The sequence below is a fragment of the Thermobia domestica genome, chromosome 9, assembly GCF_964235325.1.
Source record: "Thermobia domestica chromosome 9, izTheDome1.hap1.1, whole genome shotgun sequence".
NCBI lineage: Eukaryota > Metazoa > Arthropoda > Insecta > Zygentoma > Lepismatidae > Thermobia > Thermobia domestica.
In genome coordinates this window covers 3,361,975-3,469,665 of record NC_137462.1, presented here as the reverse complement: position 1 = coordinate 3,469,665, position 107,691 = coordinate 3,361,975, and the positions used below count along the sequence as shown (strand labels likewise).

The 107,691-nt window shown below is 36.7% G+C and overlaps 2 protein-coding genes across 2 annotated transcripts; both read left to right on the top strand.

Moving 5' to 3' along the window:
* The first annotated feature begins 1,975 nt into the window (after positions 1 to 1,975).
* LOC145694298 (putative glutamate receptor) lies at positions 1,976 to 26,852 on the top strand. Its single transcript, XM_081770387.1, has 5 exons — positions 1,976 to 2,136; positions 5,372 to 5,608; positions 14,855 to 15,404; positions 21,139 to 21,828; positions 26,439 to 26,852. The coding sequence occupies exons 1-5, from the start codon at positions 1,976 to 1,978 to the stop codon at positions 26,850 to 26,852; spliced, it is 2,052 nt and encodes a 683-aa protein (XP_081626513.1).
* A 35,234-nt stretch (positions 26,853 to 62,086) lies between these two features.
* LOC145693886 (peroxisomal acyl-coenzyme A oxidase 3-like) lies at positions 62,087 to 102,610 on the top strand. Its single transcript, XM_081770055.1, has 12 exons — positions 62,087 to 62,228; positions 64,243 to 64,390; positions 67,170 to 67,344; positions 69,989 to 70,104; positions 73,511 to 73,677; positions 75,338 to 75,460; positions 81,240 to 81,360; positions 85,427 to 85,657; positions 90,517 to 90,671; positions 94,445 to 94,580; positions 100,002 to 100,156; positions 102,222 to 102,610. The coding sequence occupies exons 1-12, from the start codon at positions 62,118 to 62,120 to the stop codon at positions 102,321 to 102,323; spliced, it is 1,740 nt and encodes a 579-aa protein (XP_081626181.1). The 5' UTR covers positions 62,087 to 62,117; the 3' UTR covers positions 102,324 to 102,610.
* Positions 102,611 to 107,691: the final 5,081 nt, after the last annotated feature.

The following is a 107,691-nucleotide window of genomic DNA, read 5'->3' as shown; positions in this document are numbered from 1 at the left end:
AAAATGGTACCACATAATATTTGTCGTTGCGTAAGTGGGTATTGGTTATTTGTCTTCCCGTGGAGTTAAGACAGCTACAGGAATTGCGTTTTAATTGTAATTCCAAGGAATTAATATTACAATTGCGTGGTAGCATATGCTTGTAGTATTTACTGTCTTTCATTTTCTAAGTGTAATAAAATACATTAATGGCAAATGTGGAATTAAAAATGTAAGTTGTTTATTAATATCACGGTTTCAATATAACTTCTACAAAACAAGCCTCATTATTCATTAGTATGATTAATAATATCCTTTATATTTATTTGTTTTGCAAATATGTTATTAAATAATCTAATCACACATTTTTTCAGACATAATTTTAAGATGTTCATGAGCAAGTAATCAAGGATTAGTACCTAATGTGCGTTGCTCTTGTCAATTTACTTAATCAAATATGAAACACGATATACGGTATTTTAACTGAAAAAGATAGTATCCTATTAGTTATACAACCTTTCGTCAAACAAAGTGTTAGAAACAACCAGGAAAACTAACGTTGATAGCCTATACAAATATTCAGATCATATCTTGCCCCCCCCCCCACTTTTAACGTCCAAACGCCGCCACTGATTGTAAGATTATCTTCAGATTATCTAAACTGAAAATTGGCTTCCTGAAACGAAATTGCTAGCATTATCATTGATTGATGCGTACAAAAAGCATGATTCTACAAATCTTTAGCACTATCGAAAGTTATTCAAACTTGTTTTATTCTGGGAATGTCAGGTCATGCGTTTCCCACAAAGCTGATTAGAATTCGTTGCTACGTGAAATATTGATTACTTGCACATCTAACTCATCACATATTCACTTTCTCATTAAGCTTAGAAACACGAGAGCAGAAATCGTTTGTCTTTTTTTCTTTTTAAGTATGCCAACGGAGAAGAAAATACGTATTACATAAATAGTTTATAAATTTTCTAGGTATATAGGCTAGTATTTAACAAAGACATTACTGTCCTAAAATTGTGTACACTGGGAGGTGAGTACAATTGTTACCGGTACATTACATTACTTGTTAATCGTTACATAAACTGTTTACAAAATACTATAGAATAAACAATTGAATACTGAGATTTTCTAACTTGATGATATGGCTATTAGTCTTGGGACACATATTTGCGATTATATAGGGCGGAAATACAGTACAGCATTATTTATCCGGATAAATTGCTACTGAAGGTTTTGTGGATGATCAAATATGCGTTTATTTAACAAAGAAAAGCACGTGCAGCACTGGTTTATTTTCTTCTTACAATATACTATACTTTATACAAATAACATAGGTTTCAGTTATTCACACAAAGAGGCACTATTAATCTTATAGAACTTTATAGCCGCCACTGTTTCCGACCTCTGTCCGTCTTCGCCGATGTGCTTGAAGTGTGAGTTTTGTAGTCATATTCATCTTGGAGACTGTCCCTCGTGACAAAGCACCTAACACACTTGATTCTCCCGTCATGCTCTTGATTACATAACCGAGCGTCAACAATTTGTCCTCTTTGGAAATCACAGGAGTCGCCTATTTTACACTAACATCGTCTGCTCAGTTCACAGCACACTATTGTTCTATTGATCCTCACGTAGTACGGAATTCGCCCTAACACACCAGTACCAATAGCCCGACGTTGATGTCACCGCCTGACTCTTGCCAACTCGACATCAGACATCTTTCCATTAAATTGATAAGCAGCTGTGTATAAAATAACTTCTTTTTTCATACGTAATGGTTTGAAATGTGTTAATCTCTTACAATATTTAATTTTATGTTTTGAAGTTAATAATATTTCCAATATTTGTATGGTCGTTTGAAAATAAAAAAGTCATAAAATATATTTTTCGTTATATTATGATCTTTGATTATGATAAAAACATTTTCTCTCTCCTTAGATCTTTTATCTTTGAAAAGAATGAAGCATACACCGCTTGCATGATGCCCAGCCTGGAATTCAGTGTAATTGTTTTCTTTATCCTGGCCCTGACACCTCATGAAACGGACTCTGGTCTTCCTGAGGTGGCTGTCAATGAATCCATGAGACATCGCCTTCTAGAACAACTTCTCACACAAATTCTTCGGTTCATGGATAAGTTAAGGTCAGTGGAGAAGCACAAACGAGTACTTACTAATCTATGCATTGATTTTGCACTTTTGAGATCAATTTGCAAATAATGCAAATAATGAATGTACGACTATATTCTTATTTAATACTTTCCGGACGAGCGACAAGCTATGTCTGTGGTAGGTACAGTGTCTCATGACCAAATCCGCGGGTGTCTAGAGCCCCCCCCCTAAATTATTACTGGCCCCTAAAATGTTCACGATAGTCTTGCAAATGAACTATAATATGATTGGATTGGCCCTCCTAACTACTACCGGCCCCCTACATTTTTGGGCTGGCTACCGGCCTGCAGTGTCTACTCCAGATGTAGTTCTTAGGGGGCAGGCGAAGGTTCAGAGACATTTTTGGCGGGACCTATTTTTTTGTGTACAGAAAGGGAAAACTTCACATTAATTGACTTAAAATACATCATGTCTGGGGGGTGCTCGTTCCCCTGCCCCCTCTAACGTTGTCATTTGTCCAAAAGAACAAACGACGGATATAACTCCCCCTTTGCTTTAGAATTTCATTGCCATTAAACTACGAACCATATTCGCACTGTGTCTCTTGTGCACATTCATTGGTACCACTTCGTTCAATTTTGAACCGCTAAATTACATGACTACTTTGTTTTCCTCACAGGGGAGCTTACTTGAACACGTTCTGTATTCACGTTTACATTTTGAGCATGGAGTCTAATAAGAAATAAGAGGGTAGGGTTCCACTTTTTTAAAATATGAAAACAATTGAAGTTATCAGTTAAAATAAACATCTACATTACTAAAACTTTAATCTACAGAGCACAATAACTGTTTTTCCAGATAATCTAGACGTATGCATGAGTAACAAGCTCCATTTGTGGACGGACTTCGCGAATCCGTGCTTACAGTTGTGTGAGAGCGTTACGGTGTTGATCAGAATTGACGGTCGTGTCCAGTGATGTTATTCTAATTTTGTAACAACCGGTTTTATATATATACAGAGAGAGTAAATAGATAGATATAACTCTCTTAGGAAACAAAGCATACGAGGTAGACAAAAGCAAATTTATTACTGGATACCACAAGTGTCAAGTAGAGACCTACACAACATCCTAATACAAGGTGATGTGACGAAATTAGGTAGCACTGCGAATATCTTGGAAACGAATTATCCAAGATAAATGGTTGTCAAAATGTCTTGGAAAGATCTTAATCCAGAAAAGGATCGACAATTGTTGATAATGGTATGTATGTGTTTCAAATGTAAATAACCCTCACCACTACACTCATGTGATCCCAGTTCTCATTCTTGATATCTGAGCATTTGAGATTAAGAAATAAACCCTTATACCTTGTTCCGAGAGATCATATTTGTAAGCCTATAGCTGTAAAAATTTCTAAAAACAAAGATAGTTAAACTAATATTTAGTGCTCCTGGGTTTAACTTGGTAAAATTTACTGTTGCCTGGTTATAACAAACGGTTCTGCGAACTCGAAATATTTTAACAACCAGTTCTAGAGAAGCGGTGCGAATCGGCTGAATAGCACCACTGGTCGTGTCTTTAGGCTGGAGTTGCTTATGCATTATATCATGAACGTCCTAGAAGATTATCAGCATGATTTTGTCTGCGAATGCCATAACCTTTCTTGGTGTAGGCAATTCTTTGTGCCAATACTATACGAAAATGCTCTTATTTTGAGGTTCGAAATAGTGAACCCAAATTTCATCACCTGTGACAATGTTGTTCAAGAACATGTCATTTTCATGTTCGCAGCGCTGCAGTAACCGTTTACAATTGTTCATTCTGTTGTGTTTCATACCAGGAGTCAGCTTTTGCGACAGAAGCTGCGCACAAAGTTTCTGATATTCCACATTTGCAATTATTGCCTGCACTCACTTCCAAGATATGCCACACTTCATAGCAACCTCTGTCTGTGGGCCAGTTCTTTCGAATCAGCTTTTCAACACGAATGCAATGTGCAACCGCTCTACTGTGTGGCTTTCCACTTCGCTGTTTGTGAAAGAAGGCAAGGTTTACTTCCTTAAGTTTTCTGCACGAATTCTAACAACCCAGCTTGTTTCTAATGTCCGCGTAGTCCTCCCCATTTCCGAGGGTGATTGTCACTGGTGAACACACTTTCTGCTGTGAGAAATTCGATCAGCTGTATCGACAGTGATGTTACAAACAGCTATGTTTCTTGCTACAGCCCTTGAGCTCTAGTGGTGACCAGTTTGAAATCTCAAAACATATGAAGAGAACAGTGTTATTACTATAATGCAATGGTGCTCTCAATCAAATATTTGTTTAATCCTATAAAGCAAATGAGACGTTCTTTTGAGTATGACTTCGCACAACATCAAGACTTGAGAGAAGTAGAGGAATTCTGTTTGATAGGTTTTCTGTTTAGGTTCAAAGTTTTATGAAAGAAGATTTTAAAGATAACTCTAAACTTGGAACATAATACGAGAATAGCAGAAATGTAGAAATAACCGCACTGGTTGTAAGGTGCAACAAAGAGGAACAATATTCTGTTACTCATATTCTGGGGAATCGGTCAAACTCATCGGAATTCATCAAGAATTAAAAGAAATGAAATATGGTTATACATGCATTCATGGAGCCAATGTAGAGGTAGACTCAGAAGTATGGACACTGCGTCTGTTCTATGAAAGATTGCTTCTTTTGGATTCTATACGGTTTGATTCCACAGTTTCACATTCAAGGATGTTATAAATAGAGGATCTGCCCATATATATCGTCATCCTATTAAATCGATGAAGCCAAAAAACAACCGTGCATCGGCACGTCTGATTGGCTACTCTCGTTTCCATCATCGTCTGATTGGTTACTTTCGTTTTCACCATGATTGTTGGCTCAAAACATTGCGATCCTATTGGGCGGAGTGGGCAGAGTAGGGGTGGCGAAACTGTGACGTATGGCTTCAAGATTTTGTTGTAAGGACAGATCCTCTATTTTATAAGATCCTTGTTCACATTACTGTTCTGTTCTCATATAGTGTTCCAACTCAGTGCTGCCACCTGCCGCTCACCATCCTTGTTGAAACATTATGGACAACCACACTCTGTTTCTAAATGTCAGGACAGCTTTAAGGTTGTCATCAGCCTGTTCTTCCTAGTTGTTTAAGTAATCTATGATGCAAATAGTCAGGTGCACACACACATCACCTGACAGCAGGTACAAAGGGATTTGTAACCACGTATAATCTTTACTATTTTCTTTTGTTCAGTTGCCTCTGCATCATAACCGACTCGATTTATAGCAGCCTGCTTCATGCCAATTTCTTTGCCACCCTGGAGTACCGGCCGTTCTTCAAAGTGGCTGTAAAAGATAATGAAGACCTCATCAACCCTCACTACACGACGTTGGCAGCCATTGAACAAGTAAGGAAGGACGGATGCAACGGGTACATCATCCTCATTGCCAACGGGTTCCAGCTATCGAGACTTCTCAGGTTTGGTGACCGGTAAGGATACGTTTTCATTCTATGTGTGAGGAAAATGTGAAATTTATTTATTTATTTATTTAACCATCACCAGATACAGCTCAGAAGCCATTTTATACTGGATATATAACAACAACAATAACAGTGGAAAGAATTTGGGAAGATATCGGTCAGGGCCTGTTTAGCAGGTACCATCCCGGAATTTGCCTGGTAGGACTGAGGAAAATCCTGGAAAATCCCAGTCAGCATAGTCGGTAGCGGGAATCGAACCCTCGACCTCGCGAATGCGAAGCCAACGTTCTACCACTTGAGCTACTTCGCTCGGTAAATGTCGACTAATCTCTGCATTGTACACATAAGCGCCAACGAGAATGAAACATTAGGTGCTGGAGAGGGGAGTGACTCTAGGATTGCCCATAAGACGACCCAGAAGTAAGGAAATTGCTAGACGTAACGTTGGCTGGTGGAAACTGATTTTAATTAGCTGTGGATTTAGACATCTTCAGGACTTAGATTATTGCTATACTGAGCCTCCTTTCCCTGAACAAAATAACAAGGTATCCTTCACGCTTCTTATATATATTAGGGTGTTCCTTATATATTAGGGTGTCCCTTATATAAGGTAATTCGTGTTATGATATGCACATCTGCTAAATGTATTCTATGTGAACGTAAACACGCATTAGTGAAATAGCAGCTTCCTACGAGAACGTTAATTCGTGCCAACTTGACTAGGTCATGAAATGACGTTTCCACATTACAATTTGGAATGTCAATCGTGATAACGGAGAAACTAAAAGAGACAGAGAAACGAAACTTTGCACGAAGCAACTCGAGAAAGGAAGACACCTCTCCATGTATTGATGAACATCACCGAATGAACAGTGTTGACAGCCCAAGAGTAAGTTATGTTTTTGTAAATCGAATGACCTAAATTGGATATAATCATGGAAATCAACAATGAAAATAAAGACAAAAGAGATGATAAACGCAGATCAGTGTTGCAAACTTTTCGAGAAATAATGTGAAACATGTGTTAAATGCAAACGCCATTGTCGCAAGTAAGTTGCCATCTTTTACAAAACATACTTCTCAACTTTAACAAGATACCGAATATCTCAGACAATATGTGACTTATCGATCTCACATAACCACCAAGCACTGCTAGTCATGCTCTACCGCTTTGCATTAAACTATACTGCATTAGTAACCTTTTCGGAGTTATTGCATCTTTTCCAAACTCAACTTTCCTCTTCTGTTGATGGCAACACCAACACAGTTCAATGGCTTCTTCTAGACTTGGAGTCAGCATAAACAGTTCTTGTCAAAATTTAATTTAAGGTCTACAAACCGTTAGTACCTCACTCCCTGTGTGCGCCAACTGCGTTTGCATTTAACATGTTTCACGTTATTTCTCGAAAAGTTTGCAACGCTGATCTGCGTTTACCATCTCTTTTGTATTTATTTTCATTGTTGCTTCCAATGGTGATATCCAATTTAGGTCATTCGATTTACAAAAAACATAGCTTTCTTTTGGATTGGCAACACTGTTCTTCCGGTGATGTTCATCAACACACGGACAAGTGTCTTCCTTTCTCTATTTGGTTCGTGCAAAGTTTCGTTTCTCTGTCTCTTTTAATTTCTCCGTTATCACGGCTGGACATTCAAAATTATAATGTGGAAACGTCATTTCGTGACTTTGTCTTCAAGTCGGCACGGGTTACGTTCTCGTAGGGAGTTGCAATTTCAGTAATGCGTGTTTACGGTCACATAGAATACATTTCGCGGGTGTGCATGTCGTAACACGAAATTACCTTAAATAAGAGACACCCTAATATATATCATTTCCCCGTTCCTATGCGCTGTCAATAAACTACTAACAGCTTATTACAATACAGTTGCAACACTAAGGAAGAAGATTCATTTTTATTTTTTATCATTCGCACTGTCAGTTCAAATTCTTGGAGAAAGAAAATAATTCTTTGGGAACAGTAATGCTATTGAACTAACCTGCAACAGAGAATTAAGATAATAAAATATTATGTTTTCAAGATGAAAACATGCGTCTGGGTTATGATAAAAGAGGAAAATTGTTTTGTAGAAGTAGGAACATGCAAATGACTGACACATTTTTTTATATGTATGTGTGTGTGTGTGTGGTGAGGGCTCGAAGAGTCTGTCAGCATGTTCTAACGCTTAAATTGTACCCATAACGTCCATTGTACACTCCGCATCAAAAAATTGCGACAGCTAACGCCCTGCAATTAGGCCACCCAATATACACCTTCTTATCCCATAATCATATCAGGTAAAGAGACCCCCTCTCTCTCCTCCTTTCTTCTCTCCTATACTTAAATTAGCTAGAAACATGAGCGCAATTCTTATTTCAAACTACACATGTATTAGTTTCGATAAAATGAAATAATAAAACCGAGACGAAAAAGATTCATAGGTTGATGTAGGGAGAAACTGAAACACAATGAAAAATTGAAACCAATGGATGTCTATTACACAGAGATTCAAAACTGAGGCAGAGAGAGAAGAGGAATAAAAAGAAAAGGGAGAACAGATAAAAGTGTGGAATTCAAACGTAGTAAGAAAAGAACCTAATATTATAAAGTTCCATTTCCAGAGATCCAACAGTAATATAGAAATAACGTTTGTTTCTACATAATTTTTCAGAATTATTCGAATATATAGAGGATGCTTTAAACATTCATTATGTCACTTTCATAATGGATAGCATACTCAATTTCAAGTAGAACTGTAGATCTCGGAGACACAGCTGGGATGTCAAAAGTTTAACACACATGCTCTATTTACGCGTGGTTCGGTTGCAAAGTCGATAGTGTTCATTGGACGTACTGTTCCAAAATACATTCTAATATACCCAGTAGATAGCGTTGGTCATATCCTCCATTTCAGACTACTAATTCAATCTGAACAAAACAGAAAAAAACGCGAAACGAAAAGAAAAGAGAAAGAAAAAGATAAAATTTAAGACTTCTATTTTAATGCTAAATATCTATCAGAAATACCCTATATTAAAAGTTCAAACTGTATCGTAACGAAAAGTTACAAATGTTCGAAAGGAAAAGTTTATATTCCTCATAGATGTAGCATGTTTCAAATTTCAACGTGAAAAAAAAAAAAAACACACACACACATTGGATTACAGGATGGGAACAAATTTTGCGTCGAACTAGTATAAATAAAATTTTGTTTTCAAATTACCAAAGAGTTACCATTTTCTAGTCTTTTCCGAAGATTTATCTGTTCCGAACATCCAGCATTGATTTAATCTCTTCCGGATATAACGTAATTTGCACAGATAGAATGAACACGCTAAGAGCTCAAACGGATCATCGTGTCAGTCGGATGATGTTTGTTAGGTTATAGACCACTACTGGGTCGAGGATTCAAATCCGTAGTGACTCGGTAATTCGACTGAGACTCGGTAACCCAGAGGATAAAAAAGAGATTTTACTTATTCCCTTGCGTTTAAACAGTATTTCTGTCAGAGATGACCAGGAGTGGAGATGTTATCCCCAGAACACTTAAAACACGACGCCAAAGTTCCCACTTAATTAAATTCTCCAGACCAGGTATATCGGGCTGTTGTACCGTTTTAACTTTGGAACATGAAGTGCGTTTGTGTGAGAGAGGGAGAGAGGGGGGAAGTGAAATATGTAAAGACAGGATAGGAAAACATCAAGACACACACACAGAGGGAGGGACGAATATAAATATGAAACATACTTATCATTACAGTGTATGATATAGAACGCACACACTGTTTATTTGAATCATCGCCAGTGATGCCTTGTAATTTCTCCCTCAGAAGATAAATCTCTGCAGCCATTATTTTATGCGAACAAAATCAATCTACCTGATGGGGAATCGAACCTAGATTTTCCATTTAGAAGTCTGGCACGTTAGCACTACACCATCGATTACTTTAGCGAAAGTTTGTTTAACAAATGGTGTAGTGTTTCTATCTGAGAACGATAACTGTATACTGCAGATCAATGATGGCCTTGGAATGTCCCTTGCCCTTTCCCAACCAGCATTCGTAAATCCTCTCAATCATGATACAGGCATTCGCTTCCACATTCTTATATATTGCTTGTTCAGTATGATAAGTCGATTCTTCACAACCAGTTTGTAAAAAGTTTAACTTCGGCTTCAACAAGATTTGAACCCACGTTCAATAGCTGTATTATTTATAAGGCCATTACGTTACCCCTACACTAACATGCCGTCTGAAATAACAAGCCAAATATTACTTACTTTAGCCCTGATCTTTGGAACGAACCAAAGTGCATCACCAAATTGACTTATTCGACGGCCTAGAGAGAAATTTGTGCTCACTAATAGAGGAAAAACATACAATCCAGGAGAAATTACAGAAATAAAACATATTTTGCAGTAATTTCGTCGAGCAAGTTCAAAAGTACGTGAATAATAATAATAATAATAATAATAATAATAATAATAATAATAATAATAATAATAATAATAATAATAATAATAATAATAATAATAATAATAATAATGTTCACATTCACAGTATGGTAGTCTATTATTATTATTATTATTATTATTATTATTATTATTATTATTATTATTATTATTATTATTATTATTATTATTATTATTATTATTAACGTCAATTATGTGCTTCGTTGGGTTAAATTGAGAATAAATAGTAATATGTTCCGTTACTCACTCACTGTTTAGGATTACTAAAGCGCTCTTTGATATCGGTCATTTTTTATGTGTTTTATATATCCCCTCCCCACCCTATTTTGTGTGGCACGGCATCTGCAGTGTGATTGTTGATCTCAGCGAGCCGAAATACTATGAATTGGACAATGATATTGGTTATTTCGATCATTTTTATATGTATCTCCCAGGCCCGTATCCAGAGGGGTCTAGGGAGCGGTTCCCTGTAAATTTTTGTTGCCCCCTCTAAAATTTCCCGGTAGGCTTGCAAATGAACTATAATATGGCATGTTCTAATATTTTTGGTCGGGCACCTCCTAACTTCCACCGGGCCCACCCTAAATATTCGGGCTGGCTACGGGCCTGTATCCCCCTCCTCCAAATTGAGGAGCTGAATTTGGATTTAAACAGCATCAGATGTGTCAGTGTTAATCTCAGTGACTCCGAAAATTATAGATTTATACCGGTAACTTTTCGTTCTTTTTTAAATGTTGCTCCCCCTCCCCATCTCTTAAGTTACACTGTCAAAGTAATATGACAGAAACCATCTCAGGTTCGAACTTCATCTAGGTTAAAATTTGATCGAGATTTGTTTGGTGGTTAAAGAGTCATTAAGTTTTTATTTTTATATATCTCCCTCTCCCATTGCCCTTCCCAAGCTCTCCCGTGAAAATGAAATGATAGAAATCATCCCAGGCCCGAACCTCACCTATGTTAAAAAATTGATCGTGATTCATCTTTTGTTTCACGAGTTATCAAGCTTTATTTATTCTTTTTAACTCCTTCGTCCCCTTAAACCCTAAGTTATATCGTCAAATTAAATAGATAAATACCGTCTTAGGCCCTAACTTCATCTATGTTGAAAATATAATCGAGTTCCGTCGGGTGGTTCAAGAGTGATGAAGTCACAAAGACAGTGTCAATTTTATTTTCATTTTTTTTTTTTTTACATATATGTATATCTCCCTCTCTCCGGCCCCTACGTTGCACCGTCAAACTGAAATGATAAAAGTCGTGACAGATCCAAACCTTATCAATGTTGAAAGTTTGATAGAGATCGGTCTGGTGGTTCAAGAGTTATTACGTTTTATTCATTTTTATATACCAACCTTCCTCCCCTGCTCCTAACCCTAAGTTTTACCGATAAAATGAAATGATAAAAAAGTTTCCCAGGCCCGAACCTTATCAATGTTGAAAATTTGATCGAGATCAGTCGGGTGGTTCAAGAGATTAGAAGTCACAACCATAGTTACTTTCAATATTAAATATAGGTTATTATTATTATTATTATTATTATTATTATTATTATTATTATTATTATTATTATTATTATTATTATTATTATTATTATTATTATTATTATTATTACAGGGTTTTTCCTGAAAGTAATAGGATTGAGTCGATTTAAAAAAAATTATTGAGCCAATCCTTACAATTCTTTAAAAACTTTCAAAATAGGCTCCTTCTCGCCAGCGCGATTTCCAAGCATTGAAGGCGTCACGGAAGTCATTCTACGGAATAGCCTTGAGAGCCGCGGTGCAAGCTGCTTGGATCCCCTCTGTCATCTCAAAATGCTTGCCTTTCATCGGGCGTTTCAGGCGAGGAAACAAAAAGAAGTCCGGGGGGCCACATCTGGGCTGTAGGGCGGCTGCGGAAGCGTTGGGATGCCGGCCTTGGTCAGGTAGCTGTTCACAAGAAAGGCGGTGTGAGCCGGGGCGTTGTGGTGCAGCTTCCAGTCGGCTCCAATGTCTGGTCGGCTCCGATTGACCCTTCGTTTGAGTCTCTTGAGCACTTCCACATAAAACTTGACGTTGACGGTTTGTCCAGGAGGAACAAATTCATGGTGGACGATGCCTTTGATGTCAAAAAAGACAATGAGCACCGTTTTCACTTTGGATTTGCTCATTCTTCCCTTTTTTGGGCGAGGAGACGCCGGCGTGTGCCACTCGGAAGATTGCCTCCTTGTCTCGGGATCATACTCAAAGATCCATGATTCGTCACCTGTGATTACGATATTCAAAAATTGGGGGTCACTTTCACACATGTTCAAATTTTCTTGTCACAATTCCACTCGCCGCAATTTCTGGTCGTCAGTGAGCACTTTTGGGACAGTCTTCGCGCACACCTTGCGCATGTTCAAATGCTCCGTCACAATTTCATGAACCACAGTTTTTGGTAAATTTAACATCTGGGCAATTAAACGAATACTTAGTCGACGGTCTGAGTTCAAAACTTCGCGCACACGAGTCACATTGTCGGTGTTTGTTGAAGTCGAAGGTCTTCCAGCACGGTCTTCATCGGCGACCTCTTCCCGGCCCTCCGAAAAGGACTTGTGCCACCGAAACACACCACTTCTTGCTAAAGCATCATCTGGGTAAGCCTGCTTGATCATATCAAACGTCTCTGTCGCAGATTTACCGAGTTTAACACAGAATTTAATCGCGTACCTATGCTCTAACGAATGCTGCATTTTCGGCTTGCACCAGTCACAGAAACACGTCGCGCGAAAAAGCCTGTCCTGACTCTCCGTGTGCTCGGAGACAACTGACCAGACGCTAAACAGAGCCAACTAAATAGAGCATGTGTGTTAAACTTTTGACATCCCAGCTGTGTCTCTGAGATCTACAGTTCTACTTGAAATTGAGTATGCTATCCATTATGAAAGTGACATAATGAATGTTTAAAGCATCCTCTATATATTCGAATAATTCTGAAAAAATATGTAGAAACAAATGTTATTTCTATATTACTGTTGGATCTCTGGAAACGGAACTTTATAATATTAGGTTCTTTTCTTACTACGTTTGAATTCCACACTTTTATCTGTTCTCCCTTTTCTTTTTATTCCTCTTCTCTCTCTGCCTCAGTTTTGAATCTCTGTGTAATAGACATCCATTGGTTTCAATTTTTCATTGTGTTTCAGTTTCTCTCTACATCAACCTATGAATCTTTTTCGTCTCGGTTTTATTATTTCATTTTATCGAAACTAATACATGTGTAGTTTGAAATAAGAATTGCGCTCATGTTTCTAGCTAATTTAAGTATAGGAGAGAAGAAAGGAGGAGAGAGAGGGGGTCTCTTTACCTGACATGATTATGGGATAAGAATGTGTATATTGGGTGGCCTAACTACATGGCGTTAGCTGTCGCAATTTTTTTGATGCGGAGTGTACAAGGCAAATTTTTTGGTAGCTGTCGTATGAATGTACCTTTCTTGGCTTGCAGTGTTGTATTGCTAAATTTTTGGGAAATACGCTAGACTGTTTAAAATATATATATATAAAATATACCCACAATTACATTCCTGATTTAAGGGCTAGTATACGTTGAATTATAAAAATATTAGGTGAGTATACTCCGTACAGACCCAAACATCCTCCACTACATCTCTAGTTACTTATAACTCAATATTTTTCATAGACGCCAACAAAAGTTTTACCTTAAGTTTTTCCTATCAAAAGCGTCGGTGTATGACGGGTCTACTTTAATCAACTGAAAGTAAATCAACATCCAGAAGAGGTACCCATTTATTCATATACTCACATATATCTCGATACTTCGTTTTAGAAAAAGCCATGAACCCTGTTCTGCCCTGGAACGTAGCGATCAACTTTCAAATCCATAATGTAGCCCGGTCATTCCGAACTGAATGATCTGTGATGTCACGGTTGGCTGCTCCATTTTTACACGAAGCAGACAGAAAATGTGCCGACAAAAGCCAGCAAAAGAAGAACGTCGATGGCTTTGGAGATAGCTACTATTGGATTGATAACTATTCGTACACTGGCATCACTTGGTTTATTTCATTTCTCTACCTCGTCCTTTCTCCTTCCTTGCTGTATCTGTTATCAATGTCCCTTCTCCAATCGTCAAACCGTACCTCAACGTCATACATCGAACAGTTGCAAATGACTGATCTAACATCTTTGCAATACTAACAACTCCGGAAATTGTATTAACATCGTTGTTAGCAGTTAGTATCTGGTACCTTAAAAAGTAGAGAGCCTTTTGCGTAAGACAAGGCGCTAGTGTTTCCAAATATCAGGGTATGAGTCGCAGCGGGTCAAGCCTAACATCATCAGTTGAAGATAGTGGATTGTTAGCTACATCAAATAGGACTATCGTTATAATTCACGGTTTAATTCACAGACTAGAATATATATTCTAGTCTGTGGTTTCTTCAAATTTATAATATTACAATGTTTTTATTATCTTTTATTATATAATTATTATTATTTTTATATCAGTATAATTAAAATAATAAAGAAAACTGTTATATTATAAAATTGAATAAAACCGTGAATTAGAATAATATTTGGTTAAAATTTGAAATACTACAACTCTACAACAATTCCCCATAAAACTCTGACAATGAACGCACTTTGTGTATTTGAAAGAAAACATGGATGGAACAGCAGAAAGTTAGTTTAGTTAACCTTATATTACTTTGAAATTACACAAATAATAAAAGAAATAGAATTAATTGAGTAATATGATCCATAAAATCAACTTGGTTATCAGTTTTTTTTATTACCTTTTACAGATATCGGTTGTTGGACACTAGAGCGAACTTCGTATTGTTGTACGACCACAGACTCTTTCGCCCTCAGCTGAACTATTTGTGGAAGAAAATGGTAAACGTTGTATTCATCCGCAACAATAAAGCTCGCATACGACGAGGTCGTCTTGTATTCCCCTGGTTCGAGCTTCTGACCGTCCCTTTCCCATCTCCCATTGAGAAGGGTCTCACCACTCGACAACTGAATATTTGGAAACGAGGAAAATTCCAGAAAGATAAAAGACTTTTCCATGATAAGACTGCTGACCTCCGAGGGCAGGCGCTGAAGGTGGTGACGTTCGAGCACGTTCCGTCCGCTGTGAAGATAAAGAAGGAACCTGAAAATGGCGGAGGGCAAAACGCAATTGACGAGGACAAATCGAAGACGAACATGGAGTTTGATGGCCTGGAGATTGAGGTGCTGCAGACGTTGGCCAAAGCGATGAAATTTGTACCGCAGATTTATGAGCCAAGGCCAAACGAACGCTGGGGGAAGAAGCTGGTCAACGGCTCTTTCGATGGGATGATTGGAGAGGTTAGTGGATTCCAATTACTTTTACATCCTTTAAAAGGAAACAAAGTTTACTTTTAGAGACACATCGGAAAATGGACACTGATAATAAGGGAATCAATCCTCCGGATAGCAACTTACGAGTTATAGTAATTTAAAGCCCTAAGTTTCTGGCCCAAAAATTTCAATTCAAAATTTAGTCATTCAACTTATTCCTCTGACTTTGTACCATGCGATTTTAGACCATTTCTACAATAAAACGTTCCTTCAGAGAATGCATTTTGGAAAGACAAAATCATGGGGTATCCACGTCGAATCGGACTCACATGCAGTTCAGACATACATTGAAAACCTAATTATTTTTACGAAAGCTATCGTAGGACATATATTCTAAGCTAAAGGGAAGGAGTAAAATTAATTTCTTGAGTCTCAATTGATTTATACCCAAGTGCTACGCTAGGGAAATGACTGGAAAGCCACAGATACACGTATCCGACATTCCACGAAAACCAAATATTTGTTTACTAATGTTATGGATTTTTTTTTTTTTGATCGGTAAAGTAAATCCATTAATGAATTTTTAGTGACTTTAACTGTATCGAGGGGAAATCATCAAAACACCTCCAAAGAAATATACGGTTATGTTGCTACAAAATCAAATCGTATGTTTAATTGGGGATTCGCCCTTAAATTCTTCACAGACTTTAACCCCATGCAGTGAGGTGATTCGAAAACCATATCTAAAACGAAGTATATGCTGTTTTGCATCGAAATTGAGTCTTTGTTGTATTGAGTCTTTGTTGTAAAATTATCAAAGAACATTATTTTCTTAGCATCATATTTTTTCAACAAAGAAACTTCGAAGTTTTGGGAAGTTACATCTTTTATCGACTTATCCTCGCTCAGTTTGAACCGCAATCACTGGGGATGATTTTGGTATAATTTAAAGAAAGTATACACTACGTTTTGCCAGAAAATGATTTTCTTTATGTGAAAATTTGTAGGATTTTTTTACTCCTTTATTTTTGATAGATTCTTGCAAGATCAAACAGTATATTTTTTTCAAGGGTTGGAGGAAGGATCAACTTTCATCAAAATCGAATATGTTTTAGAAGAATTATGGTGAAATAGACAGATGAACGAACAGAGAAACAGATGTAGGTTGAGTCATTTGATAGACATTTGCTATTTTCGTTTCAATTATGTGTATAGTTAGTTTCGGATCAAAGCTTATTGCTGCATTTTATTAATGAAAAAACAATTAGAACACCCTTACTTTTGATCTAGAATCATACTTGTAGCCTTAATTTATTATCTCAGAGAAAATCAAGAAAACAACTAACAGAATGAAATCATATCTAAAACTCTAATACTACATAAAAGAATTCCTTCGACGAATAATAATAATAATAATAAAAAAACTGTACTTAATGAAGATTCGAATATGGATTAGTTGATTGGTAGGTAAGAACGGTAGTCACTAGGCCCTATACTCACGTACAGTAAAAGCTCCTTATTCGCGCTTTCACTATTCGCGGATTAAAATAATGCGACCAATTCCTATATTCGCGGATCTAATAAGTACGTACATACATAATAATAAAAAGGATTCCAATAGGTATCCAACCCAATATCCTTTGTAAACGTCGTCAAATGGACTAATAAAATGTAAAATAGACCTTATTACAACTTTGCTTAAAGTATGTTGTTAAATGATATCGCCGCTGTATTGGTTCGGACTTTGACATAAGCCGCCTTCGCCGCGATCGGTGTTTTTGAGAATGTAAACAAACAGAATGAAAGCAACCTTATTACTCAATGGATAAAGTATATTTTTAAATGCCGCCATATTATTAGACGTTCCGTCCTTTGGTAAGAGCCGCTTTGCGTGTTTTATTGTTTCGTCTTTCCATTCGTTACAAAAATTGTGATCGAGTAACACGTCTCTACCGCTGTCTTCCTAATTTATACAGTAATGTCAACTTAAAAAAAAATGAGAAACGAGTTTCGACACGAAAAAAATCTGTTACCGCTTAAAGTGAAAATAAAAATGCTTGATCGTTTACGCCTTGGAGAGTCGTTTGCATCCATATCACGCTCATTCAATGTCAACGAATCAACTGTACGATCGATAAAACAAATCCGAAGATAAATTAAGATCGTCTGTAGCTTCAACTTCACTGTTAGCGAAAATTGTTCGTGATCCAGCAATAGAAAAAATGGAAGTGGCGTTGTCATTATGGATCGAAGACCGCAACCAAAAAAGGGTAATCCTGAGTGGTCCAATGGTCCGGGGGAAGTCAAAGCGTCTTTACGCTCATTTTAAAGAATCTGATAGTAGTTGTAGTGGTGAATGTACAGATGGAGGATTTCAAGTATCGGAAGGTTGGTTCAATAAATTTAAGGTGAGACAATCATTGCATAACATTAAAATCGTTGGAGAAGCTGCATCTGCAGACACTGCTGCAGCAGAAAAATATCCAGAAGAATCTGCAAACTTAGTAGCTGATGGAGGATACAAACCTGAGCAAGTATTTAATGCAGACGAAACTGCACTGTTTTGGAAGAGAATGCCAAACAAAACATTCATTTCTAAAAGCGAAAAGTCTGCTCCTGGATTTAAGGTAGCAAAGGATAGAGTTACACTGCTGCTATGTTCTAATGCATCTGGAGATTGTGTCATTAAACCATTGATGCTTTACAGATCGTTAAATCCTCGTGCTTTAAAAAATCAAATCAAGGACGACCTGCCAGTGTTTTGGCGTGCTAATAAGAAAGCGTGGATTACAAGCGTTATATTTTGTGACTGGTTCCGGAATTGTTTTGTTTCTAAAGTTGAAACTTATTAAAAAAACAGAATTTAGACTGTAAAGCAGTTCTAGTTTTGGACAATGCATCAGGTCATCCTCGCGAACTTGAAACTATGCATCCAAATATACAAGTGACATTTTTACCTCCCAACACAACCGCTTTGCTTCAACCTATGGACCAAGGAATAATCCAGGCCTTCAAGCTGTATTACATTAGACGAACCTTCAAAATCGTATTGGATAATATGTAATGTAATCCTGATATGAATGTTATGGACTGCTGGAGGAAATTTGACATAGCAAAATGCATCGTAAACATAAAAGAATCATTGGAAGAACTGAAGCCACACACATTGAAGTCATGCTGGAAAAAACTGTGGCCTGCTCAGACTGCGGAAAATGACGAAGAATGTGTGCAAATTCAAACTTTGACTGCAAACATAGCCGAAATTGCGAATGGAATAGGACGAGATGGGTTCGAACAGATAGAATCAAGTGACATTCAGGAATTGCTTGGATCGCAAGATGAAGACTTGACTGAAACCAACTTGGAGGAAATGTTAAATTCACAGCCCATTGAAGAAGAGGCTTCAACAAGCACTGGAAACGTGACATTTAATTTGAAAAATCTTAGTGAAGGTTTAAGAATGGCAAATGAGCTGTGTTATTTCTTTATGAAAATTGATCCGTCTATGGAACGAAGTCTTATTTTTAAGAGGCAAATTGCTAATGCCACTGCTGAATATCAGTCTGAATTGAAGGAGCTTTTAAAAACTGTCAAGCAAGAAAAAAATTACAAAATTCTTCAAACCATTGCCTAAGCCTGAAGATAATAATTAATCAATATGGTCAAAAACTTCAAATACAGTAAATTAATTTTTTTATATACGTATTTGTTTTTCTATTTTGTCACCTAGGAACGTATCCCCTATAATCCCATATAAATTACCATTCCGTATTCACGGTTTCTGTATTCGCGGCATATTTATGGAACATATACCCCGCGAATAAAGAGCTTTTACTGTACTGCATTTCTGCTATAAACTTTAAAGAAGCCAGTGATTTTTATATTTCTGTTATGTGGAAGTTATCATATGACAGTTTTTCTGTTTTCCTTGCTTGTTACACTATTTGTGTCATGTGTTGTGTAAACCGCATTTGCAAAAGTAATATATTTTGTTATTTTAGCAGGATCCATAGATTTAAAAGTTTTAATAATATCAATTACATTATTAAGCGAACTGATTTTCTCATTTCCATTGCTTCAAGCGGAAAAAATACTATCCCTCAAAAGCATGCACTTTCTTGTGTGACAGATGAGACCAGCATATACCAAACATTACACAAGTAATTTAGATCTAATGAGAAGAAAATTATGAATATGTTCATATGTGCAGAATGCTTTTTCGTGTGTTAAAATAAAAATTCAAGATTCAAAATAATAACACATTCAGTAGACACTAAATTTATGCTACTGTTTGTCTTTCTTGTACTTTTCCGGTAGTCTAATCATCTATGCTACCAAGCTATCTTCGTTCGATATCGCTCTCTTTAGCTCCAACCCACGAAGACATTTCTTTCATGAAAGCATAGTAAAACCTTAAAGTTACTAGTATAATACAAATTCTTATTACATTAAATACGAATATTCCAAACAGACAAAACGATATGCGGTAATGATGTGTATTGACCAATTGCTAATATGTAGAGTGCACTGCAGCAGTAAATGATAGATTCATTGTAAAGCCGCTAGTAGGAAACGTATTTTTAAAGTATTAAAGGCTTTCTTGCTGCAGAAAGTGCTATATTACTAGCGGTAGTTTATAGCATGAAGTATATTATGTATGCTGACGAATTTCCAATGTATGTGATTAAGAGTGTGAAAAGTGTATCAGTGCCAATAGAACATTGACTTTGAAGACAATGGGAGCTGAGTTTTGAAAACAAAAGAAAGCTATATTTGTAGCTGTAATATGATGATCTGGATATTCTCAATCTGCGCATTTTTTTATTGGAATTAGTAGAGTAGCTAGACTCTTAATGTTCCTAGTTTAATAATAAAATAATCTTGGTGGTATATTTAAAATACTATATTGATAATGACAAAACATTACATATGCCTTTTGTGTATTTTAATCTAAGAGATCTTATTTACACGTTTTTGTTTATAGTAAGCAATTTATTTACGTTCCAAGGATGTTATAAAATAGAGGATCTGCCCATACAACAAAATCGTGAAGCCATACGTCACAACTTCGCCACACCTACTCTGCCCACTCTGCGCAACTAAGATAGCAATGTTTCGAGCCAACAATCATAGCTGAAACGAGAGTAGCCAATCAGACGTGCCGGCTCAGACGATGCTCGGTTGTTTTCTGGCTTCATTGAGCTCATATGATGAAGATACGTATTGGCAGATCCTCTATTTTATAACATCCTTGTTACGTTCTTACTTTCCTTTTATTGTCCTATTAAATTTATTTGTAGCTAAAGTAAAAAAAATAATAATAAAAAAATAAAAACAATATAATATCATTGCCTGAAACTTTCTATTCCACCATTTAAAGAATCCCCGGAATGTGATTTCACTCCGAAACAGGTCTTTTCTCTTTCTGTGACGTAAGCATCGCATTTTCCCATTGTTTGACGCTTTGTAACTCTCTAATTAAGAAATAATATTCTGAGATTGTTAGTATATGCTGTATTGAAGACTAGTTCTGCGCGGAGTCATTCTATTAACACTTGTGGTCAGAAAGGAAATGTTCATTAATAACAATAATAATATCATTGTAACTGTGGAATATGCAAGTGCACAAAGCGTACGAATTCAATATAACTATATGCAATAGAATACACTATTTACACAATGTGCTACAGGTTAGCTATTGTAGTGTAATGAAAAAGATTTCATAAAGTTTCTGCATAACTTCATCTTTTGTTCTTCACAGATCGTTGCTGGTCGCGCAGAAGTGGCTCTGGCAAACCTTTTCCATATCCCTTACTACATTGAGAAGATGGACTTGAGCATCCCTTACAACACAGAGTGCTTAACCTTCCTCACGCCTGAATCCGTCACCGACGTCTCATGGATGACTCTGATATTGCCGTTTGAGATGTTCATGTGGGTGGCCATCATCATCACTCTCTTCTTCAGTGGATTCATCTTCTTCATCCTGGCCCACTTCTATAGAAAGGTTGAGGATCAGGACCGTCAGGGGTTGCACTTATTTGGAGAGCTAGACAATGGCATTCTTTACACATTCGGAATGCTTCTTCTGGTATCACTGCCACGGATTCCCACCGGGTGGTCCATCCGTCTTCTCACAGGTTGGTGGTGGCTCTACTGCTTGCTGGTGGTGGTCGCCTACAGAGCCAGTATGACTGCGATTCTCGCCAATCCAGCACCAAAGATCACTATCGACACGTTGGAGCAGCTGGCCAAGAGTCGTATCTCCTGTGGAGGGTGGGGAGAAAACACCAAGGAGTTTTTCCAGACATCGCTTGATGTTCACGGACAGAAAATCGGAAACAAGTTCGAAGTCACCTACAACTTGGAGGAAGCTGTGAAAAGAGTGTCCGAAGGTTCTTTCGCCTTCTACGAGAACATCTACTTCTTGCAGCATTCCATTGCGAAAAAGGTAGGCTTCGTTTTAACCATGTCGGTCCCGGCGTCTCCCACAGGGGACATAAAATATCACGACATTTTTTATTTCTTTACAACTTTAAATTCAGACTGGCAACATTGAAAACTGCCAGGGGATGATAATAGATGAATAATAATCACTTGTACAGTTTTTAATGTTGCCAGTCTGAGTTTAAAATTGTAAAGTAAAAAAATGTCTTCATATTTTATGTACCTTGTGCAAGACGCCGGGACCGACATGGTTAACTAACTAACATTCGTACTATCCTATAAGAGTGATTGAACTATATATCTCTAACAGGTTTCACAACAACAGAATTGTACATCAGAAAGACCCTTTCTTGAGGAAAATATATATTTCTACAGGTCACTTATGCACTTTAAATTCCCCAAAATTTCCATGACACCACCTTATCTACGAAAAAACTTCTGCGTTCTCCTATCCCATTTATTTATTATAAACGTTTTCAGTCAAAATAAGTGACTTTGAATGAAGGTGTGAGGCTATGGGAATTCTGGGAATACATTAACGATTATCGACAGTTATAGTTTGAGTTTGTATGGAATTTCGGAGGAAACAAGGGAGTATTATGATGGCAGTAGAAAATAAGAATAGGAAGGTAGTCAGCGAGAGAAATGAGGTCATAGGAAGGTGGAAAGAATACGTTGAAGACTTATATGAGAGTAGGGAAAGACCGTGTAGCCTAAATGTTGAAGTGGAAAATGAAGTAGGCGAGGATGATAAAGGATTTAGTATTCTTCGGGATGAGTTTGAAAAGGCTATATCCGAGTTTAGGAATGGAAAGGCAACAGGAATAGATAACATATCAATCGAATTCATCAAAAATATAGGAGACAAGGACATTACGTAAAGGTGATGAAAATCGACTTGAAGCCTTCGAAATGTGGGTATGGAGAAGAATGGAAAGAATTATAGCACGGCCAACAAGAGATGGTCTGTGACGTTTCTTACCACATGCGGTGGGACATTGCAGCCCCTAATTTGATACCAGTGTTACCAACCACGATCACTCTGTCTTATACCATTAATTAAATTGCCACTACAGTTGCACCGAAAAAATCCTTGACACGCGAGTAGTGGCAATGTCACTGCGAGCTGTCAGAGACGTTCTCTTACTGGACGCACTATAGTTGGGTCGAGCGGAAAACGAATGAGAGAGTGTTAGAAATGGTGGGTGAGAAAACAACACTTTTAGATATTATTAGGAAGAGGAAGAGAAACTGGTTGGGACATTGCCTAAGAAGAGATTGTATCATGAGGGACGTCCTAGAGGGTATGGTGTCGGGAAAGAGAGGGAGGGGCGAAGGAGACTACAATTAATGGATGATATTAAAACAGAAAGATCATACGCGAAGACGAAAAGGTTAGCGGAGGACCGTGGAGCATGGAAGCTTCTCAGCTGCGGCAAGTGGCCTGCCAATAAAGACAGAATACCTATGATGATGATGATGATAGTTTGAGAGAATATAATCATTATATTAATAATTTAGTAAGTGCACATTGCAAAATGAAATGAGAGTTAAAAAAGTTTTTGTAAACTATATATTTTTAAGAAAGAACTTTATAAATCTCTTGATGCATTAATGGATTTTCCAGTTGACATAAACCTAATGAAGCTGTGCTATTTGAATTAAACAAATAACGGGCACTGCTGGTGAAAACAGCTAATAATGTTGGTAGGAATATCGAAGTACTCGCTACAGTACTCAACTAAAATATCATCGAGTGCTCGCCTTAAGGCTTTCAGGGCTTCATTCTACGTAGAGAGTTTAGTTTAGTTTATCCCTGACACTTGCTTATCGCTGAGAATGTCTTAGATAGTGTTTGGAGAGACTACAGTGGCGGCAGTATTCAGGGATAAGAAGCTCTTCTTTGTTCAAAGTTGGCTGTGTGCGTATTTGTAGGTAAACGGGAAACTGCAGCGTATGTTCGCACCTCCCTCCGGACTCAATGTTTATCAAGTGCCTTTGAGATATGCTAGAGCGGTTCCTCACCGCCATCTACAGAAAACGTAAGGTACTATATCCCAGACAGATATTCAGTACCTGTACGACCTGCTTCCCTACAGAGCTGCTTGCATGGCAGTTTGAGGTGGTTACATGTATAAATTAGGTGATAACACTGTGTTTCTCAACACCCTGTATAAAATCTTGGGGACATCATACAAGTGATGTTAGGATATTTACCACCTACCATTACTTTTTTGTGTAAGAACATTCGACTAGAGTCGTGGATTTCTTTTGGCTGTTCTTGTAATGCTCCACCATTTGGTGTACGTATTACAATCCTGCACCGTCATAAATATGTTAATGTTTTGTTCATTGGTCGTATAATTTTAAAAGTATTTGTTTTGTTATTAGTTATAGTAAGTGAGATTAATGTCAATCCATACTATGTGACATTATAACGAGAACTTGGAGTTTGGTCCGTATCAATTTTAATAAAATGAAGATAAAGAAGAAGAAAATTGTTTTGTGACTTCGATATAAGAAAAAGTATGGAATTACTATAAAGTTTAATTTTTAAAACAAATTATTTGACAACTCACCAAGTGGAACAATAATCTCAGTGATTTCTAAGTATTTTATTTAAAAGGGGAAGCTAAGTATAAATATTTATTGCAGAAATGTTTTCAAAAACCATGAATTTGTAAACGGTAAGCTTAGGGGCTCTGCCCCTTTTCTTCAAAACCCCAGGAACAATGCTAATTCATCAAAATTCATAGTAATATTGTAAATTTCATATTATAATCAAAATCAACAGTTAACAAAACAGATTCTGGAAATAATTCGATCATCTAATTTGGTAAATTTGCATCTTATTGGCCTGCCGAATCAAAAGTCAATTTATCATGCGTAGAATCATTGAGAGTACCAGCATAGAAATAACAAAGAATACATGCATGTTATTATGAACGTTTTACTAATAGCTTGATTCATCATTGCCACTAGGAATTCAGCATTGAAATACCAGCTTACGACATTTTGCACCTAAAAGGAAAATAATACTTTTTTAATACAGTGATATAGGTGATAAGTCATTGCATTTCTACGTAATTGAATAGTATAAGACAATTATTGATATAAAGAAGTTAATACTAATAATATAAAGAAATAAAGTATAATTAAAGTTAATACAATATGTAATAATAAATACAAATTTCGAAATTGGCGATGCGACTTATCTCCCTAAGTGTATTAAAAGTACAATTGATTCTTAATACAAAGACGATATCTGGTACACTAATGTGATACGTGCTGTGGTAAAGCAAACGTAGTGGCTTCTGAAGTTTGATAATATTGCATGTATAAATATTATTGAAATGGATACTTACCTTCTGTGATTCCTACGTTCTGTTAATACAGTTGGAAAAAGGGAACATGTTCATTATAATCTAGTATTTTTATTCCTGAAAGAAACGTCATTTCTTAATAAAATTTCGCATTTTCATTGATATTCCAGGTGTTACTACTGTTGATGTATTTGAACTGTAAATAGAACATTATATTTAAAGAGTCTCAATTATTAAAATTGAAATAGCATTATACTCTAGTTAATATATTCAATGTTGAAGTATCAGATGATATGATGATGTTCATTTCCTCGTATACACGTACAGTGCATTTATGTATTGGAATAATTTCCTCTATTACGTCACGGCAATACTCAATTAACTGACCGGGCGTTGCGATTATGTGGTTTCCATCATGCCAGCCTATTATTCAACGGACTTGGAATGCGTTATATGTTTTGAGGACATACCTCAATGGCGACCATGGGCCTACAGTTCCACGACGCCTGCCATGTCGTCCGTCGCGGGACTGTATCAAAAAAGAATTTGTTGCGCAATAAGAAAAAACCGTAAGCATGGGCTGTTACATTCTTAAAGTGTTTCCACCAGTGTATATATCGGTAACAAGACGAGTTATTCATTTTTTTCAAAAAGTGTTTTCTCGATAATTGTATTATTCTTGTTCTAAATCAGCTAACAGCACTAAAAGAAACACTATCATACATAAAAACCATATTTTCAATCGTATACAGTATTTGTGAGACCATTTTTTATACACAGTGCATTAATTTCACATAAATATAAATGAATATATTTCAATTACTCTTTTAATTACACTAACTATTATTGAAAAATCAATGCTTTGAAATGAATTATATTTTTAGACTTTGTCACATCGAGTCTAAAATAAGACTTCTAGGAAATCAAGACTTTCCAGTGATGAAAAGGGAAATATTCCTAATTTGTATGACAAAGTCTAAGCTAAAGCAATGGTATGAATACAATTCAAGAAATGCCCATTCCTGATAGGATTTCTGGAATCACTAATTCGAGAATTGATGGACTGAATTGAGAAATTTTCTATAACTGGAAAATTTTTATTTCTATGAAAGGAAATAGAGAGTAACATTCTAATGATTAAATGCTCTCACAAATGTGTGTCATGGTAATTTATGAGTCGATTGTGCAAATGTATGGATAAAATTCATTACTATTTTATGTAAAAAATCTTTATTCTTTAGAGTGATGAACCACAATGATGATAAGAACTTATTTATATTTCTTATTACAGAAAGAAGAAAACGGTGGCTCTGGCAGTGGTTTGCACATCATGCGCGACTGTGTAATCAATATGCCGATGTCAATTGGTCTGCAGAAGAATTCGCCACTGAAACCGCGCGTCGATTTGTTTCTTCGTCGCGTTGTAGAGGCTGGTCTTGTCAAGAAATGGCTGAACGACGTAATGCTACCAACTCTGACTGCTCAGGATTCCAAAAAGGAGAACATCAAAGCGCTGATGAACCTAAAGAAATTATACGGTGGTTTGGTGGCGCTGGCCATTGGATATTCCGCCAGCATCATGGCCTTTATTGGCGAACTATTTCACTGGCACTGCGTTGTCAAACGAAATCCTTTGTTTGATAAATACGCAGTCTATCTTTATTACGGCAGAAAAAGGAAATCTAAACCCTTTTTCCTCAAGTAGCTCAGCACAAAACAGTGTAGCTTATTACTGTGGATTGCTTAGAATGTACCATGTGGAAGCACAATTTAGTTGCAAAGCATATGGATCTTGTATGTTTCTGTAATCTTCATTTTCTATTTTTACTCGACGTACTACGTAAAGTAGAGACTATTGCGTACACAGTGCCCACATAGCACACTACGTCCCTGGGATGTCCCATTTTGATCCCAATCATCCCATTCGGTTCCCGGGATTATCGGGACAATGAGAAGACATCCCATGGACGTCCTGCATGGGACGTCCTGAAGGATTCCCATGTAGGATGCACACGGGACGTCCCAGATGGGACAGGAGGTCCGAGGGAAAACCAATAGACATCCCTTCGTGGTCCCGTCGAATATCCTGTATCCCGGGATATTAGCGGACATCTGGATCTCCCGCGGAAATCCTATGGATGTCACGGGAGCACATTCGGATATCCCGGGATGTCCCGTCGTCCGTTGCGGGCTCAGTCTCGGACATCCCGTGGAAGTACTTGTGCTATGTGTGTGGTACTGGAAGGCGCATATCTCGCCGAGGCACCAAAACTTTTTGGGTGACCCGGGGTCACTGACCTAGGGGTCTAGTCCAGGGTTAATGGCCTAGTGGTACAGTCATGTCCACAATGATTGTCACATGTCTATAAATATGTTGTAGGAATATAACTTAATAACGATTTCGTCCGGTATTTCTTATGATGTTAGTATGTGTATAATCGGCAAAGACATGTTCGTGGTAAATTTCAAGTCAAAAGAGCAGTAAATAGAAACAATATAACGAAAAAACAAACCTTTCTTGTCCATTTACCAACATTTTGTTTCACTCATTCTTATTTTCGTATTTATAATTCTATTCCTATGAAATTTACCATAAATATACATTTCCCAGTTATACACATAGTAACAGTATTAGTGCTCTCAAACGGGTCGGGTTACGGTCGGGTCGGGTCAGGTCAACTCGGGTCGGGTCAGTCGGGTCACGCTATTCAGGTCGGGTTGTCGGGCCGGGTCAGGCTACTCGGGTCGGGTTGTCGGGTCAGCTCGGGTCGGGTCAATCGGGTCAGCTCGGGTCGCGTTATCGGGTCGGGTCAGTCGGGTCAGCTCACTTTGGTCAACTGAGTTTAGGTTGAGCTTAAACTCGGCTGGAGTCGAAAGCTGCTGTTTTTCACTAGCTGCCTAATTAAAAATAGCAATTTTCAATTGATTTTATAGAAGCCATAAATCTATTTTGAACACTTGCAGCTAGTGTTGTAAAAAAACGGTTTTTTTCTGTGAAATTTTTTAAAATAAAAAACATTGTTCTTTTTCATGTTTTTTCAAATGTCTGTTTTTTTTTCTGGCAATTATTATTTATTGATTTATGTTGCAGATTATTAAAATAATCAACAGAACTTGAGTCGAAGCCCTCGTAACTTACAAATCATTTGTTTCTTTGTACCTACACCCTCCATTCCAAAAGAAACCGAACGTTTTAAAAAAAAACAAAAAAGCAATGTACATTTTGGAACAAATCATTTTTATTAATCAATGCAGGGCCGCCCACAGGGGGGATGTATGGCGCAAGCTGCGCCATTGAGAAAAATTTTGGGGGGGATTTTACTCTACTTTCGAACTAGCAATTTTAATGTCGGAATAGCATTAAAACACGATTTTGAGAAGCTAATTTTCAAAAATTTTCCGGGGTGAACCCCCGTAGCCCCTGCTTCGATACTCGATGAATGAAGTACAGCGCAAGTAGCCGTATGAAAGGAAAGGTTGGTTCGTTTTAAGAGAGAAGGGCCGCCCACAGGAGGGATGAATGGCGCAAGTTGTGCCATCGAGAAAAAAATTGGGGGGAATAAAAAAATTGGGGAAGAATTTTACTCTAATGTCGAATAAGTAATTTTGCTGTCGTCAGAATAACATTGGAACACGATGCGATTTTTTTTTTTTTTAATCTCAAGAATGAATCCCCCTACCCCCTGCTTAGAAACTCTATGAATGAAGTACCGCGCAAGTTGCTATATGAAAGGATGGGCTGGTCGGTTTATCGCTTTGTGGATATATCTGGATCAGTCTGGATCAGTGGGTGAAGAAAGGATTCATTAGGCCTCACAAGTGTTTGTTGAATATGCCTGGTTTTCCATACCTATTATACCAGATACTTCTGTCATTACCAGCAACGAGTTGCTCAGCAGAGAGGATTATGAGTAAAGTAAAGATTGTAAAAAATAGACTAAGAAGCAGCATGGAAAATGTATGGCTCTCCGACATGCTTGTCTTTTCTTCCGAAAAAGACATTTTAGAATGCATTCCCAACAGCGATATTATAGAAAAATTTGCTTTGTCGAGTGAGCAAAGAAAAAAAATATTACTCTATAAAGGACATCAAGGGTAGGTTAATGTCACCACCACGACCAGTAATAATTTAATCCAACAAAATCATTCCTGTTAAAAAAAAAAAAAAAAAGTATGAGCGACCTTAAAAAGAAGTGAAATCACAAATCACAAAAATGAGCGCCAAGTTCTGGTGAACAACAGTTAGTTACAAACACTCAAGGAATCACTTTCAAATTTAGATTTGAAACTTGCCTATGTTGTCTGTTGAAAATTATAAAGTAGTTTGACATAATTGTGAGCTAGTGGTAACCATACAGACAACAGCCAAGTTTCAAATCTAAATTTGAAGTGAGTCAGTGAGTGTTTGTAACTGTTGTCCACCAGAACTTGGCGCCTATTTTTGTGATTTCAATTCTTTTTAAGGCCATTCGTACTTGGCTCTTTTACAGGAATGTTTTTTGTTGGATATCACTTCTTTTTGTAGGCTAATTTCGATGATAACATTTTCTTTTGGTATCAAACTCAATAACTTGTAACTTGCGTCTTACTTTTCATGTACAAGGGAATTATATCAATATTTTGTAAAGAAAAAAATAATACTACTAATTGTAAAAAAAGAATATCTGTGTCATACACAGTGTGTGGAAGTTTTTATACCCTTCAATATCCTTACAAAACATATTTAGTATTGTACACTACCAAGACTACTAATAAAAGTAATGCCATTTTTATAATTACTACTGCCCCTACTACTACTACAAACATTCTATAATACTACTACAGGAAATAAAAACAACAACAAAAATAACAATTACTAGTACTATAAAAACTACTGCTACACTGGGCAATTGTTTTTAGAGGACTTGAGTTTTGAGGAGGGAAGAGATTATTAGTTTTGGGGGGGAGTGCGCCATCAGCTTTGGGGGGGATGGGCACCCCTGAATCAATGTATTCCCCTTCTGCATCGATACACATATTTGCACGCTCCAACAAGTTGTCAAACAACTTCTCCATGTCCTTTATTGGAATGGTCTTTAGGACGGCGGTCGTCGCCTTCTCAATGGCATCAATCGATGCGTGCCACTTTCCTTTCATCGCCAAATGCAGTTTCGGGAACAGATAGAAATCGCACGGAGCTAGATCTGGTGAATAGGGCGGATGATGCAACCGAATAATATGTTTTTTGACCAAAAATTCAGTTACAAGTCGCGAACGATGTGATGGTGCATTATCGTCCAAAAGAGTCCAACTGCCGATTTCGCGATATTCGGGCCGAATACGACGAATTCTTGCCAGCAAACGCTTCATGACGCCTAAGTAAAACTCTCCAGTGACTGTCTGGCCGGGCTGAACAAATTCTTTGTGGATAATTCCTTTTGAATCGTAAAAACAAATCAGCATCACCTTAACTTTTGACTTCACCAAGCGACTTTTTTTGGGTGTTCCTTCATCCGGCGCTCTCCATTCAGCACTTTGCCGCTTTGTTTCGGGCTCATATTCAAAACACCACGTCTCGTCACCAGTTACAATCGATTTCAAGAAGTTTCGATCCTGCCGAGCAATTTTAACGATATCTTTGCAATGCGCAATTCGATCAACTTTTTGGTCTTCGGTGAGTTTGTGTGGTACAAACCGCGAATTAACCTTCTTAAGGCCCAAAACTTCGGTCAAAATGCGGTATGCGGTTGTTTGAGGAATGCCTAATTCCATTTCAATAACTTTCACCGACGATTTTTTGTTATGTTTGATGAATTCACGCACTTTTCCGATGTTTTCTTCCGATAATCCGGTTCTGGGACGGCCTGATCTTTCGTCATCATCCAGCGTCTCTCTACCCGATTTGAATCGCCTGAACCACTCGTAAACTTGCGTACGGGATAGACACTCATCACCATATGCATTTTGTAGCATTTGGTGCGTTTCACTAAAAGTTTTACCCAGTTTAACACAAAACTCAATTGCAGCTCGTTGTTTGAAACTCATTTTCCGACTGGTGTACACAACACACTGACAGTTGAAACGCAATAACTTTGTTGCCGTGCATCCAAATGTCATGACATTTATACCAGTTGTCAATGAGGGACTACGCCATCTACCGGTAAAATATTACAACAGATGGCACTAGTGGTACTATTTGTTTTCAAAAGTTCGGTTTCTTTTGGAATGGAGGGTGTATACGAGCAAAATTGTGTGATTATTCCTTTCGGCCCCAGGTCATTTTTGGCGTTTTCCTACATTTCCAGTTAGTGACTAATTGCTCAAAACTATTCATTCGATTGATATGGTTAAGGCCTTGTTTTTTAGAAAATGGATGTGGCTTTTTTCTGGTGTTAGTTGTATTGCAGTGTTACCAACGAGTGGAAAATTATTGAAGGAAATGTAGGGGTAAAAATTTACAAAAAATTCCCTAACAGAATTTCAAAATTTTTTGTATCTAGCACCACTGCTGCTATATGAGTTCAAGTCACCTAAACAAATCTGTGGTGTGTTGACAATGTACAGTGAAATCCTGAACTCGCTGGCTTCCATTCAAAGAGAGAAAGAAAAAATTCTCTCATACACATGAAATTTTGACAGTTTTTACGCCTAAGAAGCAAAAATCAAATATGCCGGGGCTACAGCTTCTCTAATTATCCTATTGAAACTTTTTATGGTGCGTTCTGAATGGCAAAGAGGAAGCTTTGAGGTAGTGGTACGTTTGTTTCAATGTAGCCAGTAAGTGGGTAATAATAGAGGGGAAAAGGGAAATTTTCCGAATTTTTCACCTAATAGCGGGAATTAATTGTTTTGGCTGGAAACGCTGCCACCAGACAGACGAAAACTATCTGAAAATAAATCGTAGTACTCCAAGAATATATCCTATAAGTATCATGGCGATATATAACAAAGTAAGCATGAAATTTTAAAAAAAAAAGTATCATTCTACCTCAGAAATTCACAATTTTTTACCATTTCCAGAACATGGTTTATTATAAACCTCAACTGTACTTCCCCTAATTATTGTAGTGAAACTTTTTATGGTGCTCTGTGTAGGCTAAGGATGAGGCTGTTAGACCCTGGTACGTTTGTTTGAATGTAGCCAACAAGAAGGAAATAATAGCAATAAAAATGATTTTTTTTTCAAAAATTGCCCCTAAAATCTGGAATTAAAATTTTCTGTAGCTGGCAACACTACTATCAGACACACACACAAACTATCTTAAAATAAGCTTAGGTATCCCTCTAATATATCCTACAAGTATTGTGACGATATCTAATAAAGTAAGCATGTCCATAAAAAATATCTCATTCTACCTTTAAAAAAATCCGTTATCTTTCCAATTAGAGAACAAGGTCTACTGTAAACCTCAACTGTACTTCCCCTAATTATCCTATTGAAACTTTCTATAGTGCGTTGTGTAGAGCAAAGACGAGACGAGCAGATACTAGTACGTTTGTTCCGATATAGTCAACAAGGGGGAAATAATAGAGACAAAACATATCATTTTTCCAAAATTTCCCCCTAAAATCTGGAATTAAAATTTTCTGTAGCTGGCAACACTGCTACCAGACAGACGCAAACTATCTTAAATTAAACATTGGTACTCCACTAATATATCCTACAAGTATTATGGTGATATTTAAGGAATAAAGATTCTAATTACCAAAAATATATTACGGTAAACAGAAAAGTAAGGAAGAACCAGAACAATCAAGGGTTAGAACCTAAATACGAATTTTACGTGCGCCCCCTAATTACCCCATTGTAACGATCTGTACTTGCGTTTGTTAAGTAAGGACAGATGTTCCATTGGCGTAAGTTGACTTGCACTCGGACGGATAGGTACGGATTTATAAACAAAAATTTCTAATTTTTCCCCAAATATAGGAGAATTTTAATTTCCCTAATTGGCAACACTGCGCGCAGGCCCGTCCAATTGATGTCAACAGTTAGGTATCCATCCGAGATATCTACCTGGTAAGTCTTAAGGATATCTTTCTACAACGAAGGAAGCTACAGGGAAAAAAGAAGTAAAGGAAATTCGAAATTAGAAAATTCTCGAATTTTTGACTGTGGTGAAATTTGAGAAGGAAATTCAGCACCAGAAGAAAAAGAAATGAATATGATAAACTATAGTCCAACCATATTTTGCATGAATAATATCTCAATATCTTAATTAGTGTTAACACAGGAGCGGATTAAACAAGTAACACCCGTGTGTGCCACTTTGGCCACCTGGGCCACCGAGTATACATTTGATTACATTTTTTGACTAGTAACTCGTGTTGTTGTTGTAGTTATAGTCTTGATTAATAATAATATCGTTGTAAACAATAACTTTATAAGGAAAATTTTCTCTCCCTTTTACATCTTAGTTCCAACACTGTTGGTGAGAAATGCAGGGTGTTCCAAAATAAATTTTGGTGTTTTAAGTCTTCGTAGTATTTATTACATTTTACGTACAATTATAAGCAATGCATGAAGTAAAAGAACACCTCAAACAGTCTTTGCTACAAGTGTTCAATGTGAGATTCATTTGTCACACGGCACACATCTAGTCGATAGGCGAGAAAGGCCCATAATCTTTCCGCCATATGGCACAAAACACATTCAATTTAGGGGAGTCTCGTTTCAACTGTACCATCTCCTGAGGATTTGCTGACGGCCAGATGCAAACATTATGAGTGTTCACATTAGCTCTTAGGTGAAAGGTCGATTTATCACTGAAGACGACACGATCCAGAAAATATTCATTGTTATGCAGCAATATTTCACTTGCGAAATTGGCACGTAAACCATAGTCTGTAGGCTTTAGACCTGTAGCAACTGCAAACGATAAAGACGTAGTTGCAAGCGTCTCCCTAATATTCTTCACACAGACGGTTGCACTGTACAGATTCAGTCTTTATTAAAACACAAAAAGCTTTCTGCTCTCTAGTCTCCATTTTTGCTACTTGATCTTTCTAACGGCAGACAGAAGAAACAATGCATGCACATGCGTGCGTACAAAACTGTTTCAGTTGCCCTTTCATTTGATATAATATTTATAATTGTAAGTTAATTGTAATAGATACTACAAAGTTTCAAAACCCTAATATTAATTTTGAAACACCCTGCATTACTTCAAATAGAGTCATCCTATATTCATGTCTTTTATATACATATCATGAGGGCCGGTCCTAGTCAATTTGTCGCCTCGTGCAATGGCATAATTTGGCGCCTCCCCCTTTCTCCAGAAAGAACAAATCTTAAAAGTCATGATTTTAAGTATACTACTCCAGCATGAACAACAAAGGTGAGGGTAAGTGCAGTCGCACTCAGAAAGGCTTAAATACTTATTAAAAATGTGTTTTTCTTTAAATATTAATCTATTATGTTAGTGAAAGATAAAGCAAACACACCTGCAGAGGAAAGATGGTAATCCTTTTTATGGAATTCACTATCGAGCTGTAATCTCAATGTATCAGTTTGCAATTCCAGTGCAACTAGCTATTTTATCTTTATTTCTTGATTTTTCTTCTACATCTTCTAACATTAAAAAAAACTTGTTTCTATCTTCAATGATAAGGAACTTGTTTCTGACAAAAACAAGACTAAGTTTCATATCAAAACTGTGATAACTTACTAAATGGAACAGATATTCCTACTATTCGAGAATTGAATTCTTGCATTTGACAACAATCAAGCAATTTGTGCTCGGATTTATTTGACCATTTGCTTTAGCATTGTCCATGTGGCCTTAAACTAATGCAACCTAAACATAATTTATGAATGTAGTATTCAAATAGAAGGTCTGCTTAGTAAATGTAACTACCATCATCATGAAGTCTGTTTCCAACAAGAAATATTTAATTTAAATAATATATTTATGGCAGATTTTGCCAGACCATCCAAGCTTGCCGCTCCACGCAAATGCACGTGTTGCATATATGGTAGAGCCGGCTCTGCATATCATATATATCTAGTCGACAAATTATTTATATATGACATTTAGAAAAATATTATTAGGCAAATTAGTATTAGTTTTTACCTTTAGACAAATTATTGGAATTTTATACTGTTCGTGACATTATTTTCGTACTTATTAAAGGCCTGCTTTCACGAGAAAACAAAATTTCATTTCTACTTTTATTTCTTAGTTGATATTGATGAAAACTGCTGAAACCCGAATTGTTAATAGATATGGTATTCATGTAAATAGTAAAATATTTGTAGCGTATCAGTATCTAGCGTTTAATTTATGTTGCATTTTACGGTGATTACACCTACATAAAAATATTTCATACTTACATAGACGTAAGATGCATTACAAATGACTATTTAAAAAAAAACGAAATTTAGAAAAAAACGAGAGGCAATGTTTTTTTCTAAAAAAACGTACATTTCTGAAAAAATACGAACCGTTTTTTTTTATTTACAACACTATTTGGAGCTAGTGTTTTTATGGTAAATGCTTATTTTTGTACTTGTGTGTACTTTAATTTGTAAATGTGGAAGATTGATTTTACCAATCGACTGTAATATTAATATCTACGCCAATATGGAGTCTAGATTTAGAACAAAATTAGAAGTTGTTTAACACGTTGCTGCCAAGGGTGAATTTTGTTGTTCACCGGTAGAGTGCCAAGCGTACTTACTTACATTATTCTTGTTTTGTTCATATTTTTTAAACATAATATTAATATTGAAACATAATCTAAGGCATGGTAGTGAATCCGCGTGCATAAAAGTTGGGGGTCCGATCGGACCTACGTGTGTATATTTTGTTTATGGGCAAGGGGTAAATTACAGTTGAACTGGCAACTCTGTTAGAAAGTTATTTGTTTATTACTACATGTGCAGAAGTGAGAAGTGTGGATATATTCATCTTGATTTTAGTGCTAATAAGTAATATCTTTGTGCAATGAAAAACGAAGAAATATGCGCAGAACTCGATCTCATTAGTAATAGCAGTGTAGTGATCTAGACTTTTCTGAAAATTCAGCAAATGACAGGGACACTGACATCTTCTAAAAATAAATTAGAATAAATAATGAATCCATTGTTAAACTTTTTAACGTGTCACTGAAAAAGCAAAACATAGGTCCGATCGGGTCTACAAAAGCAACAAATTCTTGTTACTTGGTATTTAGCGCCCATAGCGGCGTTAATAATCAATATCAAAGACCAAAACCTACATGTGTAATAAAAACACTACAGTTCAATAACAGTAGAGACAGGATTTAACAATACAAGTACTCTAACATCAATTCGACGAATTAGAAATTGTGGGTCCGATCGGACCTACAAGAACATTTTCTTAGATCACTCCAGTAGGTCCGATCGGACCCACATGGCAGCTAACGTGCTAAGCAAGGCTAAAAGAAAGATTGGATATGGACGACCAAGCCCAAGCATGGCTGCGGTGGCTGCATGGTGTCCATGGTTCGATCCCAGCTTGTGCTAAGTAGGCTTTGTGGTGGAGAAACGCCGTGTAGTGGGTTTTCTCGGGGTTCTGTTTCCTCCCACTTTCTTCATTCCACCATTTCATTCATTTTTCATGGTCACCGTATCCCTTAGCCTCGGTGCAGAATCGAGGGACCTTAAACTGAATATTTCATTTTATTTTACCAAGCCCAAGGACATCGATACAAGAACAAGATAAAGATTGGATATGCAAGACGAATTGCATAGTAATCTTGCTCTGGGCCTTGTTTTGGTGATCACCAAGTAGCGATGAGCATATTTTCTTGCTTTCCGTATAGTATGAAAGACCATAATCAAAATCACACTTGGTCTTCATTTGTACCGATGAGGCGAGCATTCTTGGCTCTTGTATAGCATGAAAGACCACCAAAACTACGAAATGCAGGACCAAGACTTGACTGCAAGACAAAGAATAAGACGCAGTATTGATGACCAAGACCCAGGGTGCGAATTGTTTGAATTTCATTTGTTGGGCTGAAAGTGATGAAATAAAATTAGTACTTTGTAATTAAATATCACACTGTATTTTTAAATTTTAAATTACAAAATTCATATTATGTATCTTCTTACGTGCAACTATATATACTGTAAAATACGTTTTAATTACCAAGAAAGAAAAATCAAAGTGGCACGGGTCCCGGAATCATAAGAACCTATTTTGGAATGAAAGTTGAAGGCTTGGAAAAAATCTCAGGTGTTCTCCTGTTTCCTCAACCCTTATCATTGTAGTTAAACGATTTCCTTTTGTCTCCGCCAAGAGACTCTTGCTATTGCCTTCCGAGAAGACCCCCCGCCGTCCAAGCAGGTGAGAACACTGACCTTGAATAAAAATTTCGTCACATAGAACTAAAGCAAGAAAAAAAAATAAACTCCCACATCGGACATTGGTATCAGTTATAAAAAGAAATAACCAAACCCCAAAAGTGTCAAATATTCATTAAGATGCATATACAAATCCACCGCTTGATCTAGCTAGTGGTTAACGTGTAAGACTTCGGTACACGTAGTCCGGGTTTAATTCCCAATGGGAGTGCATTTTGGCGTCACCCTGTGTCATGACCATAGTGCTCTCAAATGGATCGGGTCGGGTCGGGTTGTCGGGTCAGGCTATTCGGGTCGGGTCAGTCGGGTCAGCTCGGGTCGGGTCAATCGGGTCAGCTCGGGCCGGGTTGTCGGGTCCGGTTATTCGGGTCGGGTCAATCGGGTAAGCTCGGGTCGGATTGTCGGGTCAGGTCAATGAGGTCGGATCACGGTTCGGGTCGGTTTAGTCAATTCGGGTCACGGGTCGGGTCGGGTCGGTCTTCAACCCGACCCGACCCGACCCGTTGAGAGCACTAAACAGTATTAAAAGTATCGTGCTAAACCATTATCAAATTCTATTCTTACAAGAAGACAGTTATATATATATGCGACAATAATTATGGACATGAGTGTACATAGGGCCTCCCTTCTTGATTTTACCAATTTTTTTAGAATTCCCAAATTTAAGTGGTGGTCCTATATACCCCTCCCCTAATTTAAGATAAGCGCATCAATAGACCCCCTATACTCATCCATATAACTCCATATAACTATATAATGTAATAAGCTACCATCAAAGAGGAAAAAACTTCAGAAATTTACAATTGTGTCAATTTTTTAATCCATTAAAAGAACTTGAAGGACCACCTAAAGTTTGAGAACTACATACCCCGATTACCACAACAAATTTTTAGTTTTTGCAGTTTCTAAAATTTAAGGGGATGGTCCTATGTACCCCTCACAAAATATACATATGGGCCAATGTACTCATTATCAAAACCAAGATTCAGTGGCGTAACTATGGTTTATGCTCTCCCCACGCAATGATAAACAACATAATAAACAACCATCTTCTTTGTATCTGTGAATAATGCGTTAAATGCATGCAACCACTAGGCCTAAATATTCATAAATGAAAACCACTTTGTTATACATTTAATTTATTCATTAAGCTTCAGAATGGAAGATGGACTTACCTCCTTGCAGTCAGTGTGACGTCAGTCTTCATGAAGAGTAGCAGGAATTAATTTGAATGATTTTCTTCCTTTGTTACCTGTCAGCAAAATCCTTTACCAACTCTCGTACATCCATTTTTTCAACTTCGTCTGCATTTGTAAACTGAAAGTGAAAATCGTGCTAAGTACCAAAAATGGAAAAGTTAGGTGTGGGCTATGTGCCTAATCCTACTCAGTGAAAAGCTGTCTATCTACTATTGACTGTGGAAGTAGTTCAAATAATCGCCAGAAGAATGCGCTCGCCTATATGTTCCATCAGTTCTGAAGTAACATCTGAGCTCTTTACTCAATATTTTTTTTTCTTTTTGGCACTTAGCACGAATTTATATTCAGACTACATTTATTGAGAGCAGTGCTAGATTACTTAATCTATTTTGGCCCATTGTGCTTCTCAAATACTTTTAATTATTAATTTCAATTTTGAGAACGACCTCTCCGCAGAACTACGAGATAATTTCTGAAAAGCTAGACGCCAATGACTTTTTTTTTTTTTTTTAACAATTAAAAGCCTTGTTAGGTTAAACAGAGAAGTCTGAACACTTATTTAAAATTTTAGCTACTTCATAAAGCGGAAACGAAGAACCAATATAACAGCTTTAAGTTGTTTGAAGTATCTGCGCCCTTCTTAGAATTTCATCATCAGTGAGATGAATTATACTTGCAGGAAACAAAAAGGAATATTTGGATACTGTATCACGCAAAGGTGTAAGTGAAACGACAATGCAACTGTGAATTTAGTATGTCAAATAGTTTAATATAGATGTTAATACTAAAGTTTGATCCACTTTCACTGAGATAACTATCTTCAAACAATTAGTCAAAATAACGTTTGACCTTTTTGAATCGTTTGCATCTAAATGATGGCTGAATATTTCACTTTTCACACAGGTTAATTGATTCTTCCTTCAGATCATTGTGGAGCCAAGGTCCCCCTTGGAATTATCGGACCCCTTCCCATTGTAGTTACGCACCTGCCAAGAGGGAGTGGCCCTCTTCAAGGGCGCCCATCAGGGGGGCAAGGTGGGGTGCTGCCCCCCCTAAGAGGAAATTGTACTTGGGAATATCGAAAACCTAATAGAATTTTTACAATAGGTACAGCCAAATTTGAAACTATATTTGAAACGTTGCTTATACTTGCCCCCTCTTGGAAACCACAACATGGGCGCCCTTGGTCCTCTACTCCTAGGTCAATGAATCTGGGTCATCCAAAAGTTTTGTTGACTCGGTAAGATATACGCTTTCAAGTACTACTGCCAATTATTGCCGGTGGAATTATTTTAGCCGTCAGAAGTATTAGAGGCCGAAGATTACAAAGTACGTAAAACCGTATTGGGTTCAAGTTGCACTTTAGGAATGGGCATTCTTGAGTGCCCTTGAAGTTTCCTTATATAGAGTTGTCCATATATGATATTTCAAAGATTGTGGTAAAGAAACTAGCAACATAACTTGAACATAAACACATTAGTCCCATACGTTTCCTTAGAAGAATTTTAATATCTGTTCTTCATTGCATGCTACACCAATGCACTATCCAAATCGATATATGCTTGGGGACAAAGAGTAACATTGTCACAACCAGCTTGACAGAACCATATTAGTACTCTGTGGAGCTCTTCTGGGATAGTTTCCCGTAGTTCGGCCAAATTACGTATGTGATGTTGATACACTTTATCCCTTAAAACACCCCATAAGAAAAAGCCTGGTGGTGTGGAATTGGGAGATCGAGCTGGCCACTCCACAGACCCACATCAACCGAACCAGCGGTTCAACAATGTATCGTTCATCCTGTCTGGTATGCACTAACGGTTCTAAGTCCAGTGACCGTTATCCTCACTCTCAGGCTAAACAGTGTTGCCATATCGAAAGTGTTTGTCCATAATTACAAATACTACAGTCAAACATCATATACATACTTATGGGTCACCCTGTACAGGACCTAACAGAGCAGGAAGAAGAATTAAAAAAGAAAAAAAGAGTAACAGGCAAAATGGACAACGTGGCAAAAGATAGGAAACGGATGAATATGTACGGTTTTAAGTTTTAAAAAATAGTCCAGTTGGAGCGAAAAGACCGTAATCTTATTCAAGGCTATGTGATTGTATGATTAACAGCACATTCCTCCATAACAACTGTCCGTAAACTTAGTTTACCGGGCATTTTCAGCACAGAGGCTATATGAGACGTGAACCTATAACTACGGTCATCATATTTAAAGTATTCTAAACTAGTGCAGTTCGGTGGGAGGTAAATCTTCCAAATCAGACATTTTGTTAGGGGTTCTATTGATAGAAAGTACCTAATCAGCACAAGAGCCATTTTTATTTCATTCCTGTCGGATAATGGTAGGTTAAAAGATTATACATACAGTATATGAACTGTGTGCCGTGACGTGGTGTACGCTTCCAATATTCAAGCGTATTGTAAATAAAATTACATGTGTAGCTTTTAATGTAAACATATCTAATATAAACATAATAATTAGGATACTGTTGAGAGGAAAGGGCACACACAAAAAGGCTTGAAAAAATTAGGGTTTTGGGAATTAGGAACTAGAGTTCTGGGTTTTTGGCATCTATGGGAATGTTAACCCGTCACACATATGAAGGATGACATCCCTCGGCGAGCTCACTGCCCGAGGAATTGAAAAAAAAAAAAGGAATGGGGAAGGAAGGAAGCGACTTGGGAACATTGTTAGGTACCATCCCGGCATTTGCCTGGTGTGAATGAGGAAAAGCCAGGATAATAACACACTCAGAATGGCTGGCATGAAAAAGCTGTTACAAATTTCGACTGTGTGTCCCAACCAGAAATCGAACCCAGGACCAGGAACATAGCCCACCCAAAATGTAGGGGGGATGATACAACCATAATATAGAGCTCCTTCATGGCTAAGCGGTTAGCGTACGCGCCTTTGGTGTGGCAGATCCGGGTTCGATCCCCGACGGCAGCTCATGTGGTTCGGATTCCACGTTAATCAGTAAGTCTACGTCTCATATAGTCTCGCTGCTGAACGGGACGTTAAACTCCAAATCATCATGACAACCATATTATAGTTAATCACCGTATTATAGTTCATTTCCAAGCCTACTGTGAACATTGTAGAGGGCAGTAAAAATTTTGGGGAGGCCCGGCCCCCTGTGGTCCCCGTGGATACGTGCCTGCCTAGAACCGCTCTTACGCGTGAAAAGATTACCTCGACTGGAAATCAGGAGATAACCTGTCTGGACACCAGGATGAAACCTACCAAACGACATTATCCATGCAAAATGAGACTCATGATAACTCTGCCTATAGTTTATTGGAGAATCCGTTATTGTAATGTGTTTAACGCTCTTCCACTCTTGAGAGTTGAACCCGGGACCATATGCACACCAGCTACTAGGTCAATTAGAAGGCCAGTAATTTCTTATCCTACTGCGACCACCGTTCTACAAACTTTTCCATTACCACTTTTCGCAATTACCAAATTTCTCTTTAGACTAGAAGGCATAACCGCGAGATAATAAACTTAGATTTCATTTAATTTTGTTGTAATTTTCTCAAGATTGTCATTGCCTTATCCGACTGCAATTTGTTGAATAAGCAAATTCGCTTTGTTCTATACTACGATAGACTGAAACATAGGCAATGCATATTATTCCCATTGTTCCTCTGCTTTATATGCTAATTCTATTGTTAAATGCATGCAATAATCAACTTCTGCTGTTTCCGATTGGGAAGTTTGAAAACTGCAAGTTTTCGCCCATCCTGCGTTAACACTAAAAATTCTCACCAGGCAAGCCATTTACGATGTCGATACTTGAAATACTAGTTTCTATTTATTTGACTCTATAATTCCTCCGGAAATGAGTTTGGTTAGAGTTGTAGTGGCGTCCTGCAGTTAACAAACACTTATGTTCATAAGTATTCATTCTCGTCAAGGAACAGAAGAAGAGTGCATTCAGTGTTATTAGGTAAGTTACTCAAGGATATTGATTTAATTATGCTACTATAAGTAATTAGGTGGAGAGGGTTACCAACTTTTGAAAATCGAAATACCAGATACCCTCCTGGTGTACGTATAGAAAATGGAAATACCAGATACCCTCCTGGTGTACGTATAGAAAATGGAAATACCAGATACCCTCCTGGTGTACGTACAGAAAATGGAAATATCAGATACCCTCCTGGAGTACGTATACTCTTACGATAATTACATCATTGCTCTTTAAAAATACGAAAAAACTGAAAGTGGTTACTTCACATAAAATTGAGCGATTCGGAGTTCGAATTTAATAACTTTAGTTATTTTTGAAGCATTTATTAAACTTATTTATTCCAGTTTTGCTTGAGTCGGCACATATAATTTTTGTAGTAAAAAAAAAAAAATGAAATCTTTGAATTTTAAGTCCCACGGTTAGGCTAAAGGAGACGGTGATGATGAGTAATGAGTGAAATGGTGGAATGAAGAAAGTGGGAGGAAACGGGAGGACCGTGAGGAAACCCACGCACACGGTGTTTGTCCTCCACAAAGTTCACTTGTCGGGGGTTGGGATCGAACCCGAGACCCCAGGCACCAGAGGTGTACGCTCTACCACTGAGCCACCGCGACGCCATAATTTTTGTAGTCTTACCATTAATAATAATATATTGTATTTAGGGTATGCACAAAATATACCTTAAAAATAAGTCTTACCAGCTTCGCTGGGGCTGGTAATGTTTCATAATACCTACATAATTTTACTGGATCTAGGCGCATTATTTAATTGGAAGATGTAGCTGAGGATGAAGCAGTGATAGCTGCGCTCTTGAAAATTTATTTTTGTTGACCTTTAACAGTTTTGATAAGTTCAGTAAATTTTCTAGCCTTCAACTCTTCAGCAAATTTTGCCCACATTAGGTCTATATCAAACGAAATTATAAACTCTGCTTTAACCATGTTCATTGACAAACGATTCCTTCCGTCACTCCAAAATAATCTGAATAGAACTAGAACGAGGAAAAATTAGCACACATTTAAGTCCGGTTTTGTGGCCGCACCGTTCACCGGACAAGGAGGACAAAAACCGAAATGTCCGGTAAAATACCTAACGGTTGGCAACCCTAACGTTAATAGAGACGCTCGCATATAAAGAGAGAGCGATTAACAGGAGCCCTCGGTTGAATGCATAAGGTATACAGTGCGTTCCAAGCATAACACTAAGGCCAGTCTCCTGAAGAAACCAATGAAGATAGAAACATGAAACCTTTTGTAACCTTCAAGGGACATGAAAGACAACATTATGCTAATATGGAGAACCCCCCACATGAGGTGCCCTCACGGGGGCTACGGGGGACAACTAGAAAATTTTAAATAGAAACCCCCACCGTGTCGTATCTCGTTTAAAAAGTAATCACGTGTAGAGACCAATTTTGGAAACTACATGTCGCTAGCGTGTCCCTATCCAATATGGCGACCATCCGTAAAGTAGGGTCGAAGTACGTTCCACGCATAGCACTAAGGTCCGTCTCCTGAAGAAAACAATGCAGATAGAAACAAGAAACCTTTTGTAACCTTCAAGGGACATAAAAGACAACATGTTTGGATAGGGACTCGCTAGTGACATGTGGTTTCCAAAATTGGTCTTTACACGTGATTACCTTTCAAATGAGGTACCATAAGCTGGGGATTGTTGGTTAACATTTTAGTGTTCCCCCTGTAAGCCCCTTGAGCTCCCTCATGGGGGATTCTCCTTATCAGCATAATGTTGTCTTTTATGTCCCTTGAAGGTTACTAATGGTTTCATGTTTCTATCTGCCTTGGTTTCGTCAGGAGACGGGCTTTAGTGTTATTCATGGAACGCACTTTATATGTAATAACAGGGGCTAGGATGTTTGGTGCGATAAAAAGTACTTCGCACCAAAATGTTTTTGAATGGAATCTCGAAACAATCTAAATACATTTTGAGTTTCGAAGATTTGTTGATAATTCAAGATGTGGAAGATTGAAATGGAAATAAATTGAATTTAACAACCATTCATCATCTCAATGTTGGAAAACGTCAGACCCTTGGATTGACAGAAGGAGCATTTTTTTCTTCTGTAGGCCAAACATTGATTCAAGCTCTTTCATTTACCAAAGATTATTTGTGGTTTCAGTCGCTTTAGTTGGCAATAACAAAAATTCATAATTTCGGCATGTTTATACAGGGTGTTTCAAAACAACACCGACAACGTTTGGGAGGTGATTCCTAACACCAAAATAAGACGAAAAGTATAGACCAACTTGGGTGCACAAATGCTTCCTTTCGTAGTTATAGGCTACTGAAAACATGAAGAAATGAACTTTAAAGGTCCATAGCTACAAAACTATAGGACCTACAGTAGCCGGGTCAAGACTTTACATGGGAACTAATATGTGCTGTATCCAAAAATACATGTTTCAGAATCCTAAGGTACTCACGGAAAAAAAAATTGTACAGGCAGTTTGGTTACGGGCATATAATCTGAAGTATATACTCATGTACTCACCAACTACCTCTATAAAAATTTCGCGGAAGTACTGCAGGACTATGAAGCATGCATTTTTGGATAGAACACATATTAGTTCCTAAGTAAACTCTTGACCCGACTACGGTAGGTCCCATAGTTTTGGAGCTATGGATCTTTAAAGTTCTTTTTTTTTTCACGTTTTCGGCAGCCTATAACTCCGAAAGTAAGAATTTCTGCACACAGGTTGGTCTATACTTTTTGTCTTATCTTGGCGTCAGGAATCACCTCCCAAACGTTGTCGGTGTTGTTTTGAAACACCCTGTATATTCTCCACAATCTAAAACAGACAGGGGATCATTTTCAATTCTTCACCTCATGCCTTCCGAAGGTTAAGTATCGATATATTTTTTACTATGTTGTAACATCAACAACATATTTAAAAAAAAAAAAAAATCAATATTTTTTACGAGGGCTTGGCAACACTGATGAAGTTGAACATGCGCAGGAGCATGCTCTAGTATTCTGTGTTTGCAACATAGACAGACTTGCTAGAGCGGAGTTGCGTTAGTGCGAATAGCAATAAGGTGAAATGCCTGTCGTAATACAAAATACTGCCAAACGTGAAGAAAAATTCGTCATACGACTTGTGAACGTCAAAGGACAGAATGCGGAAGACATCCATCGGGAATTGTGTGTCATTTTGGGATCAACAGGAATGAGTGAAGGGAAGGTCAGGCAATGATGCAGAGAGAGAATTTCGTGAATGGCGTTCAAATATTATAACGATGAAATTAAGGCCAAGTATTCAGACGGACGATCTGCCGGAAAGCGCTAACGACAAACATCCATTCACAATAACTAAACTCGCCAAAGAGTTTTCACAAGTGTCTCTGAAAACAGTGAGAAACCTGTGACGGTAAGTTATCACAAACTTTATGCAAGATGGGTGCCAAAAATGCTGACAGACTCTCACAAAGGGCAAAGAATGACATCTGCAGATTAGTTTTGGTCCGCTGGGGGGAGGATGGGGATGATCTCTTTTGTTATGTGAGACGAGGGATGGAACTTAGATATTATACGCCACTGGGGACTCGAAACAGCCGTCAATTCAATGGCGGCACTCTGGTCTTCCTGAAGCGGAGAAATTCAAACAAACATCAGTTCACAACATCATGACATCCGTCTTTTGGGACGAAACGAGTGTGTTTTTTGTGGAATTCTTAGAACTAGGACAAAAGTATTGCCAAACACTGAATAATCTGCGACGTGCCATCCAAATTCGGCGGTGAGAAATGCTATGCTGTGGAAGTCTGCTTCATGACAACGCCTGTCCCCATACAGTTGCTCATACTTTGAGACAATTCAGAAATTTTGATGGAAACTATTCAATTATCTTCCTTACAGCCCGGACATTACCTTTAGTGGTTTCTTACTTTTTCTTCACCTGAAAACGTGGCTTGAATCGAAACGTTTCATCGACAGTGAAGTGGTCAAGACATCACTTCTGGACCTACTTTGCTCTCAGGTAGTAGATTTTTACACTGAAGGTATAGGGAAGCTTGTGCCATGCTACCAGAAATGTCTGACTAGGTTCACGGACTACGTAGAAAAATAGCCAAGGTTTGTATATCAATACTTGTATATCAATCAGAATAAATTTCTCCTATCATTTTCTTGTTCCTTAAAAAAATATAGGCTCTTTATTCTTATATTTTAAACCAAATTATGAGTATTGTATACAACCTCTGTCCCAAAATTTCAGTGAATGACGTCATACTACTCACGGTCGTAAGAGTGCGCCACCGCTGCATTATGTGCCGGACAGGTCAAGACACAACTGAACAAGGGGCGGCCCTGCGGGTATGTTTATCATGTGTAAACGTAGGGTTGCCATATTACCCGATTTTAGCGGGTACCACCCGATTTTCAGGTCTTATATTCGCCCCCTCTTAATCACGAAAAACCACCCGCTTTTATTGATTGGAGAAAAATGTAAGACAATTTTGTTGATAAAATGTTATGTTCAATGTAAACCGCTACATCTCTGTGTCAATCTCAATAGCAATTGAGTTAAATTTGGAGTCGTGCTCGCACTCATTTGTTTCTTTTAAAATGTTTATGCTGTATTTCATATTGTGAAACCGTGTTAGTTTTGTATGTTAGTACGATTTCAGGTAGCAATCTTTGAAAATGATTAGAAATTTTATGAGATGGACCAAGACTCCTAAATACTTGTTTTACCTTTCTTATGATAAAAATTTAGAAATTATTTTGTGTTTCTTAGAAAGAAAATCGTATAAACAATATCTGCCATATATCGCTTGCTTTTTTTTTTTTTTTTTTGGAAAACTTGGCGTGCAGATAACCTTACAATTACAGACATCTTACTATAATACTTATTTAATATTTACTTTACAGTTCGAAACTCATATTGTTGAACTTAATAAAACATTAAAGGCAAAACTAAATTTGCTTTACTTTAGTTTCGTTAGAAAAGTACATTGGAGGTGTCACTTAAAGAAATCACTAAAAAAAAAAAAAAAAAAAGTCCGAAGGATCTCTGTAAAATAGAAGTTCACATCAGTATTTACGGTTTAGAATCCCCCGCTTTTCTTTTCTAATTTTAAAATATGGCAACCCTATGTAAACAGCAGCACATTGTAGATTCAAGGTGTTGTGGGCGAGATGGAAACCAAAAATAGGTACCAAAATGTAGCAGCGAGCGAATATGGTGTTCGGTTTCAAACTTAGAAAATTAGCGAAAGGGACTTATGAAATACTGACAACAGTCTACGAAGAATGTGCTGTCACCCTGAAGTGTGTTTATGAGTGGTTTAAGGGTTTCCGAGAAACGCAGGACACCGTGGAAGAGGCCCCCCGAACTGGTTGGTCTGCAACTGCACACACTCCAAACAACATACGAAAAGTGAAAGAACTTCTAGCCCAGGGTCGTTCTGTGACAGTGCGAATGATAGCGGAGGAAGTGGGAATTGGTTGTGAGAGAGCCCATCTCATAGTGACGCAACATTTAGGTAAATGTATGATTTTCTTTCGACACGCGCCACACACTTTGACACAGACACCGGACAAATGCAACTACGGCTTGATGCCTGTGGAGACCTGATTGACATGGAAGATCGAGGCCGAAATTTCCTGAAAACCATCGGCAAGGGCGACGAGATCTGATGCCTAAGGTACGATCCCGAAGGCAAGCATCGAAGCATGAAGTGGCGAGGTCCAGGGTTGACGAAAACCAAGAAAATGCAAAGTCAGAGATCCGCATCAAGACAATGTTCTTTGTGTTCTTCGACTCTGAAGATCTTATCTATAAATAATTCCTCCCTTACGGCACCATGTTGAATGCCGCTAAGTACGTGGAAATACTGAAAGCGGATATGCCCTAGTATGACAAGCAAGGCGACTGAACAGTGCTCCACGACTATGTATACCCATATTCTGCCTTTTTGGTGGAGCAGTTCCTGGCTAACAAGCGAGTTGTGTCACTCAATCACCCACCATACTTCCCAGACTTGTTTCCCTCTGACTTTTTCTTCTTCCCCAAATTGAAATTAACCCTGAAAGGCTAGAGGATTTTGGACATTCCAGACATTCAAGTTATATTACTACCCAACTGAAAGTCATTCTTATAAACAAGTGCGCCATGAATTACCAGGACTTATACAACCGCTCCCAGAAGTGCATTACCATCAATGTGGATTACTTCGAAGGACAGTAACTGCTGTTTCAGGTAAGACAACAATCCATTCGAAACATAGACACATTCACCGAACTTTCTGGACAGAGATTGTATAATGTAAGAATGCAATAAATCAACATTAATAATGACGGGGAACGAGCGGTAGGGATGCGCACGAGACAAGATTTGAGACTGTCTCGTCTCGAAAATGTGCTTTAAAAGTGATGTCTCGACTCGAAAAATATATATTTTTCTATTGGAAGAGCTGTGTCTTAACTCGAATTTTGTCAGGAAAATTCTGTCTCGACTTGACTCGAGCGCATCCCTAACGTGCGGCCTACATCGATACAATATATACGGACAACAAATAAAAGTTTAAAATGTGGTGAGAATTTCTTTATTGAGTGAAGAAGGTTCCTTTTGGTGGACGTAAGTTTCGAATTTGGAACACCAAAAGTAATGTACTAATTTGAAAACATTGTTTCAGCAACCTCATTCACCAATTTCTGAGATTTGGTGGAGCACCAAAAATCTGATCCCTAGTAATGTAATTCTAGAATATCTATATTTATATATGTATCTATCTATAATCGCTTATTTGTGAATATATAGTTTACTTTATTTTACTTGAAGTGGTCACGAAAATGGGTGACAAAATGGCTGAAAGTGTGGATGAGTTGATTCCCGATTTTCCCGCTGGACCATTGGATGTTTACAGAAAGCAAGCATCGTTCAACTGGAAAAAGATGAGAATATTTATGGAAGAAGAAGATCTATTGAAGCTCAAGGTATGTGTGTTGTTTTTTTTTTTTTAAACTGAACTATACATAAACGACTTCTTCAGTAAACTGAAAAAAATACACAACTTCAGGTAACATGACAACAAAACAGCAAAACCTACTGATAACTGCATTCACCCACACCGTAAATATGAGAAAGTGGCTAGAATTTACCTGACTCGTTTAAAGTGTGTAACATGAGAAATGTGGTAAGTGAACCCACTTTACCAACTTGTCTGCAGCAACGCGCATTGACTGAACAGGGCAAACAGTGAATCGTACTTTAATTTATTCTCGTTTATATGGAGTCGGCGTGTAAGTGGGTAGCAAAATTTCGTGCATTGGAAAAGGACAAAGTGGCCATTGAGGATGACCTTTCCAACTCCGAGTGGTTAGGCAGTGTAGATAGGAAAATTGACAGGCACGGGCGTACGCATGGGGTGGGACTTGAGCTCCTAGATCTCCCCGAAATCCCGACTTTTCTGTAAATGTAGACTAATTTTAGGGGCAATTTCACAAACTTTAACATAATTTATCCTTATATTGAATCTGGACCTCCCAAAATCCTTTGAATCCCCCAAAATAAATTCCTGCGTACGTCCCAGTAGATGGCAAATGAAACGATTATGAATTTCACTACAAGCAATGGGGGTTATTCCAGCCACGGTCGGCTCACGGAGTACTGATACGAAGCGAGTAGACGAAATTTAACGAACTCCGTTAATAATAATAATAATAATAATAATAATAATAATAATAATAATAATAATAATAATAATAATAATAATAATAATAATAATAATAATAATAATAATAATAATATAAAACCTCTCAACTTTAATGAAGATGAAACAGTACCTTTCACTTTTTCTCCCCCTCCCCTATAAGACGCGAAAGCATTTGATTAATGTATTCTGAAGAGAGAGAGGGAGGGGGAATACCTAAAAAAAATCATGAATCAAAGGATATCGGACATTCGTTACGAAAGAAAAGGGCAGTTCAGTAGACGCAGTGGGTTTTCTAATTCGAACGAATGATTCGTTGGACCGATAGATAATATTCAATGATAAAAAAATATTTTATTAGAAGTTTAATAGTGTGGACAATAAGGCCTCGTCTACCATACAGTATGGGATAAATCCTAGGAAATCTCTTACGATTTTCCCGAGAATTAAAATCTCAACGTATATGGCATCAGATCGAATGTAATTTCCTATGTTCTGAACGATCCTATGAGATTTCTGTTGTTTAGAGCACACTCTATTTCGGAAAGAAAATTCGTAAGATTTCGATTTAAGTGAGATCACGTGAGAGAAAAAATGCTTTTTAGAGGTATGCAATTTAACAATTGACAAACATGGGCGTAGTTATCCTGGTGTATCCTATTTTAGATCTCGCAAATTTGTGAAGTGTAATATAATTTTGAAAGAATATTACACAGGAAATCCAAATATGTGGGCGCTCCACCTGTGAGTTTAATATTTTATGAGAAATGCACGTTGAACTTCTCAAGCACGTAATCATATCAGACAGGAAAAAATCTGCACGTGTATGGCACAAAAAGGTAGGATTTCCTACAAGATATGTTGTAACATTTTTCCGAAGATAATTCATAAGAGATCTCTTAGGATCTATCCTATAGTGTATAGCTGGCCTAACTGTTCTGAAAATATAGTTGCATTTGATGGTGGAAAATTACCATTTACAATTTATACATAAACTAAAACTTTAGTTAGTAATTTTAGAAGCGAAAGACCAGTGATGAAAATTTTCCGATTCATAAAAACATACTCCGCTTATTCCTACATCGTTGTTTAGCCGTGATGTGAGGTAGAAAATTTTCTTCTATATTTTTCCGGAAAATTTTCCGTTCTTAACAATTCCCCAGTATTTATAAAATTGATTGAATTCATGTATACAGATGTTAAAAATTGAAAGATGGTTTAAAGAATCTGAAAATTTTCATGACAGACAATTTTGAGTACTATGTAGGAACAAGTAGAACAATTTTTCATGAATCGAAAAATTGTCTGTCCTGAGAGTGATGAAAATTTTCCGGAAAATTTTGAAACGGAAAATTTTCCGATTCATAAAAAAATAATCCATATATTCCTACATCCTTATTTAGCCGTGATGTGAGGTGGAAAATTTTCTTGTATATTTTTCCGGAAAATTTTCCGTTCTAAAAAAATATCAGTGATCAAGTAACAGTTCCTCAGTATTCATAAAATTAATTGAAATCATGTATAGAAATGTTAAAAACTGAAATATGTTTAAAGAATCTGAAAATGTTCATGGCTCAGATAATTTTCAGTACTATGTACTATGTAGAAACAAGTGAAACAATTTTTCATGAATCGAAATATTTTCTGTCTTATATGGAAAAATTGAAGAACTTTTTATGATTCGAAAAATTTTCATCATTTTGAAGCAAAAAGTAAAATAACTTTTTGTGAAAGGGAAAGTTTTATTCCTCTGTAGAAACAAATGAAAGGAATTTTCATGAATCGGAAAATTTTCATCACGATGTAGAAATAAGTGAAAAACTTTTCATAATCCGAACAATTTTGGATATTATATATAGTGATGTTTGGTGGATAATTTTCCACTATATTTAACAGCACATTCAGCAATAAAATTCAATTCCTGTAGAGGAAAGTTAGACAGCAACAACTTATCATTTTCCAATTAGTTTTCGAAAACCAGAAAATTTTCTAATATTTTAAGTTGGGAAGTGAAAACATACAGTGTTTCTCTCTCTCTCTCTCTCTCTCTCTGTGCGTGTGTGTTTGTTTGTTTGTTTGTGCGTGCGTGTGTGTGTGTGTGTGTGTGTGTAAAGTGCAAGGAACATACACCGAGTTCGTAGAGAACAAATATCCCATCCCAATATTTAAAATGTAACAAGAAATTGAAAAAGAGACCTTTGTGAATTTATCAATTTCAGAAACAGAAAATTCCACTACTTTTTCACATGTAGGCCTGTCTATGTAATGAATAACTACATAGAAGTTCCTTATGAAGATTATTTTTATAACAGAAAATAATCTTCATAATCTTCAGATTTTATTGTGTTTAACACTCCTGTCATAATTTCAATATTGGAATTTTGTATAATCAACATCTTAGAGCAGATATTTGTATTGTAAAACTACCATTATTATGTATAAAAATGTATTGGAAATAATGACGCTTCGATAGAACAAGTATATATATATATATATATATATATATATATATATATATATATATATATATATATATATATATATATATATATATATAAAAGAAATATGTTTTTTATTTTGTAAATTAAAATGAAATTACTTGCTTTTAGAATGCAGCGCTAATAGTGCTGCTTTTTATTTTTATTTTATTATTTTATTGGAAGAACAACTACATAAATCAGCTTCCTTATTAGTTATATTTCACTTTCTCTTCTGAATGAATATATGAATAAATAAATGTTTATTTCCAGAAAATGGTCAGTATTTGCTTTCATGAGTTATTAAACTCGAATTTTGGGTAATCAAAAATTTACAGTAGGCAGTTTATATTATATCTACTTATTTATAAATGTTGCAGTATGTAAATCTATAAAAGTAGTAAAGCTATGAGAAAACCATCTTATGCGTATTAAACCGACGAAATCTAATATTGTAACATCAAAGGTGGATTCTGAGAGAAGAACGCATTGAAGTTTTTGAAAAAATCTTGAAATGAAGAATCATTAGATTTTCAGTTCATGAAACTTTTTAAGACAATATTTATTACCAATAAATTTTACAGCTAAACAACGACGTAGGCATAAGTGCAGTATGTTCTTATGATTTGGAAAAGTTTCCGTTTAAAACTTTCCGGAAAATTTTCATCACTGTATAGGACAGACAATTTTTCGATTCATGAAAAATTGTTTCACTTGTTCCTACATAGTACTGAAAATTGTCTGAACCATGAAAATTTTCAGATTCTTTAAATGATCTTTCACTTTTTAACATTTCTATATATGAATTCAATCAATTTTATGAATACTGACGAATTGTTGCTTGATCACTGATATTTGTTAAGAACGGAAAATTTTCTGGAAAAATATAGAAGAAAATTTACCACCTCACATCACGGCTAAACAACGATGTAGGAAGAAGTGGAGTATGAATCGGGAAATTTTCCGGAAAATTTTCAACACTGATGTGCAGTTAAATATAATGGAAAATTTTCCACCTAACATCACTATACATAATATCCAAAATTATTCGGCTTACGAAAAGTTTTTCCCACTTGTTTCTACATCGTGATGAAAATTTTCCGATGTATGAAAATTCCTTTCACTTTTTCTACAGACCAATAAAACTCTCCGATTCACAAATGTTTTACTTTTTGCCTCAAAATGATGAACATTTTCCGAATCATAAAAAGTTCTTCAATTTTTTCAAATAAGACAGAAAATATTTCGATTCATGAAAAATTGTTTCACTTGTTTCTACATAGTACATAGTACTGAAAATTATCTGAGCCATGAAAATTTTCAGATTCTTTAAGCGATCTTTCAATTTTTAACATTTCTATACATGAATTTAACCAATTTTATGATTGCTGAGTTGTTACTTGATTACTGATATTTTTTTAGAATGGAAAATTTTCCACCTCACATCACTACGAAAGACACATTTGATGTAGGAGCATACATGAAATAAACATTATTTGATTTTTGAACAATATGTAATTTGATGATTATTCACAATCCTCACTTATTGGGGTCAAAATCAGTCAAGAATAAGGAATAAGAATTATTTTAAAATTAAAAAATAAATGTTATGCCATAAAGTAGAAGCAGCAATGATGACTGACTTATTTGCTTCTAAGAACAAGATGTCTTATCGATGTGCAATCGTAGAACTGACAGAAAAGTGGCTGCAGAGAGTCCAACACGAGGCGCTATACATTGAATGTTTACGTACTTTCATTGTGCTGTAATGAATACAGGTATGTTATGCACCAGAATATTGGAACATTTATGATTCATTGTTGTACCATGAAGCCTTCAATAATAAGACTGAGTCAGATTGTATTAGGCAACGTCTGCAATGACTTAATTCTAATCTAACCTAAAGTGTCGCTGTGCCGTGGGTGCTCAGTGAAATGTGTCGTTAATCAGAAGAGATTGAGAAGCATTTTATTAGAGAGGATAGATCATACGTATGGGATTGATTAAATATTGAACTAAGTATTTGTTTCTTGTTATTGTTCCAGATAAAAATATGGAAAATGATGGAAAATGATCCCCTGTTTCAGCGAGGGACTTTCACACCACCTTTGGACGAATTGAGACGACTTAATGTGTTAAGAGTGTACAAATTCAGAAAGTCCAATTTTTTACCGCTTGATGAACTTTTAAAGGATTTAAGAAAGGTAAGGAGAAAGGATTGTTTTATGGTATAGGGAGAACATAGCTATGCCAGTCATAACAATCCGTCATTAGAGACAGTAGGGGCTTGAGATTTTTAGCAAACTTATTATTTAAAAAAATATTCCTTGTAACTATACAGTATTTGTACATTATATTATAAACTTAAGTGAATTACATGCCAAATTACGTTCACTTTGCTAATTGAATCCATAGGTTGATTGTAAGAGTGCTGACAGTTTCAATAGTCAATTGTAGGAAATAAACAGGTAAAAATAAGGTCACCTATACACTATACAGAAAACATCTTACGATTTTTCCTAGAGTCAAAATCTCAACGTGTAAGGCATCAGATCGCATGTCATTTCCTATGTTCTGAACAATCTTATGAGTTTTCTCTTGTTTAGAGCACGCTCTATTTCGGAACGAAAATTCATAAGATTTCGACTTAAGCGACATCAGAAAACGAAAGTAACAGGTGAACAGAAAGTGAAAACGAACTTGTCTCCCCGCCAGTCAACATAATTAATAGTGTTGTTAATTTTATCCCACACTGCCAATTGCTTGTTCAACTGTAGGTGCCATTTTTTTTAACCGCAATGCACTATGGATCAACATCTCGCAACGTCATTCGATCAAACAAGAAAAAAGCTTCACATGTATGACACAAAAGGGTAAGATTTCCTACGAGATATGTCTAACATTTTTCCTAAGATAAATCTTAAGTTACTTCCTAGGATTTATCTCATAGTGTATAGATGTCCTAATGAACACGAAATACATAATCCATTATGACTGAGTAACGCTCAATGGGAAATTTGGTTAACACCTGAAGCGGTATATACTATACTACGGATTTTTATGTGCAATGTGCCAAGTAGCAGACCTCACTGATTTTAAATGAGGACATACTCTGAGTGCGTGATTAGTTGGAGCAAGTGAATCCAAGTATATCACTTTATTAGATTTATCCAGAGTAACAGTATGCAAGTGGTGACGGAATATAGAACTCGTAGCAGCGCATCGTGAAAGAAGAAGAATAGGTAACGAAATCCAGGCATAGGTGAGGAAAGTTGCGTAGCATCGAAGATTTTTATTAAGAACGAATTTATCACAATTCACTGTAGAAGTCAATCGTCATCAAAAATACCTGTTACTACAATCACAATCCAATAAGAGATATGTAACTTCAACATTTGTCATCAGGCTCCAATTTCCAAACCTTTTATCAACGTTGTAAGAAGGCGAAAGATGATAACGAGAACATAAAACATGGAACGTTGATGGTTGGAAAATGCGTGATTTAATGAGTCTTCTTCTTCTTCTTCTTCTTCTTGTATTCAATTTGCCCTCCTCCTTCACATATAGTAGACGTCTAAAGAGATTGATGCTTCGGTGTGCCTACTTCCTAAATGTGACGACCGTCCTGTGATAGTGTGTTCCGCAATTTCATGGTATTATGTTAGTCATATGATTAGACTATGTTAGTCATATGATTAGACTATGTTAGTCATATGATAGTGAATCATATGTTAGTCATATGATTAGACTCAAAGAATGAACTGCTGTGATTGACAATTTTAGGTGATATGTTGCGTCGTGTGTAGGGATGCGCACGAGACGAGTCGAGACAGGATTTTCCTGACAAAATTCGAGTCGAGACACGGCTCTTTCAATAGAGAAATATGTATTTTTCGAGTCGAGACATAACTTATACAGCACATTTTCGAGACGAGACAGCCATAAATCTTGTCTCTTGCACATCCCTAGTCATGTGGCGCAGGTGGTCAGTGCCTAAGGACACTATCCAAACATGACAATATACCAAAGCACTCGATCCGACGCGATCCGTCATTATCACAAGAATGAGTTCGTGCAGAATTCTTTCTGAATCAATGCTGGCTTAGTTGGGGGTTGATCCATTATTTCTGTGTAAACTCTCATGAGTCTCAATTTCACGATGAATAGAAGCTGTACCACAGACTGAAAATGATCAAACCCCGAATTAATACAAATGTTTCCTTAAGATGTTTCAATTATTTCAATAACTACTAGTGTATATACTGTATATAAGACCGAAGTTAACTATTAGATTTATGATTTTAATAGGTATGATAATTTACAACTATTACTTAGAGTTTACAATAAATCACTTTTGTTTAATAGTTTTACAATAGTTGATTTTGCTTGACTTGAATGATTGTCCAACTCTCACATATCACTTTTATTGTAATTTTACTTTTAAACTGTAAAAAGTTAGTAAATATGGCCTTCGTAACATTTCAAAAATAAAAATTGATTCTTGTTATTTTTTGAAAATTTGAAGCGGAAATAATTTGTGTGTAACTGAACAACCCCTAGATATATATATATAATATTTGCTGTTGCGTGAAAGTGCACGGTGATAAATTTCAGCCCAAATATTAAGTGCTGGTTACGTAACTTTTGCCATTTTGTAATAGAAGGATACGAGTGAGGCAACCAAATTAAGAAATGTACGCATTTAGATTCTAGAGAACATTTACGAATTTTCACTTTTTGGCAATTCCCAAATTTAAGATAGGCCAACACACACCCTTCCTTAAATTTAAGAGTGTGCATCAAAGCACATATGTTCTAAGAAAAGAATTAACTCATATATCTATCCATAAGAATATATAATGCCAAAAAGTTTCATCAAAAACGTAATTAGGACAAAAGCCAACCACATGGCAAGCAAATACTATAAATACTCTTCAAGAAAATACACCAGAAACTTCACATACATCCATAATTTAAAAATACGATAAAACAAACTCACAAACTAACTAATCTAAACAACATAACTGAACGTCATCTTCTAATGACAAAATAATGGTACAGTAAAATACCTAATTATCACTTATCCAACCCCCTGCTTTTCTGTAACACTTAAGTCTCCAACTTCGTCCATAGCTTGTCTTAGTTATTAACCGTCATCTTCTTAAAATTCTTAGCTGTTGAAATTTTCTTCCCTACCCACATTCCAAAAAAATCTTCGTTTGCTTTCTGCTTTTAAGTATTTCGAGTTTTGAATTCTCTCCAATTTCCCATCGTATCTCACTTTCGACTCCTGGTCTTATTTTTCCGTGGTTGAATTTCCAAACACCACTTTCGCTTTGTCCTTCATACACCCACTTAAAAGTTCAATTTTCACATTAATCTTCAGGTGCTGGCTCAAGTATTCGAATGGTATTCTTCAATGAAGGTATAGCTCGTCCAACCAAATTCGACCCCAAGATCAGCCTTGAAATACATCCTTCAGCCATTACCATTGTTAGATGCTTCGCTTTAGCAACTTTAGTGCCATTGCTATTTTAAACTGTCTTGTTGAAGGAATCCCTCGGTAGTCAATAGTCATTATAGTACCATTTGTGGGCTGCAATTTAAATTTTTTTGAACTCTTTTCGATAGATGTAGTTTGGAATTACTGTATCCGCTGCATCTCTACCTATTTTAAACTCTAACGTAGTCTGTCTATATGGTATGTGTATCACAAAGTCACTTTCGGACTACCACAGACTGCTTTTTTCCCTAAAGAATGTAACCGTAGGATGCTCATAGCATTCTCTGCTTTCTCTCGTGTTCTTCAAACCTTTAGAATTGGATGTTTATCGTCCTATGGATGAGCACTTTACTCTTTTCTATGGCCATTTAAGACCAAATATGAGTTTAATCCCGGTACAGGAGTATATATACATAATGACAGACAAATAGCTAAAACTGGTTGTTGGAAGTTGGCAAACCAAGATGTACATCTTGTGTATATTGTTCTTTTAAAATAAATAAGGCCTCCTTTGCGTTTAAAACCTAGTATTAAATCAACTCTTGGTGAGAGCTGCAGCCACATTGATTATGTTATAGAGATATCAAACACCTTGCATCGTAACAAAGGTAGAAGTTTGTTGTTTCATGGTATGATTAATTGCACTAACAAGCTCATGTATGTCATAATAACGTATCTCAGTCTGCCATGCCTCAGTTTTTCTGATGGTTTATAATATATTTTTTTAAAAAATATTTTCCCTATTAATGTACTTCATAGAATACGTAATGAATTTTCACTAATGCAACATTCCATTTCTGACAAAAGTCTATACAACGTTGCATCTCGTTATGTGATGAAGCCAACATCTTTTTTGGAAAATAGTCAATGGAATTTTTACTGGAAAGAGCGATATAAAGATCTTGATCAGTTTCCATTCTTATATTTCTTTAATGAAGATGCTGGTATTCACTAATTAAAGGAGGAAGGATAACTTTTCACTGGATGTGATCTTACTTTCTACAATCTTTCTTGTATACATTATTTTATTGATTATGAGTAACAATGCTAGAGAGTCTGTAATTCTTCCCTGTAGAAAACACTATAAATGAGTTGTTGATTTAAATCTTTCCGTAGATAGACTAATAGTTTTGTGGAAATGGCTTTTACATTCAAAAATTCCACGTCCTGTTCTCAAGAGCTCTTGCCAAATATATGTTTGTTTTACTAATACCTACGGTGTCACCATAGGATAAATCTATGTCTTGCTGTGAATGTTGAAATTTCTTGTCGTTTTGGTTGTGACACACCTCCAACAAATTGTTGTAAGACACTTCTGCTGATACCATTTAATTACTGGAATATCGACTTCTATGTTATGTTTTCACAAGCAATGGTAATACTTTGACATACAGGTACGTTTGATGCTTAGTAAACTTCTTTCACATGTGATGTTTCAAGGTCTGATTAATTTTTCTGCTATATTGACTTTAATCTGGATCATGTTGTAGGTGAATTTACTTTAGACACTTTTGCACTGTCTTATTGGTGAATGTACTTTATTTATTACTAATTAAAACAAATGTTTTTTCCTGTGAAAATTACATCAAAAGCTCTCACAATATCATTAGCACTTTTTGAATTTAGTAATACAGACCAATCAATCCGACTAAATACATCAACCACTATAAGTATATAGTGATAATTATCATTATACAGGGTGTTTCAAAACAACACCGACCATGTTTGGGAGATGATTCCTGACACCACAAAGACAATGAGTATAGACCAACCTGGGTTCACAAATGCTTCCTTTCGGAGTTATAGGCTGCCGAAAACATGAAAAAAAATGAACTTTAAAGGTTCATAGCTCCAAAACTATGGGACTTAGCGTATTCAGGTCAAGATTTCACTCAGGAATTAATATGTTCACTATCCAAAAATACATATTTCATAATCTTAAAGTACTTACGTAATATTTTTTATAAAGGGAGTTTGACTACGGGCATATAATTTGAAGTACTCACGAACTACCTTTATAAAAATTGTTGCGAAGATATCGCAGGATTTTGAAACTTGGGTGTTTGGCTAGGCCACATACTATTTCCAAAGTGAAGTCTTGACCCGACTACGGTAGCTCCCGTAGATTTGGAGCTATGGATCTTTAAAGTTCATTATTTCATGTTTTCGGCCGCCTATAACTCCGAAAGGAAGCATTTATACACATAGGTTGAACTAAACTCTTTGTCTTATCTTAGTGTCAGGAATCACCTCCCAAATTTTGTTGGCGTTGTTTTAAAACACCCTGTATTTTTGAAGTGAATGTAAATCATTTAGGTCACATTCCCACTGATCATATTGTTCAGAAGATAAAAAATCTCTAGTGAAACAAGGATACATGACGCGTAGACTGTTTATCTAGACGTTTACTTCCTGTTTTCCTGTTGCAAACCACTATTTTTCGCAGAAAATGGATGTATTATGTTGTAGAAATGTTTTTCAACTTTTTAAAATGACATGTACGTTGAAAAATGAGCAATAACACATTTTCTATCTTGTTGCACTTCTACAACATCTTCCCCTGAAGAAAACAATTCTGGAAGTGGTTTAGCTACTGGTTCAGATATTAATGTATAAGGATTCAGAATATATATGTCTTTGTAGATTACCAGTTAATTCTTGAGATATGTTTCATGTTATGAGATGATTACAAAAATAATTCCAGCCTTGGAAATTTGTTCGAGTCACGTCACAAATTAAATCTACAATGTTGGATCTTTCCAGTTTATGGTCATTGCTGTACACTGTCCTATTACCATTTCATATGATTGCATTACCTTGCTTTAACCGTTGAAATAGTAATTCGACTTTTTATGGTACATCTATGGTATCACTGGTATCATTCTTCATAACATCTTTATCATGTTTCATCGAAATAATTGAAATAGCTGCTTGTTGTTTATATACACCAACATTTCTGTAGTGTTCTATTGTACTGGTTTCATTTTTCTTCATCATTCACTTATGTAGTATTTAGCATAGATGGTATTTCTTCATCGAGATTGGATTCATGTCTTTTTGTCACACTAGTAGACACATGTGTTCGTTGAACCACTTCCAAAAACACTAAAACATTTTTTTTTTTAGCTGTGTTTCATTATGATTATTGTTTAAATAGTTTACCGGATAACACTCTTCTTTCAATAGATGCAAATATTACCTGGTAATATTCTTCTTGTTGTACAACCAAATATTTCTTCTTGTCCAAGAACTTTGTTTTACCCATGAGATAGCGGAAAGTGTTTTTTTGACGCTTCAGTCATGCTTTTTGGGTATTTGTAAACGAAACTTTGTCTTGCAAGATATTATAACAAAATTCATAAACGTTTTTCATTCGTCAATCGTCTGAATTAGTAATTATAACTTTATGTAAACGTGGTTTAGCATTGTGCAAGGAATATAGAAAATCGGCGTGTTTCACTGTAAGAAATATCGTGATAGATAGGGATGCGCACGAGTCGAGTTGAGACAAAATTTTCTTGAGAAAATTCGAGTCGAGACACAGCACTTTCAATAGAAAAATATACGTTTTTCGAGTCGAGACATCACTTTTACAGCACATTTTCGAGACGAGACAGTCGCAAATCTTGTCTCGTGCGCATCCCTAGTGACAGACTATATTCATAATTAAGGGTGCACTCTAATTTAAACATATTTTGTCTGTATGTGGACGTAATTATTTAAGTTGAAGAAAAGACTTCATTTGTAAAACTTATAGAAGTATATACGTATATTTTTAGGCTTTTACAATTTGTGAAGCTTCGATACCCTTTGACATGAGCCTTACTCTCAAGTACAGTTTCAGCTTTATCTTATACGAGATGGCCATCCGAGCTTTAGGAACAGAGAGGCATTCACATTTCTTAGAGAAGAACATCAATCTTGAGGTGAGTTAAAATTCTTCCTCTTAATTAAAATATTCACAAAAAACTAGATTACGTGTGGATCACGTATGGATACAGAACATTAAATCATTGAAATCTTTGACACAATTTCTCAAGAATATATATTCACGTTGCCAACCTTCCTGTTTCTTTGTCATACATCATGATTTCAAATGAAGGAAAAGATAACAAGTTGACTTTCAAAACAAGAATATACAAATAGATATTTATTATATTTCGATGTTACTGCCTGTTTTACTTACCCAGAAACCCTACCATTTCATGGAAAATATATAAAGTAAATGAAATATGAAATATCTGATCTCGTCTCGTGCGAAACTCACTTCAGCAACACAAAACAGAGATAGACTAAAGTCAAGCTATATAAAATAACAGGTAGGCCCAGTTCACATTTAGCGTTCTGATTGGCTCCCTGTCCAGTTACGTCACGTAGAGGGACTTTTTCCTGTTTTGAAACAGTATACCAACTAGCGTAATTGCGTATTCAGTATTTCACTTGCACTCTTGAACAGTGCCTCGCGATACCCAAGGGTGTTATAAAATAGAGGATCTTATATATGAAGAGAGGTCAATATGTATATTCATCCTATTAACTGAATGATGCCAAAAAAAAAAAAACCTAGCATTGGCACATCTGATTGGCTACTCTAGTTTCCGCCATATACATTGGCTCAAAACATTACGATCTTCATATGTAGACGTGTAGTGTGTCTGTCGTTTATTTTTATTTAAGTAGTTGCTTGAGATTCATATTATAAAATGATTACATGCTGCATGTACAAACGGGAGTGAGAAGAAATTACCCGGAATAACTAGACTATATCACGTATGGATACAGAGCCTTAAGTAATCTTTGAAACCTAACCTAATCATTATTCCACAAATTTTCATGTTTTGTTGATTTTGAGCAAATATCCCATGCCGTAAGCGTCGGTGGATCATATGCCACTGCAACTGCCGACAGCCGGTGGGCAACTGCCGACATCTCGCCAAAAATTGGCGGCCCCACAGTGACGGTTGGCGGTGGGCCCACTTCAATTTTGAAAATTATACTATCAGCGGCAGAGACGCGACAAACGCCAATGAAGCACAAAATTACTCCCTCAAAATATGTTAAATCGCGTAATGCCTGATTTGCTTACATTAAGGTGAGTCTAAAAGCATTTAAAAAAAAATACCCCGGGGTGGGCGCAAACCACCAACTTTATAATTACTAGGCGCGAGTTCTTCAGACTTCGCCACGGAAACGATGGAGAAAACCTCGCTTGTAGAGAGATAAATCGTCGACGTCTTTTTAATTTGGCCAATCAGACTGCTCCTTTAACCGTGTATATTCGATGACAACCGTTTGGATCAGATAAAATACTTTTACCATGTAATTTTATAACCAAATGACGTACGTCTATTTACTTTATTTCATAGTTCTCCCATACTCACTCTCTAAAGATCGGCGTCAGTTGCCATCTAAATTCGTACAATTATACGCACTCATCTCGAAATTTTTCACTTCATGATGTAGAGGCAGGGGTTGCTCGTGACCCCCGGAGCTCACTTTAGGAACAATTCGTCAGGAAAAAATAATAACCACATGTACACGACTAGCGATAGTTAGCGTTGATCCTTTCGCGATTCTCCGCGACGAATCAAAAGAGCGTGGACCAAAATGAAGTCCTCGCTGCTGCGTGGTTTTAACTTCAACACCTCGATTCTAGATATCTGTTTCGACTCGACGAAACCCTGCTGACAGTGGCACACTAGCGACAATCCTTCGACGCGTCACTATATCGACGATCAACATTTACCAGCAAGTGGTCCACTAGCTGTTGGCAACATTTACGGCATGGGGTACTGAGTAGCTCGAACAAATGTTATGTGTAGCAATAAAGGGTAAAAAATGAAATCTACCTTCATTTCCATTCTGTGACCCTTAAAAGGGAAATGATTCTGAATATTAACCTGAAAAATGTCAAATTGTCTGGTTGTTGTTTTCTTGCAGACTGTCGGCTGCTTTGCTTTGACTGAAATCTCTCACGGGACAAACGTTCGTTGTATGAGGACAACGGCCACGTACGATGCTTCTACGCAACAATTTGTTCTCAACACACCGGATTTTGAAGCAGCCAAATGCTGGGTTGCCAATTTAGGTAATGCCACTTTCATTCTCTTCAACAAGAGTTAAATTAGTTCAAAAAGTATGATTTCAATTTCACTATTACATTTATTGTTATTGGAATGGCAAAAGACACGGTGAGTATAAGAATACACTTACTGTACTCGTAAAACAAAGAAAAATATACTTTTTTTTAAAAAAAAGTCATAGTTTATGCAAACAGTGTTGATATTTTTTTAAATTAAAAAGTATCCATAACGTTATTTAATAAAAAGCATAGTTCTGACATATACTCTTCACGCTCTTTCTCTTCTGACGAAAAATTCGAGTAAATTCTCCACAATTCTGGCTTTTTCTCTCGGAGTTTGTTTACTTACCTTCTAATCAATGAAGACTGATCACAAACTTCTTCGAGAGTAGTTAACAAGAGCAAATACATTCGTCAAGTTGGGAATGTCCAGATATTTCCATTTCTACTTTTTCAATGTTTGAATCAGACGCTGACACATAGGGTTAATAATGCGCGTATGATTTATGTAAGAAACAGATAGGAAACACAAATGAAGAAAGAACTCTGCTAGTTTAGTGCAGTCTTCTTCAATATATCTTAGGTATAATGAGCCTTATTGCAGAGTCGTTCTGACGCGTGATTAGTGCCATACTAAAGAGTTCAACTAACATACGTTTCCTGTAGTAGTCAGGCCTTTAGTATGATGCTAAGCATATGTCAAAACGACTCTGCATAAGACCCAATATGTTCAGAGTTATTCTATATTTCCTTCTGTCTGATAAAAGAAACAGACGAAACAAAAATATTGAATATGTGTAACCATTAAACTACTTCTGTATTGATGGAAATGAACACCAAAATTCTGTATTAGGTTTCCTTACAGCATTTGTGTCACCCATTAGATCACGTCCGAAACGGACTCCTGTGAAACCGACACCTTTGGTCTTGCACAGAATTAAGGCCACTGCGGCCACTCGCTTCCGCGCGTTCCAACATGCCATTCAAAATTATTTACGTATACTCAAAATAATTTATAAGGTGAGTGTTTGTGCACTGAAAGTCAGCCATGTTGTCTAGCGGAAAACCAACTGGAGAAAGCTGTAGAAGTATTACTTGGTGGGAACCTAAGGAAGTTTATATTCATTGTGGATATATTATCTGATCGATTGTGGAAAGGTTGGTTGAATTAAGTTCAGAAGTGTTGATGGGTTTCATTCGATAGTGAACCGAGAGTTATACTCGCGGCTTCATAGTTGTAACAGAGGAAGATACAAGCTACATCGCGTTACCAACAATGTGAAAATCAATGCTACGTAGTTGGGCAAGAATGTTTTGCAGATAGTTCAGGGCCGTTTTTAACCTCCCCGGCCCCCTAGGCAGTTCAAATTGTTACGGCACCCCACTATTTTCAGAACATCCCCTCCTTCAGTTATTAGCTTGCCAGTTTTGGTTCGGGAGGGATTTTCCCTTAACTCTTACACTCTTCCCTTTATTTGTGTTTGGTCTTTGGAGAGTCTTTCCATTATCCACCACCTATGGACCCGCCGCGTCCCGGACTGGCAACCGGCAGCCGTAAGAAAAAGATAGTGACATGGTTTGGCCACTCTTGTTCATTTCTTACCTTACGGTATCATGGACCACCCACACACCCACCTGTAATACACTCACGGACGTTGCATTTATAAGTTTCTCGTAAATTATTGTAATTATAATGTGCAGAAGGAATTATTTCCACAGTCTCGGCTTGTCTGCTAATAGCAGAAAACACTATTTTCTCTAATATTACTACAGTTAATAGTTTGTTTTCACCCCCCTTAATCATGCTCAGAAAACTGTACTTAAGTATTCTTATTTATGAAGTAATATAAATGTCTATTTTCTAGAAACAAAAGTAAAATTATATGTATCACGTTTACATTAGCCGCCAAGATCTACAGGTACACTCATGACCAAAATTATTGTTGTATGTCTATAAATATGTTTTTGTATGAATTCGCCCGGTATTTCATATAATGTTAGTATGTGTATAATCGGCAAAGACGTGCATGTGGAAAATTTCATGTCAAAAGAGCAGAAAATAAGAACAATAAAACGAAAATAAAACTTTGTTGTCCATTTAGCAACATTCTGTTTTACTCATTCTAATTTTCGTATTTATAGTTTTTTTCCCTATGAAATTCACCACAAATATACATTTCCCGATTATACATATAGTATCAGTATTAAAAGTACTCTGCAAAATAATTATCAAATTATATTCTTACAAGAAGACAGTTATAGATATGCGACAATCATTTTGGACATGAGTGTACCTCAACCGCAACGGAAATGACGTTTTCTGCACCAGCATATTTTAATTTTTTTCTCTTCTTTCTTCCTTCAATTTTTTGCGTCCTAGGCACGTGCAGTCCTGGGATAGTTACAAGAATGAAATCTTCACATTATAGAGAGCGGAGATGGCGTGGAATTTCATCAGAACACGTAGAAATGCAATACACTTCTAATCATAACATATTACAGAAGTGAGCAACCTTCGGAGTGAAGGTAAAGTCATGAAAACCCTCACTCAGAATGAGTGACCTGAACAATCTGTTACACATTTCCGACCGAGGATCTGCACCGAGAATCAATCGAACCCGGGCCCGCTAGCACCAAAGGGAGTGACGTCCGATGAACATGTTTGTCTTATCCCTGTTTCGTTATGTCATGTGGTTCTCTGTTGGTGTAGTGGAGACTGTAAAAAATAGCTCTCGTATTTATTCTCAAATTTTTTTTTGACATGTCCTATTTGTTACTTCATTAGGAAAGTGTTGCACCCATGCTATTGTGTACGCACAACTTATAACGTCGGATGGATCAAACCATGGCCTGCACCCTTTTATAGTTCCTATCAGAGACAATGAGACACTGATGACGTACCCAGGAGTAACGGCTGGAGACCTCGGGGAGAAGATCGGATTAAACGCCGTTGATAATGGGTAAGGTAATAAATAGCCTATACATACATGATTTGTGTTCAAGAGAATAACTATGATTTAATTATTTGGTCTAGGAATTAATTCGTGCGGTTGGACAAGAGATGGCGCAACGAACGGAGCGTCCCACAGTTCCGTGTATCCACACATGTGTTGCAAACCCCTGTCATTGCGTATCGTTCGTAGTATAGGGCAGTGGATTAAAGCGTCAACAACACCAGTTTGTAGTTAAGTGAACATGGCGCAATTTGTGCCTGATAAAGTGTTTTTGTGGGGTGTCCTGCTGCATTACTTTAACATGCAGAAAAGTGTGACTGAAAGTCATCGTATTTTGGTGGAAGTGTATGGTGACCATGCTCTAGCTGACCGAATGTGTCAGAAGTGGTTTGCACGGTTTAGAAGTGGTGATTTCGGCTTGGCAGACCAAGAGCGAGCTGGACAGCCAAAAAAATTTCAAGACGAAGAATTGACAGCATTGCTCGAGCAGGATTCGTGTCAAACGCAGGAACAACTTGCAGCAGCATTAGGCGTTGATCAAACAACAGTCTCCAAACGCTTGAAAGCCATGGGAATGATTCAAAAGATGTCACATTGGGTTCCACATGAATTGAAAGACAGAGACGTTGAAAGACGAAAAACCATTTGCGAATTGCTGCTTCAACGACAGAGCAGAAAGGGGTTTCTGCATCGAATTATTACGGGTGATGAGAAGTGGATCCATTACGAGAACCCTAAACGAAAAAAGGCCTGGGTGAAACCAGGTGAACCAGGTCCATCACAACCAAAACGAGATATTCTCTGTGCAAAGGATATGCTGTGCATATGGTGGGATATGAAAGGTGTGGTGTACTATGAGCTGCTGCAACCGGGTGAAACTATGAATGGAGAACGTTATCGACGACAATTAATGCGTTTGAAGCAAGCTCTGGCCAGAACACGACCAGAATGGGAGAACAGACATGATAAACTTATTGTCCAACATGATAACGCTCGCCCACATGTCGCAAAACCGGTCAAAACCTATTTAGAAAATGTCGGATGGGAAGTTTTACCCCACCCGCCGTATTCACCAGACGTTGTTCTTCGGACTACTACTTGTTCGATTGCATGAACAACGATTTGATTGGACAGCGGTTTACTTCTTCAGAAGATATCGAAACATGGGTCTCTGACTGGATCGCTTCCAAGGATGAGGACTTCTTTCGCCACGGAATCCGTACATTGCCTGACAGATGGGCGAAAGTGGTGGCTAGCGATGGACAATATTTTTCTTAAGATATTTATGTATTTTGTGTTTGTACTACAGCTTCAATGTGTGCGTACCAACCGCACGAATTAATTCCTAGACCAAATACTAAAAAAAATGTGACATTTAGGAAGGTGAGATAATGTCATTAGGAAACTCTAAATAAACTGCGATGTTCATTCCAAATTTAATATGTGTAATGCCGTATTATCATGTGTTCCCATGCTCAATATTTCCTTAACTATTTAATACGGACTTTGTTTGGGAATTGTCGTATTTGATTACGGATACGGGTACTTTATACACCTCTAGACTTAATCAATACGCTTCCAAAACAGAGCAAAAAATCTCCAATATTCTTAGCGTTTAGCGGAAAAGAAATGATGAGTAGAACAAAATTATATTCGTCAGTATAAAAGGTCATGCGTAGTTTTTGAGAAAACTGGCTGAACTAAATATTTTGTAAAGCTAAAACTTGATGTTGAATGAGAAATACACCTTTTGAGGGAGGTTGACATCAAAATATACCCTTTTCATTGTGATACTATCAAAGCGACACCACATAGTATGATTAATGAGATAGCCTGTAGCCCAATGTACATGGGCGCCCGAAGAAAAATTTATAGGAGGCTCATCTCCTTCGTTGCTATATTATGTTCGGTATTTTTTTATTTGTATTAAGAAAATCTTAAGAAATTTGTTTTCATGAGCCAGAGGGGATCGGGCCTCTCCCTGCCCCCTTTTACACTGCAGCTTTTATGCCATACATCTGGAAGCTATACTTATACACAAATTGTAAAACAATTGTAATTTGTCAACAATTAGCCTACTTCTGGTGGCCCATCTATGCCAAGTGACATTTTTTATGTTGCCCAGCGCAATCTTTTAGGAGAAAATAAGAAGGAAACTAGTGAAAGAATTATGTTTTTTCAACAATTATTTAGAGTGGTGTACCAAAAGTAAACTTCCACAATTATATTTTAATATTAGATAAGAGCTCCTCGTGGCTAAGCGGTTAGCGTGAGAGAGCTGGGCTTGATTCCCGGCGTGAGCTCATGTGGTTCGGTTCCTACTTAAGCTGTAGATCCACCTCTCATATAGCCTCGTTGCTGAAAGAAACGCTCAAATCGAACGATCAAAATTATTAGATAAATCCATACTAATCGTAATGACCAGTGCTTTCTATTCTATTATTCTTTACTTTATATGACAAAGTTTTTACTATGTTTTTTACTATTGTATGTACTTAACACAAGAATTTCCACTTTATACTAATATTGAACACAAACACATTTAATTGCCTAGTATATCAAGTTGGTGTGTTCTTAGCACTTTAAATAAATTAACACTTAGCACTTAGCACTGTAATTAAATTAAATTACAATATTATCATTTCTACAGTTTTGTAATGTTTGACAACTACAGAATTCCAAGGGAAAATCTACTGAACAGATCTGGGGATGTAACTCCTGATGGAAAATATGTAAGTCCAATTAAGGACCCGAACAAACGGTTCGGTAAGTATATTCTTATTATTACGTGTTTGTGTCTGATGAAGAGAACGTTAGGTCCTTGAAACTGTAACACATTGTAAGTATAGTTTTTAATATATTTCATTCTGCTCTGGTCAGAACTGTGTTTTATTTGTTACTCTACTTATCCAGAGCCATGGAGTTTGTTCAACAATAGCTGTGTGTATTTTGTCGCTATGTTTAACCCGGGCTAGTAGCAATAAGGGGAGGAAAAGGGGAAATAGCAGGGGAGGAGCGGAGCATGTTTCATGTAAGCGTAGTTTCAGTCTGTTACAAGCTGCGGTCTGTTCGTGTGCTGGAAGAACGTGTTACTGAACTATAGTTAGTGCGTATGGTCATTGTAATTCCTGTATCAATATGCCTCGCAAATGCGCAAACAATGCTGACAATTTTTGCTATATTGAGGACAGGCTACATTGAAATCGCAAAGGAGGCCAATAACGCCATATGCCATATATTATTAAGGCGTATAGACTGTACTTTGGCTGTGAAATCGGGGACAAGGACAAGCCCTGGACTCCTCATGCGTGTTGCATATCTTGTCTCGAGTCTTCATTCGTGGTTCAATCGTAAAAGATCTTCCATGAACTTTGCTATACCCGTGATCTGGCGAGAACCATCAAACCATGTGGATGATCGTTATTTTTGTATGACAACTCCATTTTTACATGGTATTTCCAAGAAGAAAAAGTCTTCCTTGACATATCCTGACTTCCTACCTGGCAACTGTGGTGCTGTAAGCGACGAGTACGAGGAACGTTTCTGCCAGCAAATTTCGTACATGGAAATGAGATGCCAAGGAAAGTGGAGTGCTTCAATGTTAGTGGATTACTGCTGGACGCTAATCAGAGAATCACCAGCAGAAAATTAGAAACACCAGGCAAAGCGGTTGCGCCTTCAGTGACATTCCTCCGAGAAATAACAACAAGGTAAAGCATAAGCTTATATGGGCAATAACGTAAAGTTATTATAACTTCAAAACGAGAGCTAATCTTGTATTTTCGTTGGCTAGTGTTATTACAATCAGATTTGTAACGTTTTTGGAAAGAATTTTTTCCTTCTTCTATTCTGGTTATTGCTCCTTATTCATATAACAAGAGTGTTTTCGTATATCGTTCCACAATATTTCCCACCAGTTAAAATTAACTCAGTGGGAATTTCGTTTTCAATCGAAGATTTGTATTCCTTTAATTTCTTTATAGTAATTCGTATCTCTGTTCGGTTAGGCTTTGCAATATACGGTTCTTCCGTACACATTTCACTTAGCAAATTGTCAAATAAATCTTTCCACCTATTCAAACCACTATCCGTGTCCGCGAAAATTATTCCGTCCGCTTCCTTGAATATATAAACGCCAGGTTGATTATCTTTCTTAAATTCGTTGGTGGCTTTACATATGCTCCGAATATTTTAGTTTTAAGAGTTAAGTTGAACTTCATTTACTTTAGCTGTGATCAGGGCGTATTTAGGGGGAGGCTTCCGGGCTTAAGCTCTCCCCCCCCGAAATCTTACTATAGTAAAGTATATGAAATATCTTGCAAAATTTTCACATTTCCAGGTAAAGCCCCCCCGAAAGTTAGTAAAGCCCCCCCGAAACAAACTCGTAAATACGCCACTGTCTGTGATACTTTATTTCCACCGTAAGTAATTTTGTAACATTTTTGTTGGAAAAGTATTTTTATAGTTATAGTTATTTTTGATTCTCATTTCAAGAATGACATTAGAAATTGTTAGCATTTACTTTTTTTAATCACACTATTGACAAAAAGATTTTAATTATTTTACGTATTTATATTTTATTTAAATCTTTCAACCTTTTAAAATCTTTTACAATTTAAATCTTTTATTGAAATATCTTTTATTTAAACGAATTAGTTTTATTTAAATCTTTCAATACTTACTGAATGTTTCCTTTTATCTCTATAAGCATATGTAATTATTATCAAAATACAGTGCTGTTATCAGTGGTGTATTTAGGGGGCTTCCGGGCTTAAGCCCCCCCCCCGAAATCTTACTTACTATAGTAAAGTATATGAAATATCTTGTAGAATTTTCACATTTTAAGGCAAATTCCCCCCCCCCCCCCCCGAAAGTTAGCAAAGCCCCCCGAAACAAAATCGTAAATACACCACTGGCTGTTATAAAGTCCTTCCTATAAAACAAATAATTATAACTTTTATAAAAAATAATGATATTCCAGTGAAATAAATGCTGAGATCTTTATTGGCACTTATGTTTTGTATCATCACCCATAGATCCACCGCCAAAATCATAGCCACACCTTCAGCTGGGCTCCTTCGACATTCATACGTTTCTGTAACCTCCTTCGAAATCTGTGAATGCTATTCCGTCTGGCGTCATCAAAAATGTCATGGATCACTTCAGTAATCTTAGCTTTCACGTCATACAAGTGCTTTTTTTTTCTCGCATATACCTCTGTCTTAACGTGACCCCATAAGCAAAAATCACAGGGTGCTAAATCGGGGGACCTGCGGGGCCAAGTGATGGGGCCTCTGCGCCCAATCCACCTACTAGGTAGCTCACGGTCAAGGTAGTCCCTGACGACTTGTGCAAAATGTGGTTGGGGTTCCATCTTGCTGTTAGTGGACGTGATCCTTGATTCCCAACCTAGCAATTCGGACATCAGGAAATTTGTAAGCATTTAAAGGAATGTCTCCCGTGTCACAGTGATTTCGTCGAAGAAAAACTGGCCTACGAGGTAGTCTATTCATACGTCATACCACACATTCCTCATCGTTGTGATAGTGTTGTCAACCAAAAATTTACACATCATCGCATAATTTAAAATGTATTTCACTGCAACATAATTATTTTTAGAAAAAGGTTATAAGCATTTGTTTTATAGCAAGGACATTATAATAGCCCTGTATACAAGGCACGATTATGAACAAAGTGGAAGGCGAGATTTTAAGTGGAACGAACGTTTCTCCATATCATCCAAGAGAAACCATGGAGTGGCGGCCCTTATCAGCTTAAAGGAAGTCACACACATTCCACTTAAAGATGCGTATGTCAGCAATGTATAATGTGTGTGTGCAAGGGATTTCCTATAGGAAATAATTTCCAGACATGCTCCTGGATTCAGTAAATTAATTTTGTTAAGCCCCTGTTGAAAACTGCCGAAACCCAAATGATTCTGCTGCATAAATATGGCATTTTTCACGTTGGATGGAATATGGCGTAATTTTATTTCTGGTTTCCAATATAGAAAAAAAATCCAATAGTTATTGTCCTATTAGTTCATTTAATAGTGCTTTGTAATTGCCTTGTGTTAGCTCTTCAGGTTACTTCTCAAATTCTTGAGATTGAGTATTAAAGACTGTAATATCAAACAGGCTGGAATTTTCTAATGAGCTTAATGTTATTTCAGCTGCTTCATTGGCAAGCTTAATGCATGCCCGCGTCTCCGTATTCTTGACGAATGTGCAACTTTTGCAGAAAGTGGTTACGATCGCCATTCGATATTCTGCTGTCAGAAAGCAGTTTGGGCCCAAAGATAATGATGAGGAACTCCCTATTTTGGAATATGAGCTTCAGGTAAGTTTTGAAAATAAAAGCTTCCTTGTTAGTGAAGGTGTTCTGGTAATTTGTTTCTCTTACTTGCACTATATACAGGGTGTAACGATAGGTTGTTTACAACGCTTGCGAGGTGATTCTACACATGAAAACAAAGAGAAAGAACTGTGTAGTGAAAAGTCCAGCGCGGTCTCCTACCCCAGTTGCGTACGCCCGAAATCGTGGGATAATGAACTTTGGAGGCGAATGGTTTTGAAACGACAAGACATAGAAGTGTGGTGTTGGGTGGCCAACAAAGAAAGAACATGGATTGTCCAAAGATACAACAATGAGATATGGACAATGCAAGCGCAAGGGATTTCGTAAAGGTCGCGAAGCATTTCGGACGTCACTAGGGCAAAGTGGGGTGAGAGGATGTGTGCGGAGTGTGCACGTACACATAATCGAATATCTGAAGCAGGGGCGTCATTTGGGGGGTGCAGGAGGGGGCAATTGCCCTTCCCCAAGAGTTTGAGGAATACACATACTTTAATATATTGTCTACTAATATACTAGTACAAAAGTGAAAGCCTTATGTCGGTGGTGCTCTTGCTCCCCTCAAGCGAAGTCGGAAATGATGCCCCTGATCTGAAGTGGGAATGAAATATCACAAGCGCATTTAAGATGGCGGGAGAAGTGCGTGGTTGCATAACCGTGCATGAAAGCTCTCCTGTGTACAAAGGCTACAGGTTGACGTAACGCATGTTTGCAACAAAGCAGAAACGGAAGGCCGGAAGTGGGATAGAGATGTGCAGCGCTTTATGTATAGGATCCTCAGAGGGTGTAATGAAAAAACGCTACTAGGGAGGTGATGTACCGTTGACAGTAGAGGACCCGAAAGAGATACAGGGGTTAGTACGCGTACCAGATGAGTTGCAGCTGAGTACTACCGTTCCAATACAAAGAATAAGAATAAGACACTGATTAGGTAGGCAAAGAGGTAAAGAGAGTCACACAGTATTGCAAAATGCTGTAACACACCAAAAGTGGGAACTCGCATGCAAGAATTAACTGGTGATGCTGCATATGGAAGGCGAAAGTGAGATCCACTTTCCAAGCGTTGTGAAGCTTTCGTTACACTCTGTATGTGTGCGCGCCTGACTAATCAACGCCTAGACCAATAAGATAGAAACTTGTAATTTCTACAGTAGACTACATAGAATTTTTGACATAAGGCACCACTAAAAAAAGTTTTCACATGGAAGGAAGTAAAATGAGTTGCAACTGTTATAATGAGGTGTCCATATTTCAGTATCTCTTGAGCTTACACACATGTTATTTAAGCTTTTCAATAAAATAATTAAGCGTGTGTTTCAGCATTTTTCGATTCTCGATCTACAAAGCAAGGTGGGCAGGTCATGCAGCAGAATGAAAGAAAGTAGAAACGCTTTCAAAGTCTTAACTGGAAGACCAATCGGAAAACGACCATTGGGAAGACCTAGGAATAGATGAGAGGGCAATATTAAGATGGATCTCGTTGAAATAGGAATACAACGTAGGAACTCCAGCTGGCTAAGAACAGAAGTCGGTGGAGAGCTTTTGTGAACGCGGCATTGAATCTCCGGGACACAGAGTTAGTTAGCACTAATTTATGCTCTCTTTTATATACACCATATTTATTGTAATTTCTATTTATTTCTAGCAATGGAGGCTTTTTCCATACATGGCAGCTACAGTTGTTATGAGCTTATTTTACAAATATTTGAGGCAAGTTGTTATTAGTGTCTTCATCTCTCACATGATCAATGACACCAGCGCCGATTTGGTATGTATTACGTTTTATAAACTTTTTCTACACTTAAAAAATAAGTAAATAAAATGTATCTTACAGAAATTGATACGCTTAGGCGCAAGTAAAAAATGATTGTTTGATTTGTGTTGACGCCTTTGTCAGCAGTGAGTTTATAGGAAAAGATTTACAGGTTAAAGTAAGATCTGAACCACTGTTGATACTCCCCATTAAAACTAGTGATGTCAACCGGCTTGGCTCGATCCCTGAGCCACCTGCTCAGCTCGGCCTCCGGTTCGGCTCGGTTCGGCTCAGGTGAGCCATCGGCTCGATTGAGATGAGCCAACAGCTCGGGTGAGCCATTGGTTCGAGTCGGCTAAGTTGGAATTTGCCATCGGCTCGGTTGGGATGAGTTACCGGCTCGAGCCAGCTCGGTTGTGATGATCCATCGGCTCGGTTCGATTCGGCTCAGGTGAACCATCGGCTCGAGCCGGCTCGATTGAGATGAACCATCAGCTCATTTCGGCTTAGCTTGGGTGAGCCACCCTAACAGCACAATTACATAGCAGGCATATGCCTATCATGTTCCCTCAGGTACATGGGAATGTGTCCAGCATGTGCCTTATGTACCTCTCAGAGAGAAATCACATGGATGGCAAGTGATAATCACAGTCTATTTCCGCCCCTAAGCCTGATATGTACCTGGGGAACGTGCCTAGTATGTTCTAGGTATGTTTCCCATGTCGTAAGCGTCAATGAACCACAAAATTACTCCCCTAAATATGTTAAATCGCCTATATACGTAATGTGTTTACATTAAGATGAATCTAAACAACACTAAACAAGTTTAAAAAACCGTACCCTAGGGTAGGAGCAAATCACCAACCTTTGAATTACTAGTCTCGTGCTCTTCCGAGTTGGCCACGGAGGCGATGAAGAGACCTTCGCTTGTAGAGGGATAAATTGTTGAGGTCTTTTGAATTTGGCTAATCAGAGTGTTACTTTAACCGCGGATATTCGATGATAACCGTTTGGGATCAGTAAAATCTGCTCCTTATGTAATTTTATAACAAAATGACGATTGTTTATTTACTTTATTTCATGGTTCTTCCATATTCACTTTCAAATGATCGGCGACAGTTGCCATTTAATAAAGTTGATGCGTTTGTTGCTACTAGTACACAATCGCTCAGAAAAAGAAGCAATAATTGCATCAAATGTAGGAGATGAATTTAGAACAACCAAATGTCGCATGCTTAGCACATTTTGTGCTGTTAGAGTATCTGAAACAGTGTGTACCTAAAGGACGTACCTAGAACATGACAGATATATGTTCCAAGTGACGACATAAAAACAAATGACTGTTAAGTGCGAAACTGAGCCAGGTATATAAATGCTATATTTGTGGTACATAGTTGCAAATATCAATTAGGTGTAACAAGTACTTAAAACTGTAGGTAGCTAAAGTACATTCTTAATAGCACATGAATATCATATGTGCCAAGTGTCGGGCACCTAAAATGTAGCTGGGACATCTAAATGGCACATGCCTAGCACATCTTGTGCCATTAGGGCATTGGCTGGAATCGGTTCGGCCCGGCCAACTGAGCCGGCTCGGTTTTGTGAGCTGTTGGTTCGATTCGGTGGTACTGAGCGGTGAGCTGAGCCACTCGAGCAGTTGACAACACTAATTGGAACCTCGCTGTAGCCAGTAGCCTCTATTGTCTCTCGGTCACGTGGTATTCGAACTACATGATCTCAAGCCGGGAACCATGTATATTTATCTTGGACGACATCGTCTCCTGTGTGATACTTTTTACCTGCCTTACATCTACAAATAGCTTTATAGGGCGGCCATCTTAGAAAACGGCTATCAGCCAGAAAAAATCTGTATTCCAGCCTTTTTCGATTTCTGATGACTAGACATGCAAATGCATATTTAGCATTTGGACATGGATTTTTATGCAAATGCATACTTTATTTGCTTATATGCGTCTCTGTTAAACTTGGTAGGAATTTCTAACAACAATAATACAGCTCGAATTTGAAGTTATAAATGCATATTTCAAAGTTTAAACATATGTTAGTGGTTAAGAGCATATGCAGTACATTGTATAAGTTTTTATTTCAGATATATGCTGATAGCATACAATAAATCCAATTTCAGATTGTATTTTCAATGCATTTTAATGTCTATGCAAAAGAATGACTTTTTGCATGTGAGGTTGAAAGAATTCCTAGTTTATGGTGAACGAATAACGTTAGCAACCGATCAGCAGAGCAAAGACGCTTACAAATGCCAAGATGTTAAGAGACATCTGATTATGATAAAGACTCATTGTGATTCGTGTCTACATCAATTGAGGAACAAGATACAAGGAATGTTACACAGTGAATGCTTTGCTCTAGTTAATGGAGTTCGACACGAGGTCCAGTTAGTTCCTGGCAAATTCGGGCGCTCTGTGGAAAAGAAATTGATGGATATTCTCTTCAGAAACTCCTTCACAAAAAAAATTGAAGCCGTGGGAAAATATCTTCAAGGGTAAATTTCAACTTGCCAGAAAATATAAATACTAAATTTGCCTCTCTATATAAGTAACGTCTTTTGATGTTCAGAGCTGATTTTCTGGCTATAAGTGTGAAAAGCCTACACCGAAAAATGTAGACAAGCATCTCGTGATATACTGTAAGGCTAATTACAGGAAGGAGTAAATCCTTAAAAACGAAAACTTTTTTTTTATCCAGTGGAAGCATGTAAAAAGAGAGTCTCGTATTATTTTATATAAAGAAAATACACTCTAAAATACAAATGCAAGGAAAAACTAGAGATAGTGTTCTCATACAAATATCGCTGTTTATTTTAATCCCACAATTTGTTTGTGTTTTAAAAAGTTAGGAATATATAAACTGTAACTACCATTAAAATAAATTCTGAAGAGAAATCCCTGAAAGGTAAAGTACAGCTCACAGATGACGAGAAGAACCCTATAACAGGGGTAGCGGGGAAAGGTCAACGACACGGTCAAGTCCATTTTCGGTTTCTGAGGTGTGGTCTATACTTAGATGTCGTCTGCCACTCTCGGTAAAGTTATATGTGTGCTATTCCGTGGTGCCATTCGAAACTCCCGTGTGAAAAGTGGGCGAGCCCATACCTACGTCATACTACTTCTGCTAGGGTTCTTTTCGTCATCTGTGAGCTGTACACTTTCGATGTTATACGTATTTCACCTACAAAGTTTTGTCACAACTGTGCTGCATGTTTGAAAATACTTTCTTTTATTGTATTGTTAGTGCATATTTTAACACAGTTAACGGCATAGTTGCATGCATATTTAATGGATTTTAAGTGCATAAAAATCCGACGTCTACTCATGACCTATACTTACTGCTCTGAAAGGAAAAGACTGGTATACGGAAGTGATATTTTTCTCCGATTTCAGAGGTTTAGTTACCTTTCTAATTTTACTTTTGTTAAAGGAAATGTATATGTGTTTATTGCTGTTAGTAGTTAGCATTTAAATATACATAATTCTTTGATTTGTATGTACTTCAGAAAATCCATAAAAAAGTATGATATTAAAATTTATATAATGTAGCAATCAAAGGAAATAAAAAATACAGATTTCATGCAATTCTCCAAACTTTTTTGCGCAATTGTTATTTTATACACTTTCACCTCCGTTCAATACAACTCTGTAAAATTCATAGCTGCTTGTTTTATATTGTTGTTTTCTGGACATTTACATAAAACTTACAATAGAAACGAAAGTACCTTTAGAGTAAGATATAGTGGATGGGCTTATGGGCCACTTAAAGTTTTCAAATACAGAAGGTTTATATTGATATATTCGTTCCACAGCAAAGTATTGCTCCACAATTTGGAAAGTTATTTTACTTTCGCTCACTCACTTCTGCCTGCCAGATCTCTCTTGAGCCATGACAAGACCCATTATCGTTAGTTGTCTGTGGTTGTGGGCACGAGTCCTTAATAAAAGCAAGCCACATAAGTCAGAGTAAATGTTAGTCAAATACAATCTTCGTGTATATTTGGTTTTCCTTTGAAAGTTACCTGAGCACGGAGAATGGAAATCACTTAAAGCAGTAAGTAGAAGACAAGGATGTTATAAAATAGAGGATCTTTCCATATGTATCTTCATACTATGAACTGATGAAGCCCCAAAAAACAACCGAGCATCGGCACGTCTGATTGGATATATTCGTTTCCGCCATGAATGTTGACTCAATACATTGCGATATCAGTGGACGAAACGGACGGAGTGGGCGTGGCAAAACTGTGGCTTCATGATTTTATTGTATACGTAGATTCTCTATTTTACAATATCCTTGGTAGGAGACGACAGAGTGTGCACCTCTATGAATTGTTACAAGGAAAGAACGTTAGTGTCTGGTTTACTTTGGCTATCATTTGATTCATTTATGAAGCCCTTGATTGAATTCAGTGTCTAAGACAGCAGGTAAACTGAAAGTAAACTACCAAAACATGTTAGTGAAGTTGTTCTAAAACTAAAGCGAAATGTAATATTGAACTTCGGTAATTCTGTAACCGATTAAGAAGGCTTAGTGAGACTGTAGACCCGGGCCTCCTGAAGCACAGAAGCCTCCACTCTGATCAAAATCTCAACTTGCTATCTAAAAAGAATCATACAAGATACAATCATCATCATAAGATAAAATATGACCAAAAGTATGAAACAAATTCCCTTAACTTTCCTACTGTACATTCACAGTAGTGTATTATTCGAGGTTAGCCAGGATTGCATATTTTTTCTAGCTCTGAGCCTCCACACGGGTTAATTCAGCCCTACATAAACATATCTTATAACAATATTACATCTGGAAAACATATTTCCGTTACTATTGACGCGTTCAGATAGGCAGAGATAGATGTAGCTTTTATTATCTTATATCCAGTGTAAAATTTATCTATCAGAAACAGGATTTCTTGAACAAACGAGTACGTGGTCAGAAGAGTGATGGCAAAAGAAGTAGATAGGAAGAGAGGTAGAATACCCAAAAAGAATAGATTGATATGGTTGAGAACAACTTCAGAAAGAAAGGTCTAAAAGGGACAGAATTCCAGACAGGGCTTTATGGAGAAGACTTATCAGAAATGTTGATTCAACATACGTGGGAAAAGACGGAGAGAAAGAAGGAAAACATAAATATATAAAAGTAAGACTTTCAGGATTCTTGCAAGCAGGACCAAGACCAAGACTGGATGTGCGAAGATCGAGACCATGTCCAAAGCAGTGGCGGATCTAGATGGTAAAAACTGGGCGGCCCAGTCAGAATCTAGACTATGATAGGTATATCATGAGTTTACTACAAAGTTTCAAAAGTATATAAATAATAGGTTCGATTATCTTTGTCACTCAAGAAACTGGGGGGCCTAGGCCTCCCCGGCGCCAGGCTAGATCCGCCACTGGTCCAAAGGCCCCAATGCAAGACCAACACCAACACCGAGACTACCCAGGTTTGGGTCTTGGTCTTGATGTTACATTTATTCATCATTACCACCACCTTCAACAATTAACAATCAACAGCAATAAAAAAATAGAAGTACGTCTGCCAGAACCTATAATTCAAGGTACGATTCCGGAATTTGCCTGGTGAACTTGAAAAAACTGTTGAATTTACCTTAGTTGTGAGTGTGACTGATGGCCATCCTTTTCGATACTCAGTCTTCCTAAAATTGGAAACAAGAACTCTATAAACTAGACGGTAATCTATCAACTTTGATTGTTAAATATTATTTTAATACGTTGTAATTATCATATACTTCTATTGTTTGGAGGTTGCCCTTATCACTGAATTCCACGCGATACTTTCATCGGCGAAACCTATCAGCTCCTGGACTACAAGAGATGCCATCCAAGAATGCCGGGAAGCTTGTGGTGGGCATGGATACTTGAAAGGTAAGAATGTTTAGCGTATTATTCAGAACAATGTACGAGGTAATTTAATTTTTCTTCATACATAATTAACTGAAATCTCTGTTCTTCGCATGCCGAGAATAGACTTATGTAAAATATTTGAACCCCGTCGCCCCCCTGGATACGCATTTCAATGAATATGTAACGATAAGTTCTACCCCTCACGGGTTATGCTCCACAATCAAAGTACAATAAAGGCCCATTTATTCGCGACTGCCGCGAAAAATATTTTTTAACCCTGCTGCAGTCCCTGTCAACCATTTGTCATAAGCAGTCGCTGCGGACTAACACTCCTCATCCAAATAAGTACTGTTCAAACAAGAAATTATTACCAAATGTAAGTGGAGAATCTGATTTGACGCCAAGCCAAAATCGCAACTTTTGCAAATAGGCCTTGGGAAGGAAAAACGAGGTGTCAATCGGTAGCACTACGTTAAGAGTCTTCATCCCAGCGAAATTAACAGTAATTATGTGATATCTTCACATAGATAAAAGATAATTGAAATATGGAACAAGAGCGCCCTAGACAATATTATTTTGCGTGAGGTACCGTTATCACAAGTCACCTAGTTGCTTTCCGTTTTCAGCTGTTTCGAAACGCGAAAATAAATGCCGATTTTCAAAATGGCTCGAAATCGAAAGCAGATAAGTGAGTCGTGATAACGGTTTCTCATGTAAAATAATATTGTCTAGGGCGCTCTTGTTCCACATTTCGATTATCTTTTATCTATTTGAAGATATCACATAATTACTGTAAAATTAGCGGTATTTTAATTTCGCCGGGATGGAGACTCTTAATACTGGTAAGCGTTACAATCACAACGTGAGTGTAGCATTTCTGGCTTCATGTCAAACCAAAATCGCCAGTTTTACAAATAAACTTTACCAAAAACGAAACAGGTTTCAATTGTTTCTGTTATGTTAGTGCTGGTAAGCTCTACAAGCATATTAGTGCTTTCACGTTAGAAAACTTGTTAACAAATCAGTGTTACAAATAATCTTTGCCGAAAATGAAACAGGTATCAATCGTTAATTCTACGTTAGTGCTGGCTAGTGCTACAACCACAAAGTTAGTGCTCCTACGAACAGGAGATTATCAAATTTAATTGGCCATTTTAGTTTGACATCAAGCAAAAATTCCGAATTTTACAAATAGATTTTGGGAAGAACAAATGAGTTGTCAATTGTTAGTGCTTTGTTAGTGCTGATAAGTGGTACAAGTACACCGTTAGTGCTCCTACGTGTGTAAAGTTATAAAGAAATTGAAGTCCAATTCCAGCTTGATGGTTGAAATTTTTTGCCCCCTAACGTTATTTGTAAAATGGACGATTTTGGCTTGATAGCAAGCCAGAATTCCGACTTTAATTTGTTAATAACTGTACGTACATAATTTTAATTTGTTAATAACTGTACGTACGTAGAAACACTGACGTCGTGATTGCAGCACTAACCAGCACTGCCATAACATTAACGATTGACACCCGTTTGGTTTTCTGCAAAACTTACTTGTAAAAGTGGCGATTTTAGCTTCACGTCAAGCGAGAATTGGCACTTTCATTTGCTAATAACTTTCCATCCGTAGTACCACTAATGTTGGGCTTAGAGTTGCCAACTGGCCGGTTTTTCACCGGCCTGGCCAGAAATATTGCTGTAATTTTGATTAAAGTTGGTGACCGGTACAAACTTCTTACTAGCCACTTTATGACCGGTTTTTCTTTTCAAATTTGTACCTAGTTCGAAACAATTTCATCCACAGTGCCCGAGAATTATCCTGGCAGTGACGTAGACTTCGCTCTTGCTCAAATGCCATCCTACTGGTTATAGCAGACGCTTCGTTCAATTCAACGTCCAATCCCAGGAAAGAGAAAATGCGCGAACACAAATACCAACTTAAAAGCACGCTCCGTTCTCTACAACAGGAAAGCAAAAGGAAATGAACCGAAATGGGAGATTCGTTTTTAATAAATATACTTCTCATCTTTGTATAACGATAACTGGAGTTCGAGGAGACATAAATGCTACATTTTTTTTGCTTTTATATTTATATAACTTTCATGAAGAATATGGTTTATTTTATATATGAATTTTATATTATAAGTATGTGGAAAATAATTTTAAATGATAGCCATTTATGTTTATTCTGTTCTAACAACAATCAGATTTCAACATGCTACAAACTTTCGTTCTATTAAAGATAGACACAAATATGCAGTGGACGAAATGGGAACGGAAGCCCAAAGTTTATTTTAAAGAAACCCCCATGTCTTTACCTATCACGGCCCTTGAGTTAGAGGATGATATGTGAACGTGTTTTCTGGTCGCGGAAACAGAGCGTGGGGGTTAGTGAATGTAGCTTCGAAAAATATAACATTTACCAATAGGACATAAGAACAACACTTCCAGGAAAAACACACAAACAAATTAAAAAACAAAAGCGAAATGAAATGAACTAAAAAGCGCGTGTTTTCTTTCTGTAGGGCTGTACAGTCTGTGGTGACTGGTGAAAGTTGTCAATCCTTTGTTTTATTCTCGTTCTCGAAATTTTGTTTATAAGAATGGGTGATAGTGCCTTAAAGAAAGGCAAGCCGTTGCATTGTGATGCAGGAGACATTGTTTTTAATGTTTACAACTTTTCTTGCAGCAAACAATAATAAATCTGACAGTGTTCATGAGACCTCCCGAGCAACATGTGTCAGTGAGAGATCCATGTGACGAATTGTGAAAGAGAAGGAGTAAAGTTGGACAACCCGTCGTAACACCCTGTAAAGCAATGCCAAATACACAGAAAAGACAAACAAATTTAGATTCTTTCGATAAAGTAGTAGTTCGTAGAACAATTCACAATCTCTATGCTGAAGGCATTGTCGCCACCTTAAATAAATTATTGTGCGAACTTAAAAAAAAACATTGACTTCAAAGGTTCTGAGTGGGCATTATAACATATACTGCACAAGTTGGGATTTAGGTTTAAAAAAAATCTATTGGAAATAGAAAATCTATTGGAGAATTCTGCTTCTTGAAAGGAAATATATTGTCCTTTGACGACATAAATATAGGGTCTAATCTTATTTTTTCTTTCTTTGTCGTAACAATGCACATATATATGCTAGTATTATTCAAATACATTGTTATCTAAATTCTCTCTAGTTCGCTACCAGCATTATTTTAAACTGTAGTTACGAACGTGACGTGCGAAGCGTTCAATGCGCCATCTAAGCACTATTTGTGAATAGCGTAAGTTGGTAGCCTTGCAACTGAGAGCGTTGACGTCACTGCCAAGATAGTTCTCGTCGACTTTTTTTTTTTTGTAGTTCGAAGTATCGATTTAAAAAGAAACTTTCGTTCTGTAAATCCAAAACTATCACCTTTCACCATCTGTCAACAATTAATGTATTTTGTTCATCTGTTTACATAATATTAAAGAGATGATGGGTACTGTATCAGGAAAAATTTGAAATTTACTTGTAAGGAATTTTATACATTTATTGAGAGTGGAAACGAACTTCTTAAAGCAATTTCCTGTAGTTGAAGTATAAATAAATACTTGAAGTAGTATTTATACAAGTATAAATAAATACTTGTAGTTGAAGTATTTAAAGAATAAATTTCATTTTTTAAATCCAAAATTGTCACGTAAAGATTAATATACTTTTGTTCATCTGTTTCCATATTTTTTTTAAAGAAGTGGCAGTTACTGACAAATACAATAAAATAATCAATGCCGATTTTAGTTTTTCATTTATAGCACAATGTATCTATTAAGCTTATTAGTGAATGGACTAAGGATATGCAGAATACAGGTGCTAATGCACTTTCGTTCACGATAATATATTTCCTTCCCATGGATGGGTCCGAACAGAGATACCTCACACTTAGACCTGTATCATAGGGAAGTTTGAAGGGGTGCCTTTTTCTTTAATTTTTCAGAGTTGGCAACCCTATTTGTGCTTGTAACACTAACCAAACAATTGATATGAGTTTCATATGTTTTTGAGGTGTAATGATTTTGATTTGATAACAAAAAAAAAAAAAACTTCTTTTGTTATAGCTGCTGGTTTTGGAGACGTTCGCAACGACAACGATGCCACTTGTACGTTCGAAGGAGACAACAACGTCCTGATTCAACAAACTAGCAACTGGCTGCTCAATCTATGGAGTAAAAGCCGATCGAAGCCCATCGCCACTCCTTTAGGTTCAGCCAACTTCCTCTCTGACGCTTCCAAAATTCTACAAACGGGATTTAATGCCTACACAGTTGAAGACTGTGTCAAACCAGACAGTAAGTCTCAAGTGCTAGCAAAGATATCACACCTCAAATCTTACAGTCAAAAAATTATTTACCTGTTTAATAAAAAGCGCTAAAAAGCATAAAATAATTCACGTATCCAAATAAGATAAATACTTATTTAAACTTAAAATGCATTTTGATGCCATTTGGAATCATAGTGAAACAATAACGATAATAATGATATTCTTAAAATATGTACATTAGCGAATAGCGCAGGCCATGTGGCACCAATGGAGTTAAGCTTTCTACCACACAATTTTCGTCTAGTGGCATAGGTCGGACAGTGAGTGTCTGAGAGCGTCAAAAAGCATATAGAAAGCACATAACGTGCACATTTTTTTTTACTGTATTTTTTTCACAAAACCTTTTTTCCTTGTTCACTTAAAATTTTAAAAAAATAATTGTTTCACAATCTTCCATATCACATGGTTTCTGCTCATATTGACACTAAACTCTGTTTTCACTAGTGTAATACAACCATGACACCTATCATGTAACTTGATACCACAGAAGTAAAAACATAAAAAATCATATTATTGGATATTATTTACATTCGTAAAGAAAGAAAGAAGAACAATAATTTCAACACGACCAAAATTAATTCGTGCAATAAAGGGTTAATTAAATTTGTTAAATAATTATTTTACGAAATCTACTTATTTAAGATTAATTAAGTTTTATTTCTATTATCTACGAGGAATGATCGAAAAAAAACTATAACAGAGAGATATAGCTATTTTCAATATTTGTGACACATAACTGGGTAATCAGCACTCTTGATGGAAGATGACACTCAACACCAGTTCTCGACTAAATCATTTTATTATTATTATTATTATTATTATTATTATTATTATTATTATTATTATTATTATTATTATTTTGTTCAAGCACTTGTCAACGGTACATGAGAGTTTTCATACTGATTGCACAGAAATCCCTGTAAATTTTCGTAGTCACAGATGCTTGCTTTCTTGATGGTGCGAACAGATGCAATATTGTTTCATCACCAGTCACTACCCGATGAAGAAATTTGTTCCCTTCTGCTGCGTAACGCTGCAGAATATTCAGCAAAGTGGCCATTCTCGTTGACTTATGGTTTTTGGATAGTGCCCGTCGCACCCATTTCTCGCACAATTTCTTACACTTAAGGACATTAATCGACATTTTCTGCATAACACCATATAGTAGTCCAAGCTCAGCTAATGTTCTTCTGTACTCATGAAGACATTTCACGCTAGTTGTTGTGGGTTGTAGTCGGTGGTACTCAGGGCCGGCGGAAGGGGAAAATATCACCCGGGCAAAGAATCCATATGGCGCCCCCTACAACCCATTGGTATTACTGAGTTTAAATTTGCTATGCTACCTTACAGATAGCTGCTTTTAAAGGATAACTCCTTGAACTCTATAACTATAACTATAAGAATCAATTATCAAACTGAGTAAGATCTTAACTTTTGTCAGTTAAATACACAGAGTAAGTTTTGGTAAACGATATACGAAACAATTATTTACACATGAGCATGCAAAATATTCTACGTCACTGATTAGAATTTTACAGAACGATTCCAGAAACAACGATTTATATAAAATTAAGATTGATGATGCGATACAGCATTTATTTACACATATATACATAAACAACCTTGTTAACTGCCAAAGAGAAGGCCAAGTGACCGTCATATCTTTATTCATGTGACTCCCCAGTTTTCCTGCCGTTGAAAAGCGGAAAGTCCGGGGATTGAACCCAGGAGCACGTAGACATCAGTCCAACGCTTTAACCTCTAGACTATTGAGGCCCTCTACTTAATTAATAGATGAATGGTTGAAATACAGCTAAAGTTGGTTTTAATACACATCTAACGAGTAAAAGTCTTATCGCTTTGGTACATGTATCAAGCATCAGTGTTGGTATAGAATGTAATTATTGCTAGTTATATCAATGGGGAACGAACTTTCTTTGAGCCTGAAGTACGCCGCCTATCTGAGAGGCCGCCACCCTACCCACCCCAGCCTGCTAAGACGCTACGTGTGTAAACACCTCTTCTCTATTAAACGTAATAAAACGAAAATACGTTACTTAATGTAGGCCTACTTACCTGTACTGCAAGGTGACCAGAATTTTTACTTGTAAAAACGGGACACATACGAATCGGCGACGCCGGGGGGGGGGGAGGGATAAATATGTAACTTCCAGATTGTATTTTGGACTTAACAGTGTTTTCAATTTACAAAATACACAAGTAAGAATGATAACACAGCGTCTTTAACTTAAATACTACCCAACAATACTTTTACCTACTTGAACACTCAGAAATCGAACTCAATTCCCACTTCAACCACAGAACACTCAATTCTCATTTGAACATTCAGAAGTTCCAGACACGGCTCAACCTTCCCAATGAGTGTTGGTATGGAAGAGTATAGAATTTGCATTGACCATTTATATTTTGAATAATTATTACGGGACACCTGGGTCATTTTTGTTTAAAAACGGGATATTTAAGCGTCCCGTTTGAGAATCAGATAAAAACGGGACAACGGTTGGATAAAAGGGACTGTCCCGGCTAAAACGGGACGTCTGGTCACCTTGCTGTACTGTGTTGTTATCTTCTGGAATATTTGTCGATTTGTTGCTGGTTTCCTCATTCTCTGGTTCTACGTTTTCACTTTCATTAATGGCTGTTTCAGGAGTATGAAAGAATTTATTTAATGCTGCTGCCTGTTTCTCATTTTCAGCCGCTAATTGTGCTCTTCTTTTTCTGTATACATTTCCAGAAGGCTTTTTTTTTTTTCGACATGTTGATAAAGAACACATTAACGCCATGATTCTACTACTAAGAGTCGAAATTCAGGAGACAAAAGAAGAACACGCACAGCATGAAGCCTGCACTACATGTACATGACTTCTGATTTATAATTTTCTTTCACGAGACATTTGACAGTACAAACAGGACTAATTTCTTTTTGGTTGCCGATAACTCAATATTGTTTGTGTGTATTGTTAGAGCGGCCGACATAGCTTTGTCGCAAGGAGTGCAATTGTCGGCACCGCGGCGGTTGTAAGTGTCAGAGCGTGTTATTGTTGCTCAAAACTCCCAACTCTCAACAATAGCCTTTAGCTTTGTCAGCGGAGATCTTTTTATAGACAAATAAGGTGAAGAGATGAAGGTATTTCCTTTATAGGAGATTCAAGAAGAAACCGGGGTTGTTATAAAGAGTGAGGCCTATGGCATGAGGTAGTAACAAATGTTGCTACGCAATTTATGAAAAAGTTAATTTTTAGTTCACCGTTTACAATAATATAAATTTAGCAAGGATTTTGGCGCCCCCCAAACTCCCCTAAAATTTGGCGCCCCGGGCGGTTGCCCGGCTTGCCCGGCCCTTCCGCCGGTACTGGTGGTACTGATATCACTGTGTTCAGGGTTGTCATTAACAATACCGGTTCGTTCTTTTCTGAAGGAACATCACTTCGGCACATGTTGTCTTGAAACTGAGTCCTCCCCATATAGCGCTACAATCTGCTTATGAATGTCAGTAGATGTAGTGTTTTTGGCCCACAGGAACCACACCACTGACCTCACCTATACTCTTGACCAATTTCCCAGGCGAATCACCAATTTAGATGACCGCTTTTTGGGTATAATGATCATGATGATGGTTAGTGGATTGTCACAATCGAAAGTCCTCAAAACTGTAACAAGACAAGCATGTTATTAATTTACAAATAAATTCTCGTTACGTTACAAATGATAAACAAAAAAGTTATAGGTTTTGTAACCATTTTCTGATCATCCCTTGTATATTTTTAAAAAAATGAAGTTTATACAAGCCAAACAAATTAATACGTCAGATAATTACTGCTGAAAATATAATTTTATATTAGATATTAATTTGTTTGGCTTTGCACAGACAATTTTTTTAAAAGTACATGTAAATAACAGTAATAAAACTTAATCAATTTTATATAGGTAACAATAACATTATGATATGAGTAAGTACGTCCGTAAAGTTATTATTTGAAACATTACACTAAATAAGTAATTATCTTATTACAATACGTGAATAATTTTCTGATTTTCCAGCATTTTAATAGTCAGTTAACCCCTTGCATTCCAGTCACATGCATAGGGATGTCATGAAAACGTATCCTTTATTAAGGGTTGTATCAGTCCTGGAGATGATGAAATTTGTTAGTGGAAGCAAGGCAAGACTTAGTTCTATTTTTCCTTAGGTGACAACATCTCGCTGACAAAAAAGAAAAATAAGTTTTGTGTCAGAAGATAGCAGTCCTAAGGGAGGCATGTGTTTGACGATAAACAACTGGCAATTTCAATATCGTATTTCGAGATCGGAAAAAAGAAAAAAAAGTCTTTGATCTCTGTTCAGTGTTGCAAACCTGAAGCAGCATAAAATCCCTTCAGAACATCAAAATTTCCCTTTTTCAGTCCAAATGTTGCACAATGCATATATTTTTAAATCAGTAATGTGAATGCTATCCTCGTGCTTGCACAATAAGTATACCATATATAACGGTGTAGACAGTCTTTTAAGAGCAAATGAAAACCTAGTATGACAGTACGCACATATGAAAATGACACCTGAAACGCAAGGGATTAATTCATATAGGTTTCTAAAGTTTATTATGTTCTGCTTTTCAGCGAATGTTTTAAAGAAAAGTCAGTTAATATATATATATATATATATATATATATATATATATATATATATATATATATATATATATTTTAAAGTTTGTTTCATTGTTTTTAATTTAAGTACTTACCTTAACTAAAAGTACAACGAATATGTTAATTATCCATTTATTTAATATTGTTATTCTCCTTCAGCACTCTTGTCAGCGTACAAATGGTTGATCTGCTGGTTGTTGCAACGGACGGCGAAAAGGATTGATTCACATTTAAGAAACGGTCAAGATATATTCTCAGCCAGAAATAACTCTCAAGTGCACTTCGCACGGAAATTATCTCTCGTATTTATCGAGGTAAGTAAATCAAGTACTGTTGTTTCTATTGACAAAGTTAATGATTGATTTTCTCCACTAAATTCCTTTTCGTAATCAGGGTCGGCTCTACATATATGCAACACGTGCATTTGTACGGGACAGCAAGTTTCGAGGGGAGCCAAATCTGTCAGAACTATATTGTTTAAAACGAATATTTCTTGATGGAAACAGTTCATCATATCGTAGTGAAACTTACTAAGTTGACCTTCTATTTGAATATTATATTCATAAACCATGTTTAGGTCGCATTAGTTTAAGATTACATTGACAGTGCTAAAGACAATAAAAGCCTACTTAACAATAGCGCCGCCATTGATCCTTCTTGTTGGTGCAGTATGGGTAAAGTGTTGCCAGACATGAAAGTGTTGCTCGTCAATACTCCAGAATTCACCAGACTAAACTTCAGAGTTTATAAATCACTGTCATTAAGCTTGATTATGTTATTTATATATTTCTCCTTAGTCCTAATGTTAAGACAAAAAGTGCATACGGAAGAATATATTGAAGTTTCAGTTGAATTTTGGGAGTTTGGACATAGAAAACTCTTAATTCCAATCTTTGGTACTGTAGCTGATTACTCACTCAATGAGAAGAAGTAAAGCTTCAAAACCGCATATAGCAATGGAATCCTTGAAATCATTACATCCCTTTACTCATCTGTTAATAATAGTGTTTCTCACTGGTGACATTCGGTTAAATCCTGGCCCTTCAGCAAGTGCTTCTGTATTTTCTGCATACTACCAGAGTTTACAAAGGGTTTGATTGTGTAATACATATCGATGAATTAACACGTTACGACTGCTTGGTTTTTACTGAAACCTGGTTAAATGAAAGTGTTGAAAACAGTGAACTCCCCATAGCCTCATATTTTAACATTTATACGAATGACCGAGGAAGTTGTGGTGGAGGCATGATCATTTGTGTGAATATTAAGTGGGAATGTATAATATGTAATGATCTCGCTACTAAGTGTGAAATAATATGGGTTGAAGTTGAAGTTGCAAAAAGTAAAAAAAAAAAAATACTTTTGATTGGTTGTTATTATAGACCACACAAAAACTCTCCTGTTTCTGTGCTTGAGTTTTGTAGAGATTCTGTGCTTGCAGCTCTTAATGAAACTGATGCTGTCATTTTTTGGTAATTTTAATCTATCAATAGATTGGATTGACCCTAGGACGGGGGTGGGAAACTGCCCTAGTGACCACTGGTTTTTAGATACGTTTATACAAGGATTAGGGCTCAGTCAATTTAACTTATTTCCGACACGTCGTGAGAATATCCTGGATTATGTGGGCTCCTCTCTAAATGATATTCTCATCACTCCAAGTAGAAATCTGTTTTCATCTTATCACGGACCTTTACACATTGATATACTTTTACTTAAGCTGTTATCAAATAACAGCAACTTTGAGTCCAAACAATATATCTGGTTATGGAAGAAGGCGCCGTGGCACAGTATAAATCGTGTCCTAGACTTAATTCCCTGGTTTATACTGAATGATGCTAACATCAATGATGCTATCTCACTGTTTACGGATATTATCTCTGTGGTCGTTAATGACTTAGTTCCTCGTAAACTGAAACGATCGCGTCAGTTACCGCAGTAGATCGATGCAGAAGCCCACTTTGTTCTTCGAAATAAACAGCGCGCTTGAACACTATAGAAGTAGTTTCCGAGTGAACACACGTATAGATCTTTATCTAATATTAGACGTCATTCGAAATATCTCCTTCGAGTGAAATATAAGAAATATGTGGATAACCTATCGTGTCAATTTACTTCTGAACCAAATAGCTTAAGGGAATAATAAAAACTATTATCTAAATTACGTTTTCATAATTTCTGGGTTGAAATAAAACATAATATATAATTATATTGAGTTGTCGGAAAAGTCATGACTCCATTAGAAACAGATGACGCTAGTTAATTTTCGAAAGTACAAGAGTCATTCGCATCTGTATTATTGGTCTCGTAATTTGACGGCTGAGAATTGGAGCTTCATAGTAAAAGAAAATAAACGATTTCCTTGAGTTTTGCAGAATTTACAATTTGAAGTTAGAAAACCAACCACTGCATTTTCCACATATCTTATAGTTTTATTTCTGTAAAATGAAGGACACCCGTCACACTTCTGAAAAGTCACGTGAAGTTTACGGTAACAATGCTTTACAATGCTTTTAATCTCAACAACGTTCCTTGCTCAGGGAGGCCCAGCGAGGTTCATGACTACAAAATAAAGATACTGATTGAGTCAAACCTATATTACACGACACGAGAGATTGCACAAACACTGAATATTAATGATTTAGGCATTTATTCCGAAGTTGGTAGTTCACCTGGTTTTTGACAAAAAGCGAAATGATACCTTCAAAAATTTTTAGAACTGCTTTAAGAGGGTATAATAGAGTAGGGTAGTGTAAAGTAGAATAAGGTAGGGATAAGTAGGGCAGGATAGGATCGGATTAGCTTAGGGTTAGGGAAGTTTTGACCCATTTTTTTTTTTTTTAAATATAGTGTGTAATTTCTCGTTTCTGTGTATGGATACCAAATGGAGCGTCTCTGTACACCTGCAGCCATGTTCAGAATACAAATGCTCGTTATCTTCTCACAATCCAACAACGCGGCAACTTTGCGCGAAGTAGTTCCCTCTGTTTGCCAAATAGTTCCATGTTTATAACCGCTTATAGAGAAAACTAGCACAACTTCCGCTCTCGTTACATATTATCAAGCACATAAACGAGCAAATTATCCATTTCTATTAGGTAAATTTTCAAAATTTTGCTAAAAACGGGCGACCAATTTTGGAACTTAACCCATGATTTATACATTCACATCTGCATGAAAAAGCTGGGATACATAAGCAAACTGGATGTTTGGATTCGTAATTAACTGAAAGTTCATTTGGCGTCACGTATAAAGTTGATTCTGCAATATTCTTGTCAAACATGAGGAGGGCAATTCTTTTCTGAAGCGACTGATTGCTGGTGACGAAAAGTGGATTGCTTATAGCAATATGGTGCTCATACTGTCTATTTTCATGTAATGATTCGCCTTAAATGACTTCGAAAGAAGGCATTCATCTGAGAAGTGTTATGTCCCCAGTCTGGTGGGATTTTAAAGATGTCATGTTTTTCGAGCTTCTGATAAGAAATCAAATAATCATCTCGAATGTGTACTGTCGATAATTGGACGTTTGAACGATTCCATCATCCGGAAATGTTTACAAGTTCTTAATCGTAAAGAAGTTGTGTTCCGTCACACCAGTCCTAGACCGCTAAAAATTATTGGAGCTTTTGATTAAATGTGTTGCCAACACCCACCATACTGGCCTGTTGTACTGTCAGAGTTACACTTGTTTTGATTACTTCAAAATCCCTTGCGTGATATAGCGTTCAACTCAGTTAAGGGTATAAATCAGCATCTTACAAAGTTTTCTCCTATAAAGACAAGTTTATGAACAAGGAGTTATGAATCTCATTATAAAATGGCAGAAAGTCATCGAACAAAACAGGCAATATATATCATTGATCGTTGTTCTTTATGCAAACAAATGACTTTTGAAAAACAGAAAGAAGTGATTATCACTTTTCCGACAACCCTTTAAGCGTCAATTGTCAGCTATTCCTGATGCTGGTTATATAGTACTCATTGTGGACGTAATAACAAAACTTAAGTCTAAATAATTGCGTTTAATGTAACATGTGCGTTGAGTTTTGTAAAAATCATTTCGTATTTCAATTTTCTTCTCTAGTACTTTGTGATCGATAGGAGTTGGGCAGCAATCACCACAAGTAATTTGGATGAATCTGTACGTTCAGTTCTTACGAAGTTGTGTTCCTTGTACGGTGCTTGGAGCCTGGAGCGCCATTTGGGACTTCTTTACCAAGGTAAGCTTTGTAAATACTTCGCATATGCTTATATTTAATACTGCAAGAGGGTTTGGGTTTTAAATCTGTTGATATGGGGAAATATGTTCTCACCTGGACACTTCTTTTTGCAACTTGTTAAGACTTTGTAAAATTTCGTGGTTCCAGGGTTAACACTAATGGCGTAATATACTTTACAAGAGTTAAATCCATTTCAAAAAGGTTATCAATCACTTTATCCCCCTGATTTAGTACCATCGACTTTTGGCTGTTTCCAAACTTAAACATTTCTTTAAAAGGACATAGATTCATTGACATTACGGACATCTAAAGAGCCACAGAAAATATATTGCGTAACGTCTCGAAATCGAGTTCGAGCAGTAGCAAGTTCCTACAATAGCACTGTCATCTAGCAAAGTCTTTGCTTTGCAAGAAAATTACTTTTAAGCTAGCGGCAAGCGCTAGAGAACAGAGAAACAAACTGTTATTTTTATAGCCAAATCCAGGAAAGAAATGATCAAACCTCGTAGATCTCCTTAAACCACTTTACTCCATGTATATTCGCTTTGAAAGTGGAATTTTCTTTACTTCACCTATTACGGAATCTGCAACTATCAAATATACCTTAAGACGGGGTTACTTTCCACAAGAATTAAGGAATTTTAAAGGAAATCGCATGTAACTTTCAAACGTAATGGTTTAGAACGCTATATGTTAAACATATAATAGCTAGATAATAATATATAATAGCTAGATATATGCATTAGAAAACATTTAGTATGACCATAGTTATTGAAATACAAACTTGGTGCAAAGTAACCCCATGAGTGAGGATACTTTCCAGAACATACAAAAAGTATGTGCAACATGCGAACATAAAGTTTCTGTGGGATGCTTTCCCTTCAATACTTAAACATTTTACTTTCTTCACAAAACTGCATGCAGTCTACAAATATTGATATTAGAATATATGTTACTGGTACCAGTATTTAGTATGAATTATCAATATTTGTAAAGAAAATTATGTATTCTCTGGTACCGGCACAGGAACCACATTCTAATAGTCAAGCATGTGCCCGACAAAAATGTCGACTCAGGAACAAGAAAAAATCCCCGTGAAGTGATTTGCCTTCATTGCTCTTTATGTCCAAGAATATCATCCCTGCTGTAATCAGTGGAATATTTACGGGGTGTGGGATTTTCAGGCTGAAGCCCAACCAATTGCATGATTTCTTTTTTTTAAAAAATCTAATGTTAGTAAGCTTCAATCCCCCCCCCTCAAAAGAAGTCTAGTGATTTCTTTAAAAAAATCTCAGTGAAGCCTCTCTCAAACTAATTTTCTGGATCCGCCACTGTTCGTATTATATTTTCCAACAAGAAATCCATTCCGGCATCTACCTAAATAGGAAATTAACCTAAAATTACAAGCCAGGAGGTACCAGCAGTAGTAATTTCCTATCTAAGGGATTACTTTGGACCGGTGCAAAGTTATCCGGATTAGAGGCTGAAACCACCTTCTCCCAGTTTTATTTTTTTTTATGACTTTAAAACGTTTTACACTTCAATTTCAACTATTGCTTCAAAGTCCTATTATACACAGTAGTATTCTACGAAACTGACTTAACTTTGACGGAAATTCTTGTAGGTGATATCTTTCAAATTTTATCGGCCTTTGCAGTGACTACTTTCCATACCTCTACAAGAACAAATCCTCCAGGTAATCAGAACTGATGTTAACCGCCAACTTGAAACTTTCTCTGTATAGTTCATGCTTTTAACGACAGAGGAATGTGAAACTCTTTTCATACTTTGTGCAAAGTAACACCTGATATGCAAAGTAACACCTGATGTGCAAAGTAACACCTGATGTGCAAAGTAACCCCGTCTTACGGTACATGCAAAATTGAAAATATTCTGTCGAAATATTTATGATTTGTAACTTTTTGTGAAAATGCAGAATTACCAAATTTTATACACAAAAAATTTGACTCCGTTTCTCAATTAAGCGCAAATTACGACCTCTGGTATCCGGAAGAAAAAGAGTACCCCACTAAAAATATAAATGTGAAAAGACGCAGCCAAATTCTCTTATTTTATTACTTTGTTTGCACAGGAAAAGAATAGAGATCTGAAATGATGAATTCGATTCTGTTGAAATCGGAAAATAAAATTTGCAAATTCAATGCTGAGAACACATTGCCGGGCAATTTTGTATAGAAATTGTTCTCAGCACTAAAGTTGCGAGTTTAATTTTCTAATTTTCAGATTTTAATAGACCTTGGCATCGTTTCAGATTTCCAAACTCCTAGTTTGAAGGTTTCATTGGTTCCAGTCCTTTTTAACATTATCTTTAACAGAATTGAAAGCTTCTTTGTTAGTATTCTGAAACGATCCCAAAATGTAAAATGTAAATAATAATAACGACAATCTGTATAAATATGTAAATGTTGTTATGGACAATGGTCTGGTACGGAAGATATCGTTTTCTTTTACAGTTATCGTTACCTGTACATTTATGTTGTTAGCTTTTGTGACCAGACATATTTCTAGGCAGTTGAGATAATCCAAAAAGACGTTATTGTAAATGCATGTATGCTCAATTTAAATGAAAGAAATATTGAAAAAATGTAAGGAAAATGTGGAAAAGTCTTCGGAAAATACATAAATTTAAATCTCTAATGTTCTATCATTGCTCATTTATTGAGTGAATTACTTCTTAAGGTGTTCAATAATCAGATATTCTGACGAACTTAGGCAAATATGTAACTAACTGTCCAGAATAATTGAAGATAGTAACATAAAATTGTTACAATATTATGTTGAAATCCAGAAACTGGAAAATATAATTTGGCAGTTTGAATGGTGAAAACAAGTTCGATACGGAATCGCCTCGAGAGGTTTCCGCCTGGCAATTTGTTCATATCACTAACTGTAAATTGAATATTCCATTTTCCGATTTTCAAATTTCAATAGAACTTTGCATCCTTTCAAATCTCAATTCTTTTCCTAGACGAATAAACTGATTACGGTACGACAATTGGCTCCGTTTCTTTTTTACATTTATGTTTTTTGGTACGATATCACTATTTTTTGAAAACATTTAAAATGGTTTTCCCAGTACCTAAAGCGGCAGTTAGTGAATTAAGTAGTCCTCTTTCACATTATCAATAGTGATTGTGATTGTTCGATAATCGTTTTAATAATTTCCTTTTAATGTTTTTTTATGTTTCATTTTTTATTGTTTTATTATTTACTTTTGTTTTTGCCTACATCATCGCAGAATTGTTATTTTTGTTGGGATAGAAAGTAGTGTTGTTAGTCTTGTGGAACTTTACCTGATGTAGTTTTATCCGTGTTTATATATATGGTGTATTTATTTGTGAATATTTCAGAAGCAGAAGTTATTGTACAGCAGTATATTAGTATAGCAGTGAGTATTTGTAGAAGTGGTGAAAATACTTGGAATTAAGTGCAGTTTAAATACAAATTTCAACATAGCTTTATTCCCTTATTATTCAATCAGCCTTTATGGTAAATACAATATTTTCTGTAGAAGCAAAAGATGGTCCTCAAACAGTGTTGAATATTCAATCCTTATTTTTCCCTGTCAAATTCCAGATTCTCTTCTTTCTAGCAAGTACCTCAAAAGTTTTTATTGGTTTTCAGTAACAGTAGCTCAGCGATCCAATATACAATTCTAACGTAACTGCACTTCTAATATTCTTCACAAACTGATAAATTTGACGTTTTCTTTATAGGTTTTATCTGTTCTTATACTAAATACTTACATTTGTGTGGAGTTTCAAATTTTTTGTTTCAAGGAAATATCCTACTGTATATGTTTTGGTTAGTATTTCTGAGCGACTCACATATGAACCTTTTCATGTTTGCCTACTAGAAGTTTATAATCGTCCTCGCAAAGCAATAACAATCCTTTATGTGATTTATTTCGTGCTTCTTCATGCTTCACCTTTGGATTTTTTTTTTCACTTTACTTCCTTTCATTTCTGTCAGTTTGCATGTTTATAAGTACTCTGTAGGTTTTAAATCGTTTCCAGAAGTGACGTAACAATATGTATTTTTTTTTTACATTTTTCCCCTATATTTTCTCCATGGAGGGGAAATTTCGAATTTTCAAGCTCTCCCCTTTACTTGTACAAAAAAATCCGTACATTCGTCTCAATTTTCAATCGTTGTTTAAGTGATGTGACAATATGTACGTTTTGCGTTTCTTCCCTAAGTTTTCTCCATGGAGAGGGAAATTTCGAGTTTTCGAATTTTCCCCTTTCTTTCTACTACAAATCCTACCTTGTGCCAAATTTCAAACGTCCATGTTTACAAGAAATAGCCTATAGATTTTGAATCGTTGTTATAAGTGACGTAAGGCTAGTTTTAGACGGAAGCATTTATCGTAGCAAAAATCGTATCATCGATATCCTACCATGAAAAGTAGCAAATACTATAGCATCTCCCATGACATGACATATCCCATAGCATTTCTTGTCGATAGAACCTGCTCTATTTCGTAGCATTTTCCTCAGCATTTTTGGTCCGATTGCTGCGCCGTGGTGTGTTAAAAGGAAGCGAATGGTTTTGTGCCAAATATCCATGCTCTTTGTTTTGTGTAGGAAATTGAATTGCAGTGGAGAAAAATAAATTGGACTAGGGATACTATTATTATGTTGATTGAAAATTATGAGGAGCATCCTTGTTTGTACAAAGTTAAAAGTCCTTTGTATCATAATAAGCATATGCGACAAAGGGCTTTAGAAGAAATAACGACTGAAATCTCTGTTATTAGTTTCGGAGTCATAATTGCACTCTTCTTCAATGATTTGTTTGCTACATCACGACAAGATGCTTATCAAAATCCTACCGTGTAAAGGAACCATATACTTTTGATGCCATAGAATATTATACGAGATTTTTGGCAGGACATCTGAAACGAGAGATGCTACGATAAATGCTTCCGTCTAAAACTAGACTAATTTTGTCCTTTCCGTCTAATTCTTCTTTTTGAAGGGGATAATTCCCAGTTTTCGGATTTTTCCCTTTCTGTGTATCATAAATCCATGTAGAAAAATGCAAATTTCATATAGTTACTTCCTAATGATCATACTTAAGGCTCTAATTGTCCTAAACATATGGAACAAGAATCAGATTGGATAATGTAACAAAGATTCAGAAAATGTATGGCTTACGCACATTCAGCAAAGGAGAGGCGGGAAGGAAAGCGAAAAATTGTTCCCAAGTTTGTTTCTTATTTCGTTCTGGCGTGCAGTGCGTTAGAAATTGGCCATCACTGGAGTAAAGAATGGTGTAATAACCAATAGGCAGTATTCTAGTGTATTCTTCTACTACATAATAAACAACTTTTTCTTACAGTCATTTAGTTCTCCCGTAGACATTAAATATATATTTTTTATAATTGTTTCTTTGAAGGAGGTTATGCAACAGGCACTGAAGCTGGAGAACTCTTAAAAGAAGGGATTTTGCAGCTATGTTCCCAGTTGAAGCCAGAAGCTGTGGCCGTCGTCGACTCCATTGCTCCTCCAGACTTCCTCCTCAACTCCCCATTGGGACATTCTAATGGACAGGTGGGTCTAAGGATTAGTTTTATATTCTCCTAATGACTTGAAGAATAAATAAAGATTAACCGAAGTTCCGTTCAGGATAAATTTCCAAGAGCAGCAAATCCTCTCAAGATGTCCTCTCTATTAGCCTTTCGCATCTTATTTTTATGATTTTAATACTAAGAAGTGGCGGCTCTTGAGGGAAGTTGCGTCAGTAAAAACTTAAATTTTTCGCTACAAACTAAGGGAAGGCAGCTTCATAACACTGTATACAGGAATTAATGCATTTTGTGAGCGTCTTTCCCATAGCTTTTAGTGAAATGAAATCTTTACGTTTTACGTCCGACGTTTATGCCGGCTAGGCTAAAGGAGACGGTAAATTAATGAAAATAGTGGAATAAAGAAAGTGGGAGGAAACGGGAGAACCCCAGGAAACCCACGCACACGATGTTTGTCCACCACAAAGTTCACTTGGCGCAAGCTGGGATCGAACCAAAGACCCCATGCACCAGAGGTAAACGCTCCAGCACTGAGGCACCGCGGCACCTCTGAATAATCATTCTTTCCTTTAAAAGCTTCCTTGATTGATTGGTTGATTAGGATAAAATGGGTACGTGAGCAGAGCGTTTATTTGTTACCGTCACCATTAAGGTCATTAGCATAAACTTGCCCCTCAGCAGAAATTGAAGAAGTTAAAATTAAGAATAAAGCTAAGAACCATTAAATAATAAAACAAAATAAAATAGGGGCATGATGGCTCAGTGGCAAACTACTCAGTTCTGGTGTGTGTGGTACCTGGTTCAATTCCACCTCGCGCCTGTGGGCTTTGTGGTGAACAAACACTATGTCCGTGGGTATATTTTCAGGTTCTCCATTTTGTTTCCACTTTCTTCAATTCTCTGTTTGTTCATTATCGTCATCGCAGGCCACGGATCATAAACGTGAAACATAAACAGGATACTCGATAAGAAAATTGAACATTCATAATGCGCCCCTTAAGCATCGACTAATGATATGACACTTGGCCACTAACCCAATTTGGGACCGTTGAAAATAAATATCGTTTAACATTTCTGTTTTTCCTTACTCTTACAACATTTTTAAATAATATTTCTCACTGGAACTGGAATACATAAATAATAATAATAATAATAATAGTAATAGAAATGTAACGGATTTTTTTTTATAATTGAAACTAAACAAGAATCAAAATTCTTATATCTTTTCTTGCTATTGTCCGATAGTGTCACCCATCTACCAATGTTATTATCGAGCAGTGTTACAAATAACGTGTAATAATTTGACAAAGGCCACACTCCCAACTCCTGATTAAACTATGTAGTGTGAAATAATCAGCGGCTTACGCAAGGGCGAAGCTTCGTAGTTTCAATGCCCCCCTTGAGCAAGATATTATGCAAATATAAACCGTATTAAGATATCCATATAAACACCTGAAGTTATATGTACTTGGAATCACGAACTTACTTGATTAACTTCTGCATACACCACTGAAGATAAGGATATGCTTCTTCGCCATTCATATGTTGTTTCTGAGAGCTGCGGTGGCTCAGTGGTAGGGCGATAAACTCCGACTCGTGAGGTTGCTAGTTTGATTGCAGCTCGCACCAAGTGTGTTTTATGGTGGACAAACAGTGTCTACATGTGTTTTCTCGGAATTCTTCCATTTCCTCTCACTTTCACCATTCTACCATCATCATTCATCTCATCATCACCGTCTCCCTTAGCCTCGGTGGGTAATTGTGGGACGTTAAACTAAAAAATGTTCTTTCTGTTGTTTCGAATGCAACTGCGATGTGTGAATTAATTTCGAACAATTTAACTAAGTACAGTGTATGGATTAACTACGAATAGAGTGAAAAGTTAAACACTATTAATGTTCATAATTTATTTTAAGTTTAATTTTTCCTTATGAAGAATATTTTTCGTATTTCAGTTGTAATGTCATGTCATGCCTAATCGACAAGTATCCAAAACAATGCTACAATCTACAGTACAATACCAGTTTATCAACGGAACTGAACATTTTAGATGTGAATCATATACAGTGTGTTTCCCTTTTTACTTTTAGGTGTACAAAAATCTGGAAACTGTCATTATGGAGGATCCGACTGTCACTCAGAGGCCATCTTGGTGGAGAGAAGTGGTGCAGGCTGCTCGATCCAAACTCTAATGCATTCTGTTTCGTTGCATACAGGGAAACAAGAAGTGTAGAAATGTTTAATTTTATAACGGAAAATATTTTATAATACATGTCTCACAAGTTTCATAGTCTTTCTTCTGTAAATGAAGATTTCAAAATCTGAATTTTCGATACCTAATGAAGTAACAGTTATAGATGTTGGATCGCATTATAAATACAGGGAGGGCGAAGTACACTCATGTCCAAAATGATTGTCGCATATCTCTAACTGTCTTCTTGTAAGAATATAATTAGGTAATGATTTTACAGGGTACTTTTAATACTCTGTGTATATAATCGAGAAATGTATATGAGTGGTAAATTTCATAGTATAAGTACTGTATTATAAATACGAAAATTAGAATAAATAAAACAAAATGTTGCTAAATTGACAAGAAAGTTTTATTTTCTTTTTATTGTTCTTAGTTACTGCACTTTTGACATGAAATTTGCCACATACATGTCTTTGCTTATTATACACTAACTAACATTGTAAGAAATACCGGGCGAATTTGTTATCAAATTATTTATAGACATGCGTATTTATAGACATGCGACAATAATTTTGGTCATGAGTATACATTAAATGATAGTGTGATGCCCTGATGTGCCTCAATGATACACTTATCTCTATAATGTACAATAGAAGGAAATGTGATATCTGAAATTACTGCCAGATCACTATGCAGATATTATGTCATACTTGTACCAAGTAACTAGCTGTAGATCTCAATACTGTTAATAGTACGCCTAACTCAGAAAGAACGCATGTATCCAAACTTTAATCACCATATTTCATAAAATACATTCACTTGCCTAAATTAAGTATATTCATATTTAACCTCAAAATCCCCGTGTCTTGGTAGATAAAATCATTTTAAAAATTCAAGTTTAGTTGAAGTCAGGAATGGATTAATTTAGTTATTATTTAAAAGAGAAAACTGGTCTTGGTTCCTATATAATTATGAAACATGGTCGCTTACTTTGAGGGAAGAATGTTGAACGAAGCTATCTAAAAATAATAAAATTCTGAGGCCAATATTTGGACCAAGAGAGACGGGAATTGGGAATGAGGAAAACTACATAACGTGGAACTGCGCAATTTATACTGTTTATATTGTTAGGGTCGAAAGAATTGAATTTTTTCTGGTGACGTGATTTTAGTAAGTCTTGGGCTACCAGCCCGGTTAAGGTGTTGACATCCGACGTTTCGAAAACGATGTCTGCATTCGAAAAGTCGGATCTCAATATCTTCAACTGGAGATAGCCCGAAAAGACTTACAACAATTGTTAGGGTCATTAAATCTAGGACACTCACGTGGGTAGATCATGTAGCCAGAATGGAAGAAAGTAGAAACACTTTCAAAGTTTTAAGTGGAAACCCAAAGGAAAAAGATCATTAGGAAGACTTATAAGAGCAGATGGCAGGACATTATTAAGGTACATCTCATTAAAATACTTACGTATTTCATTTATATATGGATGTAATGTCATATATGAAAGCACTTTATATTATGTTTCCGAATATGCATTTATGTTTGTACTTTGGTATGATCTGTCAGTAGCCCACAAAGAATCTACGTCAGGGGACTGAACCCAGTACTGTGAATTGAAACTATATAAAATTCCTATTGTGTTCATCACTATTGGAACAATTGAATCTTAATTCCATCCGGTTATAAACAGCCTAGATTAACTTTGCGTTACTCTAAAATTTCCTATCATTTAGGGAATTACTATTACTGAGAGTTGATGTCGGGATCTTTTTTGCACCCATACTAAGGCCTGACTTAATCATAAAAATAAACCAAAGACTAAAGCTACAATACTAAAATTAGGAATAAGTTAACTAAAATACAAGAAAAAACATCTACACACGAGTTAAAATTAAATGGCATGCAAAACCTTGTGCTCTTAAAAAAAAATATTTTCTAGTACCAGTTCGTGAAGAAAACGTGTGTCGTCACCAAGCAGCAAGTGTAGGTCTTCCGGAAGCTTATAACGTTGTCGATGCCAACCCAGAGGGTGCAAGCGACAAGAAGATAACAAATAGATAGGAGGGTCTGAGGTCCCCCACATACAAAAAAACACATTCTATGGAAATTCCACGTAAAATATTTTCATGCTTTAAATGACTGTGACCAATACGCAGTCGAGTTAAAACTATTTCTTTTCGACTTAACTGTCGGGAACTAGAGGTTCAGACTCCGAGGCGTGTTTAATGGCATGCAATTTGTTGGCATGTGCAAGATCCCATTCCGACTGCAATTGTTGGAGGAAACGAGAAGTGAACATCGGGTAAAGATCAGTGCAAGGGATGGGTGTCACGAGTGCAACACCATGAAGAGCTACCTCTTTTGTCACAGTATACGCCTGCTCATCACCAGGAATGGCTAGGAATCTAACAAAAGTGGGCAACTGAGCCCTCACCAAGTAGGAAATGTCAATTTAACAAAATATGATGAACCAAAGGATACCTAGTGTAAACATTACTAAAGCTGCGTGCCATATTCAAGTACATAAGGAATGTAGCACTTCCGGACTTAATATATCCAATTTCCCTCGTCTAAAAGAGAGTCTAATTCCCTATCTAGTACTCAGCACTGACTATGTGCATTTTTTAACTCTCAAAAGAAGATTTCTCCAATCTATCTTCCCTCGGAGGACCTAACTTAGTTTACGCAAGACGCCGAAAACAAATCCCTTCTCTTACAGGACCTAACTTAGTCCAAGTAAGTCTCCTTGAAAATATCCTCTGGAGCTAAAATGACTGGCGCTAATATATGAATATACGGATGAGAGAGAAGAAACACAGATTTTAATACTAGCATTCGTTGCGTTCTTTGTTTGTGATGTGGATGAATATCCAATTGAGAAAGTTGTTTAACCTCTTCACGGATATGGCATCAAATGATGCCTCATATTTATCGGGAAAATAATCCGAATTTTCTTTTTTTCACGAAGCTGAGTGCGAACTGAAGGTAAGTAAAAACAAGTGCTTTAGAATATTATTTTTACTTATCTTCAGTTCGCACTCTTCGTGAAAAAAAAATGGATTATTTTCCCGATAAATATGTGGCATCATTTGATGCCATATCTGTGAAGAGGTTAAGTATAGTTCTACGTGTAACACGACTTTCTGTTGACAACACATAGAAATCGGAAGCAATGAACGCTTGCATGAAAATCCGCTCGAAGAAAAGTTCAGAAAAAAATGGGAAAGAGTTTCTCCAAACAAAGCATTGAAAGCCGCTTCTAGAAGTAATGTTACTATCTAGTTAAATTGGAGGTAAAAATATTTTTAAAAATCATATGAAAAGACACTAAATTTTATATAAAAATTAATAAATATAAGCACCTAAGCAATAATATGAAATGTTTTTAAAAATCATATGAAAAGACACTAAATTTTATATAAAAATTAATAAATATAAGCACCTAAGCAATAATATGAAATGTAAATGCCGTTTTGAAAAGAAATACACTAAAATAGGTTTGTTCACACCAAATTTATTTTTACATGAAAGAGCAGACAAACTACTTTTCGGCATAATTTCGACAATGTTCAAACACTTGTCAGCGAGTGACCAACTTGTGCGAACCTTCCTTAAAGAAACATCCTGCCAGTGAAGACAACCATAACCTAAGCGGTCGGTAAAAATCTCGTGAAAAACTGTTCTGGAAACTTGAGGAAATTCATGTGAAAGCATTGTCATTGTGCACCGTCTATTCTCAGGAATTTTCTCATCCACTTCCACAAAATAAGGCAGCCCACTTCGTGGTTCATTATGGACAATTGTCCGACCTTCATTTAATTGCCTCACCCACTTTCGCACTATTTCATCACTCATTGCATTTTCAACGTAAGTCTACAATTTGACCATAAATTTCGGCCGGTGTAACGTTCCTTGAATCCAAAAACAGGATAAGAGAAGAAATCTCACAGTCGGCGGGTTCAGCAATTGTTTTAAACATTCTAAACGATCACAGGACACAGTACATTCGCGACTGGTTTGTCTATTATTTTGTCCTAGTGCAATTACGAAATTTTTCTCACTCTTTGTATGAACAGGAGGGACTTCATAGTATTTTCTGAAAGTTTGAGCTACATAGATCGCAAAATAGCTTTAAAATCTTCTGTCATTCTTAGGTGCCCCTATTCCCTCAATTTGCTCTACTCTTACCTGCGACTGATTTGGGTCTACAAGCGTCGGGCGCGATGGGGCGGTATATATCAAAGAATTAAATAAGCAAATAAAATCTGGTTCATATACCTAGGTATATAGTTACAAAAGCGTTAGCTAAAATACCTCATATTGTAGTTGTGTGTATGGCGGGGGAAGAGAATTCCAGGCACTATTTCCTACACCACTGTTATGCTGTGCTATTGGATACAAATTAAGATAAGAGAATAGAATCAATTATTAGAATCCAACTTATGTTTAAAAAGGTGTCATACAAAGTAGGATAAACATAACAAGTTGAACCTCTTATCAGCCGAACATCAATAAATTTGTAAATAAATAAAAGAAATATATTTAAAAGAAACGCTCAGATAACAGTCTTAGAAATTATTCCTTGAAAGATAAGGACTTAAGTACTTATACAATTGTTATTTATGGACTGTTTACACGTGTATTTTCATTGCAATTTCCTTGAAGACTCCAAAGATAATATTTAAGTAAGTGTGGAATCAATATTCTTAAGACAAGGAAAATGAATAGCTATAACAGTGTACGCAGTTACTTTCACCCTTTGCCTTCACCTTTCTTCGCAGAGAAGAGCACTCAAGGAGACAGCGTAGTACCCAAGTACCTCTCTAAAGGAATATTTCCTCAGTGCACTTCATATGTTTTTTTTTTTTTTTTTTTTTTCGGAAGCAATAACATTTATTGTCTGCTTGTTGGAGTATACCGTCCTGTTTTCAACACCGAGACTATAAGAAATAGACCTAGAGTTTAAAGTGGAATCCTAACCACCACAACGCATTCAAATTTCAGGGTTCTCTCACCGGAAATAGAACCCCGGGCTCCTATATGTATGGAGGTATATCTACCATGTAAACATGGTGTAAAAAAATGAGATGTTGAATTATACTATTTGTAGAATAGAAAAGGAAATTACTGTACGTTCCACTATTCCTAGTAGGTTTTGATTATAAAATAATATAACTTAATGGATACTATTAATTAATTAACCTCCAGTAATTGGAGAAATACTTCTCTGTTGGAGGAAGTAAACAATGCCATGCTGTGGGGGGAGGCGAGCGGGGCGATGGCTCCGGGAGCCGAAGTAAGGGGAACAAAAGTCGGGAAGAAAAAAGAAAAGGAAAAAGAAACAGGAAAAAAATACTTGAAAT

Excerpts from the sequence above, each read along its gene's own strand:
- LOC145694298 (XM_081770387.1), top strand. The coding sequence starts at position 1,976 with ATGCCCAGCCTGGAATTCAGTGTAATTGTTTTCTTTATCCTGGCCCTG. Across the intron at positions 15,405-21,138 it reads TCGATGGGATGATTGGAGAG|ATCGTTGCTGGTCGCGCAGA; the intron begins GTTAGTGGATTC and ends TGTTCTTCACAG. Across the intron at positions 21,829-26,438 it reads AGCATTCCATTGCGAAAAAG|AAAGAAGAAAACGGTGGCTC; the intron begins GTAGGCTTCGTT and ends TTCTTATTACAG.
- LOC145693886 (XM_081770055.1), top strand. The coding sequence starts at position 62,118 with ATGAGCCTTACTCTCAAGTACAGTTTCAGCTTTATCTTATACGAGATG. Across the intron at positions 73,678-75,337 it reads TTTTGGAATATGAGCTTCAG|CAATGGAGGCTTTTTCCATA; the intron begins GTAAGTTTTGAA and ends ATTTATTTCTAG. Across the intron at positions 81,361-85,426 it reads TGGGCATGGATACTTGAAAG|CTGCTGGTTTTGGAGACGTT; the intron begins GTAAGAATGTTT and ends CTTTTGTTATAG.